At 37.8% G+C, this 144,179-nt stretch overlaps 1 protein-coding gene across 1 annotated transcript; it reads right to left on the reverse strand.

Moving 5' to 3' along the window:
- Positions 1 to 7,148: 7,148 nt before the first annotated feature.
- LOC121367729 (LIM/homeobox protein Lhx1-like) lies at positions 7,149 to 77,668 on the reverse strand. Its single transcript, XM_041492069.1, has 6 exons — positions 76,840 to 77,668; positions 74,351 to 74,553; positions 47,048 to 47,670; positions 24,772 to 24,940; positions 14,356 to 14,511; positions 7,149 to 11,049 (listed from the first exon to the last, which is right to left on the reverse strand). Exons 1-6 carry the CDS (start codon positions 77,007 to 77,009, stop codon positions 10,859 to 10,861), a joined length of 1,512 nt encoding a protein of 503 aa, XP_041348003.1. The 5' UTR covers positions 77,010 to 77,668; the 3' UTR covers positions 7,149 to 10,858.
- Positions 77,669 to 144,179: the final 66,511 nt, after the last annotated feature.

Below are 144,179 nucleotides of genomic sequence, written 5' to 3' on the forward strand. Positions count from 1 at the left end.
CACACACACACACATTCACAGACATATATACACACACACACTCACACACACACACACACATACATACACAGACATATATAGACACACACACACACACACACACACACATACACAGACATATACACACACACACACTCACACACACACACACACACACCATTATTTTGTTTCTTTTCTTTGTGAATTATAATCATTATTTTTATCAAACAAGGCTGTGTACTCAACACTCCGATTTCTATCCTCTTTAATAAAAATCCCATATCACTTTTTCGAGAAACCCATAATACATCACTGACACGGAGATAATTAAAACAAAAACACTTAGGAAACCTTTTTAAAGTATTCTCGATATAATCTATTCATATATACATATGACATGTAATATGAATACATATTTATGTCCAAAAAAAATGTGTAGGAGACATTGTTGTTGATAACCATGAAATCATGAGTTTCGTGATTACCATTTTGCATCATTCGTTTTACTTTCGTTTCATTTGCATAATAACAGCTCGATGACATCCCGTCTCGGAGTGACGTAAATTCGTTATCTTTCCCGCGGGATAAGAACATGTCGTTTCCATCAACACTTCCCGTTTCTAACCATCACTCGGCGGTCAATGGCGGCCACGCGATAACTGGATGCGATCGTTTTACGAGCACAGGTCAACGCAAACGCAATGACTGGGTAGTACACGCGTTTTGTATTCATGTGTTTGTGTAAGAAATGAGCCGGTTATAACGATTAAAAGTACATTCAGTTGACAAATATAATTTACAAGATGAATGCAGGCTTTACACAGTTCGACCTGTTGAACTAAGTAATTATGTACAGAAATAACTGTCAAAATCAATAAACAAATACAGCCTCCCCCCAACACACACACACAAAAGAAAGAAACACAACCATATATACCAGCCCGCCCCGTCCCTCTCCCCCCCAAACCGCCCCCCCCCCCTCAAAAAAAAAAAAAAAAAAGAAAGAAAGAAAGAAAAAAAACCCCAATCTACTGGCCTCAATCGTATAGTTAAGCCATCGAACACAAGACTGATAGATACTGGGTTCGCCAGAGATTTGTAACGACTCAGTGGGTAGGTATAAGACCACTACACCGACTTCTCTCTCACTAACAACTAACAATTAACAACTAACTCACTGTCCTGGAGAGATAGCCCAGATAGCTGAGATGTGCGCCCAGTACAGCGTGTTTGAACCGTAATTGGATATAAGCACAAAAATAATTTGAAATGAATGAATGAATAATAAAAACCCACACACAACAACAACAACAAACGAACACAAACAACCAGAAGACACACGGAATTAAGTTTAATGTATGTGTGTATCACACATACTAAACTTAATATACGCACACACACAAAACATATGCATGAACACATAAATACTAGTTAATTTATTTTGTCGAAATTAATAAGTTCATGATTGCAGATATTTAAGTTAACCTCTCTCTCTCTCTCTCTCTCTCTCTCTCTCTCTCTCTCTCTCTCTCTCTCTCTCTCTCTCTCTCTCTCTCTCTCTCTCTCTCTCTCTCTCTCTCAACTCTATAATAATAATAATAAAAAGTGAACTAAACAAAAGAGCATTATATCTCAATCCAAACCCAACAAAACTCAGTGGAATGAATATGCAATTGGAAACGAAATAGAATATATTCAACAACAATATTTTCCGTTCCTTTGTTAGAAGACAAAATGCAGGAGACAAAATTGGTGTTGACAGTGAATAAAACAGCACATAAATTTAGCACTACATCACTGAAATGTGTGCCATTTCACCTGACCGAAACGTGACACAATTAGGTAGTTTAATTACTGCAGGTTTCATGTTTCCTGCAAGTGCAATACCGGACACAGCTGGCAGTAGGCGGTGATTGACAGCGGTAAAGCCACTATCTCCAGGATGGTTGGCTCTTTGTAACTATACTCAATCATCTTGGACAATATCTTCACTTTTTGTTAATATTTTTTCTTATAACGCCGTGATACAGTTGTTTCATTGAAACTTTTGCAGATAATATTTTTACTCTTATTTCTTTTAAAAATGTCCATGATCAAGTAAATTTTCAGCAAAAATTCCACTGGAACAAATATACATACCATGGCCTTTTTTTTTTTTGATAGGATAAGTCAAATAGTTTTAACAAAATTCAAAAGAAAGTATTGTGAAACATTAGAAAAGATGTATATAAAAAATAAACCATTTCATTTTGTTTTTTCCAATACGATCTTAATGTCAACTCGTGATGTGTGAAAACCATGTTTTCATTCATTGCTGTGCAATTCGTAAATATATAGTTTTAACACATGACTCGTTGGCATAAAAATCGTATTCGAAAAAAACCACCCCGTCAAATAGCCTCTATATATTATTTTATTTTTTTATCTATATCTGTAACTCTCCGCTATACTAAAGTGTTTTACAGTAATTAGCCTCTAAAGGTTTATTATCCGTATCTGTATCGATAGTTGTATATAAGTATATATACACATACACCTCCCGACAATATAATATTTCATAACAATCATGCATATAAAATTTTATTATTCTGCATTCTCTATTATTATTTATTTTAGCTTACATCCCCACATTATAGTGCTATTAAAAACATTATTTGTGTATTATGCCTCTAAGCTATGCCTAGTTTATGATTCATGAATAAACAGATTTTTGTTTTGTTTCTTCACCCATTATGTTTACACTGTGATTTATTTCACACATAATGCTAATTTATACTGATTGCAATGCAGATAAGTTATCCGAGATATTGGTGTAGGCGTACGGGTAATAATTCGTTGTGACGTTTTATGTGCCGTGCAGACGGAATGGCATTGTTTCCTCTATCGATTCGTGACATTTAATAGTTGGCTCATGTAGACATTGGTAACATACTGCATCGCTGTTTTCCCATCATTCATTTCGCTCATAAATGTCGCTGTGACTTAAATACAAATGGCGGTTGTTTTGATTTAAACATTTCCAAGTTAAAGCTGTATCAGTCTCAGAAAGTTCCCGATTTTGTCTTTATATATATATATACACATTGTATGTATATATATATATATATATATATATATATATATATATATATATGTATGTATGTATGTATGTATGTATGTATGTATGTATGTATGTATGTATGTATGTATGTATGTATGAGTGTGTGTGTGTGTGTGTATGTATGTATGTATGTATGTATGTATGTATATATATATATATATATATATATATATATGTATGTATGTATATATGTATGTATGTATGTATGTGTATGTATGTATGTATGTATGTATGTATGTATGTATATATATTTCCGACTCTTATCTAGTATTAGTTTATTAAAATGTGACTAGCCACATTTGTTTTTAGCGTTTTGTTTTCATATTTTAAAATCGGTATATGTGTTTGGAATGAATGAATGTTTAACGACACTCCAGCACGAACAATACATCGGCTATGATAATGTAAACAAATAAAGTGATGATCAACATCAGTATAAAAATTCAAGATTTAAGCAAAAACACAGTGTAAAGAACTGTGCAAAAATACATATATCACAGATAGATATTGACTTTTACTCAAAACTTCAATTTTGTGCTGTATTGGCCATTCTCAAAGAGAATGTTACACCCCTGCACCACGGTGAGGTTACAGCACGCGCAGGGGTATATGTGTTTGGAGACAACGAACATGTAAAAAAACCCCGACAACAGGTGTAGAAATTGCTCGACAAAATGAAACTAGAAAATATGATTCCCTCCGTTTAGAATTTAGTATGCGTTTATAAAATATATTTTGATGAAATTTAGTTAATCCAATTTAATGTATATTTGTGATCATATCGAAATACAGCCTATGCACGATGTCCCAGGAACACATTTTATCAACCAGGACTGTCTGCCTAACGAATGGCTGTTTTGTTTTACAGGTTGACAGGTTATTTTTAAATTTAAATATGCGATGTCGACACTTTTCGCGAACATCTTTGTTTGAAAGTGCATCAGGAGTTACGTTTTTTTCCGAGCGTGTTTTTGTTGTCTGCACGATTTGTTCCATGGTTGTTGTTTTATTGAAACTACGGATGGGATTTAAATTAGTCGGTAGAGCGTTAACCTGATGTGTGATGAGTAGCAGAATCGATCGTCCTCTATGGACTCGTTGTTTTTTCCCGTCCCAACCAGTGCCATACGACTGCTATATCAAAAGCCGTGTTGGGTACTGTTTATGGGAAAATTCATGTACAACATTCCTTCCTTCTTTATCGGCGAGAGTGGTCTATATAGCAGCAGCCGGTTGCCTCTCTTTGTTTCCAGTGATCAAATGTCGAAAAAAAACCCCACACTGTTAGACACCAAATAGCCGTAGTTTCAAATATTATTTGGTGTTTATCATAAAAATATGAACCACCTGATCGATTAATAACCGTTCTAACCACTAGGCCCACATTACTATTAACACAACAAGCCATCATATTAGACATCATATTCCAGTACCGGCGATTGATTGAATGATTGAATGAATGTTTAACGACACCCCAGCACGAACAATACATCGGCTATTGGGTGTCAAACTATGGTAATGCAAATAAATAAAGTGATGATCAACATCAATATAAAAATTCAAGGTTTAAACAAAAACAGTGTAAAGAACTGTGCCAAAATTACAAATACAAATATCACAGAATTTTACGGACACCGAATTTTACTCTAAACTTCAATTTGTGCTGTATTGGCCATTCTCAAAGAGAATGTTACACCCCTGCACCACGGTGAGGTTACAGCACGCGCAGGGGCAGTACCGGCGAGTGTAACGACTCGGTGTGTAAAGATGTAAGCCCACTACATCGACTTCTCCCTCACTAGCTACTAACAACTAACCACTAACCCACTGTCCTGTACAGACAGCCCAGAAAGCTGAGGAGGTGTGTCCAAAATAGTGTTCTTAAACCTTAACTGGGTATAAGCACGAAAATAAATATGAATGAAAAAAATGAATGAATGACCACTGGCATAGCTGTTGAAAGATTTACAAAACAAAAAATGTTCTAAGTAAAACAAAATATAGATCAATGGAAAAGTTTTGTTTTTGTTTTATTATTATTAAAAAAAATTTTAGCAACCCCACTAAAGGACATTGATTAATTAATCATCGACTACTGGATATCAAACATTTTGTAATTCTGACATGCAGTCTTTAAAAGAAGCCCACTATATTTTTTTTCCATTAGCAGTAAGGGCTATTTTACATGCACTTTCCCACAGACAGGACGGCGCATACCATGGCCTTTGATACACCAGTCGTAGACACTGGTTGGGATGGAAAAACAACCAATCAGAGAATGTAACCACTGAGTGGTATATTTCCTCCGACCGAAACACCTTTGGTGGTCTATCTACCGACTGAGTTACCCCCCCCCCCCCCACACACACACACCACCACCACCAGAAAGTATAGAAATGATTTATTTAACGACGCACTCAACACATTTTATTTACGGTTATATGGCGTCGGACATATGGTTAAGGACCACACAGATATTGAGGGAGGAAACCCGCCGTCACCACTTCATGGGCTACTCTTTTCGATTAGCAGCAAGGGATCTTTTATATGCACCATCCCATAGACAGGATAGCACATACCACGGCCTTTGATGTACCAGTCATGGTGCGCTGGCTGGAGCGAGAAATAGCCCAATGGGCCTACCGACGGGGATTAATCACAGACTGACCGCGCATCAAGCGAGCGCTTTACCACTGGGCTACGTCTCGCCCCAGAAAGTATAGATAGATGTACGGCGGCGGGAGATGTTCTCTCAATCTCAAGGGGTAGATTGTAGTTCACTGGCAGAAAACTCGCCTGGTGTACAACGGGTAATAGGATCGATCATCTTCCATGAATACTATCATAAACCATGTTATGGGAAACTGCATATAAAACACACCAAACAGCCATAGTTTTAAATGTGCTGAAGTGCCGTTGCACCGATATTCATTACCCTGGTGTCGCCGTGAACAGAATTATATTTTATAGAAGGTAGTTTTGTTGAAATTCTATTTAATACAAATAATGCCAGATTTTAATTTCAGTGTCATGGGTATTGGAGAAAATGTACCCCCATTGATAACCGATGGTCTGGCCTGACCAAGCCGAGTGAATCTGGCAGTACGGGTAGCAGAGATACATCGGCTGTTTTGGGGTGGGTAGGAGCGAGGCCTGCGGGAATTATTCCGTTCAGTGGTATATCAAAGGCAGAGGTAATTGATAACCCGTCTGTGGAGAAGTGAATACTAGTTTTAAAGGCCCTTGCTATTCGATAGTAACATATCTGGCTTCCGAAAATGACTCTCTCTCTCTCTCTCTCTCTCTCTCTCTCTCTCTCTCTCTCTCTCTCTCTCTCTCTCTCTCTCTCTCTCTCTCTCCAACTCTCTCGCTTGATGAGCGGTCGGTTTGGGATCGATACCCGTCGGTGGGCCCATTAGGCTATTTCTCGTTCCAGCCATTGGTATTACTAGTATATCAAAGGCCTAGGTACATGCTATCCTGTTTGTGGGATCGTGCATATAAAAGACCCTTTGTTACTAATGGAAAAATGTAGCGGGTTTCCTCTCTGAAACTATATGTTTGACATCCAATAGCCGATGATGAATAAATCAATGTGCTCTAGTGGTGTCGTTAAACAAAACAAACTTTAACTCCCTGTTTCTCTTTTTCCCTCCCCTCTCTCGTCTCGTCTCTCTCTCTGTCTCTCTCTCTCTCTCTCTCTCTCTCTCTCTCTCTCTCTCTCTCTCTCTCTCTCTCTCTCTGCGAAATGTTCCAGTAATTTTATGTTATGGCACCACAGAGCACTAATTTAAGTTGTGATGTCGGTAAACAAATATTCTCATGCTTCAGACCAAGTTTATGGTTGTCAGTAAATAATCATTCCATTCGTTTTAACAGTTATGTATGATAGTTGAAAGCAAAACATAAGAAAGAAAAGAAAAAAGAATGAAAAAGGGTGCAAAAAAGAAGAAAGATAAAAAGTGAAAAAAGCCAACAAAAAACATCAGTGCAATAGAGACAACAATGTAGTGAAGAAAGATGAATTGTTGTTTCTATAACTGTAAACAAAAAAAGCAAACAACGTCAGTTTGACATGGAATTTCTTTTATTTGGTTTAGAATGACGTCACCAGTTGGACTGTCCACCTCTCCTGTTCCCTGTTATTATGCAGCCAGACATATATCTACGTATTTCATAGACGTCACCAAAATATAGCCTTTTGACGTCATCATTTTACAAGGTAGCATGGTATTCTATTGTGCGGTGTCTTTTTAGAATCGTTCGAACGAAACATCCTCCTTGTTTAGAATTATCTAGTTCAGATTTGTATGAAGTTATCAAAGAAGAGGGAGGGTAATTAATTGTTTTAAAAGTGTGCACACTTTTAAAACCGTATCAACTCATAGGTTTGTATGTGTTTAGACAAGAATCATTCACATAGCAATGCGCACCCACCCCTTCTAGATCTTGCTACTTGTTTTGTCTTACAAATGTATTTTCTAAACATCGATAACAATGTGTGATATAAACCTCTGTTTCAAAGTATTTATTACACAATATTGGTTTAGTGACATTATGATGACGTCAGATAAATTTCGACTTTTGCATACATCACTTTGAAAATTGTCTTTTGTTTTTGCGTCTTGTCAGAGAAAACGTTTGAAAACAGCTTTCATGGTGTTTCGCCTACTTGAGGCGATACATTCTTTTGTACACTGGACAACAAAGTACACATAGACACTGGTACGTAACAACTGTATACAACGGCCAACACTTTGCTTAGGGCGTGGTCACAGTCAACACATATAAAAAGGTGTAACCAGACACAAACAACGGGTAAACATGAGAAAATGTCAATCAAATAAATAGAACAGAGCGAGTTACAAAACAAGTCATTATGGTTATTATCACCTCAATGCATGGTCAATGACGTCCACCGCCGGTCTTCCCGCGCGTCACCAATATTAGTTTAAATACACGCGTCTTGGCATGTCTCTTTTGTTCTTTAACTCTACGAATATGACAGTGTCACGTCCACTACATTACGTCACATGAAGTGCCTAAAAGGCGGTTGAATGGTTCACATGAATGTAGATTTTTTTTTTTGTGGTTCGTTCATTGTTAAAAATAAAATCTGCATTGAGGAGCAATTTAACCCCGTAAAATAGTTTTTTTTAGATTTAGTTCAGTATGATATGACATCTATAATTTTAAAATATTGTATATAATACAGACACTGCCCTTACAATTTAGACACTAAAATAGCTCTCATACTGTTTCGTAAAGACTATGCTTATAAATGAATACAATTAGAAACATTACGCCGTGGATGGATATTTTAATTCAATGCCAACCATGAAAAAGTAATGCTTCCTAGGTATATAGTGACTAAAATGAAATATTAATAGTTATTTATTATAATTGAATATGTTGCTTAGAGCCCACGTATGACAGTAATGGACCAACGCTGACGCATTTAAGCCACGCAGGAACTGTTTTGACTCCAGCGCAAAGAAATTGTGATTTTGCTCGTACACAAATATTTATAATTATTCATTATGAATGAATTAACGCGCTGCGGATGTTTGTCTTCTGTCACCTTGCAAACATTCTTCAAACATTATATCCAACCTTCTGCCATGAAAGATCAATCAGCGTCGAACCGTCAAAGATTAGATGCAAACAAACGTACCGCTGCTTCAATGCGCGGCAGTTAGGGGCAGATAATAAGCAAGCGATGCGTAAAAACGTTCACTGAATCGAAGCCTCGCTGATGGAAGCCTCATCTAAACGTGTATGCGTTTTATTCATTAAAGTTTCATTAGGCCAACGCTCGCCGAGTTTACCTGACACAATGACGCGACTCTGGGGGATTGTGGGACTTCGCTTTGTTTTCCCATTACAAGTGGGCTCGAGAGAGTTTTACTTTGCGAAATCTCCTAAACTCATTATGACAAAACGTCCACAGGGACAGAAGATTCCACTAGCAAATAGCCTGCAATGTTTGCTAATAAAATGAAATGGGAAGTTCGTGTTAAAGCATGGGACAAATGTTCATTTTCGTCTTGATGGAGAGACGCGCACTGTCCGTTGGTTTTTGATGACAGAAACGTTGTTTGGAAGGGATTAAGGATCACACAACAGTCATAGTGTTCGCTCTTATTGATTCTGGTTTTTACTTGTTGTTTTTTGCTTTTACAAAATTTTAATCCTGCAAAATATGGCAATCGAGATGTGAGAAAATCTGTCTATATTAGAATGTATTTTACTTATTAGGTAATCGGATTCTAAGCTCTAACCATTTGACACTTTACAGTCAACCAACCAGCAAATAGTATTCTCTAAATAGTATTTATAAACACAAATGTCAGTGACCAAGGTACTAATGGGACACAGGGCTGTACGGTCATGCCAAAAGAAAAGTTCCCAACCGTAACTCTCTTTTTTTGCACATCCACAAACGTATTCCTGCCTCTTTTGTTACTCTTCGGGCCCGTAATAAGCTATGACCGTGAACATTTAAAGAATAAGAGGACGAATACAAACTGTATTTTTTTTCCCTAGACGGAACACTAAGACCAAAATATTTGAAAAGAAACCCAGGATGTCAGCCTAAAGATGTTTGTTGTTTCAGAAATATATGGAATATAAACTTACCTAAGGTATTTTTAATATAATAATTGTAAAAACATTTTCGTCCCTTCCCATTTGGATTCCAAATTGTCAACCTTTGTGTCACCTCACACAGAGTACATCCCACCTAACATAGTTTATCATACCATGATCCCACCACAAACACGGCAGACCGCACCCCATGACCCCCGGTCCTGCATGCAGGGCACGTGTCGTTGTGAGCATTTCGTGAGGTGGCGGTAATCCCCCGCAAGCTGCATGGTCTAGGAAGCATTACTCGTGGATATGGCTTTTTGTTTGTTCTTGCTACACACTTATCTACATGTACACATTCGCGACAAACCTGTCTCTTGGAAGCAGATTTTCAGATGCGACGGGAAGATGGCAGTGATATGTCACGTGACAAGAAACACAAACACTACACCACGTGACGGTTCACTCAGAGTGATAGAGAAATTATGCTGCACCCCTTTTTTTTTCTCTCTCTCTCTCTCTCTCTCACTATTTCATAATTATGTACAGTTTGTTTCAATTTTAAATTATGCTTAACGTTGTCGACAAAAAAAAAAAAAAATAGTTTGTTCAAACAGTGCGATCATGCTTGTTTCAGAACCAACATTTCTCCAATCCTGAAAGTTTTGTCAGCACGTTTCCGATTGGTTTTTTTCTCTAACAACGAGACAACACAAACTATGCAGAGTTACACAACTTTAGTTCCGTATTTCGTCAGCTTGTTAATCTTAGTTTCGTATTAACATCACAGTTATCGTTCCTAGTCGAGCTCTTCTCACTTTCCAGTGTTCGTGAGTATTATTTTATGTCAATAAACATCACAAAATTACAGTAATACTCGACCATAAATTGAGCTAACCTATCTGCACTCTCCAGTTTTCAGACAGGTTTTCACTGTTCACTTCTTTTTCGTTCCAAAAATGCAGACGAACTGTGATTTGGTGTGTTCCAATAAACACTTCGATCGGGACCAGTGATGGTCACTGTTTTGACGACAGTTTTGTTCCCAGAAACAGTTTTGAGTCTTAAAACGCTCCACACTTTCTTCTCATCACTGTTCTCTGCGCCATTACTTTTCTTTTTCGCGCCATTTCTTTTCGCATACGTCTGCCTCTGTTTGTCTCTCTCAGGCTGTCGACAAGAGATTCATTGTCACCAAACCTCCGACATATCCGGGTGATGGTGACCCACGGACTGCACCAGGGACTGACTGAATGGTGTTCCGGGCAGGGAACGGGGAATGAACGGGCCGTCGTGGGGGTGGAGAGGCGGCAAGGGTTCTGGGGTAGAGGCTGGTGGCAGGATGTCGCCTGGAAGATACTGGCCGTCTGGAACGGGCATGCCTGCAAATAGAAAAAGAGAAAACAAAATCAGAAATGGATGTTTAAAATTGCAGTTGGGATCTAAAGACTTTAAGATATAATACATTATATAGCAGAATATAATTTCATATTCCAGTGCAAGATTAATGATAATTTTTTTGCAATGTATTGTAGTAATGTTGCTGTTATTGTTGATGTCAATGTTTTTGATGATGATGATGGTCATGATGTTGATGATGATGGTGGTGGTGGTGGTGGTGGTGGTGGTGGTGACTGCGCTGATGATGACATTTATGTTGATGGTCCTATTGATAATAATAAAACTTATTTCCAATGCAGGCTCAAGGATGCCGCTCCGGAACGCATCTCGACTTTCTAGTAACAACAAGGGACCCAAGTGTTTGTATATATTGTCCCTCATCACACATCACAGATTTTCGTTTGTACTGGTCGCCAAACGCTGGATAGGGCGGAACATAATGCACTTAGTCCTCAGATAAGCGTAGATCCCACTACCCATCTGATAACCGCGTTCGATTACAAATGTTCAAATAAAGGTTCGAGTTTGGTCGAAATCATTGCTTCAATTTCAAGTGTTTAATTTGATATCTCACGGGGTCGGAGGAAATTTGTCATGATATTTTTAAAAGTAAAATGTGGTCTTTGACCTGACAAAAATTGTCAGTTTGTTTGCCAACCTTGTCCTCATTTTAAACGCCTACGATGTCGACTGCAATATAGCACTGTCTTGTCGTATGGATGGAAATTCGGAGAGTACAATTTAAATGAAGATGTTTACTGTACATTTACATAACGACGGGAGTCCGAAGTCCACCGACAAGGAACCGAGAGCGAGAGGTTTACGCAAGTCAGATGTGATTATGTTTAGACATGCGTTATTTGGTGTTACAATTAGCATAGTGTTTCCCCTTACAATTAGCATATGTTACTGGCTTCACTGGGGATTAAATGTCTCTTTATATAGTTCATGCGGACATAAATCCCAAAGACCTGTTCTGTATGGTACATGTTCGCATATTACATATAAAAACATTGACAAAGTTGATATAAATTCGGTCATAACAATGTATTCACTCAACCACAACGGCCATTCATGAACCCACACATACACAAACAAACACACACACACACACACACACACACACACACACACACACAGACGCGCGCGCGATCACTCTCTCTCTCTCTCTCTCTCTCTCTCTCTCTCTCTCTCTCTCTCTCTCTCTCTCTCTCTCTCTCTCTCTCTCTTACACACACAAGTACACAAACAGAACCAAAACATCAGCCAAACCAACTAATCTATCACGTAAATAAAACAACGACTCACGCAACCCAAAATGAACCATTTTCTCACGGAACCAACAAATACACACACACACACATACACACACACACACACAAATACAAAACACTGTCATATTTCATTTATATTCCGTCAACAATGACCACGTCAACAAAACTGTTACATATACAATCGTTCCAAACAGTACAGTACTTGCACCGTACGTGGAAAAGTGCCTCCCATATATTACTCTAACGTCATGCTTAGACATAAATTACGGACAAGAGTGGGAAGCATGTTGATCTGAGAGAAATGATGACGGACAGGAACAAATGGTCCAAAGACTTGGAACAGCGCTGTAGTTTTGTGGAATGCCATCTGGATGAAGACACTTGGGGGTGTATGAGTTTGCACCGCGCTTACTCGACATTTCAAACATTCGTTTCCAAAGCAATGGTCTCCTCTGCCCCCTGCGTCCGAGTGCAAACAGCTCGCGGCGGCAACGCTCTTTAGATTCACATCTGTAACTGAATTATCGCCGACAATGATGATGGAACTGCTGCAATGGTTAAGGGTTCGATGACGTTTCGTACACAATTCCTATCAGAAGGGGTCTAAGCGTTCTTGTTCGACTTCTGATTGTTTTAGTGCCTTATCGTGGAGATATTTCTCTCTCTCTCTCCGCTGTGATGGAGTTTTAGAATGTGGTGCGAATGGTGTGAAAGTCCTTCAGCGGGTCTCGGGGATTTTAAAGAGAGAGATGAATAGCCTATGCGGAAAGGGTTTAGCGACCATGACCAATACAGAAATGATTAATGCACTCTGAGCTGCTTTGGAAATCGCTTTGCGTCGTCGAATTGTTACGTGGGATTAATAGAGCCTGTATTGGAAGAAAGAAAAGAATGAAAGAGGGAGGAAGTCGATGATTCCTGGGGTTTGCCTGATCTATTGATTGAACTATTCATCCATCACGCGTCCAACACCGCTTCTGTCAATCCATCAATTTGTCAAGAAGAACCTAAACTTTAATTCCAATAAGATAAACTAGTGATAGTAAGTGAGGGGTTCTTTCCTGAATGAAATCAATTTTCACATTATATTTTGTAGCTAAAGCGCGCAAATAAATAGTGGTCTAGTGTTCTTGATCGCCAAAAAGTGGTCATCTCTTTCTCTAAGGTAGAACCCGATTCCACCAGTACTTACGGTTCCCTTTTACTCATTTTGATCACCCTTGGAAAATCCAACCACCAAACAGAAAAACAAAACGACGTACGTGTTTGCTCCATTCATCCATCCACCCACCCTCACGTATAGCCATCCATCCACCCACCCTCACGTATAGCCATCCATCCACCCACCCTCACGTATAGCCATCCATCTACCCACCCTCACGTATAGCCATCCATCCACCCATCCTCACGTATAGCCATCCACCCACCCACCCTCACGTATAGCCATCCATCCACCCACCCTCACGTATAGCCATCCACCCACCCACATGTATAGCCATCCATCCACCCACCCTCATGTATAGCCATCCATCCACCCACAAATCCATCCACCTACCCTCACGCATAGCCATCCATCCACCCACAAATCCATCCACCCACCCCCTCACGTATAGCCATCCATCCACCCACAAATCCATCCACCCACCCTCACGTATAGCCATCCATCCACCTACAAATCCATCCTCCCACCCACAAATAGTTCAATCCACTCATCCATCTATCCGTCTGTGTATCGACCCGTCCATCCCCAACTCACATACCCACTCATCTATCCAACATCCATCCACCCATCTATCAACCCATTCCTTCATCCGTCCATCCATCATCCATCCATCCCCACAAATCCATCCATCCACCCGTCGATCCACCCGTGCACCCATCAATCCACTCATCCATCCACCCATTAGTCCACCCACCCTAATCAATCCACACATCCATCCATTCATCCACCCCATCCATCCACCTATCGTGTAACTTAAACATTAATAACAGGTAATTAAAATGGACACTTACAGTTCATTCTACCTGGATGGTGCATGGACTGGTCCAGGTTCAGCGGCGGTGTTCCCTGGGAGTTGGGCGGCAGAAAGTTCATGCCGCCCTCCTGACCTTGCCCCAGGAAGAACTCATTGTAGCCCTGATACCCCGGGTAGAACTCTTGTCCATTGTCTACAAAACAGAAACAAAACAAAAGATACAAATAATTCTATAACAATACAAGAGTTTTTGTGTGTTTTTTTGCATAAAGTATAAATATTTACAGAGACGATTCATTTCAACTTCTTCTTTTTTTGTCCTTAAATCCAACTAAGTTTCAAGCACGCTATCTTGGACACAGACAGCTATCTATTCGCTGCTCTGTCTGTCCAGGACAGTGGGTTAGTGGTTATTTGTTTGTCTTTAATGAGAGATAGATCGGTGCAGTGGCCTTCCACCTATCCATTGAGTTGTTAAACTCGCTCTGGTTGGGAGCCGGTGCCGAGATGCGAACCCAGTATCTAATAGCCTTAAGCTGGTCCAGAAGCGATGAAACAAAACTATTTTAAAACATTTCCTCATTTGCATTTCTGGCTCAGGCACGTGTTCAGGTGGTGGGTTACGGGAGGTCGAAGCCCTCCCCTGTCCAAGCACATTTTCATTTTTTTTTCGATACTTTTTGCGGGGAAACATGTCTCGACCCCCTATAAACTTCGCTCGCAACAGTCTAGACGCTCCTGCTACAATTCCTACATGTGGATGTCTTTAAGAAACAAAATATTCAATTCTGTATGCTAGTACATGTATATACATTCAGAACACGCATTCGCATAGCTTTTCACCGTAAGTAATGCGTATTTGTTAGAGTTAGGATTTTAACATATTCCACACATAAAAAATGCCTGCAATGTGGGGGACCAGGCCTCCGTGTGTGTATAAAGAACATACGTAACGTAACCAGTAACGCACCTTGCCACGACAAAGAACTACATGCTGCGTTTTTAATTTTCTTGTCATCTTTCTGTATCAATGCAAAAATTTAATCCCATGCTCACATTAGAAATTCGCACGCTTACTTTTACACAATGAATGCTGTGATGTGGTATGCAATTTAACAATTTTCTCAATTTTATGACCATGTAATTATTTGCAGAGCGAAGTTAAAAGACGGAATATGAAAAGGCCAGTGATAAATGACGTCTGACTAAGGTAAGAATAAAGTGCGCTCCAAACACACTCCTCAAACACATACAAAACTAATAAAATTTTATGATTTCTTTATTCCCTTCTCTCCGAGGGAGAGAGGCTTCTTCGATGCGTTAGGAGGCCAATCGTTTTACACCTGAGTGGATTTGTGGCCTGAACAAAGGGACAAAACTCTACCGTGAGTGGTAAAGTTGTGTATGGTTGGATGCTCATAATTTTGACAGTGCAATCTTTGATCACGGGGTGGAAAATCCCCCGTATAATAACACCTCAGAACATATACGTGTAGTTTCAGTTGTGATGTAGGTATATGCATTAAAGAAACACTCTATTAACAAATTAGCGAGGAAAGGAACGAATTAAAATTAAATTAATTAAACATAAAAATATAAATAAACTAAACAAAAACAACAACTATATACAATATTAAACTAGTAGACAATTAAATAAATAAATGAATGAATTAATGAATGAATGAATTGAATGAATAAATGAACTAAAATAAATAAATAAATAAATATAGAAATAAATAAATGAACGACTGAATGAATGAATGATGAATGAATGAATAAATTAAATTTAAAAACTAAAATAAAAAACTTTAAAAAATAATAATAAAAACTAAAAACATGCATTTCATTATGCGGAAGGTGTTTAATAATATTTTAATATCTATAGAACGTATCTGCGGGGGTGGGGTGGGTGGGTGGGGTGTGTGTTGTTAAGAGGCTGGCTAACAAGGCATAATTGAAATGAACATGTTGTATTCATCAATGGAATTAAGGTGCGTTGTCACGTTCTAACTTGTAGTAACGTGTTGTAACATACAATTGTAACACACAATAATTGTAACACGTCTAAACCGTAATTACCAGTCGAGAGGAGACGAGAAGAAAAGAAGTAAAGGGATTTTGTTTAATAACAAATTAGAAGAAAACACCCCAGCTTCCAATTATCAGAATTTTATGCAGCTTTCGAGAGACATCACGATATTTGATATGCCAGTCACGGAACACTGGCTATATTATAACTGAAAATAACGAAACAATTCTAAACTTTCTATGTTTATGACATTGTACGTAATTCGCGTGTTACAATGATCGTGAAAGTGGCCAATTTCTTCATTTCTACGTCAGACCCATTATCATTAATCAACTCCCTAATTGGGGCAAAATCGGCAAGGACACGTCTGGTTTGCTAGCGTGTTGCCACACAATTCAATGAAACAGCGGACGACTCCGAGTCTATCTGACGGTGATGTAAGAAATCAAATGCCTTTTTAGAAAATAGTATAAAGTCATAGGAGACAACCAACCAATTTTCGCTACAAGCGATAACATCCGGGGTCAGGATGTCAGATTGAGACGGGAGACTACTTCCCAATCGGCCGATCTTGAGTGATGTCGAGTGATTTGGTTTGAATATAGTCTTTATTATCATAATGCCTTTTCCAGATCGAGGGATATGATAATTGAAGCCAAATACCCTCGCTTGTCTTTCGCAAGCCCACCGTCGAGTCTTACCCCACCGGTGGGTGGGTGCCCCAGAAACAGACGTATCTAACAGAAACCTCCCAGTTGAGTTTCGATGTTATCGTCGAAAGAAATGTCTCAACAGACGTGAGCGCTAAGCCTGAGCGTCGGGTACAAGTATTTTAATAAAGTAAGACAACCGTGTTTAGCGCCCAGAGTGAAAACGGATGTTAGAGGAGATTTTCTTTTTACTTCTGTTACTGATGAGAACAGGCATGCATGTTTTTCACACATAAAAACTTTTTTCTCTTGGTCTTAATTATATATTTCTTGGGGGATGGGTGGGTAGGGTTGTGGTGGTGGGAGTGGTGGTGGAATGAAGATCAGTGGTGCAATAAGGTTGAAGAATCGATCGCCTTTGGTTGACTTGCCCCCCCCCCCCCCCCCCCCCCCCGTTCTCATGACTGGCACATCAAAAGCCGTTTTATATTCTGGTTTATATACAGAATAACAAATAAAAAGGACCGCGAATATTTTAATACTAGTATATATACGATTCAGTTAATTCGGTAGGCTGTCAAAATAGGTCTAAATTGTTCACAAGACATTGATAATTTTAATAGTAATAAAAACTAACACACACACACACACACACACACATATATACTCACACACACACACACACACACACACACACACACACACACACACACACACACACACACACACCTGTAATGTTAGTTTTTATTTGTTTGTGTTTACTACTTGGAAGCCTCAGGATACGCTACACAAAAATACATAAACTGGAACACAAGGCACAGTCAAGAGGAGATTTTTTTTTTATCAGCGGGGTTCCTGGAAATAAAATATTATCAAGCTTGACTGGCATGCTTTGATATTGTCTCTATCTACATCAATCACGTGCCCCCACCCGTGTCCGCCGTGTCGGGGCTTGCAAGCGGCAGCACCCGCCAACCACGACGAAATGGGAACCAGTTGGCCGGAAAGTCGTACACGCATGATCAGACGTGTGGCCGTTCAGTTGATCATCTGTGGTATATAGAATCGGGTCTATTCGGCTGGATTTGGTTTGTAGTTTGATGTGTGTGTGTGTGTGTGTGTGTGTGTGTGTGTGTGTGTGTGTGTATGTTTGTGTGTGTGTGCGCGCATGCGTGCGTGTGTGTGTGTGTGTGTGTGAGAGAGAGAAGGGTCAGAGAGAGAAGAGAAGGGGAGAGAGATGGGGAAGAGAGAGAGAGAGAGAGAGAGAGAGAGAGAGAGAGAGAGAGAGAGAGGGCGAAAATAGAGGAATGGAGACAAAGACAAAGACATATACAGAAAGAACAGAAGGAAGTAGGGAGAGAGGGAATGAGAGAAAGAGCTTGACTTGCTAGAAAGTGGTTGATATTGATGCTGTTTTGTGTTGCTACTGATTTTGCGAATAAATATTTATTATTGATTACAATTATTGCTATTATTATTCTACTATCAGTCGTGTTATAACAACACCTGTCACAGTAGTAGTAGTAGTAGTAGTACTAGTATAGTAGTAGTAGTAGCAGCAGCAGTAGTAGTAGTAGTACATGTAGTCGTAGTAGTAGCAGCAGCAGCAGTAGCAACAGCAGTAGTAGCAGCAGCAGCAGCAGCAGCAGCAGCAGCAGCAGCAGCAGCAGCAGTAGTAGTAGTAGTAGTAGTAGTTGTAGTAGTAGTAGTAGTATTTGTTGTGTTGTAGCGGTAGCATCAATTGATTGTACCGGACTATGTGAGATTAATATTTACATCGTTGGTTATCGCAGGGTTTAACCTGTGCTTCATACTCGGTATAGTTGCAGAAAAAAGAAACTACTGCGCACTACATTCAAGGAATTTGACAAGAAAGAGGAAAAAAACCCTCGGAAGATATATGGCCCAGTCGGTTAAAAACGACAAATATTAATGTAGTATCGGACAAAAAGTAAACTTTTCAATCTAAAAGGGAATGTTGGTTTCGTTCAAGTTTCTTTAAAATATCAGCTGTCATCCTGTTAGGGGCATATGGTGATAAGAGGCAATAAATAATATCTAATGGATTTACCAACAATTTTAAGCCAATTATTTGAATTTTATTTCTATTCTCCCTGACTAAAACGACGGAAGATATCAGTAAGAAATCCATCTCCGTCGCTGAAGAGTTGAAAAAAATCGGTCTCCAACGTAGAAGAGCTCCGCGGGCCAGGTGGCTGCTAATTGTTCAAGCAAATCTGAGATACAGGGTTTTACAAGGTGACAACTGCCAGCAATTGGAAAGCAATGTTCTGGAACTGTTAGTTAGCAGTTTTATGACCATCGGGCGAAGCGGTGGAGCGTCCAGCACAGAGGGGGACTTGTCATTCGTTCCGCTGCAAGATGGACGCCATTTTGTTTCTACTTCAAAGCCCCTCCCATCAAAAAAGAAAAAAAAGAAGACAAATAAAGGTAAAAAAAAAGAAAAAAAGAAAACAAAAAATAAACATCAAAAGAAAGAAAAAAACCCCCAAAACCCCCCAAAAAACCCCTCACAAAAACACCACAAGAGGTGAACCGACACCTCTGCTCGACTAAAGAACTTAATTGTTAGAAAATTTATATCGCAGGTAGGACACAAAAATATACACCACGGGCATCGAAGCGGCGCCTTGGCTGTCACTACTGAACTTTTAATTGTTGGAAAGTTTATGTCACGAAAACGGCAGGAACTTCAAAGGGTCGACGGATGTCAGGAGGTTTATAAAACGATACCTACCTATTCATGGACACGGCGTTCCAAAACAGCCACGGGCAATAAAAACAGCCGCTTACGGCATAGACAAACATATCACATCAAATAACGAACGTACAGCCGGGTAGGTAAAGAAAAACAACAGCTCACTTCAAAAATATGTAAGAAATGATGTGAATACACCAGTGTTTTTACCTGGGTAGCGCAGATCAAACAGGCAAATGTAACATGTTTGACCGGGATAGAACACCCTTTAGGCCATAAGCTCCGGGAAAAGAAAAACCTATACCTCGCTGAGGGTTATCGTGTCGCAGTGTTTTGTTAGAATACTGGCATTATATGTTATTTACACTGCGACTGTCAACAAGACTTTGCGAGCAGACAAACAAATGCAGGTGCTTGTAGCTACTCCGCCGAAATACCTGTACTCCAGATTCAGCCTTTGATGTCGAGGCAACAGTGTATGGGAAAAATACAGGTAACAAAACAGTCGAGTTGTCAAGGTACTCATCGAATGTTGTAGTTGATGGTAAGAATACTTATCAAGGGGACAATATCAAGATTAGCGATTACTAGAAGCAAAGCACGCAGTCCGGTTCATAGGAATTTTAATACAGTGAGGTGTATTAAAAGAGGACAGACAGAGAGAGAGAGAGAGAGAGAGAGAGAGAGAGAGAGAGAGAGAGAGAGAGAGAGAGAGAGAGAGAGAGAGAGAGAGAGAGAGAGAGAGAGAGAGAGAGAGAGAGAGAAACAGATAGTGGGAGAGACAGAGACAGACAAAGAGACAATCATATACAGACAAAAGCAGAGACAGGGAGAGACAAGAGAGAGAGAGAGAGAGAGAGAGAGAGAGAGAGAGAGAGAGAGAGAGAGAGAGAGAGAGAGAGACCTTGTTTGTCCTATACAAAATGAAAACAGAAGAATATTAACAAACAGAAAACAAAGAAAACACACTGCCGCTGACCGAATAGAAGCAAAGTATATTTGATATCCACTTTTCCCTTGACAAGACAGCACATGACACGTCTTTTGATACATCAGTCGCGAGACACTGGTTGTCACACGGGAAATCCCGATAAATCTACCTCGGGCGACCAATTCACCGACCTGCTGCAATTCTTGTGAGCCCTCTACCATTGAGCCTCAGCCCACACTACAAGCGAAGGTGTGGGTCTACCTTGTAGCACTTGTTTTAGTAATTACTGAATAATACTCTCGAAAGGCAACAGACCGTCACTTTGGATAATTAACAGTACATGTACTTATAAGTGGCTTGATTAACCTGCGGTAGCAACGTATTGTCGTTATAAAGAAGTCTTTTGGGGATATAGTAGCACGTTTCTTCCCAATAAGCTGTGGGGTGTTGTGTCAATTATGGTGAAAATAATAACTTTAACGCTATGTGCTTTTGATCCATTTAGTGTTTGGTCATACTCCATCGATTCATCCATCCCCCATCCCACCCTCTAACCCTCCATCCCTCCACCCATTTCACCCATTTCATCCATCCATACACGACCATCTCAAACTCATATCTCTTTCTCTCTCTCTCTCTCTCTCTCTCTCTCTCTCTCTCTCTCTCTCTCTCTCTCTCTCTCTCCCGTGCCTCTGTTTGTAATGTGTGTGGGTTTTTTATCCACACATGTGTAGCAATGTACGTGCAATGCAGAACATAAATCATACTTAAATAAAAAATTTAAAAAAAAAAGGAGTTGCAATCGTGACAATAGTGCTAACAGAGCGCCTAGTGTGGTTTTGGCACCTGTGTTTTTTCCTACTGAACGCGGACTGATCTTCACAACCTATGCTATCTATAGGAGAGGGTCGCCAACGAGCAGAAACACATGATCACTTGAGACGGCGAAAATCTGGTCCAAAGTAAGCCTTTTAGATGCCATTATGCCTCGCCTTAGCGGCATGCTGGTCCTTCTCCGGTTACCGGTGCAAGACAAGAAAAGGACGCTAGCTTACCTGGTCGTTTTTGAACACCTGTGCGTAACAACGATTTCAAAAACAGCCTTTCTTCGCAACCCAGGGTCGAGAGCGGCGGACCCCCTCCGTGTCCGCCAGTATTGTGCCAGCACGCGGAGCTGCCACCCAGTATTGTCTCTACCCCACGGGATCCCCATTTTGACAAAATAAGCCCCTGGATAGAATCCTCGTCGAGGTACCACTGCACGGAGGTGTGTTATTGTGAGTCCAACAGAGGGCCTGTTGCGTGGGCTTGGCCGGCACGTCCAATATTGTGTGGAAATAAAATCAACGTTCACAGCGCTTGAGAATGCTACAAAGACGAGCATTAAATCATCGCACAATGTAAACATATAATTGTGTTGAGCTAAGTAAACACTCTCCGGTAATGGCAAGATGAACCGCATTAATTCACCAAACAATATAAACATAGAATTATAGCCCGATTTAATAAATAGCCGGCGTGTTCGTACGAAGAGGTTCACAAAGTCCCCACAACAATTCAAAGTGTCAAATTCAATAAATATTATTGTTCGTGTATCCATGCAACATGTTTCTGGTTGGGTTTTTATTTTATTGTCAAAAGTATCTAATATTAAATAACTAAACAATATAATACAAATTGTTCTCCAATTAAGGAATACCTGGGGATAACAAAATCATGAAATACTCAATTTAAAAAAGTGTCAAATTTAATAAATAAAATTCTTGATGTATCAATGCAACATGTTTGTAATGTTGTTGTTTTGTTCCATTGTGAAAAGTATCTAATATTAAATAAATAAACAATAAAATACAAATTGTTTTCCAACTGATGAATACCAAAGTCATAAAACACTCCATGAAAAAAAAGAGTCAAATTTAATAAATAAAATTATTGATGTATCAGTGCAACATGTTTCTGCTGTTGTTGTTTTGTTCCATTATGAAAAGTATCTAATATTAAATCACAATAAACAATGAAATAAAAATTGTTTCCCAATTAATGAATACCTGGGGTTCTAATAAAATTTAAAAAATACTCAATTAAAAAAAAATGTCAGATTTAATAAATACATTTTTATGTATCTATGCAACATGTTTCTGCGTGTTTTCGTCAATATCAGAAACATTATCTGACATTAAATAGCAATATATAAATACAAATTATTGTTAACCGTATGTATTAACTGGTGTTTTAATGAACAATTCATACACGTATCAAAGGATTCATTATCAGATTCAATAAATATTGTTGTTGACGTGTCCATGGAAGCAAACATTCATTCATTCATTCATTCGTTCATTCATTCATTCGTTCGTTCGTTCGTTCGTTCGTTCGTACATTCATTCATTCATTCATTCATACATTCATTCATTTTATTAATTCATTTCATTCATTCATTCATCTATCCATCCATCCATCCATCCATTCATTCATTCATTCATTCATTCAATCATTAATTCATTCAGTTTTGCTTATAAGAAGCCTGCATTATGTAAGCGAAAAGCTGAGTGGTTTTATTTTTAAAAGTTATTTTTAAACAATATTTTGTAAATATTATATCATAAAAATAAATGATATCTCACATTAAACCACCTTACAGTTTTCTTCACGCATAATATATAACAAATATATAAATAATTTGTTGATATATGAATGTGTTGTAATGTACAATAGTAGTGCCGTAACACATATGGAACCTAAAATGAGTCATTATTTTGTTTTCACCGACACGAACGAGACAATATACTAAAAATACGATTGAGGTATTATGTTGTTAATTTTAATTGTTTTTAATTACTAACCAGACATTGTAAATAAAAACTGTTTTGTTTTTATTTTAATAAGAACTAACGGAAATAATTGTCCATAACAGTCCTTCAAAAATCAAAGTGCAATAACAATTCTTTCAATACAAAAATACACATCACATATCTCGGTATTGTTGGTTAATCAAAATTTGAGACAATAGATAATCTCAATTTTATCATTTGTAAAGATGACGCATACTGTCTGACAATCTTTTGTCCAGGAATAAAAGTTAAAAAAAAAAAACCTCATGAGAAAACCTTTTTTTTTTTTTTCATCGTTCAGTTATTTGTCAATGTATAGAAACAAATCGTACTGTCATGTTTAACCAAATTTAAAATAGAATCAATCCAAAATTCTTCATTTCATGTGGGTCCTCTGTATTGAACAACATTGATCCACCCCCATCCTCTCCAGCCCCCCACCTGTGATCTTGTGTGGAACGGTCCTTGATGTAAGCGAATCAAGACGTTTGCGTGACAGGGACTCTCTCCAGGCTAACCTTTCTGTCGATGAAGCGCATTTCGTCAGTTCCCGGAGACTTGATACTAATTACACATTCTGTTGAGAATGCCCGAGCGTCACCTTCGTCAAATGCTCAATTATTACAAATGACATGATTGTTGCATGTTACCGAGTTAAAGCATTAAATCCAATATTCATCAAAGGTTGCTAAGATAACCAAGTGCGCAGTTCTGATTAACATTAACCGCTGTGAAACATACATCACAAATATTTATGCATTTGGCGGATAAATCGATATATAGAGAAATTTGGTCGTATCTAGGGGTGAGCGGAGGTAGTCGCAGCGACTGTCATAAAAAAAATTCAATGTTTTAAAGTTCCCTCTTAATCTAACTAAACAAGACACTATGGAAAGGTTCTTTCGTATACACTTTCGTGCAGACAGCACAACACAGCACAGCACATACCACAACCGTTGGATTGCCCATAATTGAGCACTGGCGATGTCTGCAGAATATTTTTTCTCACATGGTCAGCTATCAAAGTACGTATACTAATTGTGCTCAAGGAATGATGGTACTTAATTTTGTTATCAACGGAAAACCGTGTTTCAACCTGGTGTAGCCGTAACCCATGTGAATCGCAAACTACAATGTCAACAGAACTCGTGCACAATCTCTATGCACATGATTTATATTTGCATTTCAAGTGCAGAAATGTAGAACTGATGACCTACATGCTTGTATCAACACAGCATTTCAAAGCCATGTTAAAAACGAAATTACATGTAAGCTAAATCTATAAATATTTACCTCCGATGTAGCCAAAGCCCGGCCCCATCATGTCCGGACTGTCCGCCATATCCTCCCCCGGTCTCAGCGCCCTCATGCGGCGAGGATTTCTGAAGAAATGGCGTCTGGCTCCAAGAGCGCTAAGCTGCTTCATTCGTCTTTCTTTTGATCTTCGGTTTTGAAACCAAACCTAAAAAGTAAATAAAGATATGTTAAAACAGTACTGCGAAGAGACAGAAGTATGGGAGACAATTACAAGACGTCAAACAATTATTGAATTAATCTGTGAATAAGAATGGACAATAATCCATTAAAAATACCCCATACATTTGACTGTTAATTAAATTAACGCTTTATGAACATTTCAGTTTTTAACTATATCCACCAATTATTCATGTATTTTTAATTTGGTTCTATGACGACAACAAAGAACATAGCAGATGTACAGTAGATGAATATTGTAAGCACAAAACTGTAAGTTTGAACCAGAATTGCCGTACAATGCGACAAGAGTGTGAACCTTTAATAGTTACTTGGTAAAAGGTTCAATTAAAATATGTTGTTTAAAGAACCATATGCACGTGCTGGAATCCCACTGAAGTAGAATGGGAGATTTTAAACGTGCCTTCCTATCAACAATTTAAAATTTGAGTGACTAAATTACGTTTGGAGACTTTCACACAAATAGACATGATTTAAAAAGTAATTTTCAAAAGAATTGCAATTATTTTTATAACCATTACTCTTTATCAATATCTGTTTGGAATCGTTAACATATAAACAAATAAATAAAAATTTCCATTAAACTATGATCGCAGTACAGTTAATACTTAACGTCCTGCTTATTGTAAATAGTTTTCGTTTTAACACTCAATGCCCGGGATGCACCTGGTTCAAATAAGCACCCCATGCCTGCCCTTTGGACCAATTGTCATATGAAAATTATGATTCACATAAACGGCTAGAATTATTGGCAGACATAGCGCTTCGGATAAACAGTTGTGGTATACAAAATAAAAACTTATAACGCATAAATAATAGTGCATCAGATTAATACGATCGTATCACAGTTTACCGTTATAAACACGGCCGCCATGACGTTGCTGTCTGTAACAGCTTGGTTCGCGATTTATCTCCGACGAGATGGTGTAAACTATCAGTGGATATCGGTTAACATCAAAACGGGTTAACGTCGCCATTACAGCATGCTCAAGGACACACACACAAATATTAACTAAAACAGTAAACAAAACGAAACCCACCCTTCATCCCCGCAAGAAACAACCCTCCCCCCCCCCACCCCAACCCCCCCCCCCACAAAAACAAACAAAAATCCAACCCCCCAAAAACCTCACCATTCTACATGTTAGTATTATTCATGTATATAACATACATGTACTAAGGCGCATAGGGTATGGCTCTAACTATAACATGATGCATTTATTAACGCAAATTTCCTGGACACTTGGTACCTTTAATATCAACAAGAATAGTTCATAACAGTAGCTGTAGGTGCAACATTAATAGATGTCTTATACATTTGTTCGTGTTTCGTCGAAACTCTAAATAAATAATACACTTCCGTGTTTTTACACAAACCTCTAAATATACAATTACTATTTTGTGTTTTCTGAAAACTCCCAATAAATAATACAGTTTTGTGCTTTAACGATTAATCATTTAACTAAATAAAATATTTAGTTTTAGTTTTAGTAAATCCTTTAAATTAATAATAGAATTTTAATTTTAAAATAACCTCTAAGTACATTATACATGTATGTGTTTTAATGAAAGTTCCTAATAAATAAATTAACGTTATGCTTCAATAAAACCGTCCAAATAAATTATATAATTGGGTGTTTAATGAAACATCTAAATAAATTACAGAGTTGTGTGTTTTAACGAATCCTGTACATGATTTATACACTTCTGTCTTTTAATGAAACCTGTACATAAATTAAACAATTCCGTGTTTTAATAAAACTTCTAAAACGAATGAAACAATCCTTCGTTTTAATGAACCCTCTAACTAAATTATACATTTATTTAATTGTCCACTTCCTGTGTGATTCGTACTAAAGAAATCAAATATCCATCAAAATGTAGGTCTGATAACCCGTCGTTAAACCTGAACAGTCTAATTTTCGCCACTTAACCCCGGTCTTGTAGAAAAAAGGATTCCTTGACCTCTTGCAATCAGCAGAGAAGTGTATTGATTTCAATGAAGACCAAGGAGGAACCGTTTGAGATCCTCTGTAGCCAAAGGTGCATGTTACAAGTTTCGTGCTGAAACCAACAAGAGAATTAGACGGTAATTTCCTTGGTGTCTGGTTTCTGCCCACAGGACACGGGGAGACAGGCAAATACTGGGGTTTCCAGGCAGGTGACGGGACGTCGAGTCGGCGGGGCTGATACGTCCACGTCTCACGTCATAACACAGGCGGGCACCCATAGAAATGGTCTCATGAGACAAACGCTGGGAAATCTTCAATTTAGCGATGGGTCTTAAATAGTAGATGGGTGATGGCGGTGGGAGAGGGAAGAATAGGATGGAGATGTGGACGGAAGACATTTTTCACTACCCATTAGCGAAAGAAATTCGAAGTGGAATTACAAGTATTTTGATGTATGTATGAGCATAGAAAAAGCCCATATGCTAAACAACAAAAGAAACGCAAATGTTAATTTAGTTTTCTTTAATTTATTTAAAATTAATCAGTTTGAATTTAATTAGTCTTTGTGTCTATTGTTAAAATTACTGATGTCTTGTGAACATTTAAAACACTGATTGTTTAATTAACAAATAAATTGCATCATGAAAAACATACATATATTAAAATATTCGCGGGTTTTTTTAATTTATAAATTATTTCAGTATATATGTGAATACCTCTAAATAAATGGAAGATCTACTAAGTACTGTTTCATTGCAAGTTCAGGGCCGTGCTTAGACCAAAATATCAAGGGGTACTAAAAAGAATCATGACAGACGCCAATATCTTCTTCAGCCAGACAAAAAGGTAATTTTTTTCGTTTTTTCCCCCTTTCTTTCCTTTTTCTTTTGGGAGAGTCCACGCACCCTAGTTGAATTTCGAAGCAGAAAACAAATCCATTGTTGTCTCATGTCAGTATTAACAAGAACCGGTACAATGTTGTCCCTATATTCATCACCAAGTTTATAAAATAAAACTTCATTTTATTTACGTTGCTGTGCATCGTTAAAAATAACATATACCAGCTGTCATAAAAAAGACACAGCCGCTACCCCTCCCCCACCCCCACAGTGCCAGCATGTGATCATTTTCGAAACCGCCATCATCGACGTTTTAAAAAATAATTCATTGTTTGTGATACTGTTTTCCCAGAACAAACGCTGATTTGATTACTGGTTTCTTTTTAAATAATGTGAAACGATTCTGTCGTCGATAATTATGTTTTTGAGAGATCCAAACAATGTGATTATCTGCATCTGTTATGCCATGTCGCTAGAGGGGGAATAATGAACACAGTGCACGTCAGAGATGACGTAGAGTTGCTGTATTACATAACAACGATTCAGAGTGCATAACGCGGGTTCATATGTTGGATATTAATTCTTTCACAATGTTGTTGCCTTGTCAAGTAAAAATACTTCATTGCTTAATTATACTTTAAAAAATGTTTGACTGACGCTATTAATTAATTTTAGATTTACGTTATCTAGATATGAGATGCATTTATTTAATTGTTGGAAATTACATATATTTATGATTTCGGCACATGTATGTGTTTGTTTGAGTGCGTGTGCCTGCGCGTGTGTATCATTGTGTGTACGTGCAATGTTTGAATAGGTTTAAGTGTTTTTGACAGAATTGCATACATGTACACGCGGTTGCTACAATTCAGACATTTGGAAAATTTCCGTTATGTACATTTCTCTTAGAAATAGGCAACTTGAACACAGTGCGCCTATTTTATTTGTTTGTTTGTGATCTTATCATACGTCTAGAGGTATACTATTATCTTGTAAGAATGATCTTTTTTTCAAGTTGACGCCAGGAACAAGGTGTGTGTGCATTAGTGTATCCGTCTGTGCGTGTATGTGCGTGCGTGCACGTGTTACGTGTGTGCGCGTATGTGGGTGTGCGTTCGAGAGTGTAAGTGCGACTGAAGTATTTTTCTAGGGAGGGAAATAACTTTTTAAAAGGTCGCATACAATATTCAATGTAAACAACATGACTAACATTGTCTGCACACTCCATAATCCACCTTGCCACCCACCGACCCACCCCAGCACCCGCCACTGGCTCTGATCCGTAAAACCTTCCCAACCACCAAAGTGATGTGTGCGTAATTCCGATTTGCCCGTTCACTGGGTTGTTCCAAGAGCACGCGGTGAAATGAAGCCACCGCGACTGGACCCAAGAATAACATATTTACAGTGTCACTTTACCACTCAACTATTGTTACATGTACAGAGATAGAATTTCACACAGCTCTCCTCCGAGAGGGAAAACAGCTGAATTAGATTAAAACTCTCTCAAACTCACGGGTTCTTAGTATTGCGTTCATTGTCGTGCACTAAAACTCGGAGCAGGACGAACAGAGATAGAGAGAGAGGCAAAACCGGAGCTGGGAAATGACAAACGCAAGAGTTCTTTCTCCCTTCGGCCAATTGGCGCCAAACAAAAACACTGGGATTTCCAGCAAGAATGGGGTCTTTGAATACGTCTCCTGTGAGATGTTGTGGGTCGGGTAGGATCTGCCTCCAGGGGTGTTGATCCAATGAATGACGTGAAGCAGAAGAGAAGACTGAATTTTGTCAGTCGTAACAAACGATAAGCAGATATTCGAGATTCGTGCCCGAAAGGGAAAAAACGGCAAAGTCACAATTCATCACATGCTTTTTGAAGAACTACGAACAGTTGGTTGTTGAACATCTAGTTGTCTGAACTATTCATGGTCGAGCCTACTCAAACACACAGATGTATAGGATAATACTTTACTGGAGATGGGGGTTGGGGGGTAGTAGTCGGAATTAATTTTATTTGACCAGATATTTTAAAACGTAAAATCCAATCTTTATCCTAAAAAGAAAAAAAGACATTTTTTTAACGATTCACTCAGCACATTGTATTTATGGCGTCAGACATATGGGTAAGAACCACACGGATACTGAGAGAGGAAACCCGCTGTCGCCACTTCATGGGCTACTCTTTTTGGATTAGCAGCAAGGGATCTTTTATATACACCATCCCATTGTCCTAAAAATGCAGTCCTTGTTGTAGACATTATTAATTTCCATAGTTGTGGAGAGGGCTTTATACAGTGTCGAGTGTGTACGTTATGTCCAGAGTACCAATATTTCAAAATACTTATACTGTTTCTATGTGTAATGCTATTTTATTGTTTTATGTGGAATGTAGAAGAATTCATACATGTCGAAAATAAAAATAGAAAGATCATGAAAGAATAACGAGACAAGAATAAATAAGAGTAGAAAATAAGAGAAAAAGAGAAAGCAGTTCATAAATGCGAGACAGGTGTTATTTATTTTTAAATCTTTAAATATATCCATAATATTTCAAACATAACTAACAGTTAAAACTTACTGACAAATTACTATTCGTAAAATAACAAACCTTACGCAATTTATTTTACAAACTAATACAAAAATCTACCACTAGTAAAAAGTAATATTAGTAAACTAAAAAAAAAAAAAAAAAAAAGAAAGAAGAAAAAAGAAAAGAAAAAAGAAGAAGAAGAAGAAAAGAAAAGAGAAATGAAAGCCCCATCATCATATGCAGTTAATATTTAAATATTAGGATAACTTTCCAGTCAATAAAAATACAAATATGTTTCTCTGCTGTTTAATGCCTCTAATTCTAGGCTTGTGCCGAGAGGACGTAGACTAACAAAAATAGCTCTTTCTCTGCCGACAACGTTAACCCTGGACGATTCAAATTGAAGCTGACAGTCGACAACAGGAGCGGGAGACCCCTTTTTTTACCTTCAAATAAGCAACCCGATAAAAGAGAAAAATTGTCTTTCTTCTCCGACACATGATGTTTTAGGTGCATGTGTGTGGTAAAGTGGATCATTTTTCAGTGAGAGAAACACCACGGAGGGAAACACTGTTATGACTGCCCGCTGCGAGGGGAGAATGGAAGTTTGGGTGGGTTTAACATCAGATCTCGCGTATGACATTCAGGTAGGAAATATTTAAAGAAAAGAAGCCGAGACAGATTATCTGGGATTTCCAACAGTGGTGGTGATACTCGGAAAGAACAACTCTTTAAGACCTACCCGACATTTTATAAATTTAATACACGTACCTTTAATATATATTTTGTCATTTTATTAAGTTATTTTATATCGCTATAAGGACAAAGACAAATATTAAAAGAGAAGAAGAAAAAAATACGTGAAAGAAAGTAAAGGAAAGAAAGAAAAAGAAAGAAAAGAAAAGATAAGAAAATAATAAATTTAAAAAGAAAAAAGTTATATATGCTTTAGATGGCGTTTTAATTGTTGGAATTTATAATTAGGCCTAAGATTCTTAGTAAATAGTTCAACAATGTTAAAGGTTTTTACTTCTATGGATAGACAACAATTTAGTTATCCGTTTTGAAACAGTATTACATTTTCAAGCTGCTTACATGTCAAAGGGCAATTTCAGTAACAAGGTAGAATCGTTTTCTGTCCAGCTGCCGAAGAAATTATTTCGCCGTCTTTGTAAGCGTTCAACAAGAAGAATAAAAAACAGAAGAATATGATTTTACATTTTTTTTTTTATAAAAATTAAGTTATGTTCGTAATTTTTAAATTGTATTTTTTTCCAGACAGTACTTTTCCCCCGAGATAGTAAAATATGATAATTATTAATTAAAAATAGCTTTCGTCATTTTTCTTTTTGAAAACGTATATAAAACCGCATCCACACAAGACGTACAAAATTAGAACACGTGACAACATACTGACATACCTACATACCAAATGCATTGATCTATTTGGCTTTCGTAAAACGCGCGCGCGCGTGCGTGTGTGCGGATCTAGTGAAATGACCGCCATGGTTCCAAGAAGCATACACATTTGCAACGGTTTTTTCTTCTTTTCTTATTGTTTCTTAAATAGCTATTTATCGCAATTATTGGTTAACCCTTACCTAGGATCAATTTTCCTCCCTCAAGACTAAATAGTTACCATAATCAAAATCGTATTTCTGCACTAGTCAAAATTTAATAGATAATGCAGTTGTACGCATACATTTTCACCAACAGCTAATCTATAACAACTATGGACATACCCTTTACTTATGAACAAAGTTTGTTAAGTAAGTGAGAAAGAAAGAAAGAAAAATAAAGAAAGAAAGAAAGAAAAAAGTTTTAAAAAATGTATTGCTGTTATAGATTACCACAAACAATTCTCAAAACAGACAAACGTTTCTTTTGGCATTGGGCGCTCAAGTGCTTGTATCCCTGCACTAGAAGCCGGCGAGTAGCATTACAAAACAAAACCAAGTGGCGCTTACGATGATCGACACGCCGGGGCTTTGAAGAGCATGGAGATCAAAGTACGCTCCGAAACTTGCCAGATAGTATTGCCCCTATCAATGACACCTTGGGAAACTTGCTGAAACAGCGCGCCCGAACGCGGCCCAGGGAGACCGGCGACAGTCGGGAATGGTAAAAAAAAAAAGTGATTAGGATTATCGAGACTGTCAACAAAAAGTTAAACTTTGTTTTGTTTAACGACACCACTGGAGCACGTTGATTTATTAATCATTGGCCATTGGATATCAAACATGGTAATTTTGGCATATAGTCTTTTAGATAAGAAACCTGCTACATTGTTCCATTAGTAGCAAGGGATATTTTATATGCACCATGTCACAGACAGAATAGCACATACCACGGCCTTTGATATACCAGTCGTGGTGCAATGGTTGGAACGAGAAATAGCCCAATGGGTCCACCGACGGGGTTCGATCCTAGATCGACTGCGCATCAGGCAAGCGCTTTACTACTGGACTACGTCACGACCCTGAGACCGTCGACAAAATGATTCAGTGGAGAGGGGAACAGGAAACAATATGTTCAAAAGAAAAAGTAAACAAAGATAAACTGTAACAGTTTGGAAAGTCAGACCTTAAGGGGAGCTATCACTTCCGCTCCCCATCACTCCCCTGAGACTCGTTCAAGGAGAGCAAAATTAGCTCTCGTTAGCATGTGAATTTATATGGTATTGATCAATATGGTAATTTGTATATATGTGTGTGTTCTACAAATAGAGAGGGCGAGACGTAGTCCAGTGGTAAAGCGCTCGCTTGATGCGCGGTCGGTTTGCGATCGATCCCCGTCGGTGGGCCCATTGGGCTAATTCTCCTTCCAGTCAGTGCACTACAACTGGTATATCAAAGGCTGTGGTATATGCTATCCTGTCTGTGGGATGATGCATATAAAAGATCCCTTGGCATAATGGAAAAATGTAGCGTGTTTCCTCTCTCAGACTATATGTCAGAATAACCAAATGTTTGATATCCAATAGCCGATGATTAATAATCAATATGCTCTAGTGGTGTCGTTAAATCAAACAAACTTTAATTTTTACAAATAAAGAATAACATAAAGTGTTAAAGTCGGTGAACCCGTTAATAATGTCATAAAGGACCCAAGTTATCGTTCTTTTGGTACTGAAGTTAAATGACTATGCCACACAACTAAACTAGTTGTGACAACATACACCATCTCAGCACAATTCATGCATATATTCTTCTCTTTTTTTGCTAATAGCAGATGCCCGAAACAGCTCATGGGTTTGGTGCCATAGAGCCATCTCGTTAAGAAAAATTATACCGGTCTTGATCGATTGGTTGTTCCTTGCAAGTTCTCAATAAACAAACACATTTTTCAAGAAAACGGCAGAAGCAGAAAAAGAGAAGCTCTAACTGACATAGCCCAGTGCATTAATTCATTACTTCTATTTTGTTGTTTTGTGCAACGATTTTACTACCATTCATTTCATGACACTGTGACACCAGTATTTTGGGGGTATTTCTTTGCTAAAATTCATTCATTCATTCATTCATTCATTCATTCATTCATTCATTCATTCATCCATCCATTCACTCATCCATCCATCCATCCATTCATTCATTCATTCATTCATTCATTCATTCATTCATTCGCCTGGGTTCATTTACTAATTTCTAAACAAACTGATTAAAAACATTGGGGCCTGGCTAACAGTTTTTGGATTATAAATATTATCACATTTTGTTTTGCATTGTTAAATGTTTGACATCCAATGTGCTCCAGTAGTGTCGTTAAACAAAACAAACTTCAGCTAGTTCTAATTATTAGTTCTAAAACGTTTAAATGCTACTGCTTTGAAACCAAATCCATCGATAGCCTTGCTTCCTCGTCCATTCAGTTTTTTACTGTTACAAAATATACTAGACTTCAAAAGAAACACGAATATTAATTTAGTATTCTTTATTTTATTTTAAATTATTTGGTTTGAATCGCATTAATGTTTGTGTATATCAAAATTATTAGTGCATTGTGAACATTTTAGGGAAATATTTTCGCCTGTTATCCTCCCCTCATTATATTTATACATGTATAAAGAGGGAACCTCACCCTAACCCCAAAACTAACTCTAACCCTAACAATGGGGCGGGCGGGGGGGGGGGTGGTGTGTTACGGTCGGTTATTTTACCCATTTTATTCTCATTTTGACAGTCTACTTAAGGAATGAATTCTATAATGAAAAAATAATATTAAAATATTCGCGTTTCTTTTGTTCTTCAGTATATTAAATAAAACTACGTATATTATGTATCTGTATCTGAGCAGTACCAACGAACACAACATTATTCTGTCCGTTTTGTCACGAAAACAGGCGCACCACGACAAACGGCCACGCGCTGTATGATAATTTATACACCGCTCGCCTTCGTGTTTGGAATCGCGGATAACGAGATTCTGATTACCAATTCTGCAAGCCGTTTCCTTTGAAAATTTTCAGACCACGTTAAACCCGAGGATTAGCCAAGCCCGACGATGGTATCCTCGGTGAAACATTAATATGCGATTCACAAAGGATCGATAGGAGGGGTTAGGACGCTCAGATGGTTGGAATTAAGTGTTGTAAATGCTCGAGTGGCTACTGAAATGAGGAAGCTATTCCAGAGGGACATAGGCGAGGACGTCTGTAAGATCGCACGCGAGTTGGTCTCGATAAGTTGTTGGACGACAAGCACTGGGGTCAGAGTAGTTAGTCACGTCACTAAGTTGGTACACATCTCCCAAACATTTGTTTTTATCCAATCCGCATGCGCTTATGAGTGGTGTGGTGTGGTGTGGTGTGGTGTGTGTGTGTGTGTGTGTGTGTGTGTGTGTGTGTGTGTAGGAGTATGAGTAGTAGTAGTAGTAGCAGCAGTAATAGTAGTAGTAGTAGTAGTAGTAGTAGCAGTAATAGTAGTAGTTGTAACAGAAATAGTAGTAGTAGTAGCAATAGTAGCAACAGTAGTAGTAGTAGTAGTAATAGTAATAGTAGTAGTAACAGCAGCAGTAGTACCTTGTATTTAGGCAAATAGTGCAAGATACTAACAGAAAACAGATTTAGTAGGATCTCGGAGTTTCTGTAGAAACGTTTTACAAATGATAGATATCAAGCATTTAACTTTATTCAATAACTTTCCGTGGGCACTACATACGTGCTCTTCTAACCATAAGATCCTTATGAGAATATCTGGAGTAAGCAAGACTGTGAAACCCACAGAGCCATTCCAGCAGCACAGACACGACAGTAACCAACGAAACACCCGACAACAATATAGTATATGTCTTTATCCAAGTCAAAGTAAAATCACTAATTATTAAAAACGCAAAGTGTCATTTGGCAGGTTTCGAACCTTCTGCACTGTCCAGCGTCTTAACAAGTCGGCCAATTATTGCTTTGGTCAATAGGTTTATTAACCATTAATTTCTTGAATAAATAAATGAATAAATAAATAAATAAATAAATAAATAAAGAATCGTAAACATTGCATTTCTTGTAAAGCATCTTCAGCTGGTGTTAGAAACCCTGCAAGGTTGTTTTTGTAATCAATAAAACACAATAAATAGTGTAGCAATTCGGCGCGTTTTACAACACGAGAAAGCACATTCGACTGGAATGAGGATCCCCTTTGGCTACGTAAGTTGAGTTTATTCCTTAGATTGGTGTTTATTTTACATAGAGCCTGTGCATCCGAATCTCCCACCGTGGTGCTAACTTCCTCTCTGGTGTTCCCGTTGGGCATCAGGAATAGCTTGCGTTGTGTGTGGATCAGTCAGTAGACATATTCAACACATTTTGCGCTGTTTTTATAAAATGTAATATAATGTTCTTGGGGTGGGGGTTTTCAATTGTTTTAACCTTAGTTCAACAGTGTAATGAAGTACCAATAGGAATTAAACAGCATTAAACAAAATTTATCTTTGTCTTCGTGTCCGTCCGACCTGCATACATGTGTGTGTGTGTGTGTGTGTGTGAGAGAGAGAGAGAGAGAGAGAGAGAGAGAGAGAGAGAGAGAGAGAGAGAGGGGGGGGGGGGGTAGGGGAAAGAGGGATAATAAGAGATTGGGAGAGAATTGGAGAAGCAGGCGATCAGGCCTAGAGACAGGTGAATGGACAGCGTGACAGAAACAGAGAGGCAGACAGAGACAGACAGTTGGACAGACACAGCCAGACAGCTGAATGAGATGGAGGGTAAACATGGGACGAGTTAGCGCCATGTGCGTGCGTCTCCTAAACGATGGACTTCATCTATAAGAGAGTCATACAAAAACCCCAGAATGGCTCTTTTTCTTAACCATCAAAGCTCCAAACCAAATCAAATACATTCCGCAGATTTACACAAAAACTCGCGATTTTCATAAACTAAATGTCCAGTCAAATGGCATAATTTCATTCATGTTACCATAGAAACTCGTTATAGTTATGGTCTCGTTGTGGTTAATTCGATTTTTCGCTTTGCTGCTCTTCACAATGGTCTGGGTGCAAATCCCCAACAAGCCGGGGAGCGTCATTGTCATTCGATTTACGAGAACAAGCTCCCTGCTGACTGCTGGCGTGGACGAACAATCCCGTGATGAACTCGACGACATCGGACTGACTTCCTCACACCCGGCGCTCTCCACCGATATGCAGATCTCAACATCTGCAGACACGTCCCAGCGTAAACACGAATAGGAAAACATGTAGGGCTCATGCATGACAATTATACATGCTAAAACACACAGGCAGGTGCAGTGGCGACTTGGGAGACAGACAGACAGAGAGACCGACCGACCGACAAAAACAGAGGAAGAGAAAGAGAGAGACCGACACAGAAAAACAAACAACTAGAATAATACAGAAAGGTGTAAAAACAATCCCCAAAACCCCCGAGAGAACGAGAATGAATGAATGATGGTTTAACCACACCTCAGCACAAATAAATACATCGCTATCGGGTGTCAAAGGTATATGTCAAATATATGAATGAAATGATGATCAACATCCGTATTCAAATCCAACAGTTAAATTTTAAAATATATAAAAGTATAATAGAGAGAGAGAGGGGGGGGGGGGGGGGGGAGGCAGTGTGTTTAAGCACAAAACGTGTGCTAAAACGTTCTTTGAATGAACTGAATTACACTATAATTTTAGACTATAAACATCCACTGTGGGCAGTCTTCCCGCCATTAAGTAATTAAACACACAGACTCAAGCATTCTAAAATCCCAGGACTGTTATCGATAGTCAGGCCTACGCGTGTGGGTGCGCGGGTAGATGGGTGGAGACTTAAGTAACCGCTACCACTGGGACGAATTACGCACCATCCGCCTCGCTTTTCCATTGACATAGCTTTTCACGGCGGAATTTTAATGCTCTGAAAGGTGTAAAAAGACCCTCTTAGATCGGTGTTTGTCTTGCTATTGGCAGATGCCACGATGATGGGAGACTCTGTAACATTGTATGAGGCGTTCAAAGGCAGGCAGAAAGTGGAACGAGGCGAAGAGAAGTTTGGACATTCGGTTCTTTTCATGCAGTCATGATCCACTGCCACGTTCACCCGTCGAATCTCAACACAGCTGCAAGCCCCGAGCGGCCCGGGGATTACAGATTCTTCCTGCAGCAAAGGAAAGAACGTTTACAAGACCCCACGTCTGTTTAGTGCCACGCTGGTGGCTGTTGTTTGGACGAATTCTTTGAACGGGGGAACCTCGTAGGTTGGAGATTTAGACGAGAACAATACGTTACGTACGTCTTGTTCAACGGCGCTATTTCACACGTGTGGCGCCCATTCCAGTATGGCACGGCCTAAGTCCACTCTCGCCCTCTAGCGGCGCACGTGCAGCACTGGTTACACGTCTGCGAGTCTGTGCTACAACTTGCGCAGACGTGTGGAAAAAAAATCCCAGAACTTATTTAGCCCTATCGTTTTTCTTAGTATAATAACAAACGATATACCGAACCAGCTTCAAAGAAACACAAGAACAACACCGAACTAATTCAACTGCTTGCTTTTGTTCGACGTCAAAAGCATGGAGGTTTGTTAACTGTCTACCAGGGGGTCAATCGTGTACTAAAGAAAATATAAAATACACAAGTTACAGGTGGCCCGAGTTTATTAGGTGTGTGTGTATATCTGTAACTTTTGTAACAAAACGTGAGCCTTTATCAAGAGTCACGACTGTGTGTGAAATAAAATTCAATCGAAATACAGTTATAAACTGATACATTTTCAATTTGATACATTCCGGGTGTAACTGTTTATACAATCTCTGTATTACAAACACAGGAGCCGTTTTGTATAGCTGGTTAAAGTTAGTTTGTCTTGTTTAACAACACCACTTTAACATATTGATTTATTAAACCGGCTATATGTTTTCATTATTAGCAAGGGATCTTTAATAAGCACCATAAGCACAGACAGGATAGCACATACCACTACTTTTGGAATATTAGTCTTGGAGCACTGGTGAAAATAATTGTAATAATTCTATCATTTACATATTTTCAAGGCACTCTCCATGGCCATCAGGCAATGTATAATAATTCGGATATTACAACATCTTGCTTAATTAACAATTTTGGAAAATTTAATGTTCCTGGTTGTCCTGTTTCCAACAGCCCAAAGTACACTTTATTCAAAGTAGAAATGGTACGGACCTCGAGTTTCATCCACTTTAAAGCCAATATTCTGGTAAATATTTCTTAATGAAATACCAGTAAACATTATAGTTTGTAAACTTGGTTATTAATAACACGCTAAACCACGGGAGACTAAAGAAAATGAAACATAAGTGGTCAATTATTGGTATTGTTAATACATTCACTGGTATTGTTAGTACATTCACCTGCATGATGGAAAAAGATAACAACAATAATTACGTACCAGTGATTGCCACTGTAAATTTAATAATGACATCCAACATTGATTGTATATTCCATCTGTTTTCTACAATCGTCAAATATCATATTGTAACACCATTAATTAGTGTTAGAGTAACACCGTCTATATTCAATACAAAGTAATATTTCCCAGACGAGAGAGAGATTTTGTTTGAAAATAAGCCGGCCAGTCATTTTGCAATAAAAGTACAACAAGAACCAAACACGATAACATGGCGAACTGTAGATAATATGTTAATTAAACTATGATAAAAATCACAGGTGTCACAATTGTCTCGCTCTACCGAGATGGAATGAAATCTGTTGCATGCATTTGGGGTCGAGGATGACAAATAGTTTTGTTCGAAAAATCAATCGAAAAATGTTCATGGATTTAACAGCTTATGTGAGAAAAAAACAGTATGTATTTTGAAAACAAAAGGCAGCATTTTTGTTTGACCTATATACAAGCTGTTTGATGTATACTGACCAATAAAAGAAATACGATTATTTATTTAGTTTTGTATAGTTTATCTAAAATTATTCCGAGAGTAAAACATGTGTCTAGCTGTACATCAGTGCCATTCGTATAAAATATTTATTAACCCCTCAACCGGGCCCGAAAACCCCACAAACAAACAATTTCAACATTAAGGAGCCATAATGAAATAAAGCGCTCGCCTGATGCGCGATGGGTCTGAGATCGAGCCCCATCTGTGGGCCCACTGGACTATGTCTTGTCCTAGCCAGTGCACCACAGCTGGTATAACAAAGGCTGTGCTATCCTATCTGTGGAATGGTGCATATAACATATTCCTGTCCACTAATAGGAACATGTAGCAGGTTTCCTCTCTAATACTATGTGTTAGAATTACCAAATAGCCGATAATTATAATTAATAAATCAATGTGTTCTAGTGATGTTGTTAAACGTGTTAAACTTTCTTTTATAGTGGTTGTTTTTCAGTTGTTTTTGTTTAAAACACGAGCACTTTACCATTGGGCTACATCCCACACCATGTAGAAAAGGAGACACTTCTGTAACAGCAGCGAGTTTCTTCTCTTATGAATTAGCCCAGGTGTAACAATTTGCATGTTTGAAACCTAATACTTTAACTGATAGAAATATATGAGGGGTCACACCAACATAAACAAAGAATGATTGCAACCAAACCATCATTCATTGCTCCAGTCAGGAAGTTGACCGTGTTTCTGGCATTCAATCCCAAACTAGACCGGCCTCGGTGGTGTCGTGGTTAGGCCATCGGTCTACAGGCTGGTAGGTACTGGGTTCGGATCCCAGTCGAGGCATGGGATTTTTAATCCAGATACCGACTCCAAACCCTGAGTGAGTGCTCCGCAAGGCTCAATGGGTAGGTGTAAAACCACTTGCATCGACCAGTGATCCATAACTGGTTCAACAAAGGCCATGGTTTGTGCTACCTTGCCTGTGGGAGGCGCAAATAAAAGATCCCTTGCTGCCTGCTGTAAAAAGAGTAGCCTATGTGGCGACAGCGGGTTTCCTCTAAAGAACAGTGTCAGAATGACCATATGTTTGACGTCCAATAGCCGATGATAAGATAAAAAAAAAAAACCCAATGTGCTCTAGTGGCGTCGTTAAATAAAACAAACTTTACTTTTCAATCCCAAACTACTGACATTCTGTCTGACATTACATCCCTGTATTCCATACAAACATTACGACGCTAATAGTGAATCAAATTGGGTCCACAATACCAAGTGTTTCTTTATTTCTCTTCTCTCTCAGTATACTAGCATTGACATGATGCTTTGTGGCTAAACAAAACAAATATGTCGTTACTTTGCTATGATAATAGGTCTTCCTGCTACCGCTTCTCTGATGACAGAATGTTAGAATTAAGGTATTTTTAAAACATGCATTTCCTTTTAGAAATTAAACCAGAGCAGGAGCTTTCCACAGGTGAGATAACAGGTGGCGCGAGTGGCAACAGAACACGAAACTGACATAAAACAAGGAAACGGACCCGGGCACAGAAAGGAAATGGAAATGCGGACCCATTGTGTGAATGATGTGTGCCGAGCATAGATCAAACAGCGGCCGTTAAGGCTGAAACACTACTCGCCACTAGTGCCGAATAAATTCTACAACAAATGTCAGCGTTCGCGCGAGAACAAACGTCGATTGTCGCCGAAAACCCAAGTCCGTGCGACCCTCGGCAACCGAAAGGTGACAACACGCCTTGCCCGTCCAGTGTCTCTTCGTGGTTTATAGCCACGTGGCAGTGTAATCGCTTGATATTTGGTAATAAAAGAATGGTGGAGAAAACAAAATATTTGTTTTGACGACACCCGAACATTTTGAATTGCGTAAATAAATAAGGTTATTTCAAAACAGACATTGGACAGAACAGACCTCTGAGATTTTAAAATTGGCGTAAACCATTTATGGTTAAAAAAAAAAATCTAAAAAAAAAATCAGGTAACCTTTTTGTGTAAATCGTCATGACATGTAAATTATGTGCTAAATTTAACGCACGAATGAAAAATGGGTTACGCCAAACAACACTTGCAAGAGCCACGCGAGGACAAGATTACTGTTCTTCCTGTTTTTGCTTTGCAGTAGACTGGTTTTTTAAACGGACGTTGCCATAGACCCAACATATTTGCTACTGCCGTGGATATACTAATTGTAGGGGCAATGACTGAAACGGTGTCGGGAGGTGGCTCTGCTATAGTGTTCTTTTCATAATGAATAACATTCTCGTTTGACTTGTAATTCATCTCCTTTGACTTTAACATTTTCAATTTACTACAGATACACTTCAATATCGCGCAGCACCGAAAGTCGTTCGATGATGGATCACGTCATATTAGTATTCTCTAAAATGGAATCTACATCCGCTTGGGTAACTTTAAATTGAAAATGATCGGTCTATTTAACACCGGTGAGGAGGAAATATATGCAAGGAAAACCAAAATTTTCATGTTGCATGGAAAAGAAAAGGCGCTTGCGCTGCGCTATAAACCATGGGAAAACAGCACCCACTGTCCACAACCGCGGTGCATACGGCCAGAAACTCCATGAGAAAAACACTCCAATAATATAACATGCCAAGATTGTGAAACGTATGCGTGCTTACTCCCGTGACCCTATGAGATATGTAGAACTCTGATGGTTGAAAGACTAGAGTGGAATACCTCCTACAGAACGTCCGTGGGCCGCCGATAAAGCAGTCCAGGCGCGAAGATAGACACATGTATCATGATACACAATCGCCACATCTTCCCAAATTAAACTCCGAGGTGGTATTTATAACATGTCTACCAATTAAAACATAAACAACGCGACTCCGGTTAGGCTTGTCCATTCATGGGTTGACATCCATACAAATGACGTCTACTCAAAATCGAGCGATAACGGCGAGGAAAGTCGTCGCTGTTTTTTACCCCCTCTTTCCCGGTCTAGCCGCTTGTGTGTGGCGACGCTTACCCCAAAGAGTCGCGAATAAATGTTTTTGCTGCTTGTGTAAATAACGTATATCTTGACATCTTCCACTCGAGGTCTGTCTTGAAATGTTGCACAGTAGATGTTGATACATCTAGGTGCGACGCAACTATCAAGCTAACGCGTATTTGTAAGAACTGATGTATGGCCTACGGTTAATGCATGCTGTAAAGACAAAAGATACGTTGTTTCGTAAAGCTGATAAGCGAATTTAATGGGCACTTAAGGGCTCTGCGTCGGTGATCTAAATTCAATTTCAAATCTTAAAATATAATGTTTTTCCTGAAGAGGTTCTTCTACGGTGTATATCTAGAGATTTCGTATCTTGGTTATTCGTAATGAAAATATAAATGAAATAAAATAAGGGAATGAATGTTATGGGATTTAAAAATAAAACTACATCAAACAAACACCCCCGTCCCGAACCCCCCCCCCCCCACACACACACACACAGACACACAAACAAAATAAACAAACAAAAACCCTTCCAAACAAACAAAACCCTAAAACAAGCAAACAAAACGAGCATCGTTACTAATGTCAGTAACAACTGTAAGGTAAGAGAGCAGGGTGTTCTGGGCAGAAGAGAAAACTCGTGTAACGGAACCGAACACATGTATATTACGTAATTTGCAGCAACTATTAAGATATTTTCCAGTACAAACAAGTACGACTGGTTTATCAAAGACCGTGGTATGTGCTATCCTGTACGTGGGAAAGTGTATATAAAAGAGCCCTTGTTGCCAGTGGAACAATGCAGCGGGTTTCCATGACTATATGTCCGAATTGTCAAACGTTTGACATCGAATAGCCGATGATTATTAAATCAATGTGATTTATTGGTGTCGTTAAACAAAACCGTATTTAACTACTATTAGAAATAGCTATATTTAAAGAGTGCAAGAAAAAAGCAAATGTTGCCACCATTTTATTTTCATTAGAAACAAGTAGTCGAATTTAAAAACGTGATCACAAACAACATAGCATATACCACAGCTTTTAATACACTAAATGTTGGAACTAGAAAACATTCATCAACGTGTCTACTACTATGATGGATCGATTTTACACTCTAACTCCCTCTCCTACCGCCCCAGTTAAATTGCCGACGTAAAGGTAATGATACAGTTTACATAACCATTGTTATTGGTGTACAATAACAACGACACGAAGAAACCGCATCACAAGTAGATTTTCCAATAGAATGGCAAGAAAGCGTGATTATTTATTTTCTGGTACAACAGCCTCTCTCCTATTACAAGCAACATAATAGAAAAAAGAGGAATGCGTCCACAAACAGAAAGCACTTAACCCCCTCGAAATGTGGGCCAATTTCGGTGCTTAATAGTCCCGACTCCCCAACAGATAATGATTAATCGTCGCAATTAACTAGATATAAGGATCCAGCAGTATCTGCCACGTGCTGCTTGGCGCGAGCGACCCGTTAGCTTTGCTTGCTGAAAATGTTTGACAGTAATTAAGGCAAATAAAGTGGATATCGCGAGTGACGCTCGTTTTTCTTTCAATCATATTGGCGAGAGATCCGAGATGGCGGTTTTCGTAGCACGCTTTTCGATCACATGGCCGTACGTGTCTTCTGTGCAGTTACCGAGCGGCGAACGGCCGCGAAAAGCATGTTTATGTTTCCTCCGGCCGACTCTATGGGAAATGATGAGCATACATATAGGACAGTTCATAAATAGACGCACATTTCCCTCATTTCCTTAAACTCGAGGAAAATATCACATTTTCGCTTTCGATATCACGCCCAGCGCGCCGAAATTAAACAATCTCACTAGCCGTTCAAACAACGCGTGTGCGCAGACACGGAAATATTCTCATTCTCCGTTCGGCCAATGTTATTTATAAAATTCAGTCTCGCGCGTGCGCGCGTGCAATTCCATGTCTTGACTTTTAGAATATGCTTTCTATTTTCTTTCTTTTTCTCTCTTTCTCTCTCTCTCTTTTTTTTTTTTTTTTTTTTTTTTTTTTTTGAAGTATGACATGCAAATTGTACTACCGTAACTAGAATTGGCATGAATCACGTTATCAACAAATTTGCAAATCCAATACTATTACCGAGCAAGTTCGGCTGTGTTCATATGGAGTTAACTTGTAAAAACATTAGCGTATCGACAAAGATTTAAAAAATTAACAAGACACGAAAATAAATAATTCAATTCGGATTTCTAGAGAAAGCGTTTTCTTTTCTGTCTTTTCCGTTTGTTTTGTTTTTTAATTAGCTATTGCCTCTAGCAATCTACTAAGACCGTGTTGTTTATAACAGGTTGTCTGTTCCAAAGAATATCCAGACAGGACTGGCATAAACCTCGGCCTGTGATGCAAACGTCGTGGGGTACTGTTTAGGACGGGGATAACACCACCAATTCCACCGTAGGCGATCGATCCTACGACCCATCATACCTCAAGCGAGTATTCTGTACTTGAGACACTCGGGCTAGAGAAGCAAAGAAGAAACCCGCCTCTTTCATTCCATTAGCATTTAATAGCTGTGACACATAACGACACGTGTCGCCGCCCAGCATAATATACCACACACTACTCTGTTTTATTGCCACATGAAAATGTTTACACACCGGAAAACCAAAATGTTCCTTCTACGCGTGGAAGATCCAGTTGTTATTAATAATAAAAACTTGAGATTCCGTGCGGTCTTTGTTGGAGCACAAAGATACTGGGAATCAGTTATGTCGAACCACATACACACACACACACACACACACACACACACACAATCCCGAAAATCCGCACGGCAAGCCCCCTGTCGATCGCTCTCCATTAAACATTTTTAGGTCGAAGCAGAATGTAATGCAACATTTGGAAAGAATTTTACAGGACAGAAGATCAAACGATATCCCCGAGCTTGGGTTAATGAGTTCGCCAGGTCTACGAGAGAAAGACGCCGACCAGCCAAGCAGGAAGCCAAGATTTTACAATATCCCCATGGTCTGCTGTACAGAATCCTACATTTTTATGACATATCTCCCGTAAAGTCTGCAGAAACCCGAAACCAGATCTTCTATATGCAGAGAGAGAAAAAAAAAGAAGAAGAAGAAGAAAAAAAGGGGAAAAAACTCTATAGTTAAAAGAATGTTCAGTTTTATATATAAAAAATAGATACAGCCTTAGGGGTGATGAAGGGGCAAAAACTCAAAGAGACTGCTTTATATATTTGAAGGGGTTTCCGCTTTAAGATCCACGGTCGGCTCTTCGACTTGGGGAGGTTGAAAAGATTCGGAGAACGACTCTTCTGCAGTGAAGTTATGAAAAGAAAAAAAACCCCGTAAAGCTCTTCTACGCGGAGGTTTGAAAGAGAGCAAGTGGCTTGTAAAGCTATCAAAAAAAGAGGACTCGTATACAACTGAAGAGCCCGGTTTGTCCTAGCGGTTAAAGGACTGGCACTCCACTCGCACAATGCGACATGTTCCCTAAGAAAGGACATTACAAAACATAATGTATTTATGCGTTAAAAAGAATCTTGTGTCCAGACATACGTATAGCTAGCATGAAATAAACGATAGAACGTTCGTGCCTGGTTGATACCCTTTCAACTACAAAGGCGATTCAGACTTCTACAATGTTCTTTGAAAATGTCATTATTTGAACGAGTGAATATTTCTGTATACGTGCCACCGATAGACTAATTCGCATTCAGCAAGAACATATCTCTCAAAAGTAATCCCTCTGGCAATTCTATGAAATAAAAAAGGCTTTGGCATATGAACATCATCGGGCTTTTTTCTTCTACAAACAAGAAGAAGTGTATCTCTTTAAAATCTGGAAAAGACGAGCCAACTGAGGCGTAAAACCCAGTGACACTTTTCCATATCGTTGAGTTTCGTGTATGGGGCCGGCACGACGGGTAGCACAGACGGGTAGAATACTGTGAGACACCCAAAATTGGGCGAACAAAAGTCTGGAACAATGGGGGAACGTTGGCTTCAGAATACGTACAGACACTTGGCCCGAGGCGACCGAAAACGCGCTGCACATTGAAGTTTACACAGAAGACAAAGAATAATAAGTATTGTTCGGAAATAGGAGAAAAACATTGTATTTATAAACATATTTTTACTATGTCACCCAGGGCCCGCGGAGTGTATTTGAAGATGTGCGGGGGGGGGGGGGGGGGGGGGGGGGGGCAGCCGATTGATGGAGGAGGAGAAATCTGACGGTCCGAAGAGCTGGATTTTGTTAGGGGGAGGGGGTGTTCTGAGGTCTGAGGCATTCTCCCAAAACAAAATTTTGATTTTCAGTTGTTTAAATACGGAACCATCAGCCTTCTGAGCACAATAACGGAATGGTCGGGTGGCTATGGTTCCCGCACCCCCTTCCCACCCTACCTGTTCCGCGGCCCTTGTCACTTAACAACAACAAACCCTTACCTGTATTACTCGCATGTTGAGTCCTGTTTCTTGAGCTAACTGTTCACGAATATGCCTCGTGGGCTTGGGTGTGGCAGCGAATGCAGCCTTCAACGTTTCCAATTGTTTGGCTTTTATTGTTGTTCTTGGACCCCTTCGTTTCGCCCCCACTTGAGTATTACCCCCACTGTTCCCAGAGTCACCTTTAGTATTGGCGTTACCGCTCACGCCCCCTATTTGACTCGTGGGGCTTGCACTTCCGGTACTATCCGTGCTTTTCGTGGTCATTTTCGGTTCCGAGATGTCCTCTAGTCCCAAATTCGAACCGAGCGAAGCGTTGGAGTCCACCGATCCCGGACTCGCGTCCAACGGACCACAGCTGTCCGGTCGCAGACCCGGTTCGTCTTTTATCCCAACGGGGCTGTTAATACTAGGGGACAACAGAGGGTTCGAGCCACCGTTGCTCAAGTTGCTGTTGTTGTTATTGTTCATGTAGTTGGTGTTGTTGTTGTTGGTAATACTGGTCATGACATTCTCCTTGCCCTCGCGGCTGTCGCCGTCCAGACCGAGCTCCTTGTCGGAGATGTTGCCCTGAGTGTCGATGCCGCTGTCCAAGTCGCCGTCGTCTTCGCCGTCAGAACCACCTGGTGATAGAAACAAAACAACGTTAAAATGGTAATTAACTATATATATATAATGGCTTTACATGTGTTTGTATTGCTGCAGCTCAAGTCATCTCTTACCCTCCCTTTATTGATATGTTGTAGGGGAGGGCAATATATCAATAAGGGGAGAGCTAGAGGTGATACTCAACAACGAAAGTTTGGCAAATATCTTTTATGACGTCTAAATTTGCCATGGTTGAATAAACTTTAAAAAAAACCAGGTCCTCCTTTTGTGTTAAGGCAAAGATTGATGAGTTTATGTTGTTTGTAAATGGTAAACATACTAATTAATAAAAATAGGTTAATTTATAAATGTTATGCCATTTCTTTTAACATTAGCTAAACTTTTGTTGTTGAGTATCCTAGTGAAAAAGAATCAGTAATATACAACCTAGTAAAAAAGAATCGGTAATATACAACCTAGTAAAAAAGAACCAGTAATACACAACCTAGTGAAAAAAAATCAGTAATATACAACCTAGTAAAAAAGAACCAGTAATACACAACCTAGTAAAAAAGAATCGGTAATTTACAATCTAGTAAAAAAGAACCAGTAATATACAACCTAGTAAAAAGAATCAGTAATTTACATTCTAGTAAAAAGAATCAGTAATTTACATTCTAGTAAAAAGAATCAATAAGATGTAATCTAGTGAAAAGAATCAATACTATATATACAAACTAGTGAAAAAGAATCAGTAATTAACAACCTAGTAAAAATAATCAGTAATACATAGTGTCCTCCTTAGCCAGACTAAAAGGCCACATTACCCCCCAAAAAAACAAAGAAAGAAAGAAATGTTTTATTTAACGACGCACTCAACACATTTTATTTACGGTTATATGGCGTCAGACATATGGTTAAGGACCACACAGATTCTAAGAGGAAACCCGCTGTCGCCACTACATGGGCTACTCTTCCGATTAGCAGCAAGGGATCTTTTATTTGCGCTTCCCACAGGCAGGATAGCACAAACCATGGCCTTTGTTGAACCAGTTATGGATCACTGGTCGGTGCAAGTGGTTTACACCGACCCATTGAGCCTTGCGGAGCACTCACTCAGGGTTTGGAGTCGGTATCTGGATTAAAAATCCTATGCCTCGACTGGGATCCGAACCCAGTACCTACCAGCCTGTAGACCGATGGCCTGCCACGACGCCACCGAGGCCGGTCCAAAAAAAAAAACAAAAAAAAAAAACAAACAAAACAAAACAAAACACACACACAAAACCCCCCATATTTTTTGTATTGTTGAAGGAAGAGGAGGGGTTATATGGTCCCCGCTAGTTACGGGCCTGGCTACGAATCTGTATTAAGCAACCAACTTTACTAACGAGGACATTTTTAATCTTTTCTTATGTGGACGCTTTATAAAGGTCTTATTAATCAAATAACCAGTTTTCCAAACACATACCAAAGACCGTTAACTAATAAGTTTTCTTGACTTAGTACAGTATATACAAACATAACATGAATATATGAAAAGAAATATGAAAAAAATATTTGCAAATATATCGGGCATATAATATTATAAATGCAACGCCAGTTTCAAACTGAACTATTATTTGAATAAACAGAACGCAGTAATCCGTAAACGTTTCACAGCTGTCTTTTAAAGAACTCATGCGTAGTAAAATGTAGTGCGCTCAGACAAAACAAAGTCTGCTGCTATGTTCAACGTAGATGGGTTTGTGTTTCCATTATTATTATAAATACAGATAGTTTAATTGTAACGCACATGAAAAACAATTTAAATTTTAAATGTAAAGAGAACAATACAAAAATGGTAATAGTTAAATAGTTAGGTAAATAGGTAAATAGTGAAAGATTTCAAATTACGTATTGAATTAAATGCAGCATATAAATCAGAACAGTTTATGTTATATCTGATATAATTGTAAGTTTTACGAGAAAATGTAACAGCAAAACACACCATTAAAATATAAAAAGAAAAATGCATCTGCAGTTGTTTAATTTACAAATAAATTAAATAATAAAAAATATGTTTAAAAAAATACATAAATAAACAAGTAAGTAAGTAAAATATTAAAAATAATTGATATACATTAAATATCTGCAACTGAACCATGACGCCAATGAAAACATATCACGAAACACAAAAACTAATCAAAACAAACAACTTTTTTTTTTCTTCAACAGAAAAACCTGTACTATAATGTATATGGAGATATCGAGGTAGTGAATAGCTGACACAATCTGCTCACTTACACAGATGTGACTAATCGAAACAAGATGATTTTTTACAAGCAGAATGTGAATTAGATACACTCACAAGTGCGATCGTAAATATAGTTTGTTGCACGACATGGTCGATTTGCCAGATATTAGCTAAATGCGCATGCATGCAAAACAGCTTAGAGCGTAGGTAACGAGGAAACCATGACGACATTCTAAATAGACGGCGGATAAAACCAAATATTTGGAAATGCATAAAAACATTACCTTGATGGACAGAAAAACAAACAGTTCCGTTATGTTTCCCGGCACGGTAAACGGTTCGTGTAAGAAATAAGCTCGCTAATTATGTAACCAGTAGCGCTAACTATATCACAGCTCTAGTGGTGTCGTGTTCTCTTGTCGGTCATTACAGTTGACTAATTTATACTAATTTATGTTCTGTAAAAACCATTCCCCTTTTCTTAGTGTAACAGATACCCACAATGAAACTAATAACGAATCAGCAATCTTCTAACAGAACCATTAGTCTTTCTTTCTCTCTTTCAATAATATTTATTTATGTTCATATTTAAATTGCAAAAATATATCACTGTCGTAACATGTATGTATGGAGAAGGCCTAGTAAGTTGTGTAACTTGTGCCTTATCCATTTTTTCTTTTAAAAAACCCCAATAAAATATATTTCAATCAATCATTAGTCTATAAAGGGTATTTTATATCAGGTTGGAATCGGAGCAGTTGATGCCATGGTTGCTTCGGTGGAAGGATCGCATCCATTCTATGGACCTATTCTCTAATTGCCTATTTTCCTATCTCAACTAGTGCCCAGTGACTACTGTATCAAAAGCCGAAAGAAATTTTAAAAAAAACCTTAGCCGTGAGACACTGGATGAGAGGTATGTGTGTGTGTGTGTGTGTGTGCGCGTGCGTGTGTGTGTGTGTGTGTTAAATACACACACACACACACACACACACTGTAATAATTTTATGTTTTGTATGCTTTAGTAGCATTTATTTTGTTATTAAAAACAATATATCTAGGTTATGTGCTAACATGTGGTAAATTGTATGTTAGTCAAAATTTCGTTTAAAATCGATTTTCTTTTCTTTCTTTCTTTTATTTTACCGTCCTGTTATTCGTCAGTTTGTCGACTTGTGGATATTTAGTTCTAGGTTAACACTTTCTCTCCACCATTTTTCTTTTATAATGGAAAGCTTCCGGCATCAAATTATTGTTTAGTGGACTCGGGCCCGAAAAACGAGAAAAGAAAGTAACTCTGTTCGGGTGATTTATTTCAATTCACGGCGGGTATAAACCAGGTAGCAACCCATTTCTAAATAAGGGTATAATTACGGATAAAAGCAGCGTTTAGGCTCATTATTGGTTTGCAAACCTCAACAAATTATCTGTCTCGAACGATAAGAACAGATTTTCCAACACAAAAGAAGGAGGGAGTTCAGTTTTGACAAAAGGTGTGCTTCGCGGCAATTTCGCCTGTTTGGGCTAATTTTACGACTTGTTTGGATTTTAAATTGGGGCGACGACCAGTAATAAAATGCAACGGGTCAGAAGAAGTAGAAATGGGATAACGAGCTCGAGTTTTTACAAATTGTGAGATATAAAAAAGAGTGGAAATGGATTCGTGGCATTATGGATACTAATTATATAATTGCTGTGTAAAGATTAACTTACTTTTCCAACGTTCTCTTGAATGTTCTAATTTTACAAATAATACCTTTTTTTATGCGATGTACAATGCGGTACCTAACGAGGTGGGGGCAGGGTACCTTTGTTCCAACCCCCAGTAAAGGACGCTTTTTAAAGTATATAGTTTTAAAGTGGCCTTTCTGTACAGCAAGAGAGGATCGTATGCTATTATTATTGTATGTTGTATGTGATTTTTGTTGATATTTGTTTTTGTTTGTTTGCTGTGGGTTTTTTTTTTTTTTTTTAATTATTTTTTTAATTTTTTATTGTCTGTGTTTTTCCCCACTGATCCTTAGTTATCTTAGGTTACGCACAGACCAGATTTAGTACTTATAAAATTTACTGAAATAACACATAAAAAACCAACCCTCTAATATCAGTACTATTGTAAAGTACATCACGAACATTTCATTACAGAACTTTTTGATGGAAATATTCACAGATTTTGTTTTAATGTTAGGGGTATCGGACTAATGTTAGGGGTATTGAACCATTGGTGTGAAAGCTTTCTTTTTTTTGGTGCAAGAAGCAGAGGAGTCCTCCCCTGAAAAACTAATATATACGCTTAACACGGCTGTGCTCTGTAACCCCATTGTAACTTCAACCCCAGATGTAATCGAATTTCTTAATTAATTTTTTTTTTATTCTCACAAAACGTACTTTATTTATTAGAAATAATATTTATAAACTTACCGAATTTCTTAATTAATTTTTTTTTTATTCTCACAAAACGTACTTTATTTATTAGAAATAATATTTATAAACTTACAAAACCACATTTAGAATAATCGAAATTTAAGTGTATTAAATATTGTCAATACCACAACAACAAAAATCAAACAAAAGGTGGATCACGACAGATTGTTAGAGAATTACATGCACGCCCGTTTTTTCTGGGCCTCGGGTCTGTATGGGTCTGATTAACAATATTACAATTTTGCTTTAACTATTGAGACGTGTTAATTAAAAGATAAACTGTATCACTGATATCATTGGAAACACACATCTGCCGTGACGTATAAATATAAATGGTATGATTATGAAATTGACGGACACGCGTCGTGCGATATCATTCGCATTTGTCAATTTCTCAATTGTTTCCCATGTCAATTGCTTTGTCATTTTCCCCGGTAAATTTCACGAAATGAAAAGTGCCCTCGGGGGTTGGGTACTATTGCTATACTATACGCTATAACGAGACTGTTAATTCATATTTGGTCACGTTGGTATATTGTTAGAGGTACTCGTGTGTGACGATTTTGTTAATGTTTTTTTTCTTTTCTTTTTTAAATAGCATCCCTGTAGTGTTTCTAACCATAAGTAATATGAAGATTTTATCAGCGATATTACTGGCAATTATCGGCTTAGTAATTAATCCATGACACATTCAAATGGACACATATCGGGGGGAAAAACACGTGCTGTTCAAATGTATTGTTCTTAAAAGTACATCATGATTTGTTTTTGTGCAATGTTCAGAACGAAACAGAGCAAAACTTTATATGAACTCAGATCACGTAAAATGATAAAAAGATGCATGATCAAATAACTACTACTGCATGTACAATACAAAACCTCATTACACTTCTACGTAGTCAATAAATAAATGGATTAGCGTGGGGATTTATATGTTTTAAAAACACATTAAATAAATTTACAGTGCAACACAATTTATTACGTTAATCCAATTTATTACTAAAAATAAATTAGTTTGATTTAAAAACAAGTGAACTTCTATGAAAAGATAATAATAGAAAAAACACTATATTGCGAGATAAACCATATTAACAGAAAAAGAAAGAAATGTTTTATTTAACGACGCACTCAACACATTTTATTTACGGTTATATGGCATCAGACATATGGTTAAGGACCACACATATATTGAGAGAGAAAACCCGCAGTCGCCACTTCATGGACTACTCATTTTTTCGATTAGCAGCAAGGGGTCTTTTATATGCACCATCCCATAGACAGGATAGCACATACCACGCCTTTGATGTACCAGTCGTGGTACACTGGCTGGAGCGAGAAATCATATTAACAGATTACTGTAATAAACAAGACATTCAGATGACATTCATATTGCTATAATTTGCATTAACAACAAAAATGCAGAATATACTATTAATTAATATTCAGACAAAAACTGTAATAAAATTAATACACTATCAAAATTATTATTAACAATGTAACAACATGTATAACCATAACTAATATTAACAGAAAAGACAGAATATATTAATAATTACATGTACTACCATAACTAATATTAACAGAGAAGACAGAATATATTAATAATTACACGTACTACCATAATTATGTTATGAATGGAAATAAAATACCATACATTTAATAAGAAATCACGGTTTACACGTGGATCAAATATTATTTAACTTTCCACGACTGGTATATCACAGGCCGTGGTATCTGCTGTCCTGTCTGTGGGATGGTACATATAAAAGATCCCTTGCTACTAATGAAAAAATGTAGCGGGTTTCATCTCTATGTCTGTCAAAATTACCATATGTTTGACATCCAATAGCCGATGATTAATAAATTAATGTGCTCTAGTGGTGTCGTTAAACAAAAAAAAACTACTTCTTCTTCGTTTAAGTTTTAAATATTTTAAATATATCCCGTAAAAATGAGGTCATTTATCTTTGTTTATATATTTGTTTTCATGTACATACCCTTTGACTTAAAATAACATCAGAAGAAATATATAGGCTACTGCAGACAGAAAAAAACCAGAAGAAAAAACAGAAAAAGAAAAAAGAGTTACTTTATGACATAGAGATTATGACAAGATAGAAAAAAAACAAAAAAACTCTAACAAGTGGTCCGAGAAAGTTCGTATATCACTGCACATTTTATGAAATATTATTTGTGGCCACTGAAGCGGGACTTTACCACGCACAAACTGGCGCCATTAATCCCAGGCGGAATCGATCGTGTGGACCCATCTGTAGCAATCTATATCGGCCACTGATAGCGAGCACTGTCAGAAACAAGGATTTAATCCGAATCAGCATCGAAAAACTTTCACTTTACTATTGTTGTATTGAACTCAACTTTTATCTCTTACATCTGTGGGCTGGGCGAGACAAATTGAAAATCCATTTCTGTCACAACACGTTAGCCGGCACGTGCAGGCGATACGAGTAATAAAATAAAAACAGTAACAATACTATGAATAAAACTAAATATATTAACAAAAGTTTAGTATGAATATAGTTACTTTTAACGATAATAACAAATATATAATGATTTTTTTTTTTAAAGTGTAATATGTGATTTGTTTACTTTAACATTTTATATTAGTTATTTTTTATTTAGTCACAAAAATTCAACACAACTTCTCAATGTCTAATAAATAATAAAAAAAAATTATAATAAAATAAAATATATAACCTACCACATTTTATTTACATATTAATTGTACATGATACTTTACACCAATTTTTATTTACACATCAATTGTACATGACACTTTACTATTTAGTTTTTCAGTTATTTTTTTTATTGCACTTACATGTATATGTAAATGTATATATATATATCTATATATATATATATATATATATATATATATATATATATATATATATATATATATATATATATATATATATATAATATTTGGTGTGTGACTGTCAGTAGGTTTATATTGCTTGGATACATATTTCTGCTAGTAATTCAGCAGGGGTTTTATTTTGGTGAAATAACAAAAACCTAAAAGTGTTTTAAATATTCCAAGCGTCAGTCGTTGACATACGCACACTTTCTCTGAACTGAGGCAAAATTAAATCACTGACGGAAACAATGATGTGAGCATCCCCTTGCAAAACAGCACAGAACAGTTTTATAAAAACAAATTGCAGGCGCTGAGATATTTAATAGAGATCAAAGGCCAAACTTGCCCGAAATTGGCTTACCAGCTTTCTATAAAACGTCCTAAATTTCCCTCCCTTGTTTTACAGCAAATTTCCCGTCAGGCTATTTACTGGTCGCGAGCGGAGACTAAAATGTCTGTTATTCCGAAATGAGATTACGCATCCCCAAGGTGTTCAATTCCGGGAGAATTGAGAGCGTATCACATCCAAATCGAGTTATGGTTGGTCGTGATTTGACAAATTAGTCACAAATTATCATGTTTACGTCCCGGGAACGCGTCTTGCGAGCGCCTTGCGGCGATCTTGTCGACAGGTTTCCAAGAAAAGCACTTGCATGTTAAACACTGATTTGCTCTGACTGGTCACTTAAGGGGTTTTGCTGTCCAGACCAGAGGTAAACACATCTCACGATAAGTGCTTGGAACTGCCATCAACACACACACACACACACACACACGCACACACGCACACGCACACGCACACACACGCACACACACACACGCACACGCACGCACATACACACACACACACACACGCACGCACACACACACACACACACACACACGCACAACCCCTCAAGCTAAATTTTATTTAATGTAAAAATGCATGCAAATAAATTCATAGTTTAAAACATGCTGTGTAGTATTCGTAGAAATAGTATTTAAATTTCAACACAATTTCCCCAAGCAATTAAAAATAAATCCCAAAACAAAATTCAGTTAAAAACTACATATACTTTTGTTTCAGAAGTACAGAAACATTGAAATTGAGGAGAGAAAATGGCACCTCGAAAGTCAGTGTGCATTGAACTTTATAAAAATTATACCGAACAATTAATATTATACATGTAAACCGTGCACGTTTGTAGTTTGTGTGTATTTTATTCCCACATTTTGTTTTCAAATATTAAAATATTAAAATACAATGTCTTTTTTATTGATCAAAAATACTTATTGAAGAACTGAGCACAAGTTATTCATACTATTTGATACCGTAATGATCTTCTTCACTAAAAATCTGTTTACAAGAAATCAAAATTACAAAACCGTAAATAAACCAAAATTTGCATCTCTGCATAAAACAGAATCCATATATATATATATATATATATATATATATATATATATATATATAATTTATTTTGTAAAACAGATGAACACCCCCCCCCCCCTCCAAGAAATGTAGGATGTTAAATATGTTTTTTTGTCAATGATAGTTTATGCTACTTTATTTTTCAGCTATATTAAAACAATATATTTTCAGCTATATTAATATTTTTTTAATTCATCTCATAATGCATCAGTAAATGTGGAATTTAAAATGTATTTCCAGTTCAGAATAATTAATGTTTCTTTTTTCTTGGGGTTTTTTTTTCAGCTATAAAAAATATATATAACATTTCTCCCATTTGTTAGAATTTCTTTCTGCTACATTGGTCCGTTTTCTGCTGCATGGAAATGTTATAATATTTCACCTATTTCACATCACGCTTCCGCGAGCCTTCACCATTTCGTTTTCGCTTCACTGTAGTTAACTTTAAGGTTGCGTTCAGACGAGAGAACAAACGCTATTTAATTTTCGGCAGCAGATGGGACAAGATAACAAGGCTTGGGGCTACTCGCCTCGGGAATCTTACACAGATTTCGTTAGAAAATTTGGCTGGAGCGCCATCTTCGTAGGTGGAACCCCCTAGGGGCAGGTTCAAAGAATTGCTCTTGTTATCGACTAAAGAACGAGTCCTCCGAGATGAGGCGAGAGGAGTTGTCCTCGGGAGTTCTCCACAATTAAATAAGCAGCAAACCGTCTAGCCAAATGTCATAGGATTGGGCAAGTAATTGAATAAAGCGGCACAAACAGCGAGAAGCTGTTAAATGCTGAGGGGGAAAAGACGAGTAACGGCATATTCCAAAAATGGTTATGATGTTTTATATGTATTATGTTTAAAGAATCAAGATACACGTTTAATGAGTATTTTATCCTGTAAAAATTATACGTAAATAAATTCATATTTATAAACCTTTTAGTGAAATATTAATGGAAATCAGATGATATGGTATGGTATGGTATGGTATGGTATGGTATCACATGGTATGGTATGGGGATTAACATGCACATTCAGAGAAAGCTGTTGTAGCGCACGCCTGTCATGAGTACAAGTGCCGGCTCCTCCGTCCAGGACAGGAATGAAATAAAAATCAGATGTTTCAGTAGTTTTGTTATTAAAGACCAATAAGTTTCAAAAATAGTTTTCAAACCACAAATATAATTATACAAATAAAACTTGAAACTGAGCTAAAAAACAACAACAAACCCAAACACCTACTGTATTACTGTTAGCAATTATTGATAAAACGTAGTTTATTTTTATACATTAGATGATATTTATTTTATAAGAAAGAGTTTTGGTTATTGGTCTATAGGTTAGACCTATTCTTTGAAGGTTTTTGCTTGGATACGAAACTAATTTAAAGAGCTTTGGATGAAAGGTAAATATTTAACTTGAGTAATGGAGAGCGCGGATGAAGGGAGGGATCTAAATGGAATAAATCTACACACGGGTTCGTCACTTGTCCTTTTTTTTTTTCCACTTCTTCTTTTGGGTTAAATATATGCATGTTTGGTTTGTGACGTCACAAAGCGGGAATTGCGGGAGTCATGTTTGCTAACACGGCAATCGCTTTGCAAGTGAATTGATGACGCTTTTGTGTTGAGAAAAGCCGTCCATCATTTTGATCTCGTTTGGTTCCCTTCCGACAAGAGTTTATCTTTCCACTAAATCCACGATCGCACAATAGTGGGATGAGTCAGGGAGAGGGATGGAGGGAACTTTGTCCGCAGAACGCTGGCCGTGCGCGCTATTGTGCATGCGCCAGCAGCTGTCCACGTGCCACGAGGAAACGTGATAGCGATCGCGCTTTTGCGCGACACTGCTTTCCTACCCCGTATCGGGAATAACGAAAACTGCGTCATCAGATGGAAATGGTCGGCGAAAAAAAGAGGAAGAAGCGCTTTGTGTTGAGACCCGTATTTCCTCGAAAACGGAGTGACGCGGACAATCGCCCCTCAAGTCTCCAAGACAAATATCTCCGCGAACGCATCCATGAGAAACAAAAACACGCCAAATCCCCGAGCGGCAGAAACGAAAATAATATGGCCGACTCTGTATTGGAAAAATTTACATGAATTCCTCATAGGACAGCAAAACAAACATGATTTCCGCAAACTCATTAAATTATACCACAATAACAAACCATACGATAATAATGGCTGTTATGCAGACTTGCACCAAAGTCAGGCATATTATTCCACCAACCATGATTATAGTGGTTAAAAATGGATGGGGAAAGGTGGTATAGTAGAACCGTTAATAGGCCATATAGATGTAATGCGCTCAGCATGAAGTTTCTATTTTTAAAACTAAATGGCATGCTATTTATGGATATACATATCGTTGTCATGTTGTTTAATTATATTGAATAATCGTTATAAATCTGTTGTATTTTATCTGTTAGTTATAGGAACGGAATAGGAGTGTTTAACTGATTATTTTATAAAGTAACGACTTACATTATATAGATAATAATACATAATCAGACCTTGCTTCAATATTAAACGAGAAAGATAAGAAACACATTGGACCTAATAGCTTTAGTGGCTGAAGTATAACTAGTCAACATCATGCTTAAAAACAAAAGAAGAAAAAACCCTATTTTAAAAAGATAACCCTTAACCAACAGCACAAACAAAAACTTAGCTCTAGTTCCAAACTTCATACTTTAAGTCTAGATTCAGAGGTATCAGAATCCCCAATGTTCATACTTTAAGTCTTGACTCCGAGGACGTTTCAAAATTCCTCAAAGTTCATACGTCAAGTCTAGACTAATTAGTATCAGAATCCCCAAGGTTTATATGGTAAGTCTAGACTAAATGGTATCAAAATCACCAAAGTTCATACTTTAAATCTAAACTCAGTAATTTCAGAATCCTCAAAGTTCATTCTGCAAGTCTTGACGCGTTGGTTTCAGAATCTAGACTAACTTTAAGCTCGAATAGTCGTTTTAGAAGTTCTGTAAGCACGTGCTGTGGTCATCGCCAATTTACCAATCTTTATTCTAAAGACATTTTAATTTGGATGACGAGGACACGAAATCGTCGTCAACAACTATCTTCATTAAAGCAAGCGAACGCTGATAACAATTCTTGTACGCACGTGCTGTGGTCACCATTTTAGAGATTTTATTCCAAAGACTTTTTATAGTTTGACGAGGACACGCAAACGCCGTACACTGCTGTCCTCATTAAACCCCGCTGAACGCCGATATGATTAATTCATAACCTTGTAAGTCAACATTGCAGAACCTTGTCGGGTCAAGTTATTCCAACCCCTCGCCGCTGTTTACTCGAAGACTCCGTCAAAGTCCCCATCACTCGCACGTGAGCCCCGGCCACTAATTAAACGATCAGTTGAAAACTGTGCCCAGGAATTATCCGGAAACTGGGAGTAGGTTATTAAAACATGTGGAAGGGCGGTTGGGTTTTCGACAGTTGAAGCACATCTATTATTTGTGCATTGATTTTGTATTATATACTTGACAGGCATCGACGACTTAATACGTCCAACAAACGCGAGAGGCCAGTGCAAACACCGACTCATGTTAGTGTAAATCTGGGCAGGCGATTCCGATATCGGAGGACAATTCTCTCTCAAATAGGCTAAGACTCGGCGGCGTGATGGCGGTGCTTCGTTTCAATGGGGGATCGATGGGGGAATCCATGTTCAATGCGATTTGACTCCTCTTCAAGTTCCCAAATGGTTTGTCTTTCTGCTCCCATTCCCATGGCAGCATACACCAACCTTTGATTTTACCAGATTGAAAAGCTCTCTGTTTCTCCCACCGGCCAACAACTTTAGATTTCCCCCAAGGCTTGACTTTCTACTTTCGGTCTAAAGTTTCAATTTGTCTTGTTTAATGGCTCTTGGGGGTTTATTTTCTCGTTGACGGTACAGTGAAATGTTCAAAAATCTTTAGGTTATTTTATTTTTTAAAACTTATTTCTCTCTTTTTTTTTCTCTTTTTTTGCACCAGTAAAAGTACGTTGTTAACATTCAATACGAATATTTGAGTAGGAAGTCTACTTAAAATTGCATTGTTACAAGTCGGCGTTTGCTTTTTTGAAAATTTCATTCGCTTAAATATATTTTGAATTAAAACAATTTATATATAAACATTCCTATTTATTATTATATAAAATATTATCTGCTTGTGCCAGACGTTTGATTTTGTGCTGAAGAAAAACATCATATTGTTTCAGAAAATATTAACAAATATTTGTGAAATAAAATTGAACATTATTACATAATGTATATGAAGCAACCTTAAAAAATACTTTAAAATAATATGCAATATTGTAAAAATCATCTATTCTTGTTAGATGCATTATTTAACAAACAAAAAGACTCATAATTGTGCTTATAATAATGATTATACAAAACGATTACAGATCACCACTACAATCCTATCATGTCCTTTCAATGCATAGCTATTCATTTGTATTCTGTTATGTTCCAGGGTCGTACCTATTAAAAATAACTTGGATGGGGATTAGCAAAAACGAAGATAGAAAATCTTCTCGAGCTAGATTAAAGGCGAAAATCTTAACATAGTTTGGTTTTAAAAATTACAATTTAGATTTTTGTTTGGCGGAACACCTACCCCCCCCCCCCCCCCCCCACACACACACACTCCGCGCTATTTTCAGCCATGTACTTTAATGACATAACAACGTAATAAAGTGGTATATTATAGTTATAAGACACCTAACTACAAGTCCAAAGTTTGTTTTGTTTAACGACACCACTGGAGCACATTGATTAATTGATTTTCGGCTATTGGATGTCAAACATTTGGTAATTCTGACACGTAGTCATCAGAGGAAACTCGCTACATTTTTCCTAATGCAGCAAGGGATCTTTTATATGCACTTACCCACAGACAGGACAGCACATACTACGGCCTGTGATATACCAGTCGTGGTACACTGGCTGGAACGAGAAATAACCCAATTGGTCCACTGACGGGGATCGATCCTAGACCGACCGCGCATCAGGCGAGCGCTTTATCACTGGGCTACGCCCCGCCCCTACAAGACCAAAGATGCAGGACAATTAGAAATACATCAAGGAAGATGTTTCTATTCAAGTTCTTCGTGCATGTATTGTGGATGGGGAAAAACACTTGAATCATTATTGTACACAGCTGTTCTCTCAGTCACATTTCTCCTGAGATATTTAGGCACTTGTTTTCTCTTATCAGACTTTCTAAACAACTCCTTTGAGCCATTATCGGCCGCAATCGAATTCTACGCCTCGTGTGCTAAAATAAAATGCTGCCCACAATACGTAATAACATTCAGCACAATTGCGTTTAATCCTATAACCAGTTGTCAAGAAAGCAGTTTTATTTCCTGCACGCGCTCTCGCGCACATGTTGTGCGCGTGCGTCACCTAATTTTCGACGCGGAAGATCCATCATTAGGAATGCAGAGGACGGTTTAAGTGAACTACAACGCCATTGCGAATTCAGTGCACGGTTGTCAATTTATGGTAGCAATTAAATTTGCGTTACCGATAAGGTGATAAGTTGTTTAAGTTAATTGTGTTAACGCGGTGTTAAGTGGATTGCATTAAATGGCTTGAGAGCGGGATTTTCAGAAAACGTGGTTGGTTCAACACTCGAGGTAATCTTCGTGCAGACTAAACGATTTCTAGTGGGAAATAAATAAATAAATATATAAATAAAATAAAGAAATAAAGAAATAAAAAAAGAAATAAAGAAATAAAGAAATAAAAGATATGGGAGCGCGGCTAAACGTATGGATTCACATACATACAAGCAACAAATATACCGAACAACAAAACAAACGCGAAAATTAATTTCGTTTTCTTTAATTTATTTTAAATGATTGAGCTTGAATCCCAGTAGTTTTTCTGTCTACAAAACTTAGTAAAGTTTCGTAAACAGTCTATGCTTATTCTGACAGTCAGTTTACCGACTTAATTTATTAGTATATATATATATATATATATATATATATATATATATATATATATATATGTGTGTGTGTGTGTGTGTGTGTGTGTGTGTGTGTGTATGTGTGTGTTTATATGTATGTCTGTCTGTCACTCTATTTCTGTCTCTGTGTGTGTCTCCCTCTCTGTCTCTATCTTTCTGTCTCTGTCTCTCTTTGTCTCTGTCTTTCTCTGTGTGTGTGTGTGTATGTGTGTATATGTGTGTATGTGTGTGTGTGTGTGTCTGTGTTTGTTTGTGTGTGTCTCTCTCTGTGTGTATGTGTGTGTGTGTGTGTGTGTGTGTGTGTGTGTGTGTGTGTGTGTTAAAATATTCGCTTTTTTTGTTGTACGGTATAGATATAAACGTTATGGTACGTTTCATTTGTGAAACTGAATGGTTAGCGTGGGCTGTGGTGGTGGCGTGAGACTATTAAAGGTGGTTGGCATCTACTGAAAATTCTAAACAGCTTTTTAAAACGTGCAATACACTTAAAGAGGAAACCGCTAGTGTAACTCGCGCATCTGACTTTTTTTCTTCTTCTTTTCAGTGATGGCACAAGATATCCCAACTTGAGGACATGGTAGCCATTAAAATAGCGTAAACATTCCTATAACGGAACGTGCTGTCAGAAAGCAGTTTTGACAACGACGTACAGAAATTAGCTGTCGAGAGGAAAATATTTCCTGGAAATTTAAAGGAACCGGATGGCTTCGTTCTGACTTTTAAAAAATCTAAATAAATAAATAATGAATATGGAGAAAAGCATAAAATATATTCATTTTTTTCCCCAAAAAATAATCGTGATTTAAGTCGACGTATTGCAGAGGAAATAAAAAAAGGAAAACCCAAGATTTCAAAATGGTTAATTTAATTTTAAATATATACATATGTACGTATTATAATGTAGGTATTGTTTTAAAATATGAGTTGAATTAATTGTCATGTTGTAGTTACAATGCACAAATATTTCTAGCAAAACAAATACATTATATCACACGTATACATGAAGAGTGTATATTGTTTGAAATCGATTTTGTTAAAAAAATACAAAACAGAAATGTAGATTTCTATTACGTCACAGTTTCTTTTTATCACATTTTAAAATATACCAACAGATTATGAATATGTTTACAAATAAACAAGTATTTTTTCTTAATTTTCTCGTTTTAATTTTGGGACGGGACGTAGTATATGCTCGATGCGCGGTCGGTCTGGGATTGATCCCCGTCGGTGGGCTCATTGGGCTATTTCTCGTTCCAACCAGTGCATCACGACTGGTATATCAAAGGCCGTGGTATGTACTACTATGTCTGTGGGATGTTGCATATAAAAGATCCCTTCCTGCTAATTGAAAAGAGTAGCCCATGAAGTGGCGACAGAGGGTTTCCTGTCTCAATATCTGTACAGTCCTTAACCATATGTCTGCCGCCATATATCCGTAAATAAAATGTGTTGAGGGCGTCGTTAAATAAAACATTTCTTTCTTTCTTTCGTTTTAATTTAGTGTTTAATTTGTTTTTGTTTTTAACCCAAAGCAGTAAGAGTAGAACACAATGCATTTTGTTATATAATATACATGTACACGTATATTGATGCTGTTTGTAAACATGAAAATACACCCAGATATTTATTAATTACGTAAACACACAGTATAGAATCTACATACAATTTAGGGTTGGGTCTATATAACCATTACTGCCTATAATATTACTGACCATGCTAAATTGTTAAACAGTCTATTTTGATTATTTTCTATTTTTGTTTGATTTTTTTTTGGTGAGGTTTTGTTTGTGTTTTCGTTTGTCAAAATTGATTTTGAAACAAATTAACTCGATATGCAAATTAACGAAGATTCGTTCATCATACATGTTTTGGTGGGTAAAACCGATTTATTTCTTTATTTCTTCTTACTTCTTCAGTAATAAGTAAACAAAATTCATTTGTATGTTTTGGCAGTGAAATGTGTGATATGAAAACATAAATAACGTACGTGTTTGTGAATGCACTATACAAATACATATATAAAAATAGCATATAAAAATGTAAAGTACATATCGGCCAACATTAGATATACATTTGTATATAAATTCATACGGGTAATGCCATAAAATTATACACTGTAAATTATGATATACTATACTGCTCATTTAGTGTCCACGCGGCTCGACTTTAAGCAAACAACATACACCTTCAAAGAAATATGTTTTTAATAGCTGCCGGGATGAAACCGTAAAACTCACTGAGTCAGGAAACCTTTGAGAAAATTACCTAAATAAATTGCTCCCAATTTGTCGCTTGCCTTTGTTTGTGGCAACGTAAAAAGCGCCTAACTCGCGGTGGGGTATCCAAAAACTCTACCCGAGTAAGTGTCCGCCGTTTAGGCCAGGCCGTCGACTCGCTTATATGTTCTACTTTTATCGTTGTCAAATCTCTCTCCAATCGCGCTATTACAAAGAATTATACATCCATAAACATTTTATGTATCTCGGCATGTGTAAGCCTTAAAACCAACTCAACCAATACAGGCGGGTTAACATAACAGGGGAAATGTCCCGGGGAGCCCGTACAAAGGGAGAACGTTTCGACATTGACAAGGGTGGAAAACTTTGCAACCTGCCAAGAAAGTTGGGCGAGAAAACGCAAGTTGACGGAAGCTGAGGACACGGTGTCATGGGGGAAGTTACGTAAGAAGTGAAAAATGGAAATGAAAATATTTTTAGGTGAGAGAGACGGTTGAGAGCATTTCACCTTCAAACTCGAGAGTCGTAGGCGTTACACGTTCTGAAATCCAACAGATGCATCCTTTCGAAGCATTGAGACTAGAATATAGGTCAACACCAGACCACACACATTTATAACACTTTATGTATAATTGTCAGCTGCTGTTTGGAAGCTGCACCAGCATATACATTGTTATTTTTGGGGGTTCGGGGAAAGTGGGTATAGTTAAAATATTTCATAATGTGAAAAATATACTATAAAAATTATTAAAGGAACTATCTTGAGTGTGTTGCATTGTAAGATGTTTGCGACTAATAAAATATTTTAACAATTACTTATTGAAGGGACATTATTGAGTTTGCTGCATTATAAGATGTTTCCGACTAATAAAATATTTCTACGATTAAGCTTGCATATATTTTCTTGTTTAGAATATCAGTGTCTGTATATTCAATGTGTTTCTGGTCGTCTTAATATTTTTAAGAAGCCCAAACTGGATTTTGACTTCAAATAATTTCGTACGTACGAAAAAAACAATATTTTAGGAAATAAGATGAAATTTAACCTAGCACAAATATTAGAACGATCAGAAACACGTTTAATATACAGCCACTAATATTTTATGCAGAAAAATATATTTGATATGTAATTACAGTCGTTATAAAGTCTCTGTTAGTCGGCAGGCAACAACTGAACAATTACAGCTAACTCGAGATTGTCCCTTAATTGTTTATTGTTGTGAAATAGTGAATTAAACAAAACTCATTAAACACACACACATAACCGTCAGAAAAATCTCCACAATCACCACCACAATGACACCTCCCCCACACCTCCCCACCACCATCCACCCTGTTTTCAAACTGGCCACATGGAACCAGCAGTATTGCTTTATAAACGTTCTGAATGAGTTCGATATGTAAATACAGAAATCACAACCTTAACACGGATTAATAAATGGCTACGTGCATACGAAGGAAATGAGACGTTTGCGTCCAGCCTTACGTGCAAGCGTCAAACCATGTACATGTGACCCTGTCTGTGGTGGTCTTATCACCTTACAACACATGTGGATAGGAGTATAAGAATGGCTACATGTTTCTGTGTAGTGACCCCAAGAATTCAAACACAATTATATCCCGTTTCAAAACCGAAATGCGCATGTGCTTGTAATATGAAAGTTAAAATATAATAAAAAGCAGAATAATAATAATAATAATAATAATAATAATATGACGATGATGATAATTGTGATAATGATGATGATGATGATGATAATGATGAAGAAAGCGTTTAATTTTCTCGAGCCGCTGATAATAATGTTTGGGAGAAGTGAGCTCAGAATTGTACAAATAAACATGGCCAATATGATTAGCATTGGTACTTCCAAACATCTGTATTTATATAAATGTGGACATGCCACAGGTACGTGTTGAATACAAACTTACTGACAAGATAATATCAATATCATTGATAAATACACTCGTTTCATTAATTCTCGTTTTTAAAGTATTTTGTTAATATATTATATCACAGTTATATTAATGTGTCATGCCTCCGATATTTTATTGGTAAGAAAGAAGATACCTATTAAACTAGAAAATGTGTACCTAATCTTTATAGTTTAAAATTCTGATTGATTGATTGTTTCATTCATTCATTCATTCATTCATTCATTCACCCACTCACTCACTCACTCACTCACTCATTGCGTGTCTGACTGCACTAAATATTATCGGCTACTGGGATTCAGTCAAAAGTGAATGAAACTATGGTTGCCTTTTAAAAACAATAAAACATTTTCTATACTAACATTGTCCTACATATAACATAAAACATATATCTAAAAAAATTGTATTACTGTATTAATTTTCCCAACCTTCAAACAGAAAAAAAGAAGGAATTGTAAAGAATATTCTAAGAGACAGAAAGAAAAATCACATTTTGTCGTTTCCCCTTTCATCTTTGTTTTAGCTATTAAGTTATTATTTCGCTTTTGCACTTGTCTCCAGCCGGGCGTCGTCTTGTTTGAAGTGTATTTTGGGCGGCATTGGTAAGATGTTTGGACACGGACTGTGAGAAAGACTTTACATGTGCTCCTTCGCTAGCCTTCCAAACCGACTCTAGCAATTAGCTTCACATTTGGACTCTCAAGGACAATTGGAAGAAAAAAGGTGTCCTTGTCGTAACCAATATTGTCAAGCGCCGTGTGCCTTTTAAAGGCCCTATTAAACCATATTAACCACAAACTGTTGTGGGTGCGTTTTTAGCTGTTGCTACTTTGTTAATCTTCTAAACCGCTGTTTTTCGTGTGGTTCGGTCGCCGGGTGAACCACAAACAAGTTTATGCGATTGGACAGGGCTCGAAATGCGTTCGAAATTCGTATACGCCAGAACATGTGTTTTCCGATACATGCTGAATCAATAGCCAGTCTTAAAATTGAAACCAGCCTGTGGCAGGGCTCGAACCCATATTGTTAGTATGATAGATTGGTATGGCGCATGTTATAAACAAAGCGACAGTTCTTTGTTTGTATGTTTACATGTCCCATCTGTAATTTGCATAGAACTGTTTAATATCTTTATGGTTTAAATAGTTTACCTTGATGGTGTTTTCTTTTGTGTGTCCGAGTCTGTGTGTGCCTGTGTGAGGGATTGTTATTATTTTGTTTTGTTTTGTTTGTATTTTGTTTTGTCGTGTTTGTATTTTGTTTTGTCTTTTGTCTTGTTTGTATTTTGTTTTGTCTTGTTTGTATTTGTTTTTATCTTGTTTTGTTTTTATTTGAGGAGTTGTTTTTGTACAATATCTTTTTAGTCATAATTCAATTAATTTCTTACCAAATAATTTTCTTATAATTCAAGCATATATATGTATTACAAATACTGACAAAATTCATAATGCAATAATTGAGTAAGTCAAAAATTTAAAAATCTTGGTGAACATCCTTTCGATCCAGACCGTTGCAGATAAATAATATACGAGCTTTAATAATTTATATTAATGGTTTCGTCGTTCGGATTATAAATGTGTTCTTTTGTCATCCATATTCTCATACTGTGTCAAGAGATATAAAATAATGCCGCTATCTGATAAGGTTATATCGGTGCTGTCGCTATTACCAAAACAAACACATTTGTTAACCTAATATATTGAACGGCCTCTTCAAATCAAAATTAGACCGATCATCAAATACGAACATACACAGTAGTTAAATACAGATACATGTACAGCATTTGCATTGAACATCATGAATTTAATGTTATACTGTTTATACACGGTCTTAAAAAACGTTTAAATGTGAGTGTGGATCATATACCAGTTGGTAACCAAAAAAATACCAGTGCACCACGACTGGTATATCAAAGTCGATGATATGAGCAGGACTGTCTGTGGGAAAGTGCACATAAAAAATACCTTACTACTAACTGAAAAATGTAGCGGGTTTCCTCAGAATGATAAAATGTCTGACATCTAATAGCCGATGATTAATTAATAAATGTGCACCAGTTAAAGAAAACAAACGTTGACAAAAATACGTTCTCTTACTCGATTTACATTTCAGATTTGCATACTCTGGAATAATTCATTACGAATTTTTTTTTTAGCTATACCAAGCTGCTAAGAATTTGTTTTTTCTTCCAAACTGTTTTTAAATATTAATCGTTTATTCATAACTATATCTGGTGCATTAATTATACTTTTATTTTATGCTTTGAAGATGATGTGACAATGACCAGTTTTTCTACAAATATCGAAATAAAATACGTTGTCAATTAGTTATTTGTTTACAGAATATTGCATATAATAATTATGTCAGATACATTAAAAATGGTTTCAACAATATTAATTTTCTTAAACTTGTAAACTGAACCCCCAAAGTTTAGTTTTTACAGTACATGTATTATCAAATCTGTTTGTACTATACTATATTTTCTTTATTTTATTCCATGCAAAGTTTTAAACAATAATTATAAATTTCCTTTTTTTTATATATATATAAGCCAGGAATGTGACAATTGAAAAAAAAAACGTAGTCAATATATGAACAATAATATATTATATACGATGTAAAATAATCATGTGCAATTATATTTTTAAATAAATGTATTGTGTTTGTAATGTATTTCTCAGGTATACAGTTTCTAGTATCGTCTAGTATACTTGCCAATAGCCATATTTAATTGATTTAAAAATTATGGACATTATAAAATTATTTTAAACACATAAGGTTAATTGACACGTTTTGTCAACTAGGTTTTCATATTTTTTAAACGCCATATGGTATGAATACGTTTTTTGTATATTTTCACACACTTTGAAAAGATTCCGTACAACAACGATTTGTTTTAGTCTCAAATATTGAAAATCTTTGCATCTTTTAAACTAAAACTCGTGCTTGAAGGTCGCACTGAGCGAAGCATGTCATCCAACACCGTGATATGCTGTTACTGAATGGAAATGCGAGCTTTCTATTGACCGGACATATTGACTTACTTCTAGCTACATTAATACGAGTGCTCAACTCAAATGCTATAGAAATACTTCTTTAGATTTATGCACATGCCCGGCATTGTTACCCGCGTAGAATTTCTTGGCTTCTTCCATCCCACTATTTTTTCTTCTGTTGATCCGAATTAAAAAAAAAAATTGTACGTTTTGTAGTATGTCAAATGTGTTTGCAATAAAATATTCTTGTTAGTTATTGTAAGGACGAGTTTTGATAAAACGTATTATGATGTCTTTATCACCTAGTTCCCTTTCCTATTCAGTATTTTTAATTTTAATATTTGAATGGCAACACGTTTCAATTATTGTCTTTTTGTAAAATGTTTTAATAATAACTATCCGTAATATCTGTAAAGTGATATTATATATATATATATATATATATATATATATATGTGTGTGTGTATGTGTATGTGTATGTATATATGTATGTGTGTGTGTGTGTGTGTGTGTATATGTATATATGTATATATATATATAATTGTGTGTGTGTGTGTGTGTGTGTGTATAGGGTACAGTATATATATACACGGTGCAGTGTATATATATATATATATATATATATATATATATATATATATATATGTGTGTGTGTGTGTGTGTGTGTGTGTGTGTGTGTGTGTGAATACTACTACTACTGTTTTTCTTAGATTTATCAGAAAACATACCATAATGAAATATAACATACACATCAAAAACCCATAACAGCGAATTAAATAACCAACCTCTGTTCTGAATACGAACAAGTTTTCATTTCATTTGGAGTCGCTATAAACAAGGGACAAACAGTTACATATCTAATCTTCGTTCTTCATACAAAAGTGTTGCTCGGACATGCGATCCACTTTGTCGCAATATTGTTACTAATACTGGCAATTCCCGTCTATTTCGCTGCATACCCGATTCACGATAAGTCGGGAAACAGCGGGAATCCCGATAAACCGCCGTACATCTGTTGTGAACAGTCAAAACGGACACGTTGAACGTATCGAAATAACCTCGCCCAGTTTTTACTGTCAAGCAAAGATTTGAACACAAGACTGTGTGTTGGATTTCTTGGTAGAAGGAATGAGGGGTATGTAGAAACGATAGAAGAGGGTGTAGTTGGGGGAGAGGAGAGGTGGAGACATTTAATGTTGTTGTTAGCACTGAAATTGTGGTGTGGTTGAAAAACTAGCATCAGCAAAATTTAATGTGCTTTTGTCTCTTTCCAAAAATTGCGATTTTAAAATTCTAATTAATATACAAAACTTTATGAACTCGATAGCAATGACCATAATTGGTAGAAAGCATTAAAACCTGTAGATATTTAAATGCAGGCTCAGTTCGTAATTTGACGATGATCTTGCAACAATAGTGAACTATTAGAGTAGAAAGCAGTATTATTTATATTTTTGCAAAATTTCACAATCTAACTTCAGTACAAGAAATAGGGTGTAGCTGCTCTCCAAGGGTGGCTATTATAGACCATCTGCGAATTATTTATAGCTTTTCCGTGTACAATACTATAACTAATTCGCAAATGGTCTTCACTTTTGCAAAGGCGAAAACAATAAATAGATATTGTAATATTTTCAGACAGGATGTTTCCTAGAGTGAATGTTCCAGTTCAGAGCTCAGTAACTTTCTAAAGTTTCTATATTGTTGGAAAAGCGAACTAGAATACCCTGAAGATATAGTATTATTTATATAAAACCATATCCACTACTAAAAACCCCTGAAGCCGTGGGCTGTAAAACTGACGGTACAAGAGAATATTACCGTGCCCTTCTAGTTCAATAATTAATCTTCACTCTCGCAAAAATGAAAGAAAAGGAAGCGAACTAGGCATCTAGAAAGTAGTCTTATTTTATACAAAACCATGTCCACAACAAAAAAAACCGAAGCCGTGGGCTGCAAAATTGACAGTTGAAGAGCATGTTACCTTGATCGTCAAGAACAGAGTATTTTAGTTATATAGTAAGTCTCATTAATAAGTCTTCATTCTCGCAAAAAAAACGCACCCCAAAAACAAGTGAACTTGGCATCTAGAAAATACTATTATTTATACAAAACCATGTCCACCGCCAAAAACAAACTCTGAAGTCGTGAGCTGAAAAACTGACAGTTGAAGAGCATGTTTCCTTGCTCACCAAGACGGGATATTTTAGTTTTATAGTTTGAATAATAAGTCTTCACTCTCGCAAAAAAAGTGAACTAGGCGTCTAGAAAGTAGTATTGTTTATAAATAGAAAACCCCTCGGTCCACGTCTAAGCTCGATAGCCGTGGGGATGGGAAACACACAACAAGACACGCGGTGCTGCGGCCGTCGCCAAGAGTTGTGGGCGATTCATCCACTCCTGAAGGAGATTCATCGGGAATCAATGGACATCACCGTCAAGGGCTCTTGACCGGGGGGAGTTCGCGGGCTCGTGGGGCTAGGGGCAGCTCGAGTGCGGACGCGCACACAATTGTGGAGACGCGAGAGTTTTGTACGCGATCTCTCGAGGTCGATCGCTTCTGTCGTGTTCCGACTGATCCCCGAATACCTGGTCCGCGCAGGCCTGCCCCGTGCATGTGTGCCTGGCATTCCCACGTTTCTTTACTTGTCTCATTATCAACTTCACTTAGATTGAGAGACCCTACACGATTTTATTTTTTGTCGTTTGTCCCACTTAGTTAGAGCTACGGAAAGGTTTATTCCTTGATATATATTTATTTTAAAATTATTTATTTATTTATTTATTCATTATTTTATTTATTTAGTCAGTATATTTAATTTTTATTTATTTATTTATTCATTTGTCTGTCTGTTTATTTATGTATTTATCTGTTTATTTATTTATTTAATTTTTAAAACCATATGCATGACATATCTCATTATGTTTATATAAATGAAAAATTCTGGAATCATATACATGTGTATATACGGAAAACACATATTACTTAACGTATGATACGAATAATACCGAACACGTATACATTTTATATAGATCTAACTAGCTTCGGAGTCGTAACCGATTCGCATCCCGGTACCTGATCTAAGCGATTTAAGACCACTATACGGACTTCTCTCTCATTAACCACTAACGATTACCAGACAGTCCATGTATTAACCACTAACGATTACCAGACAGTCCATATATTAACCACTAACGATTATCAAACAGTCCATGTATTAACCACTAACGATTATCATACAGTCCATATATTAACCAGTAACGATTACCAGACAGTCCATATATTAACCAGTAACGATTACCAGACAGTCCATGTATTAACCAGTAACGATTACCAGACAGTCCATGTATTAACCAGTAACGATTACCAGACAGTCCATGTATTAACCAGTAACGATTACCAGACAGTCCATGTATTAACCAGTAACGATTACCAGACAGTCCATATATTAACCAGTAACGATTACCAGGCAGTCTATGTATTAACCAGTAACGATTACCAGACAGTCCATATATTAACCACTGACGATTAACAGACAGTCCATATATTAACCACTAACAGGTAACCATTGCCCTGGACAGACAGTCAGTATCTCGAAGACGTGTGCCATTCTTGATAACGTGGCTAGAACTTAAAGGGGATATAAGCCCAGACATATATAGATTTTTATAATAAAAATGTATATCTATAACAATATTCCTTGATATATGTGTATACGGTGATTATTTAAACCATATTCCTTTATGTATGTACGTAGACAATACTGAAATCGCTTCCATTAATATATATTTCTGAGTACATGTCTAGATAATATTCAAATAATACACTTTCATACATATGTATGAAAAGAATACTGATATATCTCTTGACAAATATTTACATTCAGAATACTGAATTCTTATTTTTGATTCACATGTCTACCGAGATAATATTATATTTGTTTTTGATTGCATGGTCATAAATAAAGTACTAGCAAGTTTTAGATGTATTAAGTCCAAAAATATATGTAATAAATATTTCATGTTATTTGTGGAAATATAAATAGCTTATATTTAAGAATAATTATTTTTCTGAAATAGAGTCATTTAAATGTGGAATAGTAACATAGGTTTTGGTATGTGCTGCTGCGGAAGTCGTTCCTAATAAATTAGTGTTACGGACATTCATTTATAGAAATGTGGATAACTTGTGCTAAATCCTTTTGTATATTATAGACAATAAAATATGTTTGAATCAACACAGATGGTTAGTATATCAATCACTAATTTTCGAAACACACATCAGTGAGATATTTAAACTTCTGCTTTGGGTGAAATATTTGGTGGGGTTGTAACTTTTGCTTAGACTTTTGCTTAGACATTTGTTTTATCCACACTGAAGACCAAACATAAATTAACACTATATAATAAGGAATGGAAGAAATGTTTAACAAAGCAGTACTATCTTTTATAAGCGACTACTACCCATTTAACATTATACTAACTGCCAAACTTGGCCTAAAACTGAAGAAAAAAGATAACAAAAACGGAAACAAAAACTAATTCACTTACCTTGGAGCCAGAATAAACGAATAAATTACTTGGCGTAAATTCTCACACAATACAGAAATTACTTGCCTGGAAATTTTGTGTTTAGATAGTCTTCTTTGCAGATAAATTTATTCTCGTCAAGAATATAGAGTTCCTCTCCCGTGGACAGCTGTCTCCGACAAACCATGCACGTGAAACATTTAAGGTGAAACACTTTATTTCGTGCCCGACGGACTAGGTCGTTCGGAGATATCCCGTGAGAGCAGCCTGCACACTTCGTCCCGTACCTCCTGCAAAACAACATTAAAGACAATGTTATATAGGTTATGTAATTAATATTACATTTTCTTTTCTCCTGTCTTGGACGGAAGAAAAGGCCCAAGTCAAAACCAGCGCCCAAAAACAGGCGTGCGCTAGCTTGTCCTGAACGTGCACCTAAAATTATTTCTTTTTTCCGTGTCCGTATCCTAATAATATTTTTCCAAATTCTGGTATATAAATATCTATTTCATCATAGGAGATAGTAACAAAGGTTTAATCAGAAATACTCATGTATGTATGTGGTATTTCCATGGCAGATAGAGATTTTTTTTTAAACATTAATGACAATAAAACATATATGAATAAATGGTATTTATTGTTAATATTGTTTAATTTATTTGTATAGCTATGTCCTATAATATTACAGAAAACATATATTGCTTTTAGACAATTCTATTAAATAATTCCTACTGTATATATGTATTTACATATCAACTGTAAATGTTTGTATATAATATATAAATGTGAATTTAATATTTGCTTGTTACTTCTAATATAAATGTAAAAGTAAAATAAAATATATTACTATATGTATATATTTTTGTTATAATATTAATTTATTATTTTAATGTAGTGTTATGTAACTAACATAAATAAATTTCGGTTAATTTCAGCACACCTGGTTAATCAGTTTTTCTGACTGCGATTATAAAAATCTGTCCTGTTTTTAAAAAAACATAACTCAGATTGTATCACCAAACTGAAAACTGATTTACATGAGAACAGAACTGAATTAATAACGCGAATTACAACCAACCATCGACAACTTGATAAATTATTCATCGCCATAAACACAAACTATTGCCTGTGTGATGGCGCTTTCCGAATTAGTAATTGGTTGTAATCGTCTAATCTTTCAACGTGCAGTGTAATTACAACTTCGATTTAACCGATGTAAAATCTGAAACTACATTTACATAGGAACAAACGAGAACATTTATATTATAGTGAAAACAACATCATTAGCAAATGTCTTTTAAAAATATTATGTTATTTTTACATTAAAAATGTACGTATTGCAAAGAAAAACAATATATTGTGTTATTTTAATATTAAATGTGTATGCATTGTATTGCATTTTAAATGGTTATCTGCTGAATTTTAACGTCATTTCTGAGAGGTTTAATTCCAGTGTACATATACCTCTTTATAAAACTGTTTCAAAACATTTGTCAAACTGACTGTTGAGTTACAAACATACCTAACAGAATTTGCTGTTACTTATAATTTACAAAACATAAACATGTATTTATTTTCAAATCCACAATTACATGAACTCAAGGAGTTTACAGAGGAGATTTTAGAAATTATAGAAAAGCCGGTATACATTATATAGGTTTTTTAATCGTCTGATAATGTTAATACATTTCTCTATTCAATCTTCCAAGTTTAATTCCAGTGCACTTCTGTGTTTTAAGTTAAATTATTTAAAGCAATATTTACTTGTAGATTACATAAAATACCATAACAATTAAAAACAAAATTGCCAGAAACGTTGTAAATATGACATGTGGACGCGATAGTTTTAGAAAGTTAGAGAAATACAACCGACTGCTGTAGCGTACATGAGATTATAAAGAAATCGCCATACTGAGTAAATGCAAAATAATATTAAAATGTACAAATTGGTTGTGTATATTTCCAAAAAAAACACGTTAATATTTTTTTTTAATTATTGAAATATGCGAATACGTTAATTACTCGGAACTATTATTACGGCGCTGGTGCCTACTGGCCGAAATGATAAGAGCACAATCGGATAAATGACATACACAACACAAAATATACTAAATACTTTTAAATATATTATTTCTTTTATTAGATCATTTGTACTAAATATTTGTATGTAGTTTTCTTTTATAATTTTGAAAATAAGAGAATAAGCTAAATATATATTTACAAATTCACTGATGTGGATCGTTTAAATATACAGTTTCATAGGCTCAATGACCGTATGAAATAACACACTATGAAAACAAATACACAGCATCCAAAACATATCGTCACGTGATTCATATTTTAATGACCTGCTCCAGTGAACAAGAAAGTTAGCTGTAGTACTACGGAAGACAGGAGAAGAAGATGAAAAAAGTAAAAATAAAACAAGCAAAACAGACCTACCACCCCCACAAAAAAAGAACAAAAGAAAACAAAAATAAAAAAAACCCCAAAAAATAAATAAATTAAAAAAAAACCCCAACCCCCACTAAAAACTAAAAACAACATCACTTTTAAAAGACATCCGCTGCTCTCACCTGAAAAAGTCGCTCCTACAATACAGCTTGCCTTCCCTGTAGAAACATTTCTCGGTGAGGTTACTCTTACAGTCAGAACACTGCACACACTTGGTGTGCCAGGCGCGGTCGAGGACGTTCAGTAGGAATCGGTCGAGAATGGGGCGTTCACAGCCGGCACACTGCACCATCGCGCTCTTCACGTCCACGTCGAATCCGGACCCGGCCCACGGCAAGGGCTCGAACTTGAGCTGCGGGACGGGAGCCCGGGGGTCGACGGACACGGCCAGGGTCGGGGCGTGAATGTCCTAGCCGTCAAACCCGGAATAGTGCACGTCCCAAATAAGGATATATATATATTTTTTTTAATATATATATATATAGATATAAATATATATAAATATATATATCTATATATATAATATTTGTGTTTTTTTCCTGGTTGCAGCTGCAACCTTTTCCCGACGAGCCAGAACGTCCTATGAAACTGTATGAAGGGAGTGTCGTGTTTACACGGTCCACTCACCAATGGAATGATAGTCGTCTTTCAAATACTACCCGAATCCAGGGAGGTTTCGTTAACTGTGGCCTTCTTTCTTTTTTTACCCTCTCTTCTTTTCCCCGAGTTCCTGAATTGCGAATTTCTAGTTCCGTGAAAGCGTGACAACATTCATATCCTGGTGAGTCGAGATGGTATTGGCAAACCTGTATGCGAACACTTTCATGTTGCAAGTTTCAGTTTACTACGCGAGTGGGCGTGGATAACCGGGACGTCAGTCAGGGGAGAGTATCCATGGAGATCGCTATTGTATTTCTGATTCGGTGCGCGTCAGCTTGTTCCCGAGAGTGTGCCCGGAGTCGCCAGAACCCATTGAACAACAGTCTGTGGATGTTTCTGCCGTGTTAAGCTTAGCCATTCTATTCTAAGCAGATATCTTTACGGAAGGCGGGACTTACTGCTACTTTTAGCAACGCCCCTTTTCAGTTTACAGCGAGTGAGAGTGCGACTACGAAAGTGACGAACTTTCCGTATATTCGGCCTTATCTGCAGTCTCTTAAAGGAACTAGCCTTGGATTTCACCGGTTCATTCACTGGGTGATATTTGCCCATAAATCCCAGTACAAACACTCCAAGTGGTTACAATGCGGCTCGCAGTGTCTGTAGCCAAATGGCCTAACACTTGAATTGATCTAGTCATGAATGAAAAAGAAACAAAAACAATCTACAGAGTTCATTTCATGATAAATAGATTATACTCAAAGGTAAAACACTTTCGTGCGATTTCGTGGGGGTATTGGTTATATAACAATCAACACATTCGCGTTTAATCGCTTTCCCATTTAAGTAATGGTAACGTCTAAAATATTTCAACTGTTTCAATAACACAACTAATCGGTGTTCTCTTCGTTGAGTGTTGATACGGTTTAATCAGAGAACTGATTAACTAAGATATGTTTATACCTAAGGTTTAAAAAGATTTAAAATTAAATACCACTCACAGAGCTGTATCTATCGTTAACAACAACGGAAGCAGCGTTAACAATATTTAAAAGTAAAACAATATTAATTTTATACATAGTCTGGTACGTGAATTTTATAATTTGCTGCCGATTCACAAAAAGTAAAATACGGACAGTGGAGTTTTTATGCTTATTACGATTTAACTCTAATGATTATAGATATAGAAAAGCTAAATAAACTAACACCCCCTCCCCAACCAATCGTTTAATGTGATCAGTTTCTGAAATGGTCCCCGAGTTAATTTTATCGCATAATGAAACATGACATTTTCAGCCCATAACGAAAAGTGTTATTTTCAACAGATAATGGATCACGTGTTATTGAAACAGATCATGAAACACGTGCCATTAACAACTATGATAGGTATCGGTCGGTTTACACAACGCACTGACGGCCAATGATTACAGCCATGTACATCGTTACACGAAATCCAACTGGTAAATTGATTGTGTGCAATAAAATAATTAAGTAATCTGTTCACTGTCTCTTTATCTTCCCCATGATGCGTTTATTGCTGCTGATTGTAATCGGGCGCACACTTCAGTAAGTTTCACTTGATAATGATGCACGAACCAGTGCTTCACGACTGCAATATCAAATGATGTGGTAAATACTGCCCTGTGTGTAGAAAAACGCGGCTACGGGTAATTTTAACATGCTTTATGTACCACAAAGGTTTCGAACACGTCTGTCCCGGATCCCGTTTCTGCCAGTTCCCACCCGGGAGAGAAATTAGTAGGAAAATGCATATTAAAGACCTCATGCTTCTAACAATAAGAGTAGCCTATGTGGCGGCAATAAGGTTTCTCTCTCCTTAATTACTGTCCTAAATATAGGCAGCCCAGACACACAAAATGAATGCACAAGCCAACGTGTTTGAACTCTCTACTGGATATAAGGACAACATACCTATTTCACACGTTTCTTATCCATACTGACATCGTCATAATATACTGTTAACAGTCATTCATATTTATTTATGTTATAATATCAAATATATTATACCTTATTTTTTCATCAAACGTTAACAATTAACATGCGATAATTATCTTTTAAATTTTATATTTTTATTTTAATAAACATTTTGTTTTTTAACAAATGGGCTATTACACCCGCAAAATCAAGATGTACGTTGCTGACAATAAAATAACAAAATATAATCATTTTATTATAATTGTATACTCAACATAATTAATGAAGTACCAGAAGACTTGAGTAATTCTTTGCCAGTGCCATATTATTTCAGCAAGTATTGATCACAGATAACTTCTAAACATTATGCACGCTATTTTATTATATACTTTTAAAAAAAAGCCTGAAGTATTTAATGACCCTTCACAAGATATTTTGTCCAAAGCTTGGCCAAATAAAGACGTTATTTTGTTTAGTATCAGTAACTTTAAAAAACAATTTATATTAAATCATAAATAAATAAATACATGGAAAAATAAATAAATGCGTTTATAAATAAATACGTAAATAAATAAATAAATAAATAAATAATAAAATGGATAAATAAATCAAATCAAATCAAATCAAATCAAATCAATCAAACAATCAATTCAAATTAAAAAGGTGAAATTTGTTAGTATAAAATTTGAAGACCCCCCCCCCCCCCCAACATTTTAGATAAGAAACCACGATATGCCGCTTTTACACAATAATTTAAAACAAGAATATATATATATATATATATATATTCCGTTACCACAATTATAAATCAAATTTTTCTTCATTTCCTCTAAAAAAAAATAGGTTTATTTGTGCAACATATAACCAAGCGTTCGTTACCATATTTATTTCATATCTGAAGTAATTTGGTAAAGAAACCGAAGACCTATATAACTGCGACTCAAATCAAATGACACCGTATATACTCAACAAAATTAATTAAAGACCAATAAATATTTTTGTAATTGTTTGTATCATGATCATATTGTCTACACATATGATATCTAAACATTGATTATTATCATTATTGCTCTATTTCTAAAGTTACATTTATTATCAATTACCATCATACATAAGTAAATACATATATTATATATAATTATTATTTTTATTATTATTTCATCTTCCTGTAAACCATCTTGTAATTTTTATTAAATTTATTGTGTATGTTCCTCTAACGCCGTTGTGGAACGGCCTGCGTGTAATAAAGTTCTGTTCTGTTCTGTTCTGTAAATCTGATCCGTGATAGACGTAAAAATAATGTACACGGCGTTTTTTTCGTGCATTGTGTGACAACTGCTGAAATGCGTTTTCAGCTAAGAGTCGGTTAAACGTTTAGTTCGCTCAGTCTAAATGTTTCTTTAAATCATCAAGTTTAACAACATGCCACAATGTGAAAACCTTCCAAAGGATGAAGCTTCATTTATTTAAAAATAAAAAAATTTAAACAAAAATGCTGAACATATCTCTTGGTCCTTATTTAATTTTGTTGAGTATATGAAATGTCAATAATGTTGAGTTTTGCCAGAATACGTAGTAAGATGGACGACTTTTCGCGGAATTCTCTTTGTATTACAGTGCAATAAAACATGTTTTCCAGCAATCTCAAAACATACCACGAACTGCCGAAATCTCATTTTCACAAAAATAATATTGATTTGTCATTGAGCATACATACATTTCACACTGTTGTTATCAGACAATTAACAGAGAATAAATAAATTCTCATAAATAGTATTTATTCAATTAACAAACAAAAATTTTGAACTTTGGAGAAAGCTACTTTCTGTTGCATAAATAAATAAAAATAAAATAATGATAAGAATTTACAGAAAGTTGGCAATCTCGCCAAAAAAGACAAGAGAGATAAGATATTTGGTAACGACATCCAAGCACTTTGTTTAAGCAGCAACAATTAGGTGTCTAATCCGACGTTGTCGATTAAGGGGAGCCGTCACTACCGCTCCCCATCACTCCCCTAAAACTAGTTCAAAGAGAGTAATTGTTAGCTCCCCTTAGAATGTGAATGTGCATGGTACCAGGGGGCGGGACGTAGCCCAGTGGTAAAGCGCTCGCTTGATGCGCGGTTGGTCTGGGATCGAACCCCGTTGGTGGACACATTGGGCTATTTCTTGTTCCAGCCTGTGCACCACGACTGGTATGTCAAAGGCCGTGGTATATGCTATCCTGTCTGTCGGATGGTGCATATAAAAGATACCTTTCTACTAATGGAAAAATGTAGCGGGTTTCCTCTCTAAGGCTATGTCAAAATTACCAAATGTTTGACATCCAATAGCTGATGATTAATATATCAATGTGCTATAGTGTTGTCGTTAAACAACACAAACTTTTTTGTATGATATCAATATAGTAATATGTCAAATATTTCCCCATAATCTATGTTAGGGAAGCAATTAATAAGTCCCCGCAATGTGTTTTCTTCACGGTGAGATCTGTATAATATATAATTGTAATTACGACATTTGGTGTAGAGGATGCTAGAGGAAGCCCGCTATCCTACCATACGCAAATCATTCCGAATTTTACTCGGCAAGGGATTTTCATATACACTTTTCAAAGATGTGATAACACATAGCATAGACGTCTATACATTAATGGCGGGGTACTGATTGGAATGGAGAGAAGTGTAGCGCTCAGTCGATAGAGCGCTAGCCTTATGTGCTTCGAACCTTCTCGGTAGACACGTTCTTTTCCTGTTCCGACCAGTGCCCCCACGACTGGTATGTCAAAGATCGTGGTATATGTTTCCAGTATGTGTGAAAGTGCATATGAAGGATTTCTTGCTGCTAAAGGAAAAATGTAGCAGTTTACTCTAACTCTTAGACTACTTGTCATAATTATCAAAATTAATGTTTGCCATCCAAGAGCCGATGATTAAAATAAATCAATGTGATGAAAACTTTTTTTTCTCCAAAAATATAATAGCACATGCCATGGACTTCCATATACTATTGGATGGAACGGGAAATAATTTAACAGATTCACCTCTAATGGTAGACATGTCACTGAATTACACCACGCTTCGATTAAAAAAGAAGAAAGAAAAAATACAAAAACAACATAATAATAACAAATTTAATACACAAATATTGTACAGTAGAAAAAAAATATTCGAATAGTATTTATAATATTTCAAGGTGGTATAAATGGTAAAAAAAACAGAGGTTGGAGAAACAAAATATTTTTCAAAATACATGTACATGTAGTTAAACAAAATCTTAAAAAAGGGGTATCTGCTGTATGGTAAACACAGAAGTATGGACCAACCAGTTCTGCGATCTGAAAATATGATTGTCCTTAACAAAAAGCCAATTGTGTTGTTAAAGAATATTCTTTGAAAAACAAGTTCATGAACACAAAATTACGTTTAATGTAGAAATAATGATAGATCAATCATACAATTTTAAACTACTTCCCCTCGTTCGCATTTAGTACCAGTGTTTTAATCAGGACATGGTCCGCCCCTACCTCACCTTTACAAAAAGCTGTTACTACCCCATACTCAGATTTCAATCGGTTTTGTACAGGAATCTTTAACAAACTGATAGTATATGCACATGTTTGGACCATTGTTGCACACGGACACATTAACAGTTTTGGTTGGTTCAAGCTTAGCGCCAAGACTCTAACGACATGCAAAATGTATGCAACATCTATAGTCCAGACTCTAACTTAGTTTTACAAGGATGCAACTAGATCTGACATAAGATTCCGTTAGGATTTGTGTGCCAGTCCCTTTTCGACCTTACTCGCGAAGGATCCAGGCATCACCAATGCCCTTGAGGGCAAACAGCCCTTTTGGGGGTCAGGGTCTTCAACGAAAGGGTAGATTTGAGGAAGAACAATAAGAACAATGGAAAGATCTTCACGGGAACAAAACAAATTGGAAACCATGTGACGAGACCTCTTTCTGTCTTCAGATCGCATTGTTTCATATCATTTTGGCTAGGTTGTCTCGCTCCGTGACGACGAGGCAGGGCTAATTGCTGTAAAAACAGTGGAAACAGGCTAATCCCTTTACGTGAAAGGATCAAAGTTTTTCACCTGCTGCCCGCAAGCCACTGGCGAATACCTGAGAGATTCGGTGTCCCCCTCGCGGGGATACAAATTAAATCGCCGCACCGATATAGGTGTTCGGCGAAAACATTGACATAGAGACGGGTAAACAACGCGTATGAAGTGGATCGGACGCTTGCGTCTTACCCAATTCACACTTGGCGAGGTGCTGTATGCCGCGTGGAGGAAGTTACGAGGATAATCCCGGGAAGAAACCATCCAGCACCGCCATTGAATCGGCACCGCCATTGTATAACTGACCAGGTTTTCACCATTGTATAACTGACCAGAAATTCTCAGTGGACTTCGGGACAGATGAGAAGAGAGTAGGATGTAGATCATGATAAGTTTGGTTCCGCTCAGGGCAGTTTCACAAATAATATCGTGGTGAGGTGCGGAGATAAGGTGGTGTAAGAGTCACTGGAATTAGTTTTATGTCAGTTAAACAAAATAATAGTAAAGTACAATTATTGGATGTGGGTGGATCGTTTTAGAAAAAAAAAACCCTATTCTCCAACCTTAATATTCACTTCATAATTAGTTGAATTATTCCTAGTTCAGGTTATTTAATTATAAGCAAATACTTTTGTTATGTGTGTGTCTTTCTTTCTGTCTGTCTGCCTGTCTGTCTGTCTGTCTGTGTGTGTGTGTCTCTCTCTCTCTCTCTCTCTCTCTCTCTCTCTCTCTCTCTCTCTCTCTCTCTCTCTCTCTCTATATATATATATATATATATATATATATATATATATATATATATCAACAATGTGGGTTATGTTGTATTTATGCAGTAAATCACGTATGATATATATATATATATGCAATAAACACACCCAAGAACAACATAGCATTTAATGTTCTCTTAGTTCTGGTGAATAGAACACAATAAAACTACACACAGGCATAAATATAGTCTAGGAATTATGCAAGTTGCAAAGTAGTATGAATATCTAAACATTTTCATTTTTCACTAAAACGAGCAATTCCCAGGTAACAGAGATTTGATTGGACAACGATAATAATAGCAGAAGTACTCAAATGTAAATGCATAGCAAACTATTTTTCATTTTTTTTTTTCATTGTTTCTTTTTCTTTCTTTCTTTCTGTCTCAAGTCAGTGCGACCCCCCCCCCCCCAAACAAAATCCATGAAAACCCCCACAAAAAACAAACAACAAAATCCCCCCCCCCCCCCCCAAAAAAAAAAACAACAAAAAAATCCCCCCTCCCCAAAGTAATAAAGAAACTAAAACAAAAATTGAAATAAACTTAAGCTGAAATCATCATATATGTGAAAGTATGGACATTCTAATAACAATTTTATTAGAAATATTAGCATGGCGGTTAAAAACAACTTAAAAAGAAAGAAAAAAACATACATGACGATAATTTATTTATACCTCAGTAATTTGGTCATGTGTGTCACTTTGCGAAGTGAAAGGGCGCGCATTGATTTTGTATTGGTATTGAAGTCAAGTGTGTCCCCGATCTATTTTTAAAGATATATTTAAAACGATATCTATTTATTTTTTAACTTTACGACATGGAATTGATCTGCATCTTTACGTTTTCAAGCAAAACCATTAAACGTGTACAAAGTGAAATACCGTACAAGAGAGTTCTGAGTATGTTTAAACAATGTCACTGCACCATTACGAAATCGATACACAGTCCGGGAAATATAGAGAAATACCCATCAGATATATTGACAGTTACTGTCATTAAAATAAATAGAATTCAGAAAAATAAAAAATCAGAGTATGCAATATGTACTACTTATGTATCTCACAGAACTCACATTGAAACTAAATATGTAAAAAAAACCCAACCTTATACTTAACAAAAATATATTAAATCTATCAAGCCTGTTGCACGTTACCATTAACTTGACTGGTGATCGCCCAGAGATGACACCATTGCTTATTGGCGTAGCATACACATGGTGTCTAGTCCAGACATCGGCCTGCCACGAAAATCTGACCAGGGGCGATGTCAAAGCGTGAAACACATGCCATCCCGCACATGGCGCGGACATTCACGTGCGTGGCCTGCACTGACGTGACGTGTACACGTTAACGCCACGTGTGTCGGGTGAAATGGCTGCCGGGCGCGGCACGTGTTGCATAGACGTGCATGGTGTTGTGTAGTTGGCATGTTGCGTTTGTAAAATTTCATCTATCGAATAGTAACTGTTGCAAGTGCCTTTAAAAATAATTTAAAGTCTGTTTTTGTTTAAAGACACTACTAGACCACATTAATTAATTAATCATCGGTTATTAGATAATTTGATAATCTTATAGAAAACCCGCTACATTTATTCATTAGCAGCAAATGATATTTTCTATACTTTCCACATACAGGACAACACATACCACGGCCTTTGATAAACCAGTCGCAGAGCACTGGGTGGGACGGGATAAAAGCCAATAAGGAATGGGTCCACCAAAGGGATTCGATCCTACGGCGACAGCACCCAAGCGTGCTCTAACGGCTGAGCAATATCCCGTCTCGGTGCTTTTAAAAAAACTACAAAATAAAAACAGTCTACTACAGGTGCTAAAGCTGCGGTTATGTTTATATGATTAATATTTAAGGATTAAAGAAATCTGGCCTTGGTGGTGTCGTAGTTAAGCCATCGAAGTTAAGGTTGGTAAATACTGGGTTCGCATCCCAGTAGGAGTAAGGTCACTATAATGGCTTCTTTCTCTCACTAACCACTAACATTTAACCCAGTGTCCTGGACAAGCTAGTGGTTTTGGGGTTGGGTTTTTTAATATTGCGTTAAGTTTTTACAACTTATCAGCATTATAACAATGAAAAACATCAATATATACAATATTGCGGAACAATGGTGGAGAGTGACTTGCAGACAAATACATACAAACAACTAATATAAGAAGCATTATATATGTACGTATAATTAATTTGCTTGTACAAGTAATTGTTCTCTAAATCAGTTCGCCTGTCGTAAGAATTTGCCAAGATTATTTATCTCCTTATTGTTTTCAGATGTCAAAAGTTGTATCAGTTTGAAGACACCCGGGTGGTTGAAATAGTATTTTTAATAAATTTCTTTATTAATATTTCATATCGTGGACATGAATGGTTAACATGAAACTCATCCTCAATCTCATTAATGTTACATAATGTACATATCCTTTGTGTCCTCTCGATATGTTTCTATCTGACAGCTTCAATATTTAATCTATATGCACAAATTCTCACTTTAGTTATTTCTTTTAAATTACGTGAGTCAATTGGTTTTGTTAGATAGGTTTGTAATTTATATCCTTTTAATAAATGCTGATACAGTAATCCCTTTGGCGATGCCATTATTGTACTGTAGCACGTTTGCTTAAATACATCACATATTATTTCTTTAATTATATGATAATAACTAATATGTATATCGGTCGATTGCCATATATAACTTAGTCCAAGCGTATCTAATTCTTGTTTAATATTAATTAACCAGTATCTCCAAACTGATACATTTCTTCATATATAGCTTTTAAAATGCAATTAGTTACTGGTGCTACCACATTTTAGCCAATATTTAAACATTCGCATTTTTTCTTATAATGGAAAGCGGAAATCGTCCCAATTCGCTATAAACAGACAGCCCAGATAGCTGAGATGGGAGCCCAGGACAGCGTGCTTGAACCGTACATGGAAGTAACCACAACAATAAGTAAGAAGAAGCAGCAGCATTTAGAATCGATTGGGGTGGAATGGAACTTGCTCGTAGAAGTGCGATGAATCTCAGTTTTATTTTCCATTCATTTAGAATTATCTGTCATATCAGATAATTGCAGTTTAATGCAAGGGGAAATTGGTTCAAATGTCATACCTTAACATATGAATGAATGAATGTTTAACGACACCCCAGCACGAAAAATACATCGGCTATTGGATGTCAAACTATGGTAATGCAAATAAATAAAGTGATGATCAACATCAACATAAAAATCCAAGGTTTAAACAAAAACAGTGTAAAGAACTGTGCAAAAATACAAATACAAATATCACAGAATTTTACGGACACCGAATTTTACTCTAAACTTCAATTTGTGCTGTATTGGCCATTCTCAAAGAGAATGTTACACCCCTGCACCACGGTGAGGTTACAGCACGCGCAGGGGAACCTTAACATATGTACTATTAGTTTGGTGTGGATGTCACATGTATGGTCCGGACTTTAGTCCTGACCAGTATATGGGATATATATATATATATATATATATATATATATATATATATATATATATATATATATATATATCTGTTACCGGTTTTCGCCACGTGCACTGTGCATTTGTTTTCGTTTTTCATTTATAGTTTTATTGGTGCTTATATCCAGTGTGAAATAATTAAATTGGTCCAGCTTTAGCAACGGGAGTTTGTTCATTTCCCGATGAATGTAAAAATTATGTCGTCAGGGAACATCATATCCGATGACGTCATTTTATATTGGTAATTTGTCTTATTGAGCGTTATTGTTTTTAACCCAAAACATAATTTAAAATAAAATATGATTTTTTAGTGTAAGTATGTTTCGAATTTAATTACAAGTATTGTCTGTTATTTCTTTTACGTTCATCTGGGTATGAACAACAACAACAATAAATCATCAGTAAATCTATGTGAGAACGGCTTTGCCGATTCACACAGTTTGCGGATGCTTTTATTGTTGTTAATACCCCGATGAACGTAAAAGAAATAACAGAAAATCCTTAATTCCCTCACTGGAAATGGTGTATTTCAATGTTTGTAGCCGCATCGCTGGCGCCGCGTCGCGTCCAATTTGATTGAGCCCTAAAAAAAGGTCCTACCTACCTACCTACCTACCTATCTACCACGACCATCGCGACCTACCTACCTATCACGACCATCGCGACCTACCTACCTATCACGACCATCGCGACCTACCTACCACGACCATCGCGACCTACCTATCACGACCATCGCGACCTACCTATCACGACCATCGCGACCTACCTACCTATCGCGACCTACCTACCACGACCATCGCGACCTACATATCACGACCATCGCGACCTACCTATCACGACCATCGCGACCTACCTACCTAACACGACCATCGCGACCTACCTATCACAACCATCGCGACCTACCTACCACGACCATCGCGACCTACATATCACGACCGTCGCGACCTACCTACCACGACCATCGCGACCTACCTATCACGACCATCGAGACCTACCTACCACGACCATCGGGACCTACCTACCACGACCATCGCGACCTACCTACCACGACCATCGCGACCTACCTATAACGACCATCGAGACCTACCTACCACGACCATCGCGACCTACCTATCACGACCATCGCGACCTGCCTACCACGACCATCGCTACCTACCTACCACGACCATCGCGACCTACATATCACGACCATCGCGACCTACCTACCACGACCATCGCGACCTACCTATCACGACCATCGGGACCTACCTACCACGACCATCGCGACCTGCCTACCACGACCATCGCGACCTACCTACCACGACCATCGCGACCTACCTATAACGACCATCGAGACCTACCTACCACGACCATCGCGACCTACCTATCACGACCATCGCGACCTACCTACCACGACCATCGCTACCTACCTATCACGACCTACCTATCACGACCATCGCGACCTACCTACCACGACCATCGCTACCTACCTATCACGACCTACCTATCACGACCATCGCGACCTACCTACCACGACCATCGCGCATTACAGTTGAAGTTCAGTTGCCATCTCGCCCTGACGGATGAAATCGTCTTGTGCGCCGTACTTATTTAACTCATCCATCTATTCTGAAGAATGATCCTCCATCTCAGTGTGAGCACCGCCACTGTGCTCTTCACAGTTCGCGCATTTTGGTGGAGTGCATCCATCTTAAAAGTCAACAAGAAAAGATCAGACGTGCGTGCAGGGAGAGGGTTTCGGGGTTTGAAACCTTTCCGTGCTCAAGAACATTTTCTGTTTTCTCAATATATTTTACAAGGGAGCATGTCTCGACCCGCCACCTCTATAAACTTCAGTCGCCACAAGCTAGATCCCCCTCCCCCACAAAAAAATGTTTGCTCACTCGCCTGATGATAGATTATTTGGTATCTAGAGTATCCTCTAGCTGTGGTCTACTTACTAGCTTCAAAACTTCAATCCATTTTCCGGGGAAGCATGACTCTCGACCCCCTGGACACTCTAGAGCCCCCTGGACAATTTCCTGCACACGCGACTGGAAATATTACAAAGGAAAGGAATACTCGTTGAGTGGCACATCGGCACATTTTAAACAACGATCACTGTTACTTTAATAACGTGCCTATATCCAAAAGAGGCTCAAACACGTTAACTACGATTAATTGGCGTCTAACATATGGTTTCTTCCATTCTTGATCAAGTGAGGAAACCACCCACCTACGTTTAACAAAAATGCACCTTCCCGTAGACGGAGCATTTTCCTTATACCTTACGACACATAATTATTTATTTGCCCCCCCCCCCCCCCCCCCCCCCCCCCCAATAAAAAAAGAAGAAAGAAAGGCATATAAGATATATATAGATGTGTCCTGATCCGGCCATCTTTTTTTCTCATCCCAAGTTATGAAAATAAAATAAATAAATCAATCAATCAATAAATAAATGAAACTTAACCTCGTTCGTTGCCAAGCTATTATTACTTGCATGCAGAACTAATAAAATATATTTGCATTTAGCAGGTTTGCTGATTCAATGCATAGTGTAAAAGAACCCCAACCTCGACAGGAACCGTTTTCAGCATTACTAAATTATCGATATCACTAAAGAATGTGCCATAAGATGCCATTGTTGGTGTTTTCCGGATGCTTAGTTTCAATAGAAACATCGCAGTTTTTCATAGACGATTAAACATAAATAAATCACGAATATTGCAGTGTGAAAACTGAATGGGGTCGCCGCACGCTGAGAGCATTGACGTCCATGTTCAATGAAGCGCAACAAAGAAGTGCAAGCCACCCGTTTGCCAGTGCGTAACAGCCTCGATGTGCAGTGTGTCAGTCACGTGAGTTAAAATTGTTGACTGGTACACCTATTGTTCAGCTTGCATAAATATAAACGCATGAAAATGTCGGTGCTTGTCTAATTTGAAATATTCATTGCGGGTATACTTAAAAATCGAGTTGTAGATTTTACGTTAACTGCTCGTTTATTGCTTCTGCATGCACCAGCTAATGATTTAAACATAGTGAAGTAAATGAATAAAATAAAATGAAATGAAACAAAATAATATGATTATGAATATAAAGGATACATTCCTATTACAATCTTTTCTTGTTCTAAAATGAAGAAACATCGTAATATAATTATTCAGATTAAAAAAAAAACCCACCCACAAATAAACAAACAACATTAAATTTTTGAAAAAAAAAAGAAAAAAAAGAGAGAACTATACTAAGGCAACAGAACAATCAAATTGTAAGTTAAATACAAGATCTGTATTAATTGAAACAAAAATCTGAAAAATATGTCTTTGTACATTTGGTAGGTTATTGATAGGTTACGAAGAAGAAGAAAAAAATGTTTTATTTAACGACGCCTTCAACACATTTTATTTACGGTTATATAGTGTCAGACATATGGTTAACGACCAAACAGATTGAGAGAGGAAAGCCGCTGTCGCCAATCCATGGACTACTCTTTTCGATTAGCAGCAAGGGATATTTTTATATGTACCATCCCACATACAGGGTAGTACATACCACAGCCTTTCGTTATACCAGTCGTGGTGCACTGGCTGGAACGACAAATAGCCCAATGGGCCCATCGACAGGGATCGATCCTAGACAGACCGCGCATCGAGCGAGCGCTGGTTACGAAGAACGTAATACAGTATCGGAGATTTTAGTTCCCTCTTTGACACCAATACATGTCTGATTTGCTAATCAATTATTATTTAATATTTAACATGACGTTAAACGTCCACAAATATTGCTCTAATAGGTTTTACAATCTTATAACTCTCCCATTAGTTTTGCAGTTTAGACCATACATAATTCATGTTGGTTTGAGGAAATGTTTTCATATAATCAATAAATGCACAACGAAGTGTTTTCTCTTTTGTTAAATCATTAAGACATTTAGTAAAAATATAATGCGCAATACAAAAGGCAGGCAGTTGTACAGTTGCCAGCCTGAAAGTCACACAAATATTTGTTTTACATGACTTGGTCTTATAAAACAAACTAAATGCCATAATTATCATATGCTGAGCACGTAATAACCTTGGTGTTTGGCTAAACAAAATATTATTTTCCTTTCATAAATGTATCCAAACCTTGTATTCTCGTTTGGATTAATGTAGCTTGTCGTTGTTGAACAAAAATAAATAAAAACTCTAGATAAGCTATGTTTAAACGGCGGCAAATGAACGACGTGGTTTACAACTCATGTTTTCGTCGTTTGTGTGAAAGTTATCCGTGTGAAAGTTACCCGTATGGAACTGAATACACAGCGTTATGTACCAGAATGTTGTTATCATCGCATAAAAGAGTTTATGGTCCGTTCAGGTCAGAAAACCAAAAACAAAAAAATAAACCAAGAATGATGAATGAATGAATGAATGAACGAACGAACGAACGAACGAACGAACGAACGAACGAACGAACGAACGAACGAGCGGACGGACGGACGGACGGACGGACGGACGAACGAACGAACGAACGAATGATGGTGGTGGTGATGATGATGATGATAAAGATGATAATAATGAATGTTCCAATTTCTATTTCGAAATTTCGTTTTCTTCCTTCGTTTTCTTCTTTCCTTCTTTCTTTCTTTCCTTCCTTCCTTTTGTCATTTTGTTTTTATTTCCAGATTTTCTGTTAACCCCATAAAATGACAAATCTATGTTTTCATATATCTACGTTCATTATTACTGCTGGATTAATGTGCTATACTATTCACTTATGTGTAAGGACTTCATTGTAAGGTAACAACACAAAGGCCCCAACCCTGGCACTACCATATTTGTTTTCTGGAGTCAATATGTTTTTAAAACAGGAGAAAAACGAATAAATGAATGAGTTAAGGGTTGTTTTGTTTTAACGACACTACTAGAACACATTGATTTATTAATCATCGGCTATTGGATGTCAAACATTTGGTAATTTTGACATATATTCTTAGAGAGAAAACCCACTACATTTTTCCATTGGTAGTTAGGAATCGTTTATATGCACCATCTCACAGACAGGATAGCACATACTACAGCCTTTGATATACCAGTCGTGGTGAACTAGCTGCAACGAGAAATGGCCCACTGGGCCCACCGACGGTACACCGACGGTACACCGACGGTACACGCTTGATCGCTGGGCTACGTTCCGCCCGAATGAATGAATGAATGAATGAATGTTTAACGACACCCCAGTAAAAAAACAACCCCAAAACAACAACATCTGCTATTTGAAACGAAGATAGGGTAGTACATACCACGGCCTTTGATATACCAGTCGTGGTGCCCTGGCTGGAACGACCAAGTAAGTATGACTGAGCACGGCACTCACGTGATAGTATAGAATGGAAAATTTGTTTGGTTTAACCACTAGAGCACAGTGATTTAGTAATCATAGGCTATTTAATGTCAAAGTTTGATCAATTATGACGTAATAATCTCAGAGAGAAAACCCGCTACATTTTTCCATTAGTGGTCAGGTCAGATCAGGTCATAGGATTTTACGTGCACATTCAGAACAAGCGCACGCCTGTCATGGGCGAAGGTGCAGGCCTAGGTCGGCTCTTCCGTCTAGGACAGGAAAAGGGTTGGGGTGGGTAGGAGAAGGGACCAGCAGCCCGACTGGGACTGGTAGCGGGCGGGGAAAATGTTGGTGCTATTGAATTTTGAATATCCCTAGTTAGGGATCTTTTATATGCACTTTCCGACAGACAGGACAGCACATACTACGACCTTTAATATATCAGTCATGGTGCATTGGTTAGGACGGGACAAAACAACAACCAGAGAATGAGTCCACTAAGGTGGTTCGATCCTACGATGTAAGCACTTCAAGCGAACGCACCACCGATGGAGATAGATCCCGTTCTGTATAGAATTCTACACAGAGCTAATGCAAACATCATTGTGGAGGTGTGGGCCATTACACCGATTTGGAAAGGAAATGTTTTATTTAACGACGCACTCAACACATTTTATTTACGGTTATATGGCGTTAGGCATATGGTTAAGGACCACACAGATATTGAGAGAGGAAACGCGTGGTCGCCACTTCATGGGCTACTCATTTTGATTAGCAGCAAGGGATCTTTTATATCCACCATTCCACAGACAGGATAGTACATACCACGGCCTTTGTTACACCAGCTGTGAAGCACTGGCTGAAATGAGAAATAGCTCAGTGGGGACCGCGCACCAAGCGAACACTTTACCACTGGACTACTTCCCGCCCCTATACTGATTTGTTTCTCAGTATCACCTCTGCGTGTGCTGTAACCTCACCGTGGTGCAGGGGTGTAACATTCTCTTTGAGAATGGCCAATACAGCACAAAATTGAAGTTTTGAGTAAAATTCAGTATCCGTAAAATTCTGTGATATTTGTGTTTTTGTACAGTTCTTTGCACTGTTTTTGTTTGAGTCTTGAATTTTTATATTGATGTTGATCATCACTTTATTTATTTTCATTACCATAGTTTGACACCCAATAGCCGATGTATTTTTCGTGCTGGGGTGTCGTTAAACAGTCATTCATTCATTCATTCATTCATTCATTCATTCATTCATTCATTCATTCTCAGTATCAACTAACCAATAAATTCTGGCCTTGACAACCAGGCCAGAGAGTTGAGATATGTGCCCAGGGTAGCGTGGTTGAATTTCATAATAAATATTCACATTTGTCTTTTCATTCTAACTTTATTGTCATGCTTATATCCAATTCATCTTCAAGCTCGCTTTCCTGGACACATACACGTACAAATCATCTATCTGGGTTTTTTCCCCAAGAACAGTTACTGTGGGTAATGGTCAGTCAAAAAAGAAGTCCCTCAACAAAGCTTTTAAAGCAAACTCTGCGTTGGAACCGGTACCGGGATGCAAACTCGGTATCTACTAGCTATAGGTTTTATGGCTTAATCACTACACCACAACTGGACAAAGGCCGTGGTATGTGATATCCTGGCTGTGAGAAAGTGCATATAAAAGATCGCTTGCTGAATTAGAAAAAAAATGTAACAGGTTTCCTCTGATGACTACGAGTCAGAACTACCAAATGTTTGCCATGCAATAGCTGATGATTAATTAATCGATGTGCTCCAGTGGTGTCGTTAAACAAAACAAACTTTTAACTTTAACCACTACACCACGAAGGTCGGTATTATTCGTACGGCGCAGGGATCGAGATATCGCCGTGTTCAGCGTCAAGCATCTGCTCGCGCAAGTCGCGAGATTCGCGTGCGCGTCACGACCCCGGCGGGACCATCTGTGTGGACAGAAGGGGCGGACCCAGTCAGTTATGACCTGAGGGGGAGCGAGCAAATTAGCGGTTTTCACGTGGAGAGAAGGGTATTTAATGATAACGTCGAGAAAATACCGGGCCGATAGTTTGTCATTTGGATTACATCCAGTCCAAACGCTTTGCCGTTTCACGTATCACGTTTGACAGTTGTAAATGCCATGGCAACGTCAGGATCGCCCAATTTATAATTTAAAATTCTACTACATAATCAAAACGAAATTGATTTGACTTTCTTGTTTTCTTTTGTGTGTGTGTGTGTGTGTGTGTGTGTGTGCGGGGGGGGGGGTAAAGTTCGCAGTAGCACTTTGGTATGAGGGTGTACTAGTATTTCATTACTGAGTGAACATTATAGCGATCATAGGCCTCACATTTTCAGAAACAAGGTCAGGAGCGGAACTAAAAAAGCAATTTGTGGGCAGTCTTAGGATCTCTGATTTGTAGATACACAGACGTACATTTTGGATTGCCACACAAAAGACGTACTGGAGATGGGAGTGGCGATGTATTGAGTTTTTGGCTACATCCAAATCCTTAGAACTCCCTAATTACTCGGACATAAAGCAAAAGAGCAATTGGCTGTGTTAGAATGGTGCTGTTTATAATAGGCTATGCCAAAATAATATTTCGAAAAATTTATCATTTGTTTTAAATTGCTCCTACAGATTAGCAGCATGTGACGTTTTATATGCAGGATTGACATATTGTAATGGAGAACTAGTTGAAACGGCAAAAACCTAATGGTTCTGTCCACTGAGATCAATGACCTCAGGTCAGAGTATTATCAATGATGTACATCCATACGTTATATCATCACCATCACCATCATCATCATCATCATCATCATCATCACAATCATCATCACCACCACCTCCACAACCACCACCATCATCATCATTAACATCAACATCCTGGACTTCGTCAATCATTTTTGAAAGGGATTTCGTTTTTGTTTTCAACTACGCTTAGTAAAGTTGATCATATTTTTTAACACCCCCCCCCCCCCGCAAACAGTACTAATAATCATCAGCAAAACCATCATCATTAATAGCAGCATCAATAACAACAACACAACAAAATCAACACCATCACCACCAACATTATCATTATCAACACCAAAATCATCAGTCATCATCATCATCATTATTATCATCATCAGTTATCAACATCGTCGTCGTCGTCATCATCATCATCATCATCATCATCATCATTAGTCATCAACACCGTCGTCGTCATCATCATCATCATCAGTCATCAACACCGTCGTCGACATCATCACCATCACCATCATCATCATCAGTCATCAACATTGTCGTCGTCTTCATCACCATCATCATCATCATCATCATCAGTCATCAATACCGTCGTCGTCATCATCATCATCATCACAATCATCATCACCACCACCTCCACCACCACCATCAACATTATCATATTCATCATCAATCATCAACATCGTCGTTGTCATCATCAACATCATCATCATCATCATTATCATCATCATCATCATCAACATCATCAACCTATGAGTATGCGCCTTCTCGGAAGGACTAGCTGCTGGGGGAATTACTTGTGAAGCAGACGGCGCAATAACGCAGCAGCCGACCACAGAACGCTAGATGAACAACTAAAGCAATAAACGTTAATTTTAAACGGATCCTCATCGATCGAGGTATAGTGCTGGATTTCCGGTCTGCCAGCGAGACAAGCGAATTCGGGAAAGCCAGGATTTTGGAAAGTTTGATAATTCCGGAATATTTGTCCGGTTTGGCAGTTAGTGGTTGGTTACCAAGGAAGTCGTTTCATCCAGGCGAGACGGGGAAACACTTCGGACCAACATTGTGTTCGCGTTGCGGCATTCTTGTACAAGATACAGGCACCTCGAACACAGCGGGATAAATTGTGATGGTTTCGTAAATGCGATCGACATACTTTAAAACCTTTAAAGTGATGTAGCTGTAGTTGAGAATAAAATGCTATAAGTTTATATATGGAGTCAATTAGTAGATTCAATTCTGTAGGAGCCGTACCTAGAGGGGAACCAGTGGCGGATCCAATATCTATATTACGTTCCAAAAGGGATTCCTTATATTCTGCAACACAAAACATGAAAACAAATATATATATATATATATTTATATTTAATATAGAGGAGGTGGGTCTTACCCCACAACATTTAGATCCGCCACTGGGGGAATGATGACAATCTACCCTTTTTAGTTTAACAGTGCTTAGCTGGGTAATAACCCAGTGCTCTGGGTTTTTTTTTTCATTGTCCTCCACTCCGCTCTAGTAGGTGTGGCGCTGTGTAGCGGTGATAATTCAACATACAATGCTGTTTATAAACAGTTTCCTCATGAAACACTGACAAAAATCAATCAATAATCTTGACTCACGGTTAAAGCTAAGATCTACTTATAAATAGTAATATATATATATATATATATATATATATATATATATATATATATATATATATATATATATATATATATATATATATATATATATATATATATATATATATATTATATATATATATATATATATATATATATAATAATAGTTATAACAAGCATTCTGAGAGTACTGCAAGAGCAATACATGTCTCCTTCTGGACTCCAGAAATTTCATATCTCCTAAGTTCAAGATCCACAACTCTGTCAAAAATGGGAAAATCCAAATGAAAGTCAAACTTGATCTGTGACTTCAAATAATAAGACTATACACCAAATTTCTGCCAGTATTTTATGACATTGTGAAACAAAACAGTTCGCAAAACTCTATGTGTGACGGACGGACGGACGGACGGACGGACAGTGCACTAATAAGGTAATATTTATAACAATGATTCCGCGGGTTGAAGTCACGCTGCACTTCTCTTCACCAATAACCGATGATCTGTCGGCGGGGAATCCTCGCGGGGATAATCAAAGTCACATCACGTCGGGAGCGATACCTTGCGAGAGTTAGCCAACCCAAGCATGGCGGGAGTCGTAACTGTGGTTCAGTCGAACTCTTGAAGCCAGTTACTATCCCAGGCTGAAGATAACTGCCTTCCTTCTAAACACGACATTGTTCAATACTAGGTCTTCAAGATGATATCAAAGTATGCGTTGATTTTGAAAGAATAGAATATTTGTCTGTCTGAATCTGTATGTCTACTAGTATTATTATTACGATTACCACTACTATTACTCTCTTAAGTTACTACTACTACTACTACTACTACTACTACTACTACTACTACTACTACTACTACTACTACTACTACTACTACTACTACTACTACTATTGCTACTTCTACTATTGCTACTACTACTACTGTTGTTGCTGCTGCTGCGGTTGCTGCTGCTGCTGTTGTTACTACTACTACTCTACAACAACAACTACTACTACTACTGCTACTGTTGCTACTACTACTAGAACAACTACTACAACAACTACTACTGCTACTACTACCGCCACTGTGGCTAATGCTACCATCACACCATCATGGTAGTTGTAATAGTAGTAGTAGTAGTAGGAGTAGTAGGAGTAGTAGTAGTAGTAGTAGTAGTAGTAGTAGTAGTAGTAGTAGGAGTAGGAGCAGCAGTAGTAGCAGTAATAGTAGTAGCAGTAATAGTAGTGGTAGTAATAGTAGTAGTAGTAGTAGTAGTAGTGGTAGTAGTTATAGTAATAGTATTATGTAGTAGTAGTAGTAGTAGTAGTAGTAGTAGGTAGGTAGGTAGGTAGGTAGGTAGGTAGTAGTAGTAGTATAGTAGTAGTAGTAATAGTAATAGTAGTAGTGGTAGTACTAGTAGTGGGAGTAGTAGTTATAGTAATAGTAGTATGTAATAGGTAGTAGTAGGTAGTAGTAGTTGTACTAGTAGTGGTAGTAGTAGTTGTTGTAGTAATAGTAGTATGTATTAGGTATTGGTACTAGTAGTACGTAGTAGTTAGTGGTAGTATTAGTAGTATTAGTATTAGTATTAGTAGTAGTAATAGTAAGTAGTAATTGTAGTAGTAGTAGTAGTAGTAGTAGTAGTAGTAGTAGTAGTAGTAGTAGTAGTAGTAGTAGTAGTTGTTGTTGTTGTTGTGTTGTTGTTGTAGTAGTAGTAGTTGTAGTGATAATAGTAGAAGCAGTAGTACCAGTTGAACTGATAAGAATGGCGATATAAAGTTCTGTTTGAGAACAAATTGTGTATTCTTCTTTTATTTTCGTGAAGTTATAAAACCACGGCACCTCCAATGTAACTTCATTGTAAGGTACACACTACTTCTACAGTTGTATGAAATCAACCACTATATACCGGCGTTCTTTGTAACACTACACAATTCCTGTGCGGAGCAGGGATGCCTATGTTCGTTTGACGTGTCGGACACGAGAATAGCGTAGCGTTATGTCCCGAAACTTGTACCGTCGTTCTCCCGTGACGGAAAAAACTCCGACTACACCGCTACACATGTCGGTCCGGCTTCTTTACGGCATTGTTATCGTCAAACAGCAAGACTCGGGCTAGAGGAAAACGTTTTTGTATTCACCGGGCGGAACATTTTTGACAGTGTTATGACGACAATCGACATAGGCTAAATTTAGAGGTAAGATATCACACCGTGAATTGATAATGTTCTACGTGTGATCCGTGACCGCTGATTGGGGAGACGAAAGCAGTACCATGACCATAACAAATAAAACAGAAAATTAAAAACGCAAAAACGAGGGAAAAAACGTAGAAGAAAAAAACAGAAGAAAGAACCCTAACCGAATAAATCATAGATGTGCATTGTTAAAGGGAGAGTCGAGATCTAGATGAGTTGGTAGAGCTTCGCCTGAGATGGCTGCGACGTAGGATCGAACCACCTCAGTGGACCCATTCTCTGATTGGGCATTTCGCCTGTTCCAACAAGTACATCACGACTGGTATATCAAAGTTCGTGATGTGTGTTGTTCTGTGATAAAAGACCCCTTTCTCCTTATGGAAAAATATAGCGGGTTTCCTCTATGTAACAGTGTATGTCAGAAATATCAAATGTTTTACATACAGTAGCCGATGATGAATAAATCAATGTGGGCAAGTCGTGTTGTGAAACAAGCAACATTTGGCTTAAAGGTCTTTCCAAGTTTTGTCCTGGCCATGAATTCTGGCTCATATTAGAACTCCAGGCCAGGAATGACGTATTAGTAAGAGACTTTCGCATGTAGGTTCCAGGTGCATCATTTAAATCAGTAGCACGGACTCTATTATACTTGTCGTGGGACAGTGGTTTTGGTATCCAAATAACATGCAACATATTCCCCCATTTTTATTTCGTATGTTTTAGAGAAATAATGCATGGTCTGGCCTCTTGATTGTCTTGCTAATGTGTCGCTTTGTGATGGGATTCGCGCGTTATCCACAACTGGAAACGACCGTGATGCGTTTCTAGTGTCAACAGCTTGACAAACTTATCTTGATCAATTTGGACGTAACAGCTGGCAAAGCAAACATTGTTCGGTCCGGATTAGTAACAAAACGCATTAGAAGTTCTGAACAATTGTAGAACCTAACAAATGAATATTTATCTGTAGAAAAAGCGTTTCTGTTAGGTGCGGTAGGTTCAAGGGTCGATTCTCTTACCTGGCCTGTTTTATTTTATTTTATTTTATTTTATTTTATTTTATTTTATTTTATTTTATTATTATTTTCTTTATTTTGTCTTGTCTTGTTTTGCCTTGCCAGGCGTTGTTTGGTTCTTGATTTCCCGAACACAGAAAAAAAAAACGTGAAAAAAGGAACTGTATTTTCTGATGAACATAAATTTCAAACGATATTAGCTAACTTTAAATATATATACCGCACGCCAAAAGAAACACAAACACTATCTTTAGCTGTGTCATTGAATTTTTTTTCAAAGAAGGAATTTTTTTTTTTTAACCCATATTATGATTCAGGAAAAATACAGGTTGATATATCGTTTATAATTTCACAGACTACCAACCGCCAGCACAAAGTTGGCCAACTTTCTGCAGTCATGACTTCGACGACTGTCCATTTGCTAGTTTGAGTGCTCTTACAACTCAATTCTCATCGTATAACCTTTTAGTTGTTAATTTTAGCGCACCCGTATTAAGTCGCAAGCGTTGCGTTGGCCAACGTCGTCGCACCAGTTCGCAGCCTGATCCCAGCTTATATCTATTCTCAATACAAACTAATTATAATATATTATGATATATTTTTCTATGTGGTGAAGGGCAGCGGGATCTACCTCATTCGGTAAAACCCATCACCTGAGGTCCTTGGGTCTGAGGATCGAACCCACATGATGGACGCATTCTCTGAATGTTTTTGTTTGTGTTTGCCAATAACAGGTATATCAACAAACAAACAAAGGTCGTGATGTGTTCTGTTCTGTCTGTGGGAAAATAATATTAAAAGACTCCTTGCTGCTAATGGAACAATGTAACGGATTTCCTTTGATTTCCGATGATTAATTAATCAATGTGCTCTTGTTGTGTCGTTAAACAACAACGGAGGCTCAGCTGATAAATCGCTCGATCAATCAATCAGGCAACCAACCAAGGTTCAAGCACGACTGTCTTGGGCACATCCTTCGAGATTCCCCGGCGTCCACGACTACTGAGCCACTTGCGGCGTAGGATTAACTCCGCGGGTGAATCCGTTCGCTGGTGTATTACGTGTCTGGCTACACAGCCGTGTACCTACAACAGAGATATCTGTCGTCCGGCTACTCGAAACCGCTGTTGGATTCGCATTTGCATACTTGTCATCAAAGAAGGTGAGACAATTTTTTGAAAACTGATACTAGTTCAAGTGGCTTCAACTGATACTGAGCAAGTCGGTGAATCATTCGCGCTAATCCGTCCACCTTTTTACTTCTAATCCGCATTGCGCGGTGAATGCCACAAACAGTGACAAATGTCTCGGCGCCGTCGTCCGCCACTGGCAGGCGTTATGTCATCTTTAACCGCCAAAAATCCACCCCCTCGGAGCACGTGCCATCGTGGGTCGGGCGACACCGCGGGGTTTTTTCTCCTCCCCTTGCGTAAAGTCATTTGTCCATTGTGAGAGATGACCGCTACTACTATCTTGACAACTAGTCAACAATAGCGAAGCTCAGGAATTTGAATGGGTCTATCTCCGCTCCGAGTACAACGAGTGGTTATGACTTCAGTGTGACCTCAATCATTTATTAACATGCAACAGTTTACTGAATTTCTTTCACTGTGTGAGCTCACCGAAGCAACACGAAATATAAAGTAAATATGAAGAAGATATTTGTAAATATATAGACTTGAAATTTCAAAGCGATGCATATCTTAAAATATGATTTATTGGACGAAGGGGTGTATAATATGAAGGGTTTATGGTACCACTGAGTTAGGGATTACGGTGTAAGCAAGCGAATCGGTAAGCGGGTCGGCGAACTAAGGAACTAATGCTTGACGTGTATTCGTTTTAATTTATTAACGATCGTGCTTACTAGTATATCAACTCAGAGAGAGAGAGAGAGTTGAAGAGAGAGAGAGTTGGAGAGAGAGAGAGAGAGAGAGAGAGAGAGAGAGAGAGAGAGAGAGAGAGAGAGAGAGAGAGAGAGAGAGAGAGAGAGAGAGAGAGAGAGAGAGAGAGACAGACAGACAGAGAGAGAGACAGACAGAGAGAGAGAGAGACAGACAGAGAGAGAGAGGCAGACATACAGCGAGAGAGAGAGTTGCAGAGAGAGAGAGAGAGAGAGAGAGAGAGAGAGAGAGAGAGAGAGAGAGAGAGAGAGAGAGAGAGAGAGTGTGTGTGTGTGGAAAGGTGTGTGTGTGGAAGGGTGTGTACGAGCGTTCGTACGTGTGTAGATGTGTGGGTGTAGTAAGTCGTTCACCTCCCTATTGAGCCGTTTAAATACTTTCTTCATTAAGGCGACGCCACACGGTACGATTGCCTCGTACGAGAATCGCCGATTTTTGACAAGACAACAATACGATTTCATCGGTTAATATGAAATTGACTTTAGAATCGATACTCAGTGGGACCCGAACCCAGCACCTTAAGGCTCCACAACACCATCTATTGCTTAACGGAATTATACATGTTTGTCAGAACCATTTAGTCTTGTGTTTAAAAATAAAGATCATAATCTTCGGATAAATAAAAATAACAGCTACGTACAGATGTAAATCAGTCAGTGAGAGAAAAACCTCGCTGCCTCCGTCGTCATCATCATCATCATCATCATCGTCGTCGTCATCATCATCATCATCGTCGTCGTTGTCGTCGTCATCATCATCATCATCATCATATTCTTGTTCTTGTCCTTCTTCTTGTACTTCATCATCATTTCATCATCACTACCACTACCACCATCATCTTCATCACCACCACTACCACCATCATCTTCATCACCACCACTACCACCATCATCTTCATCACCACCACTACCACCATCATCTTCATCACCACCACTACCATCATCATCTTCATCACCACCACTACCACCATCATCTTCATCACCACCACTACCATCATCATCTTCATCACCACCACTACCACCATCATCTTCATCACCACCACAACCATCATCATCTTCATCACCACCACTACCACCATCATCTTCATCACCACCACTACGATCATCATCGTCTTCTTCTTCATCATCATCATCATCATCATCATCATCATCATCAACAACAACAACATCACAACAGACCACCAACAGGCCTCTGTTATTATTCCTTGTCGTAATTAAATCAAGATTGGTATCAGAAAATACAAACACGACAAACAATCCGTATCGCATTAACATCGTTAACATTAGCCAAACCTTCTAAATGAGTCTCTCATGTTTTGGCGAAAACTATGCCCAGCAGAACTGTAAGACAAAGACTGACTCCCGCGTAGCGTGTCGGTGGATTTCCTTAGCATCAGCATTCTCGTGTGAGATGACGCTCCTTCGCTGGAGGAGCTGATGGATGAGGTTTTGACAGATACGTATCACGTATCGCGTATTTGTGTTGGTTTAGGTAGTAATACGTAACCGTGGTCGTTCGTTTTGTTTGTGTGTCTTTTTAACTCTTTTTACGTTCTCGCTGTATTAAATAGCAAAATAGAGTAGATAGTATACAGAATAAAAATAGGGCTTTCTTGTTGTTTTTCTTCTCTTTTTTTGTTGAGAAAGTGATGTGATGTAAAGATCTTGTTATTGAATCGTAAACTGCTACGCTTGGAGTTGATAATGCGACGATGATGCTGATGATAATAGTCATGATAATGATGATGGCGATGGTAATGATAGTGGCAACGACTACGTCGACAACGACGATGGTGGCCAACAAAGTCATGATTCTGGAGGTCATGATTAAGATGACGATGACAATGACGATTACGACGATAATATGATGATTGTAATGGGTTTAGGGCTGGTGGTGGTGGTTGCGATGGTGGCGATGATGATAATAATAATAATGATGATGATGATGATGATAATGATGACGACGATGATGATGATGATGATATTAATAATGATAGTGGTCATGATGATTATGACATAACCTCTGTTTGTACTCAAATGAGATAAGGTCAAGCACACTGCTGTTGAGTTAGTTTTTCACACAAACCCTTTTAACAAATAACATTTTTGTCATTAACGTTTTAAATACTTAAACCCCCTTGTGATATATTCAGGAATTGACTTTAGTCATTTTATTTTGTGGGTGATTCCTTTTGGAATGTGTAATGCTATCCACCACCCCTTCCTCCTTCGTTCCTGTCCGCAGCATCAAAATAGAACTTTTCATTATTTACTTCCATCTTCCCCAAACCCCAGATCCCTTCCCACCTTTAGTCATACTGGAACAAGCCTTGGCACACGATTTCATTATTTACTTCCATCTTCCCCAAACCCCAGATCCCTTCCCACCTTTAGTCATACTGGAACGAGCCTTGGCACACGATTTCATTATTTACTTCCATCTTCCCCAAACCCCAGATCCCTTCCCACCTTTAGTCATACTGGAACAAGCCTTGGCACACGATTTCATTATTTACTTCCATCTTCCCCAAACCCAGATCCGTTCCCACCTTTAGTCATACTGGAACAAGCCTTGGCACACGATTTCATTATTTACTTCCATCTTCCCCAAACCCCAGATCCCTTCCCACCTTTAGTCATACTGGAACAAGCCTTGGCACACGATTTCATTATTTACTTCCATCTTCCCCAAACCCCAGATCCCTTCCCACCTTTAGTCATACTGGAACAAGCCTTGGCACACGATTTCATTATTTACTTCCATCTTCCCCAAACCCCAGATCCCTTCCCACCTTTAGTCATACTGGAACAAGCCTAGGCACACGATTTCATTATTTACTTCCATCTTCCCCAAACCCCAGATCCCTTCCCACCTTTAGTCATACTGGAACAAGCCTTGGCACACGATTTCATTATTTACTTCCATCTTCCCCAAACCCCAGATCCCTTCCCACCTTTAGTCATACTGGAACAAGCCTTGGCACACGATTTCATTATTTACTTCCATCTTCACCAAACCCCAGATCCCTTCCCACCTTTAGTCATACTGGAACAAGCCTTGGCACACGATTTCATTATTTACTTCCATCTTCCCCAAACCCCAGATCCCTTCCCACCTTTAGTCATACTGGAACAAGCCTTGGCACACGATTTCATTATTTACTTCCATCTTACCCAAACCCCAGATCCCTTCCCACCTTTAGTCATACTGGAACAAGCCTTGGCACACGATTTCATTATTTACTTCCATCTTCCCCAAACCCCAGATCCCTTCCCACCTTTAGTCATACTGGAACAAGCCTTGGCACACGATTTCATTATTTACTTCCATCTTCCCCAAACCCCAGATCCCTTCCCACCTTTAGTCATACTGGAACAAGCCTTGGCACACGATTTCATTATTTACTTCCATCTTCCCCAAATCCCAGATCCCTTCCCACCTTTAGTCATACTGGAACAAGCCTTGGCACACGATTTCATTATTTACTTCCATCTTCCCCAAACCCAAGATCCCTTCCCACCTTTAGTCATACTGGAACAAGCCTTGGCACACGATTTCATTATTTACTTCCATCTTCCCCAAACCCCAGATCCCTTCCCACCTTTAGTCATACTGGAATAAGCCTTGGCACACGATTTCATTATTTACTTCCATCTTCCCCAAACCCCAGATCCCTTCCCACCTTTAGTCACACTGGAACAAGCCTTGGCACACGATTTCATTATTTACTTCCATCTTCCCCAAACCCCAGATCCCTTCCCACCTTTAGTCATACTGGAACAAGCCTTGGCACACGATTTCATTATTTACTTCCATCTTCACCAAACCCCAGATCCCTTCCCACCTTTAGTCATACTGGAACAAGCCTTGGCACACGATTTCGAAATGGTTTCGTTCACGCAGTGGCAACTGTTTGTAATGAAAAACTACAAACACGTGTCTGTTTGAAATCTAAATGCACAAAGCAAAGTTACTTCGTGGGGGTCTAACGTACTTACTCTGTGGTAATTGGTGTGAGAAACTCGTCCCAGAGTCACCACGTTGTTATGTGTCTCTCGCCATGTGTCTTTTGTTAGACAGAGTCGTGCCAACCAAGCGATTTGTTATGGACCAACACACAAACATCTAATACCTTTTAGACAATAGCACACAATGGCATATACTGTTTATTAGCCATATACTAGTATGACAGTAATAACTGTTTATAAAATGTGTTTTGGTTCAGGAATGAATGGGGATAAATGAACGCGATATATTGTTCAAAACATACTTGTTTTAACTGCGTATATATGTACTTGTTCCAAATCAAGTGATTGGGTATAATAAAAAGGAATTTTAAACAATAATATACAATGTCATACACTATTTATAAAAATGTTATGCCGTGGTGTTAAATAAACGTGAATTGTGTTTTGAAATGCACTTGTTTAAACTCTATGAAGTTTGTGAAATAAATAATAAAAAATAGGTCAGTAATATAACTTTTCACCTGATACGATTATATCTAAAAAATAAAATTCAGCAAAAGTAACGAGTACAACTGTAGCACACAAGGTTGCAGTTTGTTCCCTTTATTATTTATTATAAATGTGAAAATGTCCTAATCTTAATATCAAATGGAATGCTGATACAAAATAACAAACTAAAGCAGAACAAACAGTATGTACACTCAATAAAATTGATTTTTGTTTGAATAAATAAAGGAATAAGGGAATACATGAATATTTAACGACGAACCATGAACCAAAATTAAATAATATAATAATATTGCTGTTGGAAAGAAGTAAGGGGTCGCTAAAAGACTGACACCAATGTGTGACTGCGACAAAAACCATCATCCATTTTGTCGGGAAGTTAATCGTGTTACTCAGACTTAATGTTACATTATGGACATTTAGTCCCACATTACATAGATCTTTGCATTATAAAGTATGCAGATATAACTGCGCTAATAGTGAATTAACGTTTGTCTACAATACCAAGTGTTTTCTCTTATTTATTTATCTCAGTATACAAGTGATTGGGGTTTATTTTGTTCCAACCATTGCATCACAACTGGTCAAAGGCCATGGTATGTACTGGTTTGTCTGTGGAAAATAAAAGATCCCATGCTGCATTAGGAAAAATGTAGCGGGTTTCCTCTGATGACTACGAGTCAGCATTACCAAATGTTTGACATACAATAGCCGATGATTAATTAATCCATGTGCTTTTGTGGTGTCTTTAAACAAAACAAACTTTTCACTTTATAACTTGATCTCAGTATAATTCGGTTTTAAATAACTGTAGAAGATTTCTTCAAACTATCATCCAAAACAATGATTACAACCATCATTGACAGCTACAACACTAATCTATTTCTACAACATGCACAAATCGGACTCTCGTTGGCTAATTTGTCACGGTCAGTCCAAACATTCTAAGACGCCGACTGGTTTCGTCTGGACATTCCGGCCATGTCGCTCCCCGCGCTCCGGTCATCATTATTCCCAATCAGAGCGGACCGGTTATAAAGCCAGTCATAACAGTTGTATCGGATGTGCGAACAGGAATGTCCTATCTCGTGGTGTTACGATTACCCGTTCACATTTCATATCAGTTTTCATTCTGTTCCAGTTCGTGTGGGATATCTCCTCGTATCACTTACAGCACTCTCCAGGCTCAATGCCACGTGTTGGTCTGTAAACCCGGAACTTCGGTGAATCACACCCAATGTGTGTAGTCTTTTAGATAAACGTCATTTCATAACGGGTTTATAGGATAATAAGCGAGCTTTCACTTTGCATCATGTTTATGTCCCGGGTAAAATAATTTTCAATTGTCGCGAGCTTTAGCGAGTAACAATACAAATTATTTCACGAGGGACATAAACATGATACGAAATAGTAGCGAGTGTAATATTCTATTTATTACCCATAATCGATTTTAATTTATATCACTCAGCTCGTTTCGTATTGTAGTGTGCCAATAGATAACGTCACACGTTGTCCCTCTTGGCGTTCTAGTAGGACGTATCTTTTTGATATATACCAAGATATTTTTAACTATATGGATAATAAAATACGTTATGTAATGTATACACGAAACATTTATTAATTGGTTTGTTACTTATTACTTCCGTTAGTCGGGGCGGGATGTAGTCCAGTGGTGCACGATCGCTTTATGATGCACGATCGCTTTATGATCGATACACGTCAGTGGACTTATTGGGCTATTTATCGTTCCAGTAAGTGCACCACGACTGGTTTATTAATCACTGGCTACTGGATTTTTAACATTTGGTAATTTTGACAAATAGTCTAGAGAAGAAACCCGCAACATTTTTTTTTCCATTAGCAGCAGGGGACCTTTTATATGCACCATCCAACAATTAGGACAACACATACCACACAACCTTTAATATACCAGTCGTGGGGCTCCTATTGGGATGAGGTCAAAGGGGTTAGTATAAAAATGAGGAAGGGACATAGCCCAGTGGTAAAGCGCCCGCTTGATGGACAGTCAGTCTAGGATCAATCCCCGTCGGTGAGCCCGTTGGGTCATATAAAAGATTCCTTGCTACTAATGGGAAAATGTGGCGGGTTTCCTGTCTAAAATTACCAAATGTTTGACATCCAATAGCTGATGATTAATAAATCAATGTGCTCTAGTGGTGTCCTTAAACAAAACAAACTTTACTTTACTTTTAGTATATAAAGTTAAAGGGTTGTTGGTTGGTGGCGTCAGGGCAACCAATTTCCATTTGTAATAGCCGCTGATTAAAACCATGTACGGGGTGACGTTACACTTGGTTTCGCTAACGGTACCTAGCGAGCAGCACTGGGACAGATACGAATACAAGTTATGATTAATGTCTCATACAAGTTCGTGTAAAGTATGTGCACAGGTATGTGACACGCTGCATTCTACATCTGCGGTTGATAGAGGAAGTACGAGATTCGTATCGCCTAATCTTGCAACAGGTGACAGTATTGCAGTCTAATTGTTCACAAAACGCTTATCACGGTGAACCGAATCTACCGAGCATTGTTTACCAATCATACACAGCAATGTGGCTTGTTGTATATTTGTATATTCACTAATGCATCTACACAATGTTGTTAAAGGCATCTTGTCACGGGTTTAGGGAACTTATCGGTACAGGAGCTTGGCAAACCATTTTGACGCTACGATTATTCGAAAGATGCTTATCACATGTCTCAACATGTATATATATATATATATATATATATATATATATATATATACAGTGGAACCTCGTTAGTCCGGACTCCAGTAGTCCGGAATCCTCACCTTACGGACGTTTTTTTTTGCAAAACGAAACGACCACTCAGTAAAGTTATTCATTAATCCAGATATTCAGCTTCCGGAACCGGACGGTCATAATTCTGAACCAAATGTAAAAAGTAAAGGCAAATTGCTTCGTTTGACCGGTCGCCGCTGACTGAACATAAGAGTAATCCGCCAATTAACGCTCAAGGAATCGACAGAGATAAAATGGCTACATGGGGTTTCACACCGCAGTTTATTTAACCATTCACCTGTGTTTATTTAGTGTTAGTCGGATAAAGCACAAGTGTTCACAAGTGTTTGTTGTTTTTTAAAATATAATTTCTTTGATCTATGACCAGACTGGCTGTTTTATTTTATGGGGGGGGGGGGGGGGAGTATTTTATGCTTATCACATGTCTCAACATGTATATATATATATATATATATATATATATATATATATATATATATACACATACACATACATACATACATACATACATACATACATACATACATACATACATACATACATACATATATACATACATATATATATATATATATATATACTAGGTATAAACTAAACATCGCTTTATTTTTTTTTCAATGAATTATAGACCATCGCCATAATAAAATTATTTTTGCAAAATAGCATTAATAAGTAGATATGATGCTTATATAGATGATTTAGTAAAGTACTTTCAGAGACAAATCAAATGTTTTTTATGTTCAAATAATACTTCGTTAGACCATTAAATAGGTCAGTGGTCTGCGGCTGTATGCCTTCAATATTAAAAAAACAAACCCCTAAAACACCCAAACAGGATCGATTCCCGTAAGTGGCCGATTGGGTTATTAATTTTCTCGTTCTAGTCAGTGCACCACGACTGGTATTTCAAAGGCCGTAGTATCTGCTATTCTGTCTGTGGGATGTTTCATATAAAAGATCCCTTGCTACTAATGGAAAATGTAGCTTTTTTTCTCTTAAGACTACATGTCAAAATTATCAAATATTTGACATCCAATAGCCAATGATTAAAAACTCAATGTGCTCTTCGACGTCCAAGACCAGATCGGGCGGGATGTAACCCAGTGGTAAAGCGCTCGATTGATGCGCGGTAGGTTTGGGATCGATCCCTGCCGGTGGACTCATTGGGCTATTTCTTCTTCCAGCCAGTGCACGACTGGTATATCAAAGGCCGTGGTATGTGCTATCCTGTCTGGGATGGTGCATATAAAAGAACCCTTGCTGCTAATCGAAAAGTAAAGGCCATAATTTTTTTAATTTTTTTTAATTTTTTTTTTTTTTTTGGGGGGGGGGGGGTCATCATCGTTTATTTAATTGGATGTCGAACATTTCGTAACTCAGACATATATGTAGTATTAAAGGAAACCATTAGCAACAAGAACTATTTGATAATCGTATGCATTTTTTTTCACAGACAGAACAGCAAATGATACGGCCTTTGATATACCACTCGTGGAACAATGGTTGGGGAAACCGGCCTCGGTGGCGTCGTAGTTAGGCCATCGGTCTACAGGCTGGTAGGTACTGGGTTCGGATCCCAGTAGAGGCATGGGATTTTTAATCCAGATACCGACTCCAAACCCTGAGTGAGTGCTCCGCAAGGCTCAATGGGTAGGTGTAAACCACTTGCACCGACCAGTGATCCATAACTGGTTCAACAAAGGCCATGGTTTGTGCTATCCTGCCTGTGGGAAGCGCAAATAAAAGATCCCTTGCTGCTAATCGGAAGAGTAGCCCATGTAGTGGCGACAGCGGGTTTCCTCTCAAAATCTGTGTGGTCCTTAACCATATGTCTGACGCCATATAACCCTAAAATAATGTGTTGAGTGCGTCGTTAAATAAAACATTTCTTTCTTTTTCTTTCCAATGATTGGGACAAGAGAAAATAAAATCATTTAGCGAGTTCGATCATGCGACCAAAGCACCACATGCTAGTACTCAACCGGCTGAGCTAAAATCTGTCCCGCAGACAAATACTGAAAAGCAACCACGACAGTGGTGTATGGCAATATTAGAAATGAATTGAGTTTGGAAACATGCTGCAGATGAGTCAATATGTTACACTAGTCATGCAAATGTCAATGTCCGCTACTGGGGGCGAAAAAAAGAAGAGAAAAAAGCTAACTAATATTTGACACCAAATAGCCGTTAATTATTAAAGCAATGTGCTTTGTTGATGTCGTTAATCCAAACATTCTTTAACTTTTAACTTGTTAAGATTTTATTTTAAATGTGCACAGTTCGTCAACCTTTCTCACACGTTGTCTGGACTTACATAATATGATGGTAAAAATTAAGAAGGCCTTGCTTAACAGGAATGATCGCTGGAGCACAGTTTGGCTGTAATTTGTAAAAACAGATTTATTGGCAGTTTATCGGCTCTGGAACCCAAACTCTTCCTCCAAGATCTCTTTTTCTGATTCTCCTAATCTGATGATGGCGACGCAACACCGGCCTGTGGGGGCATGGACTCCTGAATGCCGGGAACCCGTCACAGATTAGCGGAACAGTAATTACGGCATCATTAAGATTCCAGCTCAATTAAACCGCCATTACTTTTGACCATCTATCTAAACCCTGCTCAATGCGTGATTGATGGCCGTTTGGACGACGCAGACACCTTGCGTCTCACGCATCGCCGCTTGTTTAGCTGTTACATAAAGAGTGACGCTTGTGACAGTCTATGTGCTAACACGGGGCCATCCAATAATCCGCCAAAGAGTTATGGGATTAAGGCCGGGACTAATCAGAAGTTTGTCCAAGGGCTGTTCTCTTCAGCTGTATATAAATGTTATGCAACTGGTTTCGTCTGTTTGCTGTGGCCGTGTCTAAACAACGTTGATCTTTTTTGGTGAGTCTGGAAACGGCCAACGAGATGACACACACCAGCCGGAGACAGGCACGGCGGTCGCGGTGCATGATGGGACCACCAAGGGCGATGTGAGTGGTACTGCACGAGGGATTGTTCTGACGTTATCTCTACTATCAGGGTGTCCGTGTAGTTGGGTTTCGGACTGATAGGTCTCACCGCATGTCGCACCGCATTTAGACAATATTGTCACACGATTTGTGTAGTGGGGATAAAATGTTAAAGTTTAACGATATCACTAGAGCACATTGCATTAATCATTGACTATTGGGATGTGCTCTAGTGGTATCGTAAACTTTACAACTAGAGCACATTGCATTAATGATTAGTTATTGGAACCGGTCTCGGTAGTGCCATCGGAAATAAGGCAGGTAGTTACTTGGTTCGCAGCCCGGTACCGACTCACACACAGAGCGAGTTTTAATGACTCAATGGGTAAGATCAATACACCTTCGTCTCTCTCACTAACCAATAACAACTAACAACTAACCCACTGTTCTGAGCAGACAGCCCAGAACAGCGTGCTTGAACCTTAATTGGATATAAGCACAAAATTAAGTTGAAATGAAATGAATAAATGACTAGTGGATGTCAAACGTTTGGTAATTCTGAGATACAGTAGTAGTGAGGAAACCTGATACATTTTTTTACTATTAGCAGCAAACGATCTTTTATACGCACCATCCCAAAAACAGTATAACACATACCACAGCATTTGATATACCAGTCGTGGTGCACCGCTGGGCCACGTCCTGCCCCATATAACGGGGATGAAGCTCAGTGTTGAAACACTGTCGGTCTTGCAATCGAAGCCTCTAAGAGAAAACAAATAGCGTGGAAAATAAATACAACATATTTTGCAACCACTGGTTTAAAAATGAACACGTCTGTTTCAACTAGTTATTTATGGCGCATTGGACTGCTCAATTAACTTGCGCGCTTCATTAATATCAATCAATATCAGTTGTGTTAATTTCAGTGGACGGTTTGGATTTGACATGACATGGTATTATGACAAAACGGCCAATCAGATGTCTTTATATGACCACGTTAAACACATTATAGCCGTGGGTAAAACAGTAAGCTGTGAGATTTCGTTAAACAAACATTCCATTGCTGCAGTTTGCTGGGAATGTTTTTATTACACAATAACGTCACTACAAAGAATTCCTATTATTGGTTTTTGGCAACCACTTTAGATTCGGAGCAAAGTTCTGATATGCTTGCGCGTGTGGGTTTGTTGTTTGTTTTGTTTTTTCGTTTTGTCGGAGTTTTAATCTGTTTACCATCCCCCCCCCCCCCCCCCCCCCCCCCCCCCCCCCCCCCCCCCCCCCCCCCCCCCCCCCCCCCCCCCCCCCCCCCCCCCCCCCCCCATCATAACTCATGTCTACATTCTAATACTGAGATCCCTCGCTACTAACGACTCTACGACTATATGTAAAACATTACCAAATGTTTGACATCCAATAGCCGATGATTAATAAATCAATGTGCTCTAGTGGTGTCATTAAACAAAACAAACCTTTTTTCTAATACTAACATATTATTTTGGAATTTACCTTAATATAATGTCAAACTTTACATTACATACCTGCCCTGTTTCAATGATATGTGTTATAATTAATACATTACTGCGGCACGTTTGTATTGTGGTGGCAAAATATTAATTGTATTCAAGTGATGCTCAATTTAACTTTTACTGATTTCATTGAAATTAGTTTTATACTGAATTAAAGTCGCAGATCTTGGCCGTTAAAATGGGACGCTAAGTTTGGTTAATCTACAAAGCTGTAACACGTTTAATAAAGTTGCAATAGAGTGAAACAAGAGTGTGTTGAAACATTGAAATACCTTTAAAAATAGACAACAGCTCGTCTCCATAACCGTTATTTCTCAAAGGTACGTGCGTTTTAAACTATATGAAAAATGCATTTTGTGGTATTAGAAACACAAGGATGTAAAAAAAATCTAACTAATGTCTGATTTTAACTATGAAAAACAGCTGTAATAATTAAAAACACGCCGATGATTGTCACTTTAATGGGAACTAGTTTACCAAACATTAGCTGTCTGTTAAAATAAACCTTATATTTGGATAATATTTAATAGCATAGATTCCTACATTAGTACATACATTAGTATTTGGGCGTGTTTGTGTGTCTTCTTCTTCTTCTTTTTTCCTTCAATAGTATCGCCTCGCCCGTCTTCCATTGACCAGTCTGATACATCGCCAATAATCCCACACACGAGTTTTTGTTTGAAGACGGTTTGTTTAATTCCTTCAAGCTTATCGCCGATTTGCCATCCTTTGATGTCGATCTCGCGTCTGTGGCAGACGTAGGAGCGTAAATTTGGCGGGAAAATATGGTCAGACGCTAATCAGAGGTAATTTGCTGTCGGGATAACGGGACTTTATGAGGTATCGTGTGTGTAGCGGGGATTTAAACTATGCCTCGCCGTGGCCTGTGCGCTCTTTCAAACCGGAGTTGGGTTCGGAAGAAGTTCTGGGAAGGCAGAACATAAGACGTTGCCGAAAGCTCGTGTCACCGAGATACTGTGATAAGAGTAGGCCGTGTTTCGTTTCGTGCAGCTTTTTAATTACCAGACGATTTCCGCTATTTTGGTGCAGACATGCGCAGAAACAGGAAACCGGCATGCGCGAGACACAACAGCATTACATCCAAGCACGCATGGCTGTAATGCGCAGTTCGTTTTTGTTCTGATATTCTGTTGAAAATACGATAATTCTGGTTTTGATTTAAACTAATTCGACTTTGAAATGTGCTTTCCTGTCATAATCAATGCAGAAACACAATCCGTTGTCTTGTTATTATGTAGTTTTAAAGATATAAAATGACGTCTTCATGGTGCAGCGGGCTTATTGCCAATAGTTTTATAGATGATAAATATCAATAATTATTGTGTGCCCATGTTGTGCAGTTGCACGTGAAATCATCTCAGTTATTCAATATTTAAATCAAAATGCAAATGATGATTTTTGCAAATGCCCGTCTCTAGGCAGCTCGCTTTATTCTGATGGTATCTCACCACTATTGTTGTTACATTGCTGTAGCAATTACGCCGAAAAAACAATAACATTGTTACCCCAGTGACGTCATTCTACTTTTTTTAATTCCTCACTTGAAATATTACCATACGTCACTTCGAGGGGTCCAAAAGGGCAAGCAACTCTTTATTAAACCACAGTAGACCGGCAACACACTTCCTAATATGGCATTCAGCTCTCCATATAGGAATCAACACTGTTTTTATACCATAGTTATGTGAGTTGGACCCCCTTTCAACATTGCAAAAACCTAACAGTCAAATCAGTTCTGTCCAACAAAACAAAATAAAATAAAGCAAAGGGTCATTGTTTTCAGTTGAACTATAGTAGTATTATCAATAAATATTACCGTTGATTTGGTTATTTTGTTTAATGAAAACAGTGTTGTTTCAATTACTGATGTAGTGAAAATTCTCAACAGACAGAATCTATCAATTCGATGTCACGATGCTCACAAAACTTAAGATATATAAGGTTCGTAATTTGTTAAAGTCTCCGATACCAAAACCTGATCCAATTCTCATGGATGGTTAATCATGATCTGCACTTACGAATCACAAGCGTAAGATCAATTTAATCACATTTAGCCGCCCAATAGATTTCGTAGTCTTCGCTAAGGGGTAAACACACCACAGGTCTGCAGCATCAATTTGAGAACTGAGATTCACTTACCGTATATTAAACTGAATTTATATTTTGAATTTTTTCTTTCGCATATTTGAACCTTGAACAAGAAATTAACCCTAAAACGTTTATTATAACTACAATATCTGATGAATGAACATCTCGACAATTCATTCACAAAACGTGTGTACATATTATCTTTAAATACAACGTTCCGGGAAAGTTGAAAATTAAAATGTATGTTTTATTTAACGACACCACTAGAGCACATTGATTTATAAATCATCGGCTATTTGATAATTTGGTAATTTTGACATACATGTATAGTCTTAGAAAGGTAACCCGCAAAATGTTTCCATTAGTAGCAAGGGATCTTTTATATGCACCATCCCATAGACAGGATAGCACATACCATTGTATTTAATATACCACTTGTGGTGCGCTTGCTAGAACGAGAAATAGCCCAATGGGCCTACAGACGGCGATCGACCCTAGACCTACAGCGTGTCAAGCGAGCGCTTTACCACTGGGCTACGTCTCGCCCCGAGTCCAGCGACTACTACCGATGTTTCCTATGGAACAGTATGCTTGATCTGTTCATCCAATTCTAATAGGTTGTCTTTGACGGGTCGAGAATTCATGCCCATTGCACATTTCTCCTTTGGCGGACCGCGCGGTCGTCAACGAAGCGAACGGGACTAATGAAAACGATACCCTAATTTGAGACATATCAGCGTCATTGCATAACACATGTTGACATTGGTTATTCGAGGAGAGTTGGTGCCATTGATACAGACATCGTATTATCGCCCCTGCTGTTGACTGACAGAGTGAGTCGAGGTGATAGACCATGGAGTGGGCGAGGGAGCATAGGGGTGTGGGGATGGTTGGGCTGTATGGACAGTGAGCAGGAGATACTGTTGTGATGACATGACAATGGAGATGTGCAGTGATGAAGGCAACCCATCAACAATGCGTGTGGGACCAGTGAGTCGTGGTGACATACCTTGGGTGGGTCAGGGAGCAGGGTGTGTGTGTGTTTGGGGGGGGGGGGGGGTCAGCAGTATAACTGTGGGTATGAGATACTGTTATGATGACATGGCAGTGGAGATGCCAAGTGATGAAGGCAACACTTCAACGATGTGTGTGGAATACCTTGTTAGTGAGCCGTGATGAGATACCCTGGTATGAGTGAGGAATCAGAGGGTGTGGGGGTGGTTGGGTAGTATGGACTGTGTGTATGAGATACCGCTGTAATGACATGGTATTGAAGGTGGTACAATGATCAAGCCAGCCCGTGAACTATGGACTATGAGTATGAGATATTGCTATAAAAACATGATATTGAAGATGGTGCAATGGTTAAGGCAATCCACCAACAATGTCTGTGAAATACAAAGTCGTACCAAGCCAATGGGTACATAAAAGTGTCTAAAAGTGTCATTTTTTCTACCTGAAAAAAGACCTTGTATTATACCACGATTCCATTGTTTTGTCCTTTCTAGGTATTATAGACTAGGTACGGCAATAGAAACATGATTCACAAGATATAATAGTTGTGTCGAATTCTCAGCATTCGTTATGCTTGCTTTGTGAGGTTTAATGGTTAATGCGTTTATTTTTCTGTTTCTACTTGTTTGAATCTCTATATTTTAGTTTTAGCAAGTAGAATTCGGAAAACAATAAATCTATAACACACACGCACATAAAAACCTAAACCTAAACACACACGCACATCACCAAAACATTACCATACTCTTCCAACAGCCAAACCTGCGAACGAAGACAAAAGCCTGACATAAAATGGAATTTCACAACAGCCTCATATTGTTATTCAAAGTAATTATTATTTATTTGTCTTTGGAAATATTTCTGATCACTATGTCAATCAAGGATTCTATAATAAAGATTCAAATAATTCTATAAAATACGCATCTATCTAAAACCATTAAGATATAGAAAGCTGTAAAGCTTAGTCTGCTTCCATCGTATTTTAAAACTATTTTTAAATTTTTGAATGTTTCGAATTGTCGACCACACAAATAAGGGTTTTTTTTTTTTTTTTTTTTTTTAACGACACCACTAGAACACATTGATTTATTAATCATCTGCTATTGGATCTCAAACATGATAATTCTGACTCGTATTCATCAGAGGAAACCCGCTACATCTCTCCTAATGCAGCAAGGGATCTTTTATATGCACGTTCCTACATATAGAAAAGCACATACTACGGCCTTTGACCAGTTGTGGCGTACTGGTTGGAACGAGAAAAAACCCAATCAGCTGAATGGATCCACCGAAGTGGTTCGATCCTGCGACGCAAGCACCTCGAGCTAGCACTCAATCGACTGAGCTAGATCCCGCCCCACCACACAAATAAAACTGTATTTTATAAAATTGATGTATAAAATAATAAAACCAAGTAATAAATTTATGCTTACGTTATAACCGCCAGCACACTAAAATTGTTCAAACTAGGTTAAAACATAAATGTATTACCGGATTTTTACATGTATTTTTTAATTGATGTATGCAATAGTTAAATCTGCTTTAATATTGTGAATTTTGCGCCAAGATTTCTTGACCGATTTCATTATAATCGTATCTATGATTAAATTACTCTTTTCACATCTTTTCATTCGCGAATTCTAAAACAAAACCAATTGTTTTAGCCGTGATTAACCCCCATCACATTTCCATTTGGTTATGTCAGATGGGCCCGTTATTCCATAGAAAGGCAGCGCAACAACAGACTGCGTACCAGTCAATGAAACCTGCGTCCAGTCACTGGCACGTGCACAAGTGAGCAGTCAATCATGGCAAGACAATGACCGGTGTGAGTGACGTAACGCTGGGTGCGGGTTCCAGCCCGCTGTGTTGACGGACAGATATCCCGCGGGACGGGCGCCACGTCAGACACAGGCAGGACTTGAAATTAACCAGTCTGCGTGTCACGTGGTAGGAGTTCCCTCCGAACAAATGGTTGAGGCGGTTCAGAAAGAATTGTGTCTTTAAATAAAATAAAATGAAAGAATTGTGTATTTAATTAAATAAAATAAATAAATAAATAAAATAAAATAAAATAAAATAAAATAAAATAAAATAATAAATAATATAAAATAAAAATAATAAATTAATTAATTTATTAATTAATACAGAATGGACAAGGCCGTGGTATGTGCTATTCTGTATGTGCGATGGCGCATATAAAATATCCTTTGATACTAATTGAAAAAAATGTAGCGAATTTCCTCTCTAAGACTACATGTCAAAATTACTAAATGTTTGACATCCAATAGCCGATAAGTAATAAATCAATGTTCTAGTGGTTTCGTTAAACAAAACAAAAAGCTGTTATTGGGTTATTTCCCATTCTACCCAGTAACACCCCCACCCACCCACACACACACCCACACACACACACAAAGTCTGGTACATCCTAGCTGTCTTTGTACCAAATTAAAACAAAATACCACTTCCTGGTAATCAATAGAAACAGCATATTCGACGACAACATGTTTCCGCTTAGTTTTCAGATCAAGTTGCCATGATATGACAGATACCAAACATCCGCGGACAAAATAATATGCAAAATTCTCGGGTGTCATAAAACAGACATTATTCGTTGTGTCCGTAAAGATTTTTTTAAAAAGAAAACGAAAGAAAAAACAAACAACGAACCACTCCTTTAGTGTTTTATTTCAGTCTGTGTTCAAAATGTGTGCTTACTACTTCTATAGACCACTGCGCCAGATGTAGGCAAAACGATGCATATATGGAAATATGAATGCATATATGCGTTTCCGCATCGGGTCACCTAAGCCCTTACATTGAACACAGCTGTTGGGGTTGTTTAGATTTTCACAAATGTCACAATCACGTATTTTTGCATTGACAGTCATTTATTATATCAACTTGTTTATTCGCCACATGGTTCAGAGTAAATGGGCGCTGCAAAAAGCGTTTATTGTCCATATGAATCATGAAAAAGATAATAATAGTGTTATGTTCCGCACGTGCTGCAAACATTTCACTCGCAGCTATGTAACACATCGCCACTATTTATGATCTGGTAAAACGAACAATATAAGTGTGGCAGGTCTATGTCCTCTTACCCAGAACAAACCATTAACTTTAAAGCAATTTTTTTTTAAAGTTCATATATGTTTGATAAATAGACAAATTAGCACACTCGCACGTGCGTTGGGGCCCATTTTGTAATAAACTACCCATTTTGTAATAAGTACCCATTTTGTAATAACTACCCATTTTGTAATAAACTACCCATTTTGTAATAAACTACCCATTTTGTAATAAGTACCCATTTTGTAATAAAAGAAGACCCATTTTGTAATAAGTACCCATTTTGTAATAATAAAAGGCCCATTTTGTAATAAAACTAGGTGCCCATTTTGTAATAAAAATAGATACCCATTATGTGTGGACGTATAGACAGACATGTTATACCCCTTTTGATATATTGGGGTGATATTTAGCTCGCCTGATGTCCTCCGTTCGCAGGATCGAACCTTCTCGGTGGACCTGACTACTATTAGACTTTTTCCCGTTCCAACCAGTACCGCACGATTGGTATACCAAGGCCATGGCATGTATTGTGCTGTTTATAAATAGGAAAGTGCATATAAAATCTTCTTTGCTGCTTTTTTCGGTACGATTATCCCATGAAGTGGCGGAAGCGGATTTCTTCTCTCATTATCTTTGTGGCCCGTAACCATGTGTCTAACCACATATAACAGTAATCAAACGAGTTTAGTGCGTCGTTAAATAAAACATTTTTCTTGTTCCTTTGATGTATTTCGCCATTTCTGTAATATTTTCAGGATGTAAAATCTAAATAAAATTCCAATCCAAAATGCATTAAATATAAGGGAATTGGCTGCCGCCACCACATCCACACTCAAAACCCAGATTATATGTTTTTAAAGGTATACCCTGGTAGGTTATATTTTCACCTCTTGTCAGCCTGAGTTAGGATGGGATCTTTATGACAAAACGAAAAAACAAAAACCCAGTTACCTTTCTAAATTATTTGTTCTAGCATATTAAAGGTTTGAATATAATAAGCCTAACTGAAAGGATAAAGAAAGCATAATTTGTTTACGAAGTTTCCTTCAAAACAATGGTAAAGGGTTGATTCTGAACAGGCAGTTAGAAATCAGGGAACCTGGGTGTGGGTGGGTGGGGGGGGGGGGGGGGGGGCAGGCTTCTTCTCTACTCCAGGAGCATATTATTTCGGCTACGTTCTCGTTGATAAGTAAAACGGGACCGCAAGTATTGTTCGGTACATGCAAGTACAAGACAAATCCAATTTTCTGACATTAATGGAGGAGTTAGTAATTGCTGTTGTCATGGGGATCCGATCCTCTGCAAGGATGGAACCAGGACCTGGTGGAGATAAAACTATAAAACAAATGTAATCAGCACATTTTGGTTTAACCAACGGACTAGTTGGTGGAGATATACAAATTGGACTCATTCATTCGTTTACCCCTTTCTTCTACCTTCCTAGAAATGCAATAATTGGAACAAAAATGTTGAACTCTGTCCATATACGGCTGCAACAATCATAACTACAAACAAATACTCACAACTTTCTTTTAACCTTGTAATTGCGAATTATTGCGAGTTGGTATTTTCGTGGTTTTAATGTAATGTGCAAGTAGATGAAGGTATATCGTAATAATTACTCGTTAACTATTTAATTCAATTAAAATACGTATTCGTTATATTTCGAGCTCTTTCAGCCATTACTAAATGTTGTATAAAACAAAAGAAGGCTTTAAATCACAACCGATTTATTTATTAATTTAAACACTAGAACGATGTTGTCAAACTGAAAGTTGTAGGCCGAACTGGCAACTTATCCAAATGAACAGGAAATTCCTCCTTATACCAGAAAAAGAGACAATACATAATAAAGAATTCGGTTTTTGAACACAAACAAAGAAAGGAAAGAAACCAATTCAAAAGCCTTTCGGAAGAGCTACTGAAAAACGTTGCCATTGTAAAACTGATCAATGAATGTAAAAATAACGTGTACAACGTGAAGATGATTAGAGACGCATCGCATGGGCTTTCAAAACGTATTTAAGAATTTGAAATGAGAAACCAAACTTTTCATTTCCCCAAAATGTTATTTATAACAAAGTTTCCAAAGCTTAACGCGGAAATAATGAGCCAAGCACTGTACCAACGTCGGTCAAAGTTACAGTCTCTGGTTACCATATTATAACATAATGTACAAATATGAAATATAAGCTCAAATGCAGTTTTAAAAAAACTCGTGTGTGTTCACTAGGAACGGACTAAACGCTCGATTCATCGCCTGTGCCGCCATTGCTCGGCAAAGGACAAACGACAGCCTGTTGTCAGTTTCAGTTAACACGTGCGTTTGCCGATTTCAAATTGTTCGTCTCAAAAATGATATGAGAAATCTTGCGCTGTACGAAGAACGTTCGGTTGAGGATACGGTACTAGTCTTTCGTTAAAACCGGTTTGATCTTGACAATGTATTATCGACAATCGTACCTTCCTATTTCAGAATTAATATTTTATAAAGTGTTAGTAGAACTTTTAAAGTTTAGTTTGTGTACTAGTAACCATTGATCATGTATATATATTTTAAATAAAATATACTAAAGTAGACAATTAACGTTTTCACTTCTTAATTTTATGTGTGTTAAAATCAACAAATTCAAATAAATATTCTTTCGTTTAGAAAGGGTTAGTTAGTTGGGTTTTTTGGGGTTTTTTTTTTTTTTTTGGGGGGGGGGGGGGGTTAACGACATCAATTGGATGTTAAACATTTGGTAATTTTGACATATAATCCTAGAGAGGAATCGGGTGCATGTGCAGGGGGAGGGTATTGGAGGTCGAAACCCTTACCTGCTCAAGCTTAAAAAAATTGAAATATATTTTCTGGGGGAGCATAGCCTCATATAAACTTCACAGTCTATAACCCCAACCCCAACCCCGCTGAAATCCCTGCACAAGCGCCTTGGAAACCCGCTACATTTTGTTTTAGCAAGGCATCCCACAGACAGGATATCACATACCATGGCTTTTTATATACCCGCCGATGGGGATCGATCCTAGACTGACCGCGCATTTCAAAAAAACATCTTTTTACATCTTTAAGTAATGAATAAAGATAACATATAGTCTTGAAAAATGTTACGTAAATCGAACACATCACCCTCTTCCTCTACCCCTAAAGCGTTACGTAATTACTAACATCCCCTTACATGTAACGTGTATGCTTTACTTTACTTTACAAAGATCTGCGTTTGAAAAATACAAGGTTGAAAGGAACACACAAATATACCAAAACAAGGGCTAATCGTACCAAAAAAGCAGCAAGGGATATGCTATATGCACTTTTCTATAAACAGGAGAGTACATTCCACGGCCTTTGGTATACCAGTCGTGCGGCACTGGTTGGAACGGGACAAAGTCTAATAGTAGTCCACCGAGAAGGTTCGATCCTGCTAACGAAGGACATCAGGCGAGCTAAATATCGCCCCAATATATCAAAAGGGGTATAACATGTCTGTCTATACGTCCACAAATAACGGGTATCTAGTTTTATTACAAAATGGGCCTTTTATTATTACAAAATGGGCCTTTTATTATTACAAAATGGGTACTTATTACAAAATGGGCCTTTTATTATTACAAAATGGGTACTTATTACAAAATGGGCCTTTTACTATTACAAAATGGGTACTTATTACAAAATGGGCCTTTTATTATTACAAAATGGGCCTTTTATTATTACAAAATGGGTACTTATTACAAAATGGGCCTTTTATTATTACAAAATGGGCCTTTTATTATTACAAAATGGGTACTTATTACAAAATGGGCCTTTTATTATTACAAAATGGGTACTTATTACAAAATGGGCCTTTTACTATTACAAAATGGGTACTTATTACAAAATGGGCCTTTTACTATTACAAAATGGGTACTTATTACAAAATGGGCCTTTTATTATTACAAAATGGGTACTTATTACAAAATGGGTCTTTTTTTGCTACAAAATGGGTACTTATTACAAAATGGGTAGTTACTACAAAATGGGCCCCAACACACGTGTTGTGTCAAATTCACCAAGACCTTTTAAATTTTAAAAGTAGTGTACTTACTTAGATGATTAATCGTTAACCCTTGTTGAAGCACAAAATTGCATTATTTCTTGGGAGTTTTCAGAAAACACAAAAATCTACTTGGAGTTTTTAAGAAAAAACTAAATTGTATTATTTATTTTGAGTTTTCAGAAAGCACAGAATTGTATTGTATTGGGCATTTAGAGGTTTCAGTGAACATAATAAAAGTGTATTATTTATTTAGAGGTTTCATAAAAATACGAACAGATATAAATGACATCTATTGTTATTGCAGATGTAGCTACGGTTATGAACTAATCCTGTTAATATTAAAAGGATCTAAGTTTCCAGGATACCAAAAAAAAGAGTTAACTTTTGTTTTGTGTATTGACACCACTAGAGCACATTGATTTATTAATCATCGGCTATTGGATGTTAAACGTTTAGTAATTCTGACATATAGTCTCAGAGGAAATCCGCTACAGTTTTCCATTAGCAGTAACCAATCTTTTATATGCACTTTCCAACAGACTGGACAGAAGAAACCACGGCCTTTGATATAAAAGTCGTGGTTGGGGCGGGAAAAACCAGCCAGAGAATGAGGCCACCGAGGGGGTTCGATGCACCTCAGGCGAGCGCTCTAACGACTGAACTGGTTCCCGCCCTTGACTGCAATCTCTACACTATTTATTTCTAATTATTTAGCCATTATGAAATGATCATCAGCATTCATTTGTGACCGTCGTAAACCATTCGACAGTATCCTTTAGCTATTGCGCCACGACTGATATATCAAAGACCGTGGTATGTGCTATCCTGTTTATGGGATGGTGCATATAAAAGATCCCTTGCTGCATTAGGAAAAATGTAGCGGGTTCCCTACGATTCGGAGCAAAGTTCTGATATGCTTGCGCGTGTGGGTTTGTTGTTTGTTTTGTTTTTTCGTTTTGTTGGGGTTTTTAATCTGTTTACCATCATAACTCATGTCTACATTCTAATACTGAGATCCCTCGCTACTAACGACTCTACGACTATATGTAAAACATTACCAAATGTTTGACATCCAATAGCCGATGATTAATTATTCTATGTGCTCCAGTGGTGTCGTTAAACAAAACAAACTTTATCTTTATCTGTACTGTAAATCTAAACGAAACAGAATTAGGTCTAAAAAGTAGAGTACAAAGGTTTTCATTTTATTTATTTTCTTTTTTCTTCTTTTTATACATTTAATTTTGTTTAGTTACATTCAACCTTACATGTCCGGAACAAATGTTACGAAAGTACTTTTCACCTAAGCGTTAATAACAAAATCAAAAAAAAGAGTATAGGTAATGTTTTCTAGGTGGAGACGGGTGTCTGTAAACACAAATTAATGCCTTAACGCAGTATGATACGTAAAATCTAGCTATATTCAAATACTAAAATCTAATTTTTTTTGTCAAAATCTAAATAAAATGGTTCAGCCTTATACGTATAACTTAATGACATTTGAAATCCAGTCAAATTAGTTCTAGGTCTACTTATCATATCGAAATTTTAGATTTAAACAAAACACCAAAACACACCACACACAATAAAGGTTTGTTCCACACCTGTCGTATACCCTTACAATATATAAACATTCATATTTTGAAGAAAAAAAAAAAACAAAAAAACCCCCATTAATGCGCAATTTTGGTCGTTAAAGGGACATACCCTAGTTTTTAAACACTAAGGCATATTTTTGACTATTAGAACCGTTTCTGATAACTGAAATCTTAGATTTTATTGTTTAGATTATCCATTTCCGTACATTCGAAGTGTTTTTGGTCATCCTGGTGTTTTTAATATCACAAAATGCATTTCTCATATTTTTAAAAACGCACGTGCGTCTGAGAGGTAACATCTGTGGAGTCGAGTTTTAGTCTATTTTTAGAGGGTATTTCACCATTTCAAAGTCACAAACTCATGTTTGACTCAATTGTAACTTTATCCAAATGTGTTACAGGTTTGTAGATTTACTAAACTTAGTGTTAATTTTCATGGGCTGAAACTGGGGTCTGTCCCTTTGAAAAGACGTTAGTCTGAAATACGTTAACTGTGGCTGCAAACTCAGGATAGTATCTTTTTAATTTCAGCGAAATGGAATTAACACGGTAACAAAATTACTCATGTTAAAATACCACCTTTTTTTTTCTTCAGAATTAGACAAAATAAAATGATTTGTGATTTTCCATTGTCTACCCTTAATTCCCCACAACGTCACGTCATTTGAAAACCCCAGTCACACTAGTACCTCCGATATCGAAATTTCAGATTTATAAAAGAGACAAAAAAATCGAAACGCAAAGTTATTATTCATTGTCGCCACCGAGATCGACCTGCAAAGGGGGCATATGGCGGACGGAGGCGTCAGCACGCTTTGACAACTCCCGGAGAATCGGCGATGAAAAACAGGAAGCTGCCATTCCAATTCTTTTGTTGTGCAAAAGTGTGGAGAAATCGATGTGGAATATTCTACCGCCAAATACACTGGTTTACCAATAGGCTTTATTCCGGGTTACAGCTTGTTTGCGGGGAGCACTCGGAACATGTGCACAGTGGAAGAAAGGATCGTCGGGTTAAACATCAGGAAACAAACAAACGAATACGTCCTCGCATAATCTCGACTGGTATTAATACCTATTAGTTTGCCTGTACCCACTAATAAGCGTGTGGAGCGCTATCCGTGGGATACCAGTTTTGTCTCACAAAAGAGATTGATTTTTCTGCGCGTGGAAAAAAAAAATTGCTTGGAAAAGGTTGTAAAATGAAAAATCGAATAGCAACATACGTGGATGTCACCTGTCAGACAGACATTAAAACAACTATACAAATTAATCACCTTGCTCAAAATTATTTTAAAAAATCATCATCGTCATATCACCGTGAACACGGAACTTGTCGCCATCATCATCATTACCACCACCACCACCACCACCACCACCACCATCATCATCATCATCATCATCAACATCATCATCATCATCATCATCATCATCATCATCAACATCACCATCATCATCTTCTTCATTACCACCACCACCACCAACATCATCATCATCATTATCCTCAATTACAAGTATTATCGTTTATTATTATTTAGAAACAAAATCAACAGCACAAATGAGGTGCTGAAAATGTATTTATCATCATCATCATCATCATCAAACCTAACAGTGCTCTCAAACATATAACAAAATACACAATGACAATGACAGAAGCGGAACATATTATTACTTTTTAAAACCCCACAAAACAAAACATGTCAAATAATTGATTGTAAATAAATAAATGTCACATAACAAGTTTTAATAAATTAGATTTTAGAAAACAAATTGTATACAAAAAAAATTCTAGTGATGTATTGCAATTTGTTTTAAATATATTTATTTTGCAATGCAACACTGACATCCATACCTAAACGTGTTGCCTAAATGTACTACGTGTTGCCTAAATGTGCTACGTGTTGCCTAAATGTGCTAGTGTAAATAATGAACGGACAATATATGTATCATGTGCACTGATACAACTCATTCTCTTTTGTGTTGGTGTTATTTGATTTGGCACGTGAACCAAGCTGAAAATGGTAATTACATGCATGTGCTTCTAAATACCCTCGAGTACACCATTATAGTCATCCTTGTTCCACGATGGGCGGTGAAGGCTAGTTGGGCAGTGGAGGGAAATGCTTTATTTAATGACGCACTCAACACATTTTATTTACTGTTATGTGGCGTCAGATATATGGTTAAGGACCACACAGATATATAGAGAGAGGAAACCCGCTGTCTCCACTTCATGGGCTACTCTTTTCGATTAGCAGCAAGGGATCTTTTATATGCACCATCCCACAGACAGGAGAGTACATACCACGGCCTTTGTTACACCATTTGTGGAGTACTGGCTGGAACGAGAAATAGCCCAATGGGGCCACCGACAGGGATTGATCCTAGACCAACCGCGCATCAAGCGAGCGCTTTACCACTGGGCTACGTCCCACCCCAGTTGGGCAGTAGAGTCTAGCTCGGCGGTAGAACGTCAGTTTGCGGCGCGATGGGTGCTAGGATCGAACCTTCAGTTAACCCATTACGTTTTCTCATTTTATCGAGTGCTGCACGTCTGGCATGTTAAAGTAAATTATATATGTGATCCTGTTTGTGAGGAAAGTACGTAATTATGAAAGTCTTCTTGCTCTCTACGTTAACGCTATATTAACGCTATATTAACGCTATATTAACGCTATTTTTATTTGACTCCGAACTAATGTCGCGATCTAAGTTGAAGTCTGAACTAAAGTTTTATAAACAAGAAAACCCTCCACCCAAACCTCCTCTGCTGTTTCAGATTTTGGCAGGTTTGATTATTACATGTATTATTATTAGTAGTAGTATTTTGGCAGGTTTGATTATTACATGTATTATTATTAGTAGTAGTATTTGTCAAAGAGGCGGGACGTAGCCCACTGGTAAAGCGCTCGCCTAATGCACGGTTGGTCTAGGATCGATCCCCGTCGGTGGGCCCATTGGGCTATTTCTTGTTACAGCCAGTGCACCACGACTGGTATATCAAAGGCCGTGGTATGTAATATCCTGTCTGTGGGATGGTGCATATAACAAAATTACCTTATATTTGACATCCAAAATCCGGTAATGAATAAATCAATGTGTTCTAGTGGTGTCGTTAAACAAAACAAACATTAATTTTTATTATTTTTCACATTCCACCTTTTTTCCCATAGAACACCAATGACGTTTTATTCGTTGTAGAGTCTTCTCGAACCAAGTCAAAACTATGCATAATAACTGGTGATTGATGATGCAATTTGCAACAACATATCACGAATCCCATCATATTTATTAGCTTAGCAGTGAAAACAATGCCCATTTGTATGCTAAGCTCGACGTTATAACAGTTGATGCCGCTCCAAGGAGATCCCGTGGCCCAGATAACGTCAGAGCGGCCCACGGCGCTCCACTTTGATTTAGACATTAGAGATAGACAGATTTACCCGGCGCATCAAAACGGAAGGAGAACGCGCCGGAGTTTATGATCAATGGCGTTGACCCGGTCGTCTTCAATAATTCGAAATTCGAACAGATTTTTGAATACACCGTCGAGTAATCCTGGCTATCTCTCTCTCTCTCTCTCTCTCTCTCTCTCTCTCTCTCTCTCTCTCTCTCTCTCTCTCTCTCTCTCTCTCTCTCTCTCTCTCTCTCTCTCTCAGGTTCTCTTTTTGTTCCTTCTTTCTTTCAATTTAAAATTTCTTTATTTTAAAACAAAATTGAGTTTTTTAAATGTGTTTTTTTTTGCTTTGCTTTTATTTGATTTGCTTCGCTTCGCTTTGTTTTATTTTGTTTCGTTTCGTTTCGTTTTTTGCTTTGCTTTGCTTTGCTTTGCTTTGCTTTGCCTTGCCTTGCCTTGCCTTGCCTTGCCTTGCCTTGCCTTGCCTTGCCTTGCTTTATTGATGTTGTATTCTTTTCAATACATTTTTACACATAAATATAAATATATATTTTGTTTAACGACACCACTATGAAATATTAATTATTGACTTATTGGATGTTAAACATTTGATAATCGTGGAATTTGGTCTTAGATGAATCCAGCTGCATTTGTTTTTCCATTAGCAGCAAGGTATCTTTTATATGCACTTTACTACAGACAGGACAGCACCTATCCAGGCCTTTGATATACAGGACGTGTGGCGCTAGAACGGGGAGAACAATAAGAAAATGGTTCAACAGATTGGACTCAATCTTACGACCTAAAACCCCAGGTGAGCGCACAGACTGTTTCTGTTTCTTTCGTTTGTGTGTAGGTTTTTTTCGTTTGTTGCTTTGTTTTGTGGTTGTTTTGTTTCTTTTGTTGGTTTTTTATGTGTGTTTTTTGTGTTGTTGTTTTGGGGTTTTGGGGGTTTTGTGTGTGTGTGTGTGTGCGTGTTTTGTTTTTGTTTTTGGTTTTTTGTGTGTGTCTTTTTTTTCTTCTTTTTTTTCCTTTTTTTTTTGAGGGGGGGGGGGGGTGTGTGTTTGTTTGTTTTGTTTATTTTTTTTATCGCAAACGGTGAAGTAAAATGTTTCAGTACAATAAAACTAATGTCATGTTTTAAAAGTTAAAATAAATGTGTTTAAGTTTAAGTTTATCAACATAATGTTATCAAGACACCTCAATAACGAAATTTGCTGAATTTGCTAAATTTTGTGCAAAGGGTGTCAACAGAAACTTCAGAGATGAAAAAAATAACTGTAAAGAAAAACTAAAGTTGGTTGGTTAATTTTAATGTTATATCCCTAACGAAGAACAGTATAGTGTATTCCATGTGTAGGTAATAACATGGACGTATTAAACTGATTGAATAATAAAAATATGTAATTAAAACGAATCATATTATTTCTAGTGCATATACACAAAAACCCCGGTTATTAATGTTGTTAGAGAATTGAACCTCCCGTGTCTCTGGTCTTTATGGTTGCTACAGAAGTAGTAATTAATGTCAGTAGAATACTAAACAAAGCCAGTTTTAAATATTTGTTTTCATTTCATAAACTGGGAGTTAGGTTGCAATGTACCGAATTCCTTGTGAACAGTTTTACGGGTTGGAAAGGTTATAATAGGAGAGTAAAAACAAATTAAAACGAAATGAAAAGAAAAGGTTTTTTTTTTTATTTAACGACGCCACAAGAGCACATTGATTTTTCATCTTATCATCGGCTATTGAACGTCAAACATATGGTCATTCTGATACTCGGAAACCCGGTGTCGCCACATAGGCTACTCTTTTACGACAGGCAGAATGGGATCTTTTATTTGCGCTTCCCGCAGACAGGATAGCACAAACCATGGCCTTTGTTGAACCAGTTATGGATCACTGGTCGGTGCAAGTGGTTTACACCTACTCATTGAGCCTTGCGGAGTACTCACTCAGGATTTGGAGTCGGTATCTGGATTAAAAATCTCATGCCTCGACTGGGATCCGAATCCAGTACCTACCAGCCTGTAGACCGATGGCCTAACCACGACGCCACCGCGGCTGGTGAAATGAAAAGATACTAATAGTAATAGAAGAAGTTCATTTTGTTTATCGACACCACTAGAGCACAATGATTTATTAATAATCGGCTGTTGGGTGTCAACCATTCGGTACTTGCGACATATAGTGTTAGAGGAAACCCGCTACATTTTTCCATTAGTAGCAAGGGATCTCTTATATGTACCATTCAACAGACAGGATAGCACATACCACGGCTTTTTATATACCAGTCGTTGTGCAATGGCTGGAACGAGAAATAGCCCAATGAGCCCACCGACGGGGATCGATCCCAAACCGAGCGCGCACCAAGCGAGCGCTGTAACAATAGTAATAGATAGACTAAAAATACTAAAAGATTTAACAAAACAAAGATTAAACCGTGCGTAAGTACTGTGTCAGAAATATGGCTGTCTATGATGCTGATAAAAGACAAAAAAGAAAACAAATTCATTTGAAAATAAGACACACCCACTTCTCAATATTTACAAATTGCAGGTGCTTTGTTCTATACTAAAAGGTTATCAAGTTTTCTCACACAAAAATAAGAGAACAACAAAAAAGACATTTAACATATAAATATTTCATCATCCACATGACGACTTCCAGATTAAAAACATTCTAAATTGCGGTCTGGTTAAACCAATTTGTCCCAATTGCGTGCGTGTTGGAACTGAACATGACACAATTAAATCTGAATATTTTATCATCCATCCATAACTGCAACTCGAAGACCCAGATTCATTTTAACATTTCATGAGACGGGGAAAACTTTTCGGAGAGCAAGGCAGGTGCAAACGAAGACAATGATGTATTTTCCATCTTCGGGCAATAGTTGCCGTCAAAACGGGAAATTAGATTTCCAAACGGACGCTGGCAGCGACCATCAGATATAGGCTGGAAGTTAATTGGAAAATATCGATTCCACGCAGCACATCTCCCAGCTTGTCAAAGGCGGATTCTCCTTGGCGATCGAGAATTTACTTAGTTTTCGTGAAAAAGTACACAAGTTTGTGCCTCTCTAAGTTTTATTAGATTCCCAACCACTCGGGATCTTTCTCCAGAAAAAGACAATGTTTATTTTGACTCCACGATAGTGTGTGAGGTGATACGAGTTCTGTGAGCAAGTCGTTAAGTTAAAAGTAAAAGACTGCTATAATTGCAACAACTGACTTCTCTCGGTTTTGTTCCCATTTTCTTTGATTTGATTTTAAAATGTATTCGTCCCATTCTGTTAATGTAGGTCTATATGACATGGGATAAAGAAAAGGAAACGGGATGACCAGAAAAGAAAATTCATATAACTATGTAAATAAATAAATAAATGATTTCTTCCTACTAGCTTGTTGTTCATCTATCAAACTGTTAAAATTTAAAACAAAACATATTAATAATAACCAAACTTGAAATAAATAAATAAATAAATAAATGATTTCTTCCTTCTAGCTTGTTGCTCATCGATCAACCTACTAAAATGTAAAACAAAGCATATTAATAATCTTGAAATATTGTATCTTTTTAAAACAGAAAGTTTTCACTCATTTTGTTGAAGTACATGTACATTTGAAAAATAAATCATTCATACAAAAACAAACAAACACAAATAAAAATTAAAATAAAAGCAATATTACTCATTAGTATATAATTAGAATAATATTGTTTTTCACAATGTATTATAAGAGCCAATAAGTAAATTAATCAAATCAGTTGCCAATACAACGCCTTCACAATATTTGTTGAGCGTCCCCTCCCTATTTTGGTCATTTCTAGAATACCCTATACTGTATGCATCTACATGTATTTTTTTTACCAGTCTGACAAAATAAACTTATCCTTCCAACTAGAATTGGCCTGTTTTAACTAACTTATAATACTATAACAATGCTAGAATTTCTAAATTGACTTTTAATCTCAGATTTAGCTAACCGATACTAATACCACCGAAACTGGAGCATCTGGATTCGTCAGCTTCGCAAATACAACTGTCCGTGTGTCTGCTATGCTCATTCCGCTCTTCGTGTTTTAAATCAATTTTAGCAATTTCCACGAACGATGGAATCCACTTTTGTATTTCGATTTCGGTTTTTAACAAACATTTGTTGGAAATTGGTTCTAAATCAGTATGTTTTAAAATAGAATCACTGGTCAAATGCCAGTCCACAAATGATTTAGTGCAACCGGTCACATATCAGTCAGATAATGACGTTATTTAGAGAACTAGGACTGAATGTCCTTGTTACAAACCAAATTATAATGGTTTCGTATTTTGGTAAAGAATCAGATGAACATAATGTTATTAATTAAAAACATAACAAAAATATCCGAAAATGAAAGAAATAGATTTGCAATTTACGCTTGGCTCCAAAGACCCCCAAAATTCTATGCTCTGTTTGGTGACAATATTGTTTACCTTACTGCTATGTGGATTTTTATACTTGCCAATGAAAGGCTTTAAAGAGAGTTTTAATGTGTGGGGAGATTTTGTAAATAAAATCAAAAGAACCATGGCAGCAAGTATTTATGAAGCCCGCTACAGGTTTTTTCCATTAGTAGCAAGGGATATTTTATATGCACCATGCCACAGACAGGTAGCACATACCACGACCGTTGACATACCAGTCGTGGTGCACTGGCTGAAACGAGAAATACGAAAATATATTTAATATGTACTGTTAATCGCCCAAAACGCTCCGTTAGTCTGGAATATCTTAAAATGGCTGCAAACTCAGGAATGTCCCTTTAATATTAAATATATAAATAAACGTTAACACGAGTCTAAAAATTGTGCATCGCAACCAACATGTAATGTAATCGACACCATTCTACTGGTCACTATGACAAATTGTGCATCGCAACCAACATGTAATTGTACTCGACACCATTCTACTGGTCACTATGACAAATTGTGCATCGCAACCAACATGTAATTGTAATCGACACCATTCTACTGGTCACTATGACAGATTGTGCATCGCAACCAACATGTAATTGTAATCGACACCATTCTACTGGTCACTATGACAAATTGTGCATCGCAACCAACATGTAATTGTAATCGACACCATTCTACTGGTCACTATGACAAATTGTGCATCGCAACCAACATGTAATTGTAATCGACACCATTCTACTGGTCACTATGACAGATTGTGCATCGCAACCAACATGTAATTGTAATCGACACCATTCTACTGGTCACTATGACACATTGTGCATCGCAACCAACATGTAATTGTAATCGACACCATTCTACTGGTCACTATGACAAATTGTGCATCGCAACCAACATGTAATTGTACTCGACACCATTCTACTGGCCACTATGACAGATTGTGCATCGCAACCAACATGTAATTGTACTCGACACCATTCTACTGGCCACTATGACAGATTGTGCATCGCAACCAACATGTAATTGTAATCGACACCATTCTACTGGTCACTATGACAAATTGTGCATCGCAACCAACATGTAATTGTAATCGACACCATTCTACTGGCCACTATGACAGATTGTGCATCGCAACCAACATGTAATTGTACTCGACACCATTCTACTGGCCACTATGACAAATTGTACATCGCAACCAACATGTAATTGTAATCGACACCATTCTACTGGTCACTATGACAAATTGTGCATCGCAACCAACATGTAATTGTAATCGACACCATTCTACTGGTCACTATGACAAATTGTGCATCGCAACCAACATGTAATTGTAATCGACACCATTCTACTGGCCACTATGACAAATTGTGCATCGCAACCAACATGTAATTGTAATCGTCACCATTCTACTGGTCACTATGACAAATTGTGCATCGCAACCAACATGTAATTGTACTCGACACCATTCTACTGGCCACTATGACAAATTGTGCATCGCAACCAACATGTAATTGTACTCGACACCATTCTACTGGTCACTATGACAAATTGTGCATCGCAACCAACATGTAATTGTAATCGACACCATTCTACTGGTCACTATGACAAATTAATTTCAAATTACCATTCGGTTTCGTACTTCGATCAAGGAGAAAATAATTACTTTCTAATTCGTCCCTTAAACGAAAAAGACAATAATCATTTATCATTTCGGGAAACGGCCAAGCTACATAACTGTACGGGCAAGTTTGTATTGCATAAAGATAAAAATGTGTCAGTTTACAGCGGAACTTACGAAATACATGTATACTGAAGTTCAGTATTATATTATGAAGAAAACACGTCATGCAATATAATGGGCATTTTGTGAATTTACGGAAATCAGCATTTACGAAAATATGTCGAGCTCTTGCGGTACTACATGGACATGCGCAATGGTACAGCTATAATAATCGGTCTATTCACACGGTCAAGAGCGTTTTATTAATAGCGTTCGATGGGGACGAAAACGGCAACTAGTCTGAAATTGTGTTTAGGAACAGAGCAGCGAAGCAGGTAATAAGCAATTGGTTCCATGTTATTACTGCACGGGGAGATGGTTACACGGAGGAAGATGTTCCACCTACTCCATCAATGTTATCCCCTCTTAGTACTCGGAGACAGGTATCAAAATGGAAATACAGCTAATGTATGTCTAACAATAATAAATAACTGTAATAACGAACTCACGCGGCTGTCAGTTGAACGAAAGTAAAAAAAGAAGAAGTTTAAAATCATTTGTACTAAAGCAGAGTTTCTGTTTAACTTATTTACTTATTTATTTACTTAATTACTTGTTTATTTACTTTTTACTTATATCTTTACTTATTTACTTTTTTATTACTTTTTAACTTATTTGTTTACATTTTTACTTACTTACTTACTTACTTACTTACTTAACCTTGAAATAAGCAAGTACTAGTATGTAAACTTAAAGTTGAACAATAGGGACAAACAAGTGAAGCTATTGTTTCTTTTTTTAAATGGTAGTTTTTATTTGAAAATATAATGCGTGTGACCAATACACGTACGAAATATATAAACGCTAGAAAAATAGTGCGATACGTATTGTTCAAAATTTATAATGCGGTATACTGGTTATACCACGAATCTCTATCAGCTACACACTTTTCATTATCAGCAAGGCTTATTGGCGACTGACTGACTGACTGACTGACTGATGAACCGTTATATTAGATTTTAAAAATAATATAAAATAGCATATATTATTTATTTTTCAATATGTTTATAGCTACTTTAAAAGAAAACTTATTACCCATAATTACATATAACTTAAAAATAAAAATAGATTTGTATACATATATTGTGTACAGTTCTTTTTAAAAATACATTTATATCGTTTAATTCTCTGAACCGCGTTGGTGCAGTGTTCCTGACGTCGTGTAAAATAGCGACTGGGGTGAGCGCAATCTGTCCCACGTCTCGCTCGATGTAAAGAGGTCTGTAAAGTAATTAAAGAGCACGTGGTGTACAGGGAAAATGTCTGCGACGTATCATTAATGGCGGCCTGGCAATTAAATCGAGAGGAGTTATTAAACGGTAATAGGTTATCGTACATTTTGTTTTGTGTGACGGTATGACAGCATACTATTAATGTGTCGGGACGGGATCATTTCATTTCATTTCAACTTATTTCCGTGCTTATATCCAATTAGAGTTCAAGCACGCTGTCCCGGGGACACACCTCAGCTACCTAGACTGTCTGTTCGGGACAGTGAGTTAGATGTTAGTGGTTAGTGGAAAGTGAGAGAGAAGAGGGTGTAGTGACCTTACACCTACCCACTGAGCCCTTAAGAACTCGCTCTGGATTGGAGCCGGTACCGGGCTGCGAACCCTGTACCTACCAGCCTGTAGTCCGATGGCTTAACCACTGCGCCACCGAGGCCGGCATGACAGCATACTATTAATGTGCCGGGACAGGATCTAGCTCAGTCGGTAGAGCGCTCGCTTGAGGTGCTTGGCAGTCGCGTGTGCCGGAAATTATGCAGGGTGGGGTCTAGACTGTTGAGAGCGATGTTTTTAGGGGATCAAATCATGCTACCACGAAAAATACATTAAAAAAACAAATTCGACCCCCATCTCCCTTCCCTCCTCCTCCCGCCACTTACTGCTTAACACGCGCCTGTTTGGGTTGAAGGATAGAATTTCCTTGGTGGGCCCATTCTCTATTTGTTTTTTCTTCCTCGTCCCATCCAGTGCCTCACGACTGGTATATTAAAGGCCTGTCTGTGGAAAAATGCATAATAAAGATCCCGTGCTTTTATATGATCATCCCACAAACAGATCCCCGTCGGTGGGTGCATTGGGCTATTTCTCGCTCCAGCCAGTGCACCACGACTGGTATATCAAAGGCCGTGGCATGTGCTACCCTGTCTGTGGGATGGTGCATATAAACGGCTCCTTGCTGCTTATGAAAAGAGTAACCCACGAAGTGGCGACAGCGGGTTTCCTCTCTCAATATCTGTGTGGTCCTTAACTACATGTCTGACGCCATATAACCGTAAATAAAATGTGTTGAGTGCGTCGTTAAATAAAACATTTCCTTCCTTCCCACAGACAGGATAGACTAACATACCACGGCTTTTGATACACCAGTCGTGGTGCATTTGCTGGAACAAGAAACAGCCCGATGGGACCCCCGACGGTCATTGATCCTAGATCGACCGTGCATTGGGCGAACGTTTTACAACGGAGCTACGTATCGCCCCTTTTCGGATAGAATGGGGCATATTGTGGTTGTTAAAGATATTGATAAATGTGGTTGGATTTAGAATAAATATTATAACTGACTGTAACCCTTATGCATTGTGGGTATAAAAAATCACACGTTGACTAATTAATGTATGTAATATTTAAATACATATGCATAATTATCACTTCACCCATTATGTCAAAAGTTTTAAATAATTCAATATAATTTCTCTGAAATATTTAAATTTTATCACAATAATTACCAATACATCTAAATTAGCTAGACAATGTCAAAATTATGTTGAACACTGATATTATTTTAACCATTGGTATAATTAACAACCACAAACTGCTTAAATGGAAGGAAAATAATGACACAAAAGAGTTCAACTTCCGGTGTGTTAATCTCCCCTAATTCCGTGAATGACGTTACTCCGGAATGTCTTGTCATTTCGTCGTCAACGTGAACCTACCACTGAATAGAAGCACGTGCTTTTTCTTCACGAGACTTTGTCTGCACGTGTGTTTCAGAGAAATACTATAAACAACGGAGTACAATAGTCTGTTCTCGGGGTGACATTCTTTGAAAACCACAGGAAGCTGCTGTTATAAAACAATTTGCTTAACAATGTTCGAGACGGGAGCATTGACACACGAATCCAGACTCTTGTTTTATGCACGGTATCGGATTTACAAACGTTCTGTTCGGATTTGCAAACGTTCTGTACAGATGTTTTATTACTGTATCATTTTGTCTCTAAGCAACGACGGTGTCTCCGCAGTCACGCATCATTTGTTAGACTTGATATGTCCCTGGATCCCTTGAAATAAAAAAGAGGTAAAATATAACAAACTATTGACGGCAGATGTTTTGATATAAAATACAGGTCTGTAATAGTTTCATTTGACATTAGTGAGTGTGGGCGAGACATACCCCAGTGGTAAAGCGCTCGCTTGATGCACGGTAGGTCTGGAATCGATCCCCGTCGGTGGGCCCATAGGCTATTTCTCGCTCTAGCCAGTGCACCAGGACTGGTATATCAAAGGTCGTGGTATGCGCTATCCTGTGGGATGGTGCATACAAAAGATCCCTTGCTACTAATGGGGAAAATATAGCGGGTTTCCTTTCAACGACTGTATGCCAAAATTACCATATGTTTGACATCCAATAGCCGATGATTAATAAATATCAATGTGTTCTAGTTGTGTCGTTAAACAAACAAACTTCTTCTTTCTTTACATTAGTGAACCCAAGCTCTCTGCAGAGTGCAGGAACGGAGTTTGGTGGCTGTGTGTTCGGCTGAAGTCATAGGATCCTTACGGCAAGGACTTTTAAAAGCATGTAAGAGGTGAAATATATACAGGTACGTGTAGGCATATACAGAGGTGACATATGAATGCCTTTTGCAGACAGCTGTAATCTTTTTGTAGAAGAACATTTTAGAACTATAGCTATTTGGTGTCTAAGATACGGTTATATGTGCATGTGTGTTTGTATGTGTGTGAGAGAGAGAGAGAGAGAGAGAGAGAGAGAGAGAGAGAGAGAGAGAGAGAGAGAGAGAGAGAGAGAGAGAGAGAGAGAGAGAGAGAGATGAGACAGAAAGGGTGGAGGGAATCAACTAACACCACACGAACTACTCTACCTAATAACATCAAGATATCTGTATGTGCTTTCCAAAAGACAGTACAGCACATGCCAATGCCTTTCATACACCATTTGTGAGGCACTGTTTGAGATGGGGAGGGGGGAGGGGAATCGATCTTAAGACCCACCGTACCTCAGACAAGTGCCCTATCATTTAATAACCCCACCAACTACAAATATATTACGATGTGTGCATACAGTTTAACGATACTGACGGTTATGTGGTTGCGGATCATTAGCAAGTCTAGTACCTGGGTGGAAATACGGGGTAACTGGTGATGTACTGAGCTACGTCATGACCCCGGTCGTTCGCTAACGTATTTCACAGCCACGGGTGACAGGATGCCGGGTATGATCTAGGGTGTGGGTCTAGTTCCAGAGGTAGAGGGAGCGCGGACAGATGGCAAACACAGTGAGTGTTTGTGAATGGTACTTGCGTTCAACCCAGTTCGGGTGTCTGGTTACTTGGTCACAGTAATGGATAACGTAGTCACTTCACCTGGAATGATTTAAGTCGACTTCATTTAAACGACTCTTCATTTGTTATGCATTTCAAGGCAGCAGCATAAGACATTTTAGAGTATACCTTTACTAATGTATGTGAATATGTTAAACGGTCACTGATACTACTGTTGATAGTTTGTGCACGTTTTGCTACAACATCTACTTGGAGACCTTTTTACTTATGCTACTGTTATTGCTGCTGCTTCTGCTGCAACTACTACTACTACTACTACTACTACTACTACTACTACTACTAAAACTACTACTACTGCTGCTGCTACTACTACTTCTACTACTACTACTACTACTACTACTTCTACTACTACTACTACTACTACTACTACTACTACTACTACTACTACTACTACTACTACTACTACTACTACTTCAACTACTACTACTACTTCTACTACTACTATTACTACTACTACTACTACTCTTACAACTACTAAATGTACTACTACTACTACTACCACCACCTCCACCACCATCACCACACTACTACTATTACTACTACTACTACAACTACTATTACTACTACTACTACTACTACTACTACTACAACTACTATTACTACTACTACAACTACTATTACTACTACTACTTGTACTACCACACCGACACTACCACTACCAACGCTACTACATGTACTACTACTATTTCTTCTACTACTATTTCTTCTACTACTACTACTACTACAACTACTATTATTGCAGCTGCTGTTGTTGCAGCCATTACTGTAGGTGGCGATGTCGATGTCACAATTTTTCTTCTGCTACCAAATGTAAGCCACTTTCCGGATGTCTATCAACGCACTGTATTATTTATGAGTTGTTTACAGAATAAGTATTATTTAAACAGTCCAAAATACACAAATCTGATACAGTTGTAGTTGTCCAAATCCGATTCATTTTCCTTTCGAATTAGTAATGATATCCGTCTTATAAAGTCCAAAAATGCATTTCTACACGTGACAGGGTATCATGACACCCGATATAAAACTCTGTACACAAGCAAAACAGGCGCGGATCCATGTTGCGCTGGGGTGTGTACAACAATCTCCCCAAACTTCAAACTGCCAGAAAAATCCAGTGTTTATTTAGAAATATAATTAGTTTTAATCGGGGCTACCGGTATAGTGATTAAGCCATCGTACTCTAGGCTGGTAGGTACTTTAGGCTGGTATGTACGGAGTTCGTATCCCGACAGGTCCGTAGCCAGAATTTTGAAGGGAGGGGGTCGTTTAGGCTTATGGTGAGACACGAATATGCCCCCAGACCCCCCGAGTTGCTTAGGGGGGTCCGGAGGCATATTGACAAAAACGAAGCCACCAGTATGGGGGGTCGACCGACCCCACATTGGCTACGGGCTTGCCCGATACATACTTTAGGCTGGTAGGTACTGAGTTTGTATTCCGGTACCGGCTCTCACCCAGAGCTAGTTTAACGACTCGATGGGTAGGCGTAAGACCACTACACCGACTTCTCTCTTACTACCGGCCTCGGTGGCGTTGTGGTTAGGCCATCGGTCTACAGGCTGGTAGGTACTGGGTTCGGATCCCAGTCGAGGCATGGGATTTTTAATCCAGATACCGACTCCAAATCCTGAGTGAGTGCTCCGCAAGGCTCAATGGGTAGGTGTAAACTACTTGCACCGACCAGTGATCCATAACTGGTTCAACAAAGGTCATGGTTTGTGCTATGCTGCCTGTGGGAAGCGCAAATAAAAGATCCCGTTCTGCTAATCGGAAAAAGTAGCCCATGTAGTGGCGACAGCGGGTTTCCTCTCAAAATCTGTGTGGTCCTTAACCATATAACCGTAAATAAAATGTGTTGAGTGCGTCGTTAAATAAAACATTTCTTTTTTTCTTTCTCTCTTACTAACCACTAACAACTTAGCGGTAAGATCACCTTAAGTGCTTATGATAGCAATGCACTTAAGGTGATCTTAGCGCTAAGATCGCTTTGTAAAGTTTATTTTGTTTAACAACACCACTAGAGCACATAGATTTATTAATCATCGTCTATTGGTTGTCACACATTTGTTAACTGACATAGTCTTAGAAAGGAAACATTTTTTTTCTTTCTTTCTTTACTACTACTACTACTACTACTATTACTACTACTACTACTACTACCACTACTACTACTACTACTACTACTACAACTACTACTATTGCTACTACTACTATTGCTACTACTACTACTACTACTATTGCTACTACTACTATTGCTACTACTACTACTATTGCTACTACTACTACTACTACTACTACTCTCTTAAGCTACTACTACTACTACTACTACTACTACTACTACTACTACTACTACTACTACTCTCTTAAGCTACTACTACTACTACTACTTTTTTCCATAAGTAGCATGGAATCTTTTACGTGCACTTTCCCACAGACAGAAAAGCACATACCATTGCTTTTGACCAGTTGTGGTGCACTGGTTGGAACGAGAAAAACCCAAACAAGTTGTATAAATCCACATGGGTGGTTCGATCCTGCGACGCAAGTACCTCAAGCGACCAGTCAACCGATTGAGCAAAATCGTCTCATGATGTAGATAATAACATTATAATCATCATTGTTTTAAATATAGATGAACAATCATATATTTATTGCGAATGATTCTTCTTCTTTTTTTTTTTCTACTTCGTGGTTTACATTAAAAAGTTGGTGGTTGCTAAAGCTAATACACTTTTCAACTGTACCACGACGATAGACCCACAAATATACATAAATTTTTTAATTCCATACAATTGTCATATGAGACCTACACACGACAAATACATATTTTTTTATATAAAAAGGTACATGCACACACGGAGACATAAAGGTATTCATCGCCTTGTTTATTTACGGCGCTTTACAAAAAGGTACAAGAGAAAACGGGCACAATGCAAGCGACTGGGTAGCGCAAGCCTCAATCTCGAACGTGATCCGGAATCACTCCAAACGGATTATCGAATACGCTCCTCGTTGTTCGCCGGTGCTGCGAGTGGCTACAGTGTCGCGTTATGGTGTCATCGCCCAGCCCCTTCGATCCCCGTCCATTATGTTCGTGGGGTAGATGCGGAATGGCAGATCGCGACAGGTGTGAAAAGGTTTGGTTAAACGTGTGATGCGCCATTCAGAGTGCAGAATCAGTCTATTCACGGACGGAGAAAAAGATATAGAGTTTCGAGGATCAGACCTAAAGTGCGGGCGGATTGTTTACGTGAGGGTTGAGAAAAAACACCTCAAATTCCCGAAGGTACCCGATCATCACGTTCGGCAGTTCCCCCGTATGCTCGGCATTGTCTCGTAAAGCGCTGCCAAAGGGGACATAATCCGTAATCTGAACAAATATTGAAACGGATCCCGACCATGTTCGGATGTCTGTAAAAATACCAGAAACAAAAAAACGGGTCATTTAAGTGGAATCTAATTGCCACATCGTTCTTTTGATATGGTCCGGGGATTCCGGTGCATGCCAGTACAATAAAACCACGATGGCAACTGATACTTAGATTTAAAAACAACTCGATGTTAAAATAATAATACTTTGGTAATGCGTGTGATTCTAATGCTGGGAGGATGGATTGATGCTATTTTAAATTTATATATTTATTTACATCAATGGCAGAATTTAAAAAAAGGAAAAAAGCGTATTAAACGATGCGCTAAAGACATTTTATTTACTGTTATATGACGTCAGACATTTAGTTGAGGACCACATAGATAATGAGAGAGGAAACCTGCTGCCACAACTCTATGGGCAACTCTTTTTCGATTAGCAGCAAGGGATCTTGATTGTTGAGGGGGGGGGGGGGGGGGGGGGTTGCAGGCAAAGATGAAATTACATTTGAGGGCATCTAGTTTTCGAAAATTTACGGGGAAGCATACTCCCGAATCCCCTAGAAACTTTGCTTTGCGCCCTCGATTTCAGTCAGCCC

Source organism: Gigantopelta aegis, chromosome 3 (assembly GCF_016097555.1).
Source record: "Gigantopelta aegis isolate Gae_Host chromosome 3, Gae_host_genome, whole genome shotgun sequence".
Taxonomy (NCBI): domain Eukaryota; kingdom Metazoa; phylum Mollusca; class Gastropoda; order Neomphalida; family Peltospiridae; genus Gigantopelta; species Gigantopelta aegis.

Excerpts from the sequence above, each read along its gene's own strand:
- LOC121367729 (XM_041492069.1), bottom strand. The coding sequence starts at position 77,009 with ATGGTGCAGTGTGCCGGCTGTGAACGCCCCATTCTCGACCGATTCCTA. Across the intron at positions 74,554-76,839 it reads TGTAGGAGCGACTTTTTCAG|GAGGTACGGGACGAAGTGTG; the intron begins GTGAGAGCAGCG and ends GTTGTTTTGCAG. Across the intron at positions 47,671-74,350 it reads TCTAAACACAAAATTTCCAG|GTGGTTCTGACGGCGAAGAC; the intron begins GCAAGTAATTTC and ends TTCTATCACCAG.